The sequence below is a fragment of the Anthonomus grandis genome, chromosome 1 (assembly GCF_022605725.1).
Source record: "Anthonomus grandis grandis chromosome 1, icAntGran1.3, whole genome shotgun sequence".
NCBI lineage: Eukaryota > Metazoa > Arthropoda > Insecta > Coleoptera > Curculionidae > Anthonomus > Anthonomus grandis.
This window is the reverse complement of record NC_065546.1, coordinates 50,016,557-50,160,735: the sequence shown is the minus strand read 5'-3', so window position 1 is coordinate 50,160,735 and position 144,179 is coordinate 50,016,557. Positions and strand designations below refer to the sequence as shown.

The following is a 144,179-nucleotide window of genomic DNA, read 5'->3' as shown; positions in this document are numbered from 1 at the left end:
TAGGTACTCAATATCACAGATAGAATGTGAAGTTAAAACAAAATAAAAATAATCCATAAAAGAATACGACTGACAAGCACCATTAAATAATAACACAATAATATAACACCATGCAATGATAGGATGGGATGATAGAGACTCCATAAGAGTTATCTCTTTTGCAAAACGCTTGTATCACTTTAAAGACCTATTGTGCCATGATAGGAAATTAAAGTTTTTTGTTTAAAAAAATAAATAAAAGACATCTTAACCATAGTTCTAGGAACTTACCTTGTAGCAGCCTTACTGTAAAAGTTGTAGTATTTCCTGTATACCAAGGAAAATTGAAATTCAAAAAATGCTTGTATAAAGAGTGTATTTATTACACCTTCATTTACAAAGCCGGAAGAAAAAAATAAATAAACTAAAATTGTAAAAATTTATATACACATCAACTACAGAAACTAATACGAGAACAGACAAAAAAAATAAACACAATTTTCCCAAGACAAACAAATATTAACGTTGAGTCTTTAACCAATCATATGAGTTACCAAAAATAATATAAAAAAGTGGAAAATGTATGATTGACAACAACAAATAAGTGAAGAAATTGTCCGCACTTGCAGTGGAGTCGTAGATTAAGGTAAAATGAAAATCTTACAGTATCACTCCACTATTTATTAATGAGTCTGTATAATTACCGATATGTTTCGGACACAGCGGTGTTCATCATCAGGGTGATAAAAAGTTTAAAATCGGTATAAGTTATATGTTATGCATGCAGGGTTTGAGTCCATATCAAGAAACCCTTTATTTATTATTTAGAATATTTATCCCTTTATGATGACCGCTGTGTCCGAAACATGTCGTGAATTACAAAGACTGATTAATAAATAAGTGGAGGAAGACTGTAAGATTTTTATTTTACCTTAACAAAATAAGTATTTCATGACAGTATATCTCTAGTCTTTATAAAATTCATCTAAGCTATATTATGCCTTATTCAATAAAAATGTTTAAACTAATTTACCATAAATTGTTTATCACTACTAATATTCTTATGTTCTAAAGGCAAGTAATAAAATTGTATATTTTGATCCTCATAAATTATTGAATGTTTCGTAACGGCACTCTTGGGAATGCACAGAGCCAAGTTAGGTACTAGAATTAAATTAGTTGTATGTGCACTTGTGTGACTTGTTAACCCCTTTGTACTTCTTACGAACCAACTCTGGAGTCAATGAAATAAAAATACAGATCAATGCCAGTAACCTTTTCCGAATAAAGTGGCTTATAGTGGATACAGCCTGCTTCTGCAGTACAAAAACCGACAGCAAGAGACACACACTTGCAAAACCCCAAAACTGGCTCATATATCTCAAATGTGACTCAATTGGTACAAAACATTTATTTCCCAATTCTCAGTCTAGTTCATGGCTGACCAATCTGACTGCATAACAAGCAGAGGATAGTAAATCTCTTTTTTAGTGTCACAATACAAAAATTAAACTTTAAGTCAGAATCAGTACACTTACTCAAATATGGTGGAGTCTGCATTTGCGCTTTATTCCCCATTTAACAAAGGACCTGCAATATCCCCTCGAAACATAATTAAATTTATCTTGCTGATCGCACTATCTTTTAATATTGCTTATATCATTCTGAAGTTTCTCCCAAGGTAGTGTTGTTTGTTTCTAGGCACAATATTGTGATATCATCAGCAAACAATGTATAACGGATCCATTCATGCATGTAAAAGCTAGGTCAATTATAAAAACAAAAAACTGTAAAATACGAAGCACTGACCCCTGTGAAATCACAGACTCAATGCTATGCACAGATGAAACTCCGTCCACTACTACTTGTTTTCTTATCAATAGATATGATTCAAGCGCTCTAAATCCATAAGAACGCTTCTGAAGTAGTATTCCTCGATCCACACAGTCAAATACTTTAGAAAAATCGCAATGCACTGCTGCAGCCATCTGTCCCTTATTAAGACCCAAGATAGACATCGCAATTTTAAAATTTTTTTTTGAAAATGTTTGACAACTTGGCAACATTGAGATGGGAAACATGAAGGAGCAGTAGAGTTTCCCCCTTTAAAAAGTGGTTTTCTGAAAAATGTATGCTAGCTCTCAGGAAGAAACCTTTATCAAATAAGATATTTGTAATTTTACAGAGCTCTATTAGTTTTGAGCCAGGAAGGTTACAAAGTAGTCTCAAAGAAAAACCTTCAATACCTGATAAATTTTGTTTTTAATTTTGCCTAAAATACTCTAAAGATCTTGAACATAATATGTATGCTATCGGCAAAAGGAGTTCTATACATATAAGTTATTTAAATACAACATTGGATCAATATTACAAATTATATTTTGTACAATAACTGTTAATAGGAATATATGCATCCATGTCAGTTTGATAACCTTTATTTTTATTACAGCTTCCCCTCAATTTTTCAATTACAAATTTTGTTATAATAATCTAATACCCTTTTTAGTGCTTTGATGTCTTTTGAGTAAGATATAAATTGAATCAAATCAAAATATGCTATAATGTTACAAAAATAAAATATTTCATGGACTAAGCTAAATTTTTACAAATCTACCAAACTATCTATAAATTGTCAACTATTGATAAAATAAAGGTAATAAAAAAAATTGTATATGACATAATATTGGTCAAATAATAACACAACAAATTTGCTGGGAATTTTGCAAAATACACACCTACAAAGTAATAACAATTAAAAACATATAGAATAAATATATAAACAAATTAAAATCATATCACAGAGAGAAAGAAACAAAGGTATTCATTAAAATGCTACAGTCTGGCTCACAGAGCATCATTAAGGAATTCCACAATGTCATAATAACATCTAAGTTTTTCGGCAGATATTTTAATTCTCTTTTTTACCAATGATTTTTTTTTCTGATTTATTATTTTAAATGAAAATTTATTTCTAACAGTTTTAAAGAGTTTGATCTTAAATTCATTTAGGTGGTTGGAGGAGTTTCTCATAACCTCCCAATTAATCTTATCAAAATACAATTTTACCAAATATATCTCAGGCACTGACATAATAGAATATTGTGTCAGTGATCTCAGGTTATTATTAAAATACATATTTAAGGTATTGGTGGCTTTTTAAATAAAATTTTTATTATTTGCTTTAAAGCTCATTTATAGTAGACAATTATGTTAGTTTTACAATACTCTTTAAGTAAATTATGTACTGAGATTTTAAAGAAATAAATAACTAATTTAGTAAGAACATTCTTATGTAAACAACTTACATATTATTGTATCACAAAAAATCACTTACTTAACTCAACATTCTTGCAATTTTTGATACATTAAAAAAGTACTCAACCCTACGTCCTTTATATAGTGCATAGTCTTTTTGATATGGCATATGCAACTCATAAACACGGCCAATTTCAAAGTCAATATCCACTACTTGACTCCCACCCAAACAAACCAAAACAGTCTCTAAATTGGCTGTTCCATCTAAGTTGCACTCTAGTAATGTAACACCATACTCTTTCCATCCTTTCTTAAACTTTAACCTAATAATGTCTTTACTTTGCTGAATGAACTTGCAGTTTTTTTCCACTTCAAAATGCCAAATTTTGACTTGGGATTTTTTACACTTTAATAAATATTGTAATTGATAGGACAAAGTTCCTTTTTTATAATTTTTTCTTCTTTTTGGTGGTTGATAATATAAGCCAAAGTTGAATTCTTCTACACTGGCTTCCACTGGTGAACAAAACTGGCTCTCGAATGGTTCAATCTTCAATGGAGACTCATTTTTCAAAGCAGGAGGAGTTAAATTTTCAATGTCCTGGGTAGACTGTAGATAATGTAAATCAGGAGATTTGACATCCTTTCTCTTACCAAATATCTTTCTCTTATAGCGAAACTGCATTATCCTATTAGTTATTACACTTTTAGGAGTTAGTTCAGGGGATATTCTAGTCATATCAGTGTATCTTAATGTTAATAAAGGAGATCTTTGTGATTCACTAGTTTCATTGCACTCATCCGGGAAAGAATTAGGACTTTCATTTTTTTTTAAATAAGAATAGGACATCTTTTTCATTCTGTTATGGGGTAGTTCTTCATCAGAACTTGATGATTCCCAGGTTATTGCAGCAGTGTTGGTTTGAGATTTTAGAATAGTGGGGCACACTGAAATCCAACTTTTTTTGGCCATATCAACTTCAGCAATTCAGGGCTAGTTTAGAACATATTAGTTTCCTCTGCTTATGTTTATGGTTTATACCAGCTATGGTCAATTCCTTGCAACCTTTATTCATACACCATTTCTTTGTATGTTTACTGATCTTAATATTAGATCACTAAATTACAATATTATAGTAAGGAATTTGTAATATTGTTGTTAAATCAGTTAAATTTACCTTTGTGTGTTTACTTATTAAATTTGTTTACAAAATAATTTAGCAGGTTAGGTTAAAATAATTCTTCTTCTCTGATAGTCTGATCTGTCAACGGAGTAATGGAGTACATCTGCCAGACCAGTGCTGCCAGATGTGACGTATGAAATTATCGAGCGACGTTGTCAAAATTATCGGATTTTCTCGAAAAATATGTTACAATCCGGAACTTATTTTTCTAAGAGAGAGTATTGAGGAATGGAAATAAAAAAATTGCGTCGTTAGTAAAAAACAGTTAGTATTAAATAAAACCCCAACAAATATAAATTTAACTTATATATTTTGATATTATGTATGAAATTTAAACCAGAAATTAGGTACAAGGAAAAAATTTTAACACAAAAGTCATTATTCAAATGAAATATTAATATCTTCTTCACCATCCTTCTTATATATTATATTTGATATCATAGACTTTGTCATTTTTTGAGTAACATCAAAATTATAGCATTCACCATGAGCGCGCTGTGATGATAAAAGTAGTGCATTTATAGTTTTAGTGCACAAACTATTACGCGTATCAGTTTTAATGAGATTTACCTTAGAAAAAACCCGTTCACAATCTGCATTGGAATGGGGTAAAATAAGGATATCCAAAACAAATGCGCCTAAAGCTGCATATGGTTTGGAGTCTAAAAGGTCTTTCTTTATAGATATTTTATACCAATATTTGTCAATGTTATTTTCATTTTTAATATCCTCATCAAACTCATTTAGGTACTGACAATATAGCCTCCACTGGTCATCAATTTTTTGTTTTTTTGTCGGTATCTTGAGGATCTATAATTCTAGGTAGTAAGTTTATTACCCCTATAAGAGACTGAGGTCTTGGCTTACAATAATTCTTATCAAATATAGCTAAGTTAGATAAGATACTATCATTGAAATTAAACCTTTTTTTCATCTCCATAGCAGATACTATTAAAAATTGACGACATCGGATGAGGAAGTCATCTTGTTGTTGCTGATTTAGTTTATTAATATTTTCCATTACCTTAATACCAAGATATACTTGGTTTAACTCTATAAAATATTTATCGTTAGATGGATCTATGTTTTGCAATTCTGTTTGATGGACATAATTGGGTTTTAAAAAGGCCAACAAAAGAAATTTAAAAGTTTCGCACATTTTAGTATAAACTGTTGTTATAACTACTTGTTCGTTTTGAAAATAAATGTTTAATTCGACAAATTTTGGAAGAATCCATTGGAGAAAATAAAAAAAAAGTTTAGTTTCACTGTCACCTAACCTATTGGCTATGGTTTCGGATGCTAGTAATCTATGTCCAATCCACTGCTGGGTAAAATATAGCTGTAATGGATCCCACTGCTCAATAATTCTGTTAACTACCATGAGCAGTGAAAGCCACCTAGTCTGCGAAGGCCGCAAAATTTTGTGAGGCTCAACTTGACAAAATTCTTGAAATTCTAAAAGCTGAGCTTGCCTTTTGCTACTGTGTTTAAAAAAACTAAAAATATTCCTAGCTAAGTCTTCACAGTGCCGTGGAAGAACTTTACATGTATCACTGGCGCATAAATGGAGAGAATGACATATACATTTTTGAATAACTATTCCAGGGAAGTTAAGTTCTAATCGAGTAACAACAGAATTTTTTGACCCAAACATTGTGTTGCAGCCGTCCGAACCAAAGCCTATGATATTTTCTAAGGGTAACACGGATGATGTAAATACAGCAATAAGCTTGTTGTATATTACCTCAGCCGTAGCACCAGTATTTGCTTCATCAGCATTTTTGCCAGAAAAACATTGCACTAAACTAAAAAATCTAGTTACAACTTTTTGACATTTTCAAGAAAAGTACCGCACGCAAACACACATATTTTTTACGCTGCTTATATCTGTAGATTCGTCTATTAAAAAACTAAACCTTTTATACCTTAGCTCTTCTACAAGCTCCTCAAAACAACATTTCCCCAAAACGTTCTTAATAATGCCGGTACATTTGGTTCTTCCCATTTGCATGTCTTTGGCAATTCTGGAGTCAGGAAACATATTTTTCATAAGGGGCACTAAATGATCTGACAGTTTCATAGATAAGTTATGCTCAGAAATAAAAGCGGCTACTTTGATCTCTGCTTGGGAAACTTGATCTTGAGCCTCATTCTTTTTAAAAAATGAAGAATCGATTTTAGGTTGATTTGATGCCAGTCCCTTTACAAGCTTCATGTGTTTAACGCCCTTGCCGTGATTTTTGATGACTGTAATATCAGCTTGGAAATCAGTGTTATATGCAATGCACCTTGCCCGTAGAGGATTATCTAAAACACAATAAATACCAAATAAATCAAAGAGTGTCCCACAGTCCCACCAATTATTAATTACATAATTTATGTAATATTAAGCCACCGAATTTATTTATTTATTTTATTTATTCTGTTTTTATTTATTTTGATAAATTTATCTAAAGAAAATAAAAAATCTATATATAAAAGTCAGTTACGATTATTTTTCTAAGCAAAAATATTCGTTTAGGTATACCGCTCACGACGCCGCTTCTAATAAATTGAATCAAGCTAAGGCTAAATTAACACCTCACTAGTATAAACTATCCACCGCCAAATTATGACAGAATTAGATAAAGCGTATTAGGATATTCCTGAAAAACCAATTGTTTTATTTAAGATTAACATTCTGTATCTCGTAAACAAACCGCCGTTGCGGACACATGTTTATCTAAACTTGTATTAAAATAACCTAAAGATTCATCTGTCAAATTTATTGTACCTAATATACTAAATTAACACCCTACATAACGGAAATATAACACTTACCTTTAACAGGTTTTAACCACGCCTTATAAAGATTTTCCCATTCTACCCTGTATTGCTGAGGTCTAGTTTCCCGTCTTTGCATGTTTTTAAAACGTTTCCTATTGATGTTTGCTTCAGATTCCGAGTCCGAATCAGAAGAATATTTTGACGTAGTTGCAGCGTTCATTTTACACGTTTCAATTATAATATTACCAATTACACAGTGAAAAAGTTATAGCTCTCTACCGTAGGCTTTAATATGTATGATTTTATTTTTATTTGACGTTCTGTTCGGTGATTCCCACAACTCGTTACCGGCGGAGCGGAGCCCACACCGAGCGCCGTTTAAAGATTTGGATTTGATTGATTTGGTCTTGAACTTGCACCAGAGATGGCGTTATCGGTTTGAAGTTCGGATAAATAATTGAAAAATAGCTAGTAGGGAGGAAATATAATGGGTAGATGCCTATAATAGATAGATGGTATACATATACATTTTGCCAATAATATAACTCACGTTATGGTAAAAATCCTAAACTCTCTTGGTAGTTTATTAAGTTTGAAATGTATTTTAACGTTTTGAATTATTTTCTAGTGAAATTATGTTACAATTATCGAATATGGTACAAGTAATATTTCAGTTCAATTTTAAGGATAAATTATGTTACAATTCGATAATTATGTTACATCTGGCAGCACTGTGCCAGACTGCCAATGATGAAGAAAGATAGACTCTCTTTCCTAGTATATGACATCTGCTGTGTCAATGAAATCTGTCAATTTACTAAAGTAAAATCACAGGATCAAGATCAAACGCATCCACAACGTGAGTCCAAAATTGTTAACGATTTTAATTTCTTTAAATTAATTTCAGATCAACTACAAATCCAATTTACAAGGATCAACAAAATAAAATTAATTAGTAAATGCAGATCGTCTTAATGCTATGTACAACGTACTAAAAGATAAAACTGCAACTGTTATAGTAAATATTTCGATGTTATGTTGGGGAGGTGATATGTGAGAAGAAAATGAACCCCACAATTATATGACCGAAGGAATGCCAAAGAATGGATGATCTCGTCCTCTATGGAGGGTATTGAAAGTCTGAAATGTTGAAAAATAGAGACGCAATGATAGAAACGATGTACAAACAGTATGGAATTTTAAAGTAAAAAGCCGGTAATCCTGAATTACTATGAATGATAAATTCAAGGATACGCTTTAAAGTTGTCGCGTTTGCGTTAACTCTATCATAAAGATGAGAGTCAAAAATCAATTTAAAGTCAACTGTAACAACAAGTTCCTAATTTCAGAGACAATTTTTAATACTGAGCCATCTATAAAATACTCATTCTGAATTATGTTTGATACTCTGGTTTAATGTGGTACTGAAACATGTCTTTAAATTTAACTGCACATCATTATCAACGCATCATAAATTAATCCTATTAAATCCACTGAAGTTGTATCACATCATCAATTTAAGATTTAAATATTTTACACAATTTTTCCTCAGTACCAATACCTCAATACCTCATCAGTAGGTCAGATTCTGTGAATATTTGGTTCTATCAATAAGATCACTTATAAAAAAAGGGGAAAATAAAGGCCTGAACTGCGAGAGACCTTGGGGTACAACATATAATATACTTATATCATTTTTGATACAAAGCCATTTAGACGAACCAGCTGGGTACCTCTACTAAGTCCCGTCAGCCTATAAAATTGTATGTAGTTAATGGTTATATTAAATACGATGCCATTATTTTTGATAAATATTCAGTTAATTTTATTTTAGTTTAATAAAAAATTTTTTTACTTTGCTGAGGTAACCACATAAAATTCTGTGAAAGTAACTAATAAACTTATATACTTTACAAGTGGAAACAAACATTAATCGATCATAAATAATAAATTATTATAATTTTAAGTTACTACTCAAAAAATTAAATAACTCTGTTTTAATTTTAAAATAATTTTAAAAGCCACTGCTATGAAGGTAAACGTAGCTTATCATGTAAAATAAGATTTGAAGATAGTGTATTGCTTGAATTTTCATATCCGACCTTTCAGGCACATTTCTTGTTCATATGAATACATATCCTCTGTAAAGTTTAAAGATGCGATTTGGCAAATGCCCTATCGCTGATTTGAGAAATAAAGAAAATATACTTTGCTATTTTTTCCTCATCCATTCGGCAGCTAGTTTGGAGAACTAATATTGAGTCTGAAATGTTATTATGTCATTAATTATATTGTATATGATTAAAAGCCTGCCATCCAAACTTTACTGTTTCCTTATGAAAAAGAACTGGATCAGGAATAGAGCTATCACCTACAAGAGATGACAGACTATTTGTATGATAAGTTCAATGCAAAATACTCTGAACCTATATATTTCAATAGTAGTAATTCGGTAACACACAAGTAAAAACTTTAAGACAGACACTAAATACAGCTGAGACTATGTTATACATTTGAAAATTGATTCCAGGTAGACATCAGGGAGGATTTGAATGGCAGGTTGAACTTTCAGTTTTTATAGGTACTAAAGGTATTTTTGGACGTTTAAAGTGCCATAAAAATATGGTCTATGGCTATAATATTTTCGCACAAAATACCAGCCCAAACATATAACTTTTGAGAATACTGAGTACGGAATTGAAAACTTCTGCGTTCATGGTTCAAGACCAATATCAAACAACGAAAAGATTGTGTTTCAAATGTAATGGAAAAGAAGATTCATCGGAAAATACAATATTTCGTAGCAAAATTAACTTTCATTTGCTTTTTTTCATCATGGTTTGACAAAATTATATTCTTGGCATTAAATATTTCTATCTGATCATGTTGAATCCGTTTCTAGGGTACTACGAAATATTTTGTCCAGCCGTTCTTGCTCCTGGACTCTTTCGAAAGAAGGTTTTCGCACTTTAATGTGGCCTTTATGATTATCTTGAAACCTAAATAATGTCTCAAAAGTCGAACCCACATTTTAGATTGTATCTCGCTAAAAAGTATTAAGGTTTCGGTCTATTTTCAAATGTAGTTTAAAAGAAATTCCTGTAGGTATTACGGAATTGTCTCTATAAAATTATTTAATAATTTGAATCATTTCAGAAAAAGTATAAAAAATTATAATACGTTGAGAACAGTGCATACTGCACTAAGCAAAATGAGACATGCCTATATGAATTTTTCCGGCGATATCCGGATTTTCCGGCGGCCTATAATCAACCAGAGGACGTGTGTTGCGGTTTTTGATAATGCGTAATCTTCAACTCCCCAACCTGTATAAATTTTATAATGAAACTTGAATTAGTTGTGAATGTGCCCTTAAAAGCTGACGTCAAAACTGACAAGTCTCTTAATGTCTAAAACTGACAGTCTTGACGCTTCCTTTTTTTGACGACTTGTTCGGTAAAGTCGCACGTGGAAAATAAAGTTTAGGTATTTATTCAATTTTTTCAATTTATCTTAGTTTTGAGGCCTAGGATATCGTAAAATTCTTTAACTTCACTATCCAGTTAAAGATTAAAATTTATTGTAAAGCAACTCTCGACTCTAAAAACAATCTTATTTCAGGTCAACATGGTTGCCCAAAAGAAGCAGAAAAAAGCTATTGAAAGCATTAACAGCCGTCTGGCTTTGGTAATGAAATCTGGAAAGTATTGTCTAGGATACAAACAAACTTTAAAAGTAAGTAAAGGTATCACAAATTATTTTTTATCATAAACACTCCGTGTGATACATAACCTTACCACTCCACCCTTTTAAACCATGTTACAATAAAATAATTTCTTTCCTTATGCATTAAAATTTGGAAAATTGACGTTTTTCATAGAAAATGCAATAGCCAATCTTACCCTACTTACTATTTAGTAATTATAACTTGAACAATACAAAATTGTACAAAAAGCAAATTATTAAACATATTCCAGGGTACTGGAATTTGCTTTTTATGAACCAGCCCCTTTTTATGAATGGAAAATAATTTTGTCTCATCAAAAATTTTAAATTTATAGGGCAAAATCCCATAAAATTGTTTATTTCCTATATTTTAATGCCTTTACTGTTACTTGTCTTTCAAGCTTTAAAATTAAGACCTGTTAATGTAATCTAATCAGTGAATAAATTTGATATACTCTCTTTATTTTAAGTTTACCACAGTTTTATTCAGGAAAAATTAGCTACATTTACAATGCGCGGATCTATTAGATCCATGGATCAAATGATAGACTATGTGGCTGTTAATGCTCAAGTCAAGACAAAGAAAATATAGACAGCACTGACATAAATACACTAACAAAAACTGATTACACACGACTAATACATGAAGCTGAGTTAGTTGATTGGAATGCTATCTTAGCCATTAATGATCCAGAAGAAGCATGTAAATATTTAATAAACAACCTCACTGACATAATAAAAAAATCTGAAATAAAACTAAAATACAAAAGAGCAAAACCATGGATTTCAACTGGGTTAATTGTTTCTATTAAAAAAAGTGATAAAATGAAAAGAAATTTGAGATTAAATCCTACTGACGAAAATAAATTAGAATATACTAATTACAGAAATAAATTAAAAAGGTTAATTACGGTCACCAAAAATGAATACTATAAAAATCAAGTTTTTGAGCATGAACATGACATTAGAAAATTGTACAAATTAATTAATGAGGCCACAAATCAAAATGACAAAAAACCACAGATCTTACAAATTAAAAAGCAAAATATGATTCTGACTAAAAGCAATGAAATTGCTGATTATGCTAATGATTATTTTGTTAATATTGATGTTCAAATTTCTGGTGCCCTTAATATCCCAGAAACGCCAACCCCTATAAAAGAATCAATTCCTAACTCTATGTATTTAAGACCTACAAATTCAATAGAAATAGTGAAACATATAAATTCCCTTAAAAATAATTGCTCCCTTGGTATTGATCAAATTACTTCTAAAACAATAAAACTTCTATATTTAAAACTTAAGGATTCAATTACACATATAATCAACCAAATTTTCAAAACAGGCATTGTACCTTACTTTAAGGCTACACCAATTCATAAATCAGGAGATAAACTCAATATAGAAAATTATAGGCCAATAAGCGTTATTTCAAATTTTGCTAAAATTTATGAGAAATGCCTTAAATCATGACTTGATTTTTGATGAGTTGATTTTTTGAATACCATTGACGACATATCAGAAAATCAATTTAAATTTCTTGAAGGTAAGCCGACAACTGAATGATTTGTAAAAAATGTTTCTGGTAATTTAAAAGTAGGCAAAAAAACGATAGCTCTATTCCTGGACTTGCAAAAAGTGTTTGATAGCATATCCCATTCCCTTCTCATTAATGTCCTTGAAAGAAATGGTGTGCGGGGACCAGTTTTGAGCATCTTTGAGAATTATCTCACAAATCATACTCAATTTGTCAAAATAAATAATATATTAAGCTCTCCCAAAAAAATTAAACATGGCATGCCTCAAGGTACCATTCTCGGACCAATTTTATTTATTCTTTACATAAACATGCTGTGTAATTTTAATGTGGGTGGGAAAGTTATAGCTTATGCTGATGACACAGTAATAATTTTTTCGGATAAAACTTAGGAAGGGGTGAGAGAAAAACTTAAGGTTGGTTTCAAAAAAACTAAATTTTTTTCTAAATTTATTTTCTGGATACATTCAAACTAAGTTTAAATATTTCTAAAACATATTATGTAGCCTTTTCACTTACAGCAGCAAATAGACCAAATTTTAGCAACATTAAAATAAATGATAACAATTTAATAAAAGAGCAAAACGAAATAAAATACTTAGGAATTATTTTAGATAACAATTTAAAATGGAACCAACATGTTATATATATTACTAAAAAAATCAGATGTCTAATTTACAAGTTTTATTTGCTTAGACAGTTCTTAAACAAGAAAAATTTAATTGTAGTGTATAAGGCACTTGTTGAACCATTGCTTAGGTATGGTATGTTGGTGTGGGGTGGTATGTACAGTATGAATATGGAACAGTTAAGGGTTATGCAAAATTACATAATTAAAATCATTTTAAAAAAACCAAAACTCTACCCTACTCACATGTTATACTCAAAAGAAATATCTAATATTAGAACATTATATGTAATAGAAGTTTGTAAATATGTCCATTTAAATAATAAATTTAGTTGCACCATCATATCACATAACTATCCTACAAGAGGTAAAATCAAACCAACTACATAACTCTATCTTATGTAAAAATACTATGGAACAACATTTTGTACATTATTTAGGGCCGAAACTTTACAATTTGTTACCTCACAATATAAGAACTATAGAAATCATGGGTACATTTAAGAAGAAATCTAAAGAATACATCTTAGGTAACATCTTAAATTTTTTAGAAATTTTTCAATAATAATTAAAAACAATGTAACATAAATCAAAATTAAGTTTATCTTGTGTATTATAAATTTATTAAGCGCGTTAGAAGTAACTAGAGCGTTTAGAAAATCAGGCAATTGTTGTAATTTTTAGAGTATTTGTTTTATTTTTCAAGCACATACAGGTACTGCATACCTAGGTGCTAATATTTATATAGCTTTTCTATTTTGTTAAAATTCGATGTAAATTACTTTATGTTTCTGTTTAAATATTAAATAAATTTTTATTTAGTACAGCCCTGTTTACAAGGATTGATTTTGAGGGTTAAATTAGTGCAGGATTATCTCTAGGATCAAAATGTCAGTTGAATGGAGTTTATCATTTTAGATGAAGAATTATAGGACATAACTTCTAAATCTTTAAGTGTTATTGTTTAAAAATAATAAAAATAAACTAATAATTTTTTTAAGGCTTATGCTTGTCCTTCTCTTCCTCTTCTACTTTATTTTTGTGTGCAAAAATAAAAACCTTCTGCGTTAACATCCAATAAAGTGTCAAAATTGTCATTTTGGTATTTCAAAATAGGTCCTAAGGTGTTTACACCAAAAAAAAATTATTTAAACTACCCTGGTTGGGAAGCATCAAATTCGGGTATCAAATTTTAGTCTGCAGCCATTTATACTGAAAAAATAGTTCACATGATGTCATTTGATCCAAGTATTAAATATTTGGTACACCATTGCGAATGTAGCTATTGATTACTATTTTCAAGAAATCTGCAATAAATAAGGTACTCCACTAGGAAATAAAGAAAAAGAATGCTTACATTAACCCAGTCAGCACCAATAGCATGTTAATTAGTTATATGTATTATTGTATTTTTGAATATGGAACTAAAAGTTTTAATTCACTAAAGGGAAGAAACTACAAAAAAAATTTAAATACACTGGTGGAAGATAGAGTTTTGGAGTGGAGTGTTAGCAGTAATTAGAATAAATTATCCTTTGAATTGAAAAGTTTTTTTTTACCCTAAAATGTATTATTAAAAGTTTAACCTGGTATAATATTCTTTTATCTTTAAAAATTTAAAATAAATGAATACTTTCCATTATGACTGTTGGCTTTAATAAAAGGTTGTGGATATTTTAGGATTCCACTGTAAAAGTTATAAATATCTGTGAATGTTAACACAATGAACTGCTGTAATTCATGTAAAAATGTTGAATACAATAAGTTTGTTATATTAAAATAAAGTTAAATGAAATATTTTTTCAAATAAAATATAGTAATAAACGTCTTAGAGGCACTAGAATTAAATTACCATTTTTCAAAATATTTGCATTATAGATTGTATAGTTAAATTCATTGACCTCCAAGGGGAAGAGAGTTTCTTAAATTAGCACACATGAAGAAAATGTGTATTTTACTGCCAATAAACAACATTGATTTGTTCATCCATCAATTCTAATTTTTTCAGATGTATAATATTCAATTCCTATAATTTTGTAATTGTCCTTGTTATCATATTTTTAATGATTTGTCATTATTCATGTTTCAAGTTTTCAAGTATTTCAAAATATAATTTCATTGAAACCATTAAAAAAAATGTGAGTTTTATTAAATATTTTTTGTACTAGCAATAGTTTACTAATTTTTCTCCACTCCCTAACATCCCTTGTCCAATATAAGTATAAATCTTTTCAAATTGAGTCTTACCGCAAAATGTTGCATGAAACATTTTGTGGTGTCATAATTTCTGAGTTGCCAACTTAATTCAGAATACTTTTAACAATTTTTCAGCAACTCAGAAATCTTTGATTAAAACAAAAAGGTATTCCATTCACAAAGGACATTTCGATGCTCTGTTTTTTTATCACAATATTTATATATTTTTTCCAGACTCTTAGGCATGGCAAAGCAAAGCTTATAATCATTGCCAACAACACTCCATCTTTAAGGAAATCAGAGATTGAGTACTACGCCATGTTAGCCAAAACTGGTGTCCATCACTACACTGGAAACAATGTGGAATTAGGCACTGCCTGCGGTAAATACTTCAGGGTGTGCGCCATGTCCATTACTGATCCTGGCGACTCTGATATCATAAGGTCAATGCCTTCTGGTGATGCCTCACAATAAGTTAAGTTATAAGTGTTTTAAATTTAATGACCTTTAATAAAAAATTTTAAAATGCTGTTTATCTGTTATTATTCAATTTCCAAAAAAAAATAATAATTTTAAAAGAAAATTACTACTAGAAATATAGATGATAGCATAGGCTTGACCAGCTTGGTTTATGGATAAACTATTAGAATAATAAAAACTATTCCTAAAATTAATAAGAACCAGCTTTATCTTAGTCCCCAAATTGTTTTCTTTCTTATGTAGGCAATGACTATTATTACTTCCACATTTTGTAAATGTTCCAATAGAGTGACGTACTATTAATTTGTTTAGACTAAAACCAACTAAATGTATATCTTCAACTGTTGCAAGTGTTATTTTTTGATTAATTTGATACTAAAATTATTTAATGTAATGTGGCTTAATTGTGAATTAATAGATAAAATCTATTTGAAGAAACTAAACTTTTACATAATATAAAAAACTTCTGATGAAAACTATCACAACTATCTTATAGAAAAAAAGTCCAAAACAAAAAATTTTAATAATAAAGTAACAAAGTAATATAATCCCATTTGCAGCATTCTGAAACTTGCAGTTATAAATTTGTTTTCTTGTAGTTCAAATTTCATTAACAATTTTTTACAAAATTTCATTACAATTTTAATTTGGTATGCCACATTGCTAAAGAAAGTTATGAAAAAAATCAAGAGGTATTCAATGCCCAAGCAATATATTCATACATCATGTCGATTATTAATATTTTTCGAGGTGGTAAATGAAGCAGGCCTAGTCTTCCGCCAACTATTTTTTTAAAACCAGGTTCTGTTATGCCAAATGCTAAACTAGAAGCATTATTTTTTGGAAATATATTCATTATTAAATGGTTCAAATGTCCAAATTATTTTAGAAATTATTATATTTGCCTAGGTCTGTTAGAATTTTAAATTAAGAAAATATATAATTCTTAGACAGAAATCATATATAAAAATAGCAATATCATAAATAACCAAATCATTAGACTGAATAAGTTATTCAGTTATCCCAAAAACTATTTTTTATTTATTTATTTATTTGGAGGGATCAATAAACTCTGACACCCTACCACATTTATTGATTTTTATAACTAATTTACTAGAAACTGAATTTTTAACCTGATCACTATTACAAGTTCAAGTTGTTGTAACGCCTAAGTGCGACATATACACCTGTGTTCATTAATTATCACTTATGATTGTTATTTTAAAGAAACAAATAAATTTATTACCCTTAAATACTACAATACCTAATCTATTAACACTTAACAATCTATGAAAAAGATAATAATAATACACAATAATTTATAATACCTACTTAAATTCCTAGAAAAATGAGGAGAAAATATTATATTTGTTGTGCACATGCTTTGTACATTCTTTGCTAATTTTCTTTTTTGTTTTTTATTCCCTTTAACTCAGGTGGTAGAACATTATACATTTTTACCGCAAGATAAATAAAAAATTTTAGGTTAATACTTTTGAAATTATTTGGTATGATTAAGTTACCTCTAGCTCTTGTATTATGATTGTGATTTATTTGGTTTTTAGTAATATCATGGTTGTGAATGTGTGAACAAATTGATGTTATATAAAGTTCTAATGTTGGTGGTTTCTTCAGTAAATACATGTACAATATTTAATTTATACAATACATTATTGTATTCCTCATACCAAAATACCATATCTCAAAATTGACTCAGTTAAGGATTTATAAATGATAAGTTCTTTTGAATTTAAAAATGTCCTGATAATATAACATTTGTAAATTAACTTTTTAAGTCATTTGCCAGATATTTAGTATGTTGCCATTTAAGATTTTGATCAATGAATATTCCAAGGTATTTAGTTTGTGAAACTTCCTTTATTTCATAATAATTTTCAATTGAAAAATATGATTAATCCGGTCTGTTTACCCCAGTAAGAGAAAAAGCAATGTAATTTGTTTTTGATACATTTAGGCTTAATTTATAAGTTTCCAACCAGTTTTTTATTTTATTCAGGCCTTCTACAGCATACTGTTTTGTTTGATCCCAACTCGAACCATTAAGTAAGGTATCATCTGCATATGAAACAATGGTTCCATTTTTATCTAATGCAGGTTACAGCTGAGCCGTATTTTTAATGGCACCAGCTCGATTATCGACCTTATTTTTACTAATCAGCTAAATATTTTAAAAACTGGCATTATTAACTCTACGTTTTCCGATCACTTTGGCATTTTCTTTGAATTTAGTGGTATGGTGCCGGAAGTGCTTCCTAAAGTCGTCACCTATAGACCCCTAATAAATATAAACTTAGATAACTTCCAGGCCGATCTAGAGGCCATTCCATTTCATCTTATATTGATTATAAATCTATTGACGACAAAGTAAAATTTTTAAATACCAACCTAATAAAATTGTTTGATACCCATGGTCCTGTTAAAACATTTACAGTGAGAAAAAAGAGAAACTCTCCTTGGTTGACAGACAATATAAAACTTCTTCAAAAACTAAGAGATAAAGCGCTAATAGATTTCAAAACAAGTAAATTGCCTGCAAAGTGGGAGTATTACAAGCAACTTAGAAACTATACCACCACAGCCGTTAGAGCAGAAAAAAAGCTTTTTATAGAAATAAATTTAGGAACTGTACATATGGGGAAAATAAAGTGAATTAGGAAAAATATTACTTTGTAAGCAAAAACAGATTCCTGGAGCTTTTAAGAATCCCGATAATTTCAACAAGTATTTTGTTGATAGCAGTAAGGTACCTAGCAGCGTCAGCCTAATAGTCAAGAAATAATTAATTTTTATAAAAATAATTCCTTGCCCGTTTCAAATTTATTTTTATTTCGCACAGTAAGTATTTAGGTTCTATTTTATTTAGCATTAAATCCAAAGCATTTGGTATCGACAATCTTAATATAACATTAATTGATATGTGCTGCTCTTTTATAATACCGTTTATATTGCATATAATTAATAAATGCATTGAAAGCAGCTATATTTTCCCAAATGTTGGAAAGAGGCTTTTGTGATGGCATTGCCAAAGGTAAATAATCCAACAGATTTTAATCAGTTTAGATCCATTAGTATTCTGTCTACATTTTCAAAAATTCTTGAAAGAATCTTAAGACACTCAAATTCGAAATAAATTTTTTAAATGCTAATGATATTTTGCCCCCTAAACAGTCTGGGTTTAGAAAGAATTTCAGTTGTGCCTCAGCAATGGCGGATGTTATTGATGACATCATAAGATCTAGGAATGATGGTATGATTTCTGCCCTTGTTCTATTGGACAATACGAAAGCCCTTGATTTTGTTAATCATGAAATTTTAAAGTCTATTTTTCACTATATAGGTTTTTCTGATAAAGCTATTAATTTCATTAATTCTTATTTAAGCGGTAGGGTGCAGAGTCAAGATAGAGGAAAATGTATCTGAACCTTTGGAAGTTGATAATGGCGTGCCTCAGGGTGGTATTTTAGGACCCTTATTTTTTATTATTTATACTTTTAGATTTTATTTTTATTTAAAAAACTGCCTTTACCATTTTTATGCTGACGATGACTCAATTGTATTACTTTTTTCTGCCAGAAGATGCTAAAAATGCGGAAGCAACAATTAAGACTTACAAGCCATATGCGATATTTCTTCAAAACATTTTCTAAAATTAAATCCTTCTAAGTCTGTAATGTTTATTTGGTAATAAGCAGAAAATTAACCATATTTTAAATAGCAACACTATTAATATTAAGATGGGTGATGCTAAGATTCCTGTTGTAGATAATTGCAAAAGTTTGGGCTTAATAGTGGATAGTGATTTGCGATTTCATCAACACGTTTCTAATGTTCTAAAAAAAGGGTATTTTGCTTTAAAATTAATTTACTTGCATAGGCATTATCTAAGCGAAGATATTAAAAAAATGTTGTGTGACTCTTTAGTGCTGTCACAATGCAATTATTGCGATGTTGTTTACGGTTGGTGCCTAGATTATAATGGCAGGTGCCGATTGCAAAAGCTTCAGAACTCATGTATTCGCCTAATTTTTGGCATACGCAGACATAATCGCGTTTCCCATAGACTTTCTGTGCTGGGGTGGTTAAATATGCAAAATCGTAGAGTTGCTCATTCACTTACTTTTTTTTTATAAAATTCTTAAATACTGTAGTCCACCTTACCTATACCTTAAGATTACTTTTAGAAATGATGTTCACCATTTGGGCTTAAGAAGAAACACAATTCATATTCCAAGACATAAGACTCAATTATTTAAAAGGTCCTTTTCCTATAATTTTGCATATCAGATGAACTCTTTGGGCATAAATTTTGAGTTGGGTTTGGTGTCTGTTCAGACTTTTCGCAGAGGAATGATGGTGCGTCTGATGAGTCAGCAGCTATCTGCGTAAAATATTGAAGGGTCTATTATACAAAAAATATACAAAAGTCTATTATACAAAGGGATATTGTTAGTTTGGGTATGGGTGGAGAATGAACATTTGTGTTTAGTGTGGGTAACTAATGTGCGTGTTTTTTTTTGTGTGAGGTACTATGTTAATGTTAATATTCTTAATTTTTTGGGTAGGTGTGTATAATTAAACTTAGTCTGTTACAAGCGTTTCTACATTTTTTTTTCTAGTTAGTTTTTTAAAGTTTTGGCCACAATGTTAAAGACCAGAATCTGCCTGGGCAAAATTCTGAATTTGTCGGCCTTTTATTTGCATAAAATAATAAATGTGTATTTCTTTCTCTTTTTTTTATGTAGTTATGTTGAATTTGCAAATAAAAAAAATATTTATTATTATTATTATTTGTTAGTTGTTTAATATCAAAAAGAGAATTTAGGTAAATTATAAACAAAATTGGACCAAGTACAGTATCTTGTGTTTTGTCGTCTATTTTTTAAATAATTTTTTCATAAGTGTCATTGCGCTTCCCCTTATTCCATACTGCTCTAGAAACTTGAAAGAGCTTAGTATGTAGTAACGTATCAAAGGTCTTAGCCAGATCAATAAATACAGCCAGACATTTTTTGTTATGTTCAAATGGCTAGTGATATCAGAAGTTCGCGTAAAACATCTGTAGTACTACGACCTGTTAAAAACCCCTATTGTTTATCTGATTTTATAATAATATGCCTATTTAGGAAGTCTAATAACCGATCTTTTAAACAATTCTTTAAAAAATTTTAGCAAATTATGTAATTTGGCTAATTGGACGATAATTGCCTATAACATTTTTAGGTCTTGATTTGTGAATAAGGGTAACAACTGATATTTTAAAACTAGATGGTATTTTCCATGTTTCATAAATTTTGTTTATTATGTGTAGTAGGGGTTCAAGAATTTCTACATCGGTTTTTTTAATTATTATAGCAGATATACCATCAAGACCTGCACAACGTCTGTTTTTGAGATTTTGAATATGCTTGATTAGTTTATTTTTAGTAACTGGAGGTAAAAACACAGACCGACTGTAAGTTTTTTGAAGACGTAGGACATTGTTGGGTTTTGGAATTTTCTTTTCCATTTCAATACCAACATTTAAATAGTATTAGTTACAGAAGTTAGCCACTTGGAAGTCATTTTCATAAGCTTTCCCTTTATTAGGTAGTACTATTAGTTCACTATACAGTGACCGCCTAAAGTTCCGCATAAATTCGATAAAAATTAGAGACATGATTTTTTGAGAAAACGCTCGGACCCGTCGATTTTTATTTTAAGTTGCGCATTATTTCACATTAATTTTCATATAGTAGTCTATATTTTTTATTGCATTTATGAAATATAGGCGAAATTCCAAGCAAGTTTCGTATAACACACTTTATCTCAAAACTCAACTATGTTTCCGAAATATTTACATTTAAATAACAAGAAAACAAATAAGTACGTCTATTTACAAATTAAGGTAAAATCGAGGATAAAAATAATGTTATAAACACTGCCAATTGTTTCTATTTCTATGGTTGCACTTGTAAAGAATTTCCATTTTCGAATGTCACTGTCAGTTCAAAAATTAATAGTTTTTATCAGAATAAATTATGACTAATTTAACGGAAACCCAACGAATTGAAATTTTGATGATGCTAGGGTACGGGGATCGAGTGCGCACGCGAAAAGAAGTAAATGAACTGTTTAATGCCAAATACTCAAATCATCCTATTTCTCAGCTAACAGTTAGTAGAATAGAGCACAAATTCATAACTTCAGGTCTTGTTAGGGATTTGCCAAGATCAGGTCGTCCAAAAATTTCTGAAGAAACAAAATTAAACGTTCTGCTCTCCGTCGAAGAAAATCCAAACAATGCAACTTCACAAATTTCAGTTGATAATAATATAGCCGGAACGTCATTAAGACGCATCTTAAAAGCAAATGAATACCACCCTTATGAAATTAGACTAATACGCGAATTAAATGAGGACGATCCTGATCGAAGAAACCTATTTTGCGAGCAAATGATGAACATTTGCAATAATAACCGTCAGTTTGTGTTACGAGTTTTGTTTTCGGATGAAGCAACTTTTTGTTTAAACGGTGTCGTAAATCGGTAAAATTGTCGGCACTGGTCAGTGTCAAATCCACACTGGGCAACTGAGGCTCATACACAGTACCGTAAATCTATTAATGTTTGGGCTTGTATCGTGGAAAATAAAGTAATAGGGTTATACTTTTTTAACGATTTAACAGTCAAAAAAAAAATAAATTTGAAAAGAAAATTTGAATTTATTTTTAGGGCTTTCCGCTTCTTTTTTTTTAAATTTTGTTCGAGTGCATAAGCAATAATAAAATTGCACAAATCTCTTTAACACAGTCTACCAGTTTTTTACATTGCATAAAAAACATATTTACAAGTAACAAAGCTATACACCCAAAAATATGTTTTTATTATGGGATACACTCAACAGTGTAGCAAACCAAAAAAAAGACGATTTGTTTAAAAACTAGATTTTATTGTTATATATTTCTGCAAATATTTACATACTAATCAATAACTTCTTTCAGAAGGTGGCCTTTAAATTATTGATAATAATATTGAAGACAATCCAGCAATTATTTATCACTAAACTGAAAAAAGTAAATTACCATTTACACCAAAACTCAGATTTTTCTCCCCTCAATAAACAATCTGACAAGAATCGATAAAATAAAATAATTAACTACAAACTATAACTGTCGCTAGATATTTAACAAAATAGCGAATATTCATTTTTTAATTTAAGTCGTTTATTAAATAGTAAACCTTTACTTATAGACATCCTCACCTAAAGTTACATCTTCACCTGAACAAGTCAATAAATAAAACAATTGTGTACAATATACTTAAGTCTCCAAAGACGCGACAGGTTGAAATTAAAATTGACCAAATCACTTGCAGTTTATACTTATGAGATACTTCGGCGTTCTCTCCTGTCTCCAGCAGCTCCGTGGTCTCCCAATCGTTGGTGGCCAGGTATTTTATCGAAGAACGGATGTTTTAGGGCTTCTTTTAGCGTTATACGTTCCGAAGGGTCATAGTCGAGCATTTTGAAGATAAGATCGAACAGATAGTTATGATCGGGATCGTCGGCTTGTTTATACCGCTGAAAGATAAATATAAAAGAAAAGTGATAATTTAAGAATAGTAAATGAGGCTAGCGACGCAATAAAAACATCTTCTACTTAGGTACGTAGGACAAATCAATCAGGAAAATATTAGTAAGCTAATCGCAGAGTAACTAAATTTTAGTGTAAGAAAATTGTTTACTTTATTTAGTTCGTATATTTTGCGTTTATAAATGTTTGTCTTGGAATCAACTTGATAATGTTGAGCTTGAGATATAGTTTACATTTCTAATCGATATATTTTGTGTTTTTTACTACCGAAACGTACATTCAAATTAGGTTTTCTTATTTAGTTAGTTAGGATAGGAGTTAGGTAGGATGTTGAAAAGAAGAAACGAGCTCATAGGTCGACAGATAAAACCTCAGCTCCTGGGTATATAAAGTAATCCATTATACCTCAAAAGAAAAACCGGGACGATTTTTATAGAGCACTTAAAGAAAATGGTTGAATTAATTCTATTATCTTAATGAAAAAGATTGTAGATCACAAGGTTACATGGATAACTTAATTGAGTAATAAAGAATATTCCTTACGTTAGGTGGGTCGAGAATATATGAAAAACAGATTTAATTTCCATAAGAACCAATATTGTGTTTCTCCACTTGTATGATTGTAAAATTTGAAAACAAATATTTATTTCGTAGTAGTTATTAGTTAAACTAATATTTATCTGCACCACCAATGTTTGTTAAATTCATACCAAAGAAAAAATAATAAAACATCCTTAGGCAACCATTTCGTTATATTATGACGACGTTTCGACATCTATGAGGTCATCCTCAGGACACTAAATGTAACAGATATTTAAAATATTAAAAATGCAATATGGGAACATATCAGTTGTAACTGAACAGAATTTAAAATTGTAAAGTCCTTATTGTATATACAGGGTGTTTCATAATTAGTGGGATAAACTTATAGAGGGCCTCAAAATAAGCAAGTTTGCGCCATAAACCTCTATCGGAAAATGATTAGATTTTGAGATACAGGGTGATAAAATTTTAAGAAAAAATCTTATTTTTAGCATTAACAATGGCAAAAATTCACTTTCTGGTACCGAATTCCATATTAAAAGCAAGTATATTTTTTTTTCCTTATAATAAATACCGTAAATATTATCAAACGGTTGAAACTAAAAATTTAAATTTTAGCGAGAGGTAAATTACGAACGAATTGAAAACGGTACGGTGTAGAAAACAAAGCCAGGAGACGAAATGTTATTAATTGAGGATTTAAAAAATATGTTTTATTTGAAGGAAAAACTTTGTAAAACTAATAAAAATGTATATATGTGCAATTCATAAGTAAATTTAAATTGCTTACCAATAGAGGCTTGCAGTTATCTCTGACATAACGACCAGCAGAACTCTTCTCATCCCAATCCAGTCTGCCCTTGTAAAAGTATTTAGTCTTTGTTTTCCGTGCCATCCTGTGAAAAATAGCAAACATAACATAGATATTAACGAAAAATCTGGAAAATTATTTATAAACCTATAATGCGATCGTTAATCACTTTCACAAGTTCATTACTTTACTCACCTCTGAGGAATTTCGCCCAATATTCGCTGCATCATGGCCAAATGCTCACGATTATCGTGGGTTTGAAATAGCGTAATTCCGAGGTACAGCTCGAATAGAATGCAGCCGATTGACCATACATCGCATGGTTGAGACCAACCCAATTCTGAAAAAGAGAAATAATTTTTGGTTAAAATTTTGCAAATGCCATCAAAATTGATATTTATGCAGCCAAAAAAGAATTTTTTGTCCGTTTGAATATGCGGCCTACATTTTTAAATTACAAAAATAATTTGGAAGTCTAGAATTATGGGGCATTAACTTTATGCCCCGTAACACCTACACTTTCGCCAACATGTCATAACTTTTTACATTATACTCTCGGTTTTTTTAAAAACGGTATCTATAAAATGTATTATTTTGTTTATAAATCTTAGTTTTGGCAGCAAAATTAAAAATAAAGCTTGATTAAAATATTGAAGCTTATTTTACCCCTTTATAATTCGCCAATTTGCTCTTTTATCAGAAAGTATCCCAAATAGATAAAGTATAAGTCACATCATAATATATACACATGGATATATTATATCTGAAGCAAAGGAAAAACCGGTTGAGCTTATTAGTGTTTAGGAATGTAAACAACATAGTTTGAAGAAACAAATTCCATAGATTTTTATTGCTTGCACTTTTTCTCAATATTTTTTTTTATCAAATTCCAATAATTTTGTTTGACTGCTAGGTGGCCAAAATTGGATTGACAAACAACATATTTATTCAGTCTCTGACTTTTATGCGTTGGTTTCTGTTGATTTGACTTTCCTTACTATTAGTTTTGAAAAATATTCACAATGCCACGTGGTATAACTATAACTTGGAAAGGGGTTAAACAGGCGGAAAAATCTCCGTGGAAGTGTTTTTACTCAAAAAAATACTGGCCGACCAAAGAAGACCAGTAGTCGTGTTGACAAATTAATTTTGAAAAAAGCAAAACTTGACCCATTCACAACTTCAAAAGAAATCAAGCTGCATTTGGAAGAAGAAGGCGTGGTTTCACTTAGTTGTCCTACCATTAGAAGGAGACTTCAATATAGTGATTTAAAAACAAGACGCCCTGCAAAGAAACCACTGCTAAGTTTAAAAAACGTACGGGCGCGATTGAGCTTTGCTCGAGAACATAGTCACTGGACAGTCTCCGAATGGAAAAAGGTTATTTTTAGAGATGAATCAAAGTTAAATTTGATTAATTCGGATGCCAAAAGATATGTTCGGCGTCCTGTGAACCAAAGGTATGATCCCAAATATACGGTGTCCACAGTCAAGCATGGAGGTGGTTCCGTGATGGTGTGGAGGTGTTTTTCGGGCTATGGGATGGGTCCACTACACTTGATAGAAGGCACGATGGATCGTTTCATGTATAAAGACATACTGCAGGATGTTATGGTACCTTACGCTGATGAAGTTATGCCACTCAACCACTACTTTCAACATGATAACGATCCGAAACACGGATCCAAGGTCGTTAAGCGATGGTTGACCCAAGAAAAAATTAATGTTATTAATTGTTAAAAATTAACGGCGAGTTGGTTTTGTTCATATCTAAAGGGTCGTCGTCAGAGAGTGTGTGTGGGGTCGGAGTATTCTGAATATCAATCTGTTGCTTGGGGAGTACCTCAGGGGTCGGTACTGGGACCAATACTTTTACTCCTATATATTAATGACCTCATCCGACTTAATATCCAGGAAAAATTCACGCTCTTTGCTGACGACACCATCGTTCTCTGGCATGGGTATGATACCGACTCTTTGAGAATAGCCATGTTTGCTGATCTTCAACTTATATATGAGTGGTTCAGGGCAAATTTACTATCATTAAATCCAGAGAAGACCAAACTAATTTGTTTTACAAATAACCGTAGTCTTGATAATATTCTTATTGCTAACTGCCCTGTCCCGCCTTATTCTAACAATAAGTTTTTGGGTCTGGTGATTGACAAGGAGCTGAAGTTTGAGGACCATATACGGAGTCTCAGCAATAGGGTTTCTGCGGGTTGTTTTGCTGTTAGGGTGGCCTGTCGGGAGCTTGGCATGGGGATTGGGAGAGCCGTGTACTTTTCCCTGATTGAGTCCCATCTCAGGTATGGTGTCTGCTTTTGGGGTAGTGCAAGCAACTATCTTCTACAGATGTTGTTTGTTCTACAGAAACGTGTGCGTTATATATGCGGGATATCACCTAGGGAATCATGCCGACCATATTTTATCAGGGAGGGCATTCTTACAATCTACTGCCTATACATACAGGAGGTGGCATGCCTTATTTTCTCCCATAAATACAGGTTTGTCCTACAGAATCCACGACATGTCACCCGCCAGCGGAATAATTTGCGGCTTCCTATTCCAACATCTGCCTTGGTAAAGAGATCAATTGTTTATGAAGGTATAAAAATCTTTAACCACCTACCAGAGGACATTAGAGGGGCAAAATCTCTCATCAAATTTAAGTTTCTCTTGAGGAGATTTCTGAGTGGTCGAGCTTATTACTCTGTGGCTGAATATTTCAACGACAATCAGATTTTAATTAATTAAGGGAGACCTAGCTCTTTTCCTAACCTGTTTGTTTTAAATGTTTTTCTTTTTTTTTTTATCCCTAAATGTTGAACTGTACTTAGTTAAGAAAAGTTAGATATAGTTGATTTTATTGATTCAAGAAAAGAAAAAAAAGGAAGAACAAAAAAAGGAAGGAAAGGGGGGAGAAAAAAAAAAGAAAAAAGAAATGTAAATTTTAACTGTTTAACTTTGATTCGTCATTGTAACTTGTATTTTTAAATATAATTTTAACCCTGTAACTCTGTCTCTTTAGGATTAGGTGAAGCTTTGTTTATAACAATATTTTGTTCAAACAATAAAGCATATTTGAATTTGAATTAAGTCACCGGACCTAAATCGGATCGAGAACATTTGGGATTACATTGATCGTCACATCCGATGAAAAAATTTCAAAAATAAACAAGAACTTTTTGAAGCTTTGAAGGCATGCTGGATATCCATTGACACGTCCTATATTGACAATTTAATTAGGTCAATGCCCAAAAGGTTGGTGGAAGTGAGAAGAAATAGAGGCTATGCAACGCATTATTGAATAAAACCCTTTAAATTTTCTATACTTATTTTTATTTTAGTAAGCTTTGAATTTAATTTTGGCCACTTGAAAATTGTTTAGTTTTTTAATTTTATTTTTAAACAAAATTGGGTATTACGAATAAATAGTTTAAATATAATTAAACATTACAAATAGGCTCCGTTGTTTTTTAATCAGGTACTGTCCCACCTAATTTATGATTTCCTAATACGTGATATAAACAAATTTGAAAAATAAGTAGTTGTCAATCTACTTTTGGCCACCAGTGTATATTCACAGATATTGACGGTAAAGTTAATATGAATTATATGGAAAATTTCAACGAATTCATGTATTATATACGCTATACTTTCTACTAAGAAAAACAGATTTTTAAAAAAAGTATATTGATAATATTTATTAACATTTATTAACAAAATTAAAACATAACAATCAAACATATATGAAAACACAACATGAAAACAATAACTAACAAGATCACAACTGATTCAAACATAATTATTAAATACACATTCTATTTAACTGACAAAAGTGAGCATTACTCAAAAATTTGTTATCTTCATAGTTTTCAAATAGTATGGTGTCAACAAAACTTCATTTAGGAATAACCATTTAGAAGATTTTGAGGCATAACTTTTTGCAAATGTTTTTTTATGAGAAATTAGCAATTTTCCAAACTGTTCAATGAGGTTTAATCTAACATTTATTTAAATAAATTACACTAAATTATCGTTTCAGTGTAAAATTTTTCACCTTCTGTAATCTTTGAAGTTAAACTATACAACAAATTAGGTCGTCTAAATCTAACGAAAACGGAAAATCAACCCGTATTTTTTTTTCCTTTAACAAAGCTTCCCAATAGTCCTTTTAGCATTAGTAACTAAGTTTAGATGTTTTATCAGCAATTAGCATTATATGAATTATTTTCACTATTAGGATAATATTCTGATCCAGTATTAGAATAAGGATCCCTATGATAATGCCTTTTTTCCAATTTCATTCAAAAGCCAAATGAAGTACTGCCTGCTATTGACATTACCGTGCAGCTTCGGGGTAGGTGTTTTATCCACTGAAAGTGTGCTTCTGACCCCTCATGTATTACATGAGGTCAACATGCAGAAATTAAAAATCCATTAAAAAATACCATGTGCAATTTAAAAAAATGGTGACTTGTGTGTATAAAATTCATTTCCTGCATAAACTCCATAATATTTCCAAAAATGGGAATTTATATGCATAATATAAATGCGGTTTAACAGCATAAAGCAACTCACCTAAAATGACTTCAGGTGCCCGATAATGCCGCGTCGAAACAATAGTGCTGTGATGTTCGTGATCAAAAGTTGCGCTGCCGAAGTCGATCAACTTTACGTCGGTTCTTTTTACTCTCTTGACATCTCTTCTCTAAAAAACAAATATATACATTTTATTATGTTAAAAAATCATATATTGATTAATATGACTTTTCGGCGTATCGAAATAAATGGAGGCGATATGATAAAAAAAAGTATAAATAAGTATAAATATGTATAAATAAAATATTTCTTATTCAAATTATTAAAGACGTTTTTGTCATACAGCATGGCAAAGTTCAATTTTTTTTTCTCGTACCTTAGGCTTTCCCTCATATGTTCTGTGATTGTTCCAAAATTGGTATATAAAGTCTTTGTTAAAATCTCTAAGTAAAGTATCAAAATTGTCGATCGCAGTAGACAGGGGTTACATTTTCTTCGAACTACAATTTTATCTTTTAAAAATTTTAGCATGAAGTTTGAACTCTGTTCCTTCAATAAGCTTTGTGGTCTCTTGCGCTTTTATCTGTCACCGTTATCGATTTTTTAGCAAAAATAGTGATCGATTGACAAAATGGATGAAAATTAAGTGTAGGCGAAATAGATCAGAGTAAAAAGATGTGTTAATTTGTATGCGTTGAATTATATTTTAGATCAACCATGTTATTAACAATCAGATAAAAATAATGAAAATTAGAAATAATTTAGAATAAAATTATTAATTAGTTAATTAATTAAACGTATGTAAAATAAAATAATAAAAACGGTTAAAAATGTCCACTTCTTGCTAAAATCCACGAATGAAATATTCACCTTGGGGACTAACGGACTAATTTTAGGATTTATTGCGAATCATGTCGTATGAAACTATTATTGTTTCTTAAATCCTCTTCTGTTTGAACTGGGGTCTAATTCATTAAAAAATTTGGCGGTCTAGGAAGGCATAGCTAAAAATTTGAGTAATTCTCACTCCTATTGAACAAGACAAGAAATTATCCTCTTCTAGTTATCCGTTTAGCCTTTCTGGATTCAAAAACGGTCCTATCAAATAATCTACTCACACATTTACGTAAAACTCTTCCTTGAAATTAGGTTCAGGTATTTTATGCAAAAAAATTGTCGATGGCCTTCCTTAAGAAATTTGCTTCGTCATTAAATAAAATCGTGTTTTCAATTACCCGATTTTAGGCGAACATTTAAAGAAACCATTGGCAAACATTTAAATGTAGTGGACAATCTCATGAAGGAAGAGCTTCAACCGTTTGGATATGGTAAGGAAACGGTAAGTTGTCTATTAACAGTTGTCAGTGGATCAGGCAATATACATAAATGAAACGTATCTTTGCATATTCTTGATTTGTGAAACAATTTGACGAAAAGAAAAAGGTATATGCTTCAGAGTATCTACAAGAACTTAAGAATTTCTAATAAAGCCACTCCATTTTATGTTAATCTCACTCATGAAATACCTTTTTGTAAAATATTTCCAGCTTTCATGAAGGACACGCCTTTAATCCTAGGACCAACATATTATCCGGTGTATTCACGATGTAAGGAACAAATTCATTTAAAATTTAGGTCTTTTTTTTCTTTTATTTTTCGGACACGTCGATTGGCATTGTCACTTCCGCGTTTTTTGCAATAAAAATTTTCTATACATAGTACCTGAAGTAGAAACTACGAGACATTTTACAATTCTACGATATATTCTTAATACTTTTTGTACAGCATACCACATTCTTAGTCAGCGGTTTGAGAAATGACATTATAGACTAATGAAATATACAACATTACAAAATTATACAATATTTATTGCAAACTGATGTTCAATTTATTGTGCATCTACTTCAATGGATTTTTGAAATCATATACGTATATAACTTCTAATTGCATATTTTCAATCACTTGCGGGTCGGTAAGTCTCATTTCTTGTCGAATTCGTTGCTTTAAATCATCAACGTTATTTGGTCTACTCACATAAACTTTGGACTTCAAATAGCCCTATAAGAAAAAATCAAATGAGATTATATCCGGTGAAATTAATGGCCATTCAATCAGTCCTCTTTGTCCAATTGATCTTGCATCGCCAATTGCAAAAAACATGCAAGTAACAATGCTAATCGGCATGTCCGAAAAATAAAAGCAAAAAAACATCTGAATTTTTAATGAATATGGATACATTTGCTAACGCTTAATTTCTACTTAAGCTATTAGTTATTTTAGACAGTGATACTGTATTATTCGTTATTCTTATTCTATTAACTTTTTTTTCAATAAAGCACTCCACCGAAACAAGTGCAAAAAACTCCTATTATAAGGAACATTAACTAATATTATTTCATGGAGTGTCTTGGATATCTATTAACATAGAACAGATTTCTCAGCTCAAAATGCCATTTCTTAGAGAATAATGCGTAAATTTAGTTGTTGCAAGTAAAAAGAATACATTCCTAACTAATATATATATTGGCACTTACTTTTTTAGAATTATACACTAGGTCAAAGTCCGAATCAACAAACAGTATATTTTCTGGCTTGAGATCTGTGTGCGTCAATTTGTTGTCGTGTAAAAATTTGACGGAATAGCACAACTGGTAACCGATGTGCCTGACTTGTTCTAATGGGTACGGCTGATAGTTGTTGTCTTTCTGTTATAAAAACATATTTTGTAAATAGTGTATGTATATAAATTCGTTAATATGTACCAAAAAATCGAAAACGCTAAGGCCTAGCATCTCAAACGCGATACACATATGTCCATGGTAGTCGAACCAGTCTAACATTTTTACACATAAACTAAAATAAAAATAATTTGTAAATTTAATATAAAATCACATAAGACTTAGATCTACTTACTGCATACTATCTGGATCCTTGTCGGATAATTTTTCTAACACGTTGATTTCTAACTTAGCCGCTTCCCTATACTTTTCTACGTTTTTAATAATTTTAAGCGCCATGGAATGGTCCCTAAAAATAAATACATGTTTAATCACTAGTTGAGCAAACATTTGTAAACAGTAGTGTTTTGTGTATTAAGTGTTTTTCTCAAGCAAAGTGGTTAAAATCAATATTTTTTAAATCAGTAACATATTCTCATTATTTATTTTAACCACCTAAAAGTCAGTCCATTTATTTTATGCTTACAGTTTTTTTTTAATATTTTTGGATCGATATCTTTTGATCAACTGGAAACATCATATTGGCAAAAACCTGTGTTTAGAATTCCGTCGCATTATTCATTTTAAATCGTTTATACATTAACATTAATCGGGGTTTTCTTCCATTAAGGCATTAAATCTCCCACGATATTTGATATACGATATGAAAAAAATATAGATTTTTGACGAAGAACGTCATTGCAAGAACTGCAAAAAATGTTTGGTATTGGTATTGAAGTATGTTCAGGTGTGCCTCATTGTTGTTGTGTCTTTTTTTACTTGTTTAGAAGAGATTTGTAGTAATGTAATTGTTTTTCAAAAGCATCTTGTTTTTGCTGGGGACTTGAAAGTAAAGCGTATGTGTACATCTTTCACTTTACTGTTTCAAATTACTTTATTGTTCTTTGGTTCATTCCTTGCTTAAGTATAAAACGCCTGCGAATATGGAAGATGCTCATATTGAACACATTGAGGCTGTACAGAGAAGATTCGTAATTTTTACATCGACGATAATGCTCAGTGTCTAGTATAATATTCCTAATCTTGAAGTCAGACGGCATCATTCTGATGCTTTAACATTTTATAATGACTGGTTTATATCATTGTCCTACTATCTTGGAAGCAATTCCTTTTAACATGTGTCAAAGAAAGGGGACTCCCTGTTATGTTTACCCTATAATTCAGCCAACTATGGTTTTTTTCTCCACTCACTCGTATTATTTTTATATTATTATATTAACTAGTATTTTGTATTATCTAATATTATTTTTGTAAATGGGCTCTGTCGTATATTAAACAAATAAATAAACAGACTCATTGCTTTAAGCTCAGTGTCTTGTGTAATAGACTTTGCCACTAGCAAAATTTGGTTTTTTGAGTGTGATGTAATGAATAAGATTTTCAATAATGTCCCTTGGGTTCTAATCAAAGACCTGATTTAGTTGTACTGAATATTGAATTCTGAATAAAATATATCCTCATTTTATTCAGAATTCATTTAATCTCTTCATGATCAGTGTTCTATCTTTAGTATCTAATGAATTATTTTCAGTAGTCCACGACACTTGGTTTCCAGCCACTTTATAATTATGATTCTCGTTCTAGGAAGAAGTTCATATCAAAAAAATGAAACCACTTAAGTTAGTGGCAGAAAAGTTATAAAAGCTGCCATCCTTGCTCTACAAACAATTCCATAATTAATAGTCATATAATTATGAAAATATTTTATATATTAGAGTTATATTAGCTGGTTTCCTTTCTTTAATAAAAATCTAAATTTTTGGCCAAAATGTCAAAATTTTACGAGTAGTTTATAATCATTCCAATTCCAGTAGACAATGACTTGCAGCAACGGCTGGCTCATAATGCCTTCTTGCTGGTATGCTCTATTAAACCTAATTTAATTCAATCTTTAATCATGTACTATTGACAAAAACAAAAATACAAAGTCCAGGAGACTGTGAAATTTTTTGGTCAAAAAACTTAAATCTTCTAAATCCTGTGTGCTAATAAACTATTAATTATTGTTATTCTTGATGGCCACTCAGCATTTATGCAGGTTTTTCTTAATTACAAGAACAGACTTAGTGGGTATAATCTTCCGTGTTTATCAGTGGGTCTCAGATTAACTTGCCAACTTCTTATTCTTTCACAATAAATTGCATATTGTGCTTAACAGTAGTTTTAATTTTCAATAATAGGATATAATTTCTATATATTTGTGATTTATACTAAACGTTTATAACTCTATCATTAGACATCTTCAGATCAGTTCAATGCAGTTAATAGAATACTTTTATGTTTAGTCTATTGAAACTATATTGAAACTAGCTTTTTGTAGTAATAATAGGGTAGCTAAAACATGACTTTCTACAATAATTCTCTAATGTCACTTCCCAAATTTATTGGAATTTATTGGACAATGAAATGATCTAAGAGTTGCAACCATGAATTAACAGAAAAATAATAACCAGTTTGGCCACGAAACCAAAAACCTCCAAATCTTCGTTATCAAAATAAATCAACAATTTGGCACACTTGGCAACATATATAGCATTATATATGATGCCTAACAGTAGTTTTTACAACACTGGATTTTGTTTGGTAATAAAGGATTGATTCACACTTAACATTTCCACCTCTATAATTTTAATATGGGATATTTACGACTTCTAAATTGAAAAATAAATAAATAATGTTATAAATAGGCACACTTAACCTTCTACTGGCATACGTATTTTCTTTGGCCAGCCACTGGGTCCAAAGAAAAATGTATATAATATTTCATTAGATTAGCTAGCTGATAAATGATGCATACTCACATTTCCAAGTCTTTTACTTTGACTACCTTGCCAAAAGTTCCCTCGCCAAGGGTGCCGAGGACCTTGTCTGAAAAACAACATGAGAAATAATTATTTGATTTATTGGCAGATGTTAGGCAACAATGGCCGCTATATTAATTTATAAAATTAATAATTTTATTTTCATTTAAATCCTGAAAAAAGTGATGTGATAAGACTTTTAGTGAGACGTTAAATTATACTCAGTTGTTTTTAGTGTCCAATTTAAGTGGACTTGAAAATTCTTATATAATTATGTTTGTATGACGTATCATAAATATAAATTATGAGAAATTACTGAAAATAACTAGGAGCGGCCATTGTATCCCAACAAACGAATTTCGTAATTGCATGCAATATTATTAAACTTAAAACTAAAATATCTACTTTATTCTGTTAATATTAATTTGCTTAACCTCAATAATTTCTAATTGACAGAATTACGAATCGACCCGTAAACAATAATTGTTTAGGGCGTTGCGTTTGTCCATAAATTCTAAAAAGTTGAGTTTCTCAAAATTTTTGACCTAACACTAAACTTGTTTTTCTTTAAATTAAGCTTATACTTTTCAGGAAACTCGGAATATTACGGAATAAAATTTAATTGCCAGAAATAATACTATTAATTAAGATTACATGTAGTTCCTTGATACAGGGTGTTTAATCACTTTCCGAACGAAATGAGAACAAAGACTTCCCATTGGAAATATTATTGACAGGGTTAATATGTCATAAAAAAAAGTCCCAAATTCGAGTCCTGGTAATCTCAGAAAAGTTAGGAGTTCGGTTAAATTAGGGAATACTTGCGTAATCTGAGTCCAATTAAAAGTCAATATTTAAATTTATAAAAAAACCCTGATATTTCCGGAAATATTCATGAAAAAAAATACGGTTTTTTAGCAGTGTATTTGTAAGATTTACTTAAAGTAAAATCCAAAAGTTCTTTTAAAATACTATTAACTTAATATTACTTTTTACGTTTGGTAGTTGTTGGTGCCAATCATTTACCTGTATTTTTTACTTTATTATGTTTTAATATTCTAAATGAAGTTTTGAGACAAAATATGTAGCATAAACATGCAATAATTTAGATCGAAAAATTTCCAAAGGTGTTATATTTTGTATTATAAGATAGGAAAGATACAAGGTAAAAAAAGCTTGGTAGGCCTCGAGTCTAGGGACATCTTGTATAAATAAAACTGAAACTTTATTGGCGAAACACTTGAGTACAGTACCAGATTTTTAGACTGTTTCACCTTGAACACAATCAATATTAGAGGACCAGCTGAAATTAAAAGTACATAGAGACACTTAGTTTCGGTTTAAAAATTTATAATGTAAAATTGATAATAGATGAAATTTTTTAAAAATAATGTCTGGTATAATTTTACATAGTTGCAGCTGTTAACCCAGATATCTACTCTAAATACGAAACAATTAGCTTAAGTCATAATAGTCTCAGCTTAGGGAAATATATTTAATTGCCCAGCCACGTAAATAAAAAATTTACTTATCAAAAAAAATTATTCCGCAATTTTTTAACGCATTGCATGAAAAAAGGTAGCGCAAAACCGTTTTTAAGAAAATATTTTTTTGATTAATATCGCTGAAGGTTTTTAATAAACTAATTAAATGTCAATTAAAGAATAAGTAGTTAAACCCATACTAAATCTACACTATTTAAAAATTTTTATGCTCAATTTTCTGCATTAAACTTCTATAAGAAGTCGCCCTCCTCATTAATTTATATTATTTAGAGTTTGGAAAAAATTTAGATCTAAATAAGAGACTTTTACAAGTTTCTATGCATTTTAACATTAAGGGTAGTTTTGAAATTGGGTCTTTTGACCTGTTTTGGGATATCATCTATATCGACGATATAAATACCTGCGATCATCACATACTTATAATTACTATTTGATGACATTAAGATAATATTTTACTTATATTAAGAAAAATTTAAATCGAATAATCCTAATCATAACTTGTAGAAATACAATAATAATATTATTATTCTTTCGAATCCTAGTAATCCAAAACATATTTAAATTACGTAGAGATAGGGGCCCTGCGAACATCTTGTTTAGACATTAAAATGTGGAAAAAAAAGTTTGACGGCAAATTAACAGAAATTAAATAAAATGTATATAAATACAGGTTTAGATCTCTATGTGTATTATGCCTTTGATCGAGAATATTTTCAGTTTATTGTAGGAGTTCTAACTAATTTCTACATCGTGAAAAAAAAATGAAATATTTATAATTGTTACTTATACATACGTGACAATTAGCAATATACAGCGTTCCTTAAATGTCCACTATTGCTATCTCGGAAAGTATACGAGAGTAGCATAACAGATAAAAAAGCCAAAAATGTATATTTCCAAAACTGACATGGCTTATCAACATTTTTTTTTTAAATACAGATCTGAATTTTTGGTTTTTATATTTCTTTTAAAATGAGTATAATATAAATGTCTCCCAACTTTTCAATATAAAAATATCAGACCTTCTTTTTTATTGTTTTTGACAGCATTTTATATACAATATTTGTTTAAATAATTTTTTTAATTAAAATAAGTTGATCAGTTTTTATAAATTTCATTCTTATCTTACTTTAATATATAATGAGAAAAAAAAGGTATATTTCAGTTATTAGAAAAGTCAGGTCTGAACTAAGGAAGTAATCATTCGTGAAGAGGGTTATTACTGTGGAAACGTCGGGAAACATTTGAACACTATACATCAATTTGGAAATGAACAAACAACAAAGATGACATAGCACTGTAAAAGGATTTAGAATGAGCCTCGACAGCGGCAACATTTTTCTAATTTAGCCACCCTCGTATTTTCTATAGCTTTCTAGATAGCAATAGCGGCTATTTAGGATCCTCCGTATTTATGATGCACAAAAATAAATAGCAGATTTTATGGGTGAAAATATGAAACAAATTGCATTTTATGTATAAGAGGCAAAGTTCTTTGTCCTTTTGAAGAAGTGCCAAATAATAGCGTTTTAATAAAATTTCCTTTAACAGTTTTGATGTAAGTCGTGCAGGGCCTCAAATGCCATAGATAAAATAATCTTTTTTGCAGTTTCATCTACTAATGAAATTTCTTAAGGCGATTCTCCTGTTATTTGAAACTTTAGAGACATTTATGTATCCGGCAGATTCGTTAATAGACAAAAAAAGGTCTGCTGATGACCAAAGATGTTAAAAAATCTAAGATTTAAAAAAAGCACCTAGCCCCACCTAACATACATGTATCAAATAATTTCTATAAGAGACAAATAGATAAAAAATGTATTTAAATTTGTTCATGGGTTCAGCTACAACATATGTTCACAAGTTTATTTTCACTCAAGTGTTCCGTCTTTATTAAACACGAATGAATTACGTTTTATATCAATATTGTATAAGGTGAGTCGTCGAGTGCGCGGAATAGCTTATTCCCAAACATATTTGTCAGTAATAGGTGCTCTTAGACAATTTTATGTTCTTGAACGTCCTGTATTTAAAGACTTTTTTGAACGCATAATTCCGCACCTTTATTGTTATATATTTATAGGCAAAAGACTAGTTTCGCTATTTGAAAGTACTCAAAGATAGGACTGATCTACCACAAACAATACCCCCAATTCAGATTCCGGTTCTTAACCACTAGCTAGTATAAATAATTGAACATTTTTTAATTGAAAATAATAGTGCTGTGTTCCTGGCAATTAATACTTTACCCATAAACAAACGCCGAGTTTCTAGAGAGGCATAAAATGTATTATATCAAGCGGTATTCACACACATCGATCTTGTAGGATGTCCCCTGATCGGTAAATAAGGTGGCCTTCTTCATCATCTTCCACTGAGGGTGCCCTCGAACCCTGCTTAGTTCGTCCCGGTCACATAGACGGCGTCGATGGTCGTTGTGGTCATCATCATCATAGTTATCATCATGGTTATCAAAGGTCAATCATTGTGGTAGTAGGTAGGTAGGTAGGCGTGTACCAGCATCGACGGATGGCATTGGAATAGGTCATGGTCATGGTCAGCGATATGGCAACAGCGCACGCAAGGTCGAATGTGGCCCGACAAGCAAAGATAAAGAGACAAACGGATTGCCAAGTCAGCAATCATAACGAACTTTTCAAAATTGCACACAATTTAAAGTACACAAAAAAAAAATTACGGTAAAAAAGCGTTAGTGGCATCAGAAATATCAATGATCATGCTTTATTTAGTTACGGAATACTTTTGGCCAATCTAAAAGTATGAAAAACTTTTAAGGCAACAAGTGGCCAATCTCTATAAACTAATTCAAGAAAAAATCATAATAATAACAATGCTATTCTCGTTGGCGATTAATTTGAATGAGGGAATACTTATTACCTTCCAAACGTTTTTGTATCAGTATATATTTATAATGACTCCCGTAATAAAGGCGCGTAGGTTTGTTCTAAAAATAAAGGTAAACACAGTAAACTTGAAAATACCAAGCTTTATTACGAGCACACATCGTCCATTTTATTAGTTAATTTTGTTGGAACATCCTTACTACTTTCTTGCCATTTCTATTTTTCTGCTTGTGAGAATTAGAGAGTGAGTATTCTAGATTTCGAAGCATAAATACCATTACACTGCCGAAAAAAACATTTATTTCCCATTAACTCTATATTGATAAATATGTTTATTAGTTTTTTTTGACTTACTATGGAGTATAAGTTAATATATTAAGTTGATGACAGAAAACTTCTCTTCAATATGTAAAGGACAAGTATTACTGATTTACATTAAGAATACCATTGCTGCACATAAAAATAAAAACAAAAAAATTGGAACCCAAAAACTTTTACTAGATAAGAATTATGGTAAACCTTTAAAATATCATGTTACAAATTTAATTGATAAAAAGGTTGTTCTCTAGTGGTCACCACGATCATCATACACTGGAAGAAATAACTATCATTTTTTAAAAATTGTATGAGATATTTTTGGTTAATTATCCACTACACAAACCTCAAAATAAAAATATTAAACGAATGACTTTCAATTTACGGTACTAAAGGGCCTCAGTATTTAGCTGTTATGGGCAGTTATTGCTAGGGTTCATATATATGAGTAGAGTAGACATGAGTAGACATGTCTATATGAGATATGAGTAGACATAGAGTTCATAAATTGAATATACAAATATAAATGAGGTTAAATTGGAAAAGTTCATACATTAAAAAGGAAAATTACTCTAATTTCTTGTTGGCTTTTACATTGGAGAGAATTTTCTAAGTTTCAGATAGAACCCTACATTTTTTAAAGAAAGAAAACATCCGCTGTACAATGATAAAAGTATGATACTATCTGGACCTGAAAAATTAGCAAAATCCTAAAAAGAAGACTACTTGGTTAGAAAGAAATGTATGGACGTAAACAGAAATCTGCCGAAATTGAATAAGTCGAACCTCTTTAGACCGCAATAGATTGACGGATTAAGACGAAGGATCTATGTCGAACAAGAAATTTTTTTGCCAGGAAATTGGGAAAACAATGAAAACTGGAGGGCCGGATATATAACAAAAAGTATAGTATCAAACTCTATATATTGCGTATGATTATCGAAGTAATCATACGCAATATATTCTAATTCATTCAAATATTCTATTCCATTCAATTATCTACATTCACACGAGTGCGTATGAATTGAGAAAGGCTTAAATGTCACGCCCTTAAATTCAACACAACAAAGTGCACTATGTTATATGATGATCGATGAAACCGATAGTCAAATTGAACGAATTCAGGCTTCCAATTGCTTGACCAGCGTATCCAGATCTGGTGATCTTTCATTGACTACCGGCTCTTTGCAGACTTCAAAAGAATTCTCCAGAGAAAGAAATTTGTGTTCAATAAATAACTAATTTTGAAATCAAAAATGAATTTTTCTACAGAAAAAATATTGGACTGTTTTGAAGGTGATTATTTATGTTGATGACTAATCATCTGGTTGAAGAATTTTTGCCGAACACACTGGCTTTTTATTCTTAAGACTGATCTGAAAAGAAATAGAACATTTTCATTCATAGATGCTTTTAATTACCATTTAATTAAAAAACATCACATTTCAAATAATTACTTCAAGTCACTTCTGTAATAATGAATGGTGCTTTGTTAATTAAAACTACTGTGTGATCTAACAACTTCCTATTTTTTACAGAATTTTTGAGCTGGTTGGGTTATGGTAGAAGGCAATACTGACTCAATAAAATGAAAAACAGATGTTGTTAGTTTTACCATCAGTAATTCCACCAACAAGTATATCGAAAAGTGAATTTGCAGTAAGCCTAGTTCATGGACACATTAATTTTTACCCTATTTACCTAGGTCTTAATCCCGAAACTTCTCTGTGAAGGTGAAATGAAAAAAAGTTATGCTTACTCAAATTTTCTCTTTCTAGAAACAACAATAATTTTCTCAATTCAGTTTTCAACAAGACAACTAATGACAAAAACGATCGTAAATTTTCCAACAGATTTAACATTTTTAAAGAACCTACTTTCTAAAAATTATAAGACGCCTCACTCATCTCCGGAGGTATTTACACGACATTCAAATGCTCACGGACGAGCATATTTAATAGTGGCACAATGTCAGGTCGAAAAGCGGAATTTCCCGACTATTCCTGTTGCAATAAACTAAAAATATTTCAGGTTAATGCGAGAGAGATGTGACAGAGACAATGCGATCGAGCTGACATGCAATGCTGTTTTACATTAGAAAACAGATGGTTAATATTAGAAGTTGAAAAATTCTCCAAGAAAAACACGACGAAAATTTAATGGGCGTTTAAATTAATGTGATAGCATAATGCTATCCAAATCTAAATTAGGAGTGCGTTTTGAAGGTACTAGGATTTGAATATTTGTATTTTTATATGCTTATAGAAGTTGATCATAGACTACGATAGTATAATGCTCTTCTTAAGATCAAGATTTCTAGGGATAGGAAAAATATCGCTACATTATTAAGAATTTCCATTCAAATTAACGATGTGATTCTTGACTCATGCCACAGCTGAGATCCATGAGATTTTTATTGTTTTATAAACTGTTAATGAAAGAGCGAAAATAAAGCGGAGTAATACAGGGAGGACCGCTACGTTCCACATAAAAATAGCACAAAACTAACGCAAAGGCTGGCACATAGTCAACATTTGGATGTTTTATATTTGAATAGCCAATAATTTTTGCACTTGGTCGAAGTATCATCACTTCATTATTATTTATACTAATTACATTGCTCTTTATCTGGTTTAACTGAATGCAGGGAGCTTCTGATTATTTTTGCTAACGTAAAATATCTTACTTAGTTATAGTTAGTTTTTACGGAAAAATTAAAAGAGAACAAAACTGCTTATGCGGGTATCTCCAAGTTTAGTTTTTGTTTTACTCACGTTTTAATGGAGACAAAAAGTTCATAATATCTATGATTTTGTAGTAAGTATAATAGAAAAATTTCGTTCATTCTTAAATATCAATTAAGTATAAATATATGTCTATATAATAAATTACGTATTATACATGGTGTCACATCAATGTTATCAATTTTTTTATCTTAAATAATTAATCTCTTTTTGAGGTTTATACAAAACCATTAGAATTAATGCATTTTCTAAATACATGAAATAGATTTAAAAAACGTTTTGCCTAAAAGCAAGTATTCTAAAAAAACGATCAATTTTAATATAATTATTTAACATTTTCACATAAAATTCATAACTAGGTTCTTTTATTCAGTTCTTAATGCCAAAACCATTACATAGAAAATCCTTGTTTATTCAATATATTTTAATAAACGAATTTGAAGTATTCAAATACATAGTATATATGTATTTGAATACTTCAAATTCGATAACTTATTTAAGAAACCAGATAAATTCCATAAACAAAGCTATGAGAAAATAATAAAAATTGTTAATTATAATATTGAAAATAATACTTCTAATTAACATTAAAAAAAAACAATATTATAGTTCTTCTGTCGACCACCAAAAAGTTCTTCATAAAAACTTTTTAATTTGTGTTCATCAGGTAAGTAGTTTTTAAATTTTCTGATATTAACCAATTTTTATTCTTAATAGGGATTTTTACATTAGGTTTTTATTAGAAGAAAACTTCATCAACTTGGACCCGTTAAAAGGAATTTTCTCACTTTTTACAGGATTTAAACCAAGTTCTTTTAGAATATCTGGGCCATCAAGACTTATAATCTTGAATGATATTGTTATCTATGAGATGCAGAGTAAACTTGTATTATTGTTGTGTCTATACAAAGTGTTCAATATATTGCTTATATTTACTCATGTTTTTTTTTAAGTTATCTCTTTACTACTGCCTTAAGACCATTAGTTAGGGATAACTGAATGGCCACATATTGGGATATCCTGAATTACTGTCTTAAACCTTTCTATTTCAGTTAATGAAGCCACAACATTCTCATATTCTGTTGTTGTTGTCTGCTCCCGGACATGTAGGTATTTGACTTCTCCTCAAATACATTTTTCTATATAATTTGCAATAAATAAACACACTTCATTAGGACTTTTTTTCTATCTTAGCTTCGTAATAAATGTAAAAACATGCTTTATCTGTTTTAACATCATGTAGGCCAAAAACCGAAACTGTAAATTCATGGAGATAAAAAGTTTTTTGAACCAGAACCGAGGATAAAAATATCGAATAATAGTATCGCTATATTGAGATCATCTTCATGATATGCTTTTAAGCATTAATTTTTAAATGGAACTTCTTAGTACGTGAGATGAACAGCCTTTCCAGCTATTGCTATTAAACTCTTTGGATGTTGTCACGTGTCAATTTTGATTTAGTTATTTTGATTGTTAATTATTTTAATTCTTGATAAGTTGATATGTCTTGATAAGATATTAAGTATTAATTTTAGTGTAGGTGTTTGTTGACTGTAACCTAATTTACTTTGTATTCTATTTCATTTATCGCACTGTTATATTCCGTTGGTTTTTCAACAGTTTACCTCGAGTCATTGTGATGCGGATTTATTTTGACATTTCCGTATGTAAGACATGACAGCAGTCATCTTTGACAGTGTTTGACATTGGCAGTTCTTTGACCGCGTGGCAGGACCTACTTTTCTTGCCGGTGGTTAAGTGCCTTGACATTTTCGTAACCCGATTTTGGGGATTTTTGGAGGCTTACCACATTTCCACAGGGCTTTTATTTTGTTACTTCTTTTCTATCTTTATTGCTCTGTGGATAACCGCCTTGTGAGATTTATTAGGCACCTATACCAGAGAAAGTGTCAGGAGTCCCTTGAGCCACTGCTGCCAAAGACCGGTGCAGACTACTACACAAAAAACCCTGTAACTTTTTCGTAGCTTGTCTTGATTATTACTAAATCACGATAAGTTTACAGCAGTCATATCGGATATAAAGCTGATTTCATTACTTATAAAGCAAGTGATACATCTAGCTATAAAGAAACGATTTATCGTCAAATGTAAAAAAATTCAAACGGTGGATTTATCGCATTTCTCAATTAAGTAATTCAATTGCTTAGGGTATAGGTTGAAGTCAGCATATTTTATTTTACGAAATCACAAAAATCTATAAAATACCGTTTCTGGACTAATATTTTAGCATATTAAACGGCAAACGTGCTTAAGTCATATTCATTTTTAAGATAAATAATTTAAAAACCTTTTTTATTCTAATGTCAGTCGCAGATATTCCCTAGTATTAGCCTATGAGAAAAAGGTCAAGTGTTATTTTAATTGTATCGACCTACTTTACATGTCACAAGTGCCGTTTTTATATCTGGTTGCGCTAATTACTTATAATTAGTACAAGAAGACAGGTTAGTTTTCATACAACAGCGTGACAAGTTCAATCAATTAAAGATAGATAAGTCAATTAAACGAAAAAACTTTGGAAGCAAAACTTTTGGAATAAAAATTCAGCAATTATTAGTATAGGACAAGTTTATTATAAAACAAGATATACAAGGTGATTCAAAATTGAGTGCAAAGATTTCAAAGACGTATTTAGCAGCCAAAAATAAGTTTTTTTTTTTAAAAAACGTATGCCCTAACTTGTTTCGTTTTCTCGATACAGAGTGTAAAAGTTTTTGTATGTATCTGTTACTTGAGCTAAGTTAAATTTTGAAAAAAAAAATAAATGAATCTCAATAATCATGATGCGAATTTATTATTATTTGTTTTAATAGGGTCAGGCACAGATTTTAATTTTTTCCTGGAAACAAAGCTATGATACGAGTAAGACTCAAGAGGCACAAAAGTTAAATGATTGACCGCTTAATCTAAAAAAAGATATTAAATTGTCAAAAAAGCGGTGGCGTACCATAATTTTACCTATAAGTATCAAGTAGGTAGCCCCCTGAAACGCCACTGGAATTAATAAATTTATTTTATTCCCACCAAAGGAGGGCTTATATGACGCCAAATAAGCCTACCAAATTTTATTTAAATCGGCTGAAAGGATTTTGAATAATTGATAAAAAACCGATTTTATTAAAAACTTTTACACTCTGTACCTCGAAAACGAAGCAAGTTAGGACATGCGTTTATATGAACAAAAATTTTTAATTTTTGGCTGGTAAATACGCCCTTGAAAACTTTGCACTTAATTTTTAATCACCCTGAATAGGGTTTGCTATATTCGATTGTGATCTGGGAAACCGTAAAAGATTTAACGTCGTTTGATAAGGTAAATTTTGAAAAAATGCTTAGGTTGATGATTATTAAAGTCCATTTAAAAATTTCCCAGAAATTTAAAATAAAAACAAAAAATTTGAAAAATCTTTCTTACTTCTTCTAATCTTTTAAAAAAATGTTTTCCTATGTATTTCAATCCATAGAATAACATAAATAACGTTTCCATTGCTACTTTAATCGCCCTACATGATGGTGATTTAAAACTCATGATATAACATTTCATCTGTTAGTGTTTTTGGAAAAAATTGGCTTAGAAGTTAATTTTTCTATGCGATTTATCCTATAAATTGATTGGAGATAATTTCTTATTTATTCCAGGCTTTTGGAGTAATTTTTTTCATTTTGCCAGGCAGTTTTTTAAGGATTCGAAATAATTTCTTAATGCCTCTCAGGCTGTTAAAAATAAACTAAATAAAATTATTTACCAAAATTTAGATAAATTGAGAGATTAATTTTATGTACAAAACTTACTTAACTACTAAAACTTACTAAAATTTAAACAACCTTAAATTGCCGCAAACGAACGTACGAGCTTACGCGGTAAAAGTGAACATCCTGTCATTAAAAAACTCATAAATCGTGCACAAATAATCTGCTTCTGCATAAAACCATCATCAACTTTTTTTTTCTTCTCGATGCTGCATTAAATATTACAGATCGATTAAAATAGTTTAGATTAAATTTAAATAGTTCATATAATTACCGTCTCAATGATGTATAGAGAAACATTATGAGGGTAAACATTTTTAACCAATTTTTTTGGAGGTTTTATGAAAACTATATTTGTTGGATATTATTACAAGCTTTACAAAAATCCTAATATCTAAAAAAAACTGTCTTGTAATTTGAGTGTCACACCAAAGGTTCCAACCATAGTGTCAACACTATCAAGTGTTTTTGCTTCTTACATAGTGAAAGTCTTTTTTTTCCTGTGAGTTGTAAAGTTAACCAGATTTCGCGTTTGTTTGTAGTCATTCTAGATAGTTAAGTTTTAAGTTTGGTTGTATTTAGCTAATTTTGTTGTATTTTGACTTTTATAGTATCAGTTGGCCAAGGAGCATACGGTTTATTTGACCGATACGGTGCGTGAATGTCTAAATCAGAATGAATGGTTTCATTTAAAAAGTTAATCTTGCCGTCAACATTGTCAATACCGTAAATATTTTGCCATGGGATAAATTTCAAATCTTGATTTGTATTTAAATTTTTGAGATCACGTGAGTTTTTAAAAATTATACGGGGTTATTATACGAAAAAAAACCCTAAATATAAAAGTTGTAAAGTTTACTTTAAACCGCCAGGAAATATTCTAACATGTAATACAGGGGTATCGCAAAGTTAATAAAAAATACAAAGTTTGTAGTTTTTAAATGGACACCTTGTATATTTTCATATTACATGAACAATCTTTTCCTTCTGATTTAAAAAATATATAATATGTTAATATTTGGTTTACCTTGTTTTAAATATTTACAATTTTTAGAAAAAAAAATCTTAATTGCTTTGAAACGTTTTTTTCTTTAATTCACAAATTTTGTATAAGACCGCCAGTATTTTCGATAAAATTTTTATAATCTTTGTATAATTTCAACAAATCATTGAAAATAATCTCAGGATATTCCTCATTTAACTAGCCTTTCTTGATAAACTCAATTTTTTAGAAATCCCCATAAAAAACTGGCTAATAGAGTCAGATCAGGGCTATTTCATGGCCAGTTAATGGAACACTCATTAAAGCGATTATTTAAACAAAATCCTACCGGCATAAAGTTATGAGGCGCTGCGCCACCTTGATCCCATAAAATAATGCTACATTCTTTAAGAAAAATTTTATATAACAAACCTTAATTTTCTAAAATTTGGAAATGTCTAGCTCTTGTCAAGGATCCTTGAAATATAATGAGTCCAGTTATTGAGTTTCTAAGGATACCACACCATACTTTTAATGACATCCTGCCGTGGTATTTTATTTCGATATAATTACCAGATATAATTTTCTGGCGACATCCCTGCTGTGGTAAACACACACGGTTTCGTCCCTCCACAACATCCAATTAAATATATCGTTATCTCAGTTTTTCATATCTAACATATCACTGCAATAAGCTAGTCTTCTTATCTCGTGGTTATTCATTATTTACACAAATTTTATTATTATTAATAAAATTTGTAGTTCTTCATCCCAGTTAGCTAAAACTGTGCGTCTTTTGTCTGTAGAATTTTGCGGTTTCTCATACTCCATTCAGTGTAATTAAAGGTGTACCTAGCTGGAATTCTCATTTCGAGATGAATGTGGTGATACCTTTTATTCTTCTATATAACCCAGATGTTCAAAAGATAAAAAATATTAACAGTGACAGCCTGACAAATCACTTTATTTACTTTAGAAAGGAATTTATTACTAAATTAGAATTTTAGTTGAAAAAAAACAGATAAATCAAACGGTAATATATCACATATTTTTGAAATCAGAAGAAAAAGGTATTTCATTTAAAAAATACAAACTTTGTATTTCTTATTAACTATAATACACCTACAGTGTGTCCCAGGATGAGCGAATTTATAGGTGAAAATGACAAAAAATGTTATAGTTGAAATTTGACGGTTTGGCATCCAGCTCTGCTTGATTAAAAAATAAAATTTTGCATATTTTTTTTTTAATTTATTCGATGTTGCTACCTCCATTATCGAAACATTTTTCAATATCTTTCCTAAACATTTTAAAAGAATTCCTAATTTCTTCAATGGAAATTGAATTACAAGCATCACTAATTCTTTGTTTTAGTAATTCCCTGTAATTTAGTAATGGCTCGGAATAAACAATTTGCTTGAGCCTATAGGGCCGGCTCACTCAATAGGAATCAGAAATGGTTAAATCAGGTTACCTTGGCGGCCACTCAATTGGACCGCGTCTTCCAATCCATTGATTCGGAAAAGTTCTATTCAACCATTCTGCTACTCGAATAGTGGAGTGCGCTGGACAGCCGTCGTGTTGAAAATAAAGATTTATGCTTTGATCAACTGGTAAAGGTTCTAAGTATTCTTCAAAAACTCTTTCCAAAATTTGAAGAAACGTATTAAGAGATCCTTCAATAAAGTATGGTCCAACAATACCTAAATGGTAAGATATGGCGCACCATACGTTGACTTTTTGAAAATATTGCCTCTTGCCATGGATTACAAAGTTTGGCGTTTCATTGGACCAAAACCGACAATTTTGGGATGAAATTATACCATTTGTCGTGAAAGTAGATTCGCCCGAGAATATTATTTTTTTATGAAAATCCCTGTTCTCTAAAATTTTATCGCCTAACCAAGCAGAAAATAATAAACCGCGCGCTTTATCCCCCTCTTCTAAAGTATGCAAGTAGCTTGGTTTGAATGCTTTAATATTGTTGGCATGATAAATTCTTTGTAATTCAGATTTGCTTATGTTCAGCACCGCCGCCCTAGCTCTCAATAACGTCCAAGGGTTCTCAGCAATTGACTCCAAAGCAAGGATTGTAGCAGCATCGTTGTCATCGTATCTCTTTTTCTGCTTTTTTTTTAATCTTAACACTACCCGTGACCTTAAAAAGTTTAATTAGTCGTCTCGCAGGAGATATTGTTACTTCGACTTGCGGATATTTTTCACGCAAAAGATTCAAAACGTACTTTAACGACATACTATTTCCACTACCATACAATTGCACAATGAAAATTTTCTGCTCCAAATTTAACATTTTTCTGTAAACTTTTAACTTTTATAAACTTTATTATAAGATAATGACATAAGTACGTTTTTTGGACATAACTTTGACAATAACAATGTTATAACAGTTAAAGTGGCGTTAATTTAATATTTACATATTAAAAAGTTCGACAAAAACTCTTAAATGCAGCAAAAAAGAACCCAATAGAATAAGCGACATGCATTTCACGAGCAAAAAATTCCTACCGATCGTAAAAAGAATTAGTCCAAGGGCAATAATTTTAAAAATCATTTTCACTATTTTAACTATTAATATTTATTTGGTTTTTGTTTAAACTTTTAAAAAAGTGAGAATAAATAATTAATAATAAATAATTTAAACGTAAAAATCAAAGTAGGCCTATGGTTATGAAATTCGGTATTCGGCCAATTTTGCATTCTAAACAACTTTTTCTTATATCTTTCCTAGAAATACTACTTTACCTACTCATAAAATTTAAAAAATGCTCGTATCAAGACATGCTTGATTTAAAAAAAATTAAAATATGCTAAATTTTATTTTTTAATCGAGCAGGGCTGGATGCCAAACGGTCAAATTTCAACCCCAAAATTTTTACGTATAAATTCGCTCATTCTGGGACACCCTGTATATTATCTTTTAGGATACATTTCTTGTCGTTTTAAGGTAAAATCTACAATTTTTATATTGAAAGCTTTTTCCGTTCCGTATAATCAACGAGCTAGGCCCTGTGTAAATACAAATAACAACCCTGAACAAGTTCATGATCGCTAAAGTTTGTATATAAGACACTTGCTGATCTCAATCTTATATCATTCCATATGAAACTCTAGAAAAAAAATGTCGCTGATTGAAAAATGATTGATGATTGTCGCCAGAAGGCACAAAAGTGAATACATTTTGATTGGGGATTCTCCATACATTTGCATGTGAATTTAGCAGACTATACTGGATAAGACTCTCTTCATTTACAAAATTTCATAAAAATGAACAGTGAGAAAGCCATGCATTAGTAATTTATGATCAGATGTCTTTTAGGTTCTCGTGACTGAAAACAGAAAGAATTTTTTTACAAATCTCCAAAATTAACCAATAAAATTGTAGTGAAAGTGAAGAAACTCAAAACTGATATGAACTTGAACTAGCGGTATTTCAGTTTAAAAAAAAAAAACATGCCAGGTTAAACAAGCCTGAGACAAAATGTGAACGACTTACACAAACAACATGTTTAGCGTATATATGACACGGTTAAAATCGGTTCGTGTCAACAAGCGGCACTCAGATAATATATTGGTTAGTGAGTGGGATGGTGGCCACGCTCAATCACATACTTTTACTCGATATAGGGTGGGTTGTAGCAGCACGCTTTTGCCCGGCCCGTCTTACTTACAGCCGCTGCCGCCTCCTCCCTCTGATCTTCCATTCCCTCTTTCTTCTTATCCTGCGACCTCGCCAGGTCCGGATAGTACTTTTGCGCAATGGCCGCCGCCACGCTGGGCGGCTCAGGATTGACGGCGGCCAAGGTCGTCATCGCCGTAACGTTTGTTCTATTATATGCCTCATCCAAGGCGGAATATTTCATTATTAACGACTGGATTTCTTTGCGTTTCGCTTCTCTATCGGAAGATGGATTGGGCTCGGCCGGTGTAGGCGTCACCTCAACGTCTTCTGTTATTGCTGGTGTCACGGCTTTTGTTGATGAAGATTCGATTTTAACGACACTATCGCTTTTTGGTTCATTAAGTAAAGTGCCTGATGAGCTGCTCGTTAATGGTATTTCAACGGCAGTTAGTTTAAGATTTGTGGTTGTGCCAGAAGATTTTCGGTCACTGTATTCGCTTTTTCCAATCCTTGTGAGGATAGTGAATAATTAGTAAAGAACAGATGCTTATAGTAGTAAGTTATTTACTGTACAACGTTATATCTATAATTAGCCAGCGTTTTTAGCAGAGTATTTCCCAAGTGATATGTTTTTTTCTAATATAATGATATCAATACCATAAATTACTCTGACCCAGGTGCGAAAGCTTCAGTTTTTTTATATTCTTAGTCTTTAGTTAATTGTAGATTTTTTTATTGTTTTTTCTTTAGGCCTTTTAAAAGTTGTATGTTTGGAAATAAATATTTGAGTATTGAGTATTGAAAGCTCACAATATTATCAGGTACCCGAGCATCCCATATTTTAGTACGTGATAGTAGTTTAGATTAAGTACGAGATACACATACTTACAATGAGATGACAAGGATTTAGTATTTTTTCATTACTCAGTTTGGATTTATTGCATTTAAGGATACAATTAATTCAACAACTTTGTAACATTCCACGAACTATACAGGGTGTTTCAGAACTATGGGATCAAACTTCTAGGGGTTTATCGGTGCAACAGTAGATAACATTTGAGTACAGGGATCCATGTCTGGAAAAGTGTCATTACGGCCCTAAGACGCGTTCAAATTCAGAAAGACAATGATTCGGGCATTATGAAATAAATTAAATAATTTAAGCATTTGCATTAAAAAATTAAAAATTTTATTCCTGGCACACTTAATAATACTGATTCTATAAATTAGACACTTCTTACAATTTTCAGTAAACCACCGGATCAATTACTATATAATTACTACAAAAATAATAGGAAATGTTGCTTTGAATCATTCTTTAGCTTTAGTCACTATATTGAAAGTCAAAAAATATCTGTTTGAAGTAAAATCAATGGCTCCCGGCTCGGACTTAATTAATCTTGAAATGCTGCACTTGTGTTGTCAAGTGATATTTCCATACCTGACCAATAGAATAAATTCCTGCTTATTAAATTCCGTTTATCCAGAATGTTGGAATATTTCCTGGGTTATTCCTCTACCTAAAAAAAATTCAGTTTCAGGACTTGATTCTTTGCGGCCGATAAGCATCCTTACAAGCATGTCCAAAGTTCTTGAAAAAATAATGTTATAAATATCAAAACCTGAACATTTAAATCTCTATTAAATTCTCCCTCCGTACCAAGGGTTCCATCGGCGAAACCATCTGGTTTTTGCTGTGGTTTTGGTTGTGCAACCGCATTATTAAACATAACTAAATATATTATTAGGGCTGCAGATGAGAACAAATGCACAGCTTTAATTGTATTAGACTTCTCTAAGGCATATGACACTGTAAACCATAAACTCTTTTCTTCCATCTTAAATTTTGGTAGGTTTTCAGAGCACGCAATTGTACTTTCAATTGATTATCTTTCAAATAGATTTCAGTTTGTTGAAACATTAGATGGCAGATAAGAATATGGCAGGCTATAATTTTGGGCCCTTTACTCTTTAATAATTATACTAGTAACCTCACTAATTGCCTTAAATTCTGCAAGGTACACCAATATGCTGATGATACACGGCTTTATTTTTCTTTTCTTTCATCTGAATATATTAATCCAGAGAAAGTCATCAACGAGGATCTAAATAAATGATCTTATCATATTCAAATCTTCTTATTAACCCATCTAAGTCAAAACTTATGATTTTTGGTAGAAACAAGGAGAGCGTTGAATCTTTTATAACCATAAGGTGATGATTTTTTATCATGTGAGAAAGTTTCAAAAAGTTTACGGTTGTATCTGGATGTCGAGTTGTGCTTTAAATTCCATATTAAAATCTGTCTACAAAAAGCATATCCGCGCTGAAATTACTTTATCCTCACAGGCATTCACTATCGCAATCTTTAAAAATTAAGCTGACGGACACTTTAGTTTTGAGCCATTTTAACTTTTGTGATGTGGTTGACTACAAAAATCTTGCTTAAGGTACATCTATGGAATTAGAAAGTATGAGCCGGTCACTCATAAACTAAAAGACTGTAACTGATTAAATATGGTGAAGAGTCGCAAATTACATTGTTTGGTTTTATTTGAAAAAATTATACTTAATAAGTGTCCTCCTCACTTGCTACAGAAGACTAAATACCGAACAAACGTTCATAAATTAAATTTAAGATTAAATAAAAAAATTAAATGTAAGGGGTTATTTAAGTATATATATGTATTTTTTTTGTATGTTTTGCTCGGTCTTCTGCGGACAACAGTGTTAGTATAATATATAATATTTTTCAATTGTACATTTATTTTTGAATAATTCTTTGTTCCCTTTTGTAAATCAATGACAAAGTTAATATTATATATATTTATGTATCGGATTGTTTTATATGATTTACAAAATAAATACATTATTATTCTTATTATTATTATCACAATAATTGTTCAAAATGTCTTCCTCCAAACTGAATACACCGATTTAATCATTGCACATGATTTCGACGGACTTGACTAAAAATTTAATACTCGTTTTGAATTATTTCAAATGCTGCTATAATTCGTCCAAAGTAGAAAACAGAACAAGACTTAATTGTTCTGTTTCTACTGAAGTTTCGTAGACCAAAGACTTTACATGTTCCCCACAGGAAAAAATCTAGCGACGTTAAATCGGTTGACCTAGGAGGCCAAGAAGAAACTGCTCCACCTCTGGCAATCCATCGTGTCCAAACTGCTGAGCCAAATCCTCACGTACCAAAGTGAGCCGGCACTCCATCATGCTGAAACCACATTTACTTTGAAACGTTTACTGGAACATTTTCAAGAAGTTCTGGAAGAATTTGCTCCAAGAAACGCCGGTTAACACGTCCTGTTAATCGTTCTGATAGAAGGTATGGCCCAATCAAATAATCATCAACATGCCATAACTGCCCATACGTTAAGAGACCAACGTTGCTGATGTTGAAAACTACTCTACGAAAAATTGCATGGGGATTTTCTTTGCCCCAAAGTGTCTCGGAGAGCGGTCGATGAATAGCAATAAACTTTTTGTATTTCGAATGCTGTCGTTCGAGATAACGTTCTTGATACAACCGCGCTGCTGCTCATGCATTGCAGCTTGTTGCATCGTATGCCAAATGCATATCTGCCAACTCTTGATTGGTCAAGCGTTCCATTAGCAACAATTAATTTTTGTTAAATTCTTGCAAACTTGCAGTTACAAAAAACAATCTCTGTTATCGTTTTAAAAGATAACTACACACAAGCGCCGGTAAATTGTTTAAAACCATCAGCTATATCATTTTTAAACATTGACATTTTGAACAATTGTTGTGATGATATTATGTACAAAAGGCATTAAATCCTATTTAGGCAATTCATCGTCTCCCTAAATTTTAACGCGTCTTAAGCCCTACTACTGCCGGAGTAACAATTTTCCGGACATGGGTCCGACCCTATACTCAAATGTTTTCTACTGTTGCACTGAATAACCTCTAGAAGTTTAATCCCACAGTTCTGAAACACCCTGTATTAAAATACGATATGCTTATTCAATTTAAATTAAATTATAATAAATTGAATAAATAAAAAACACTCGTCACCCATACGGTTTATCTGAGGTCAAAGAAATGGATTCTCGTTTTTGCCGAACTTTCGCATCTGGGTTAGACCCAATTATTGTGTTGTTACACAATAACACGGTTAAAGGTAAACTATCAAAAGTTCCAAAATAACTTATCCATCTTCATTTGGCAATCCAATTGCCAAACCTGACTGACAACTCTGTTCAGTGAGTATAAGTTGGACGTTGAAACTTCGAACACTGAAAGACTAGAAGCAGTAAACGACAACTTTGTTGCAGCATGTGCGCAAGGGCAAGGGGGTGTTTTGTTTATAATAAAGTTGTATCGGGTTTATGATTAAAAATAAAAAATAGAAATAGATATAACCTATTCTTTTCTACTAACATTTTGATTCCTAAAACCGCTTCTAAAAACTTTAGAATGGCAACAGTGCTAGCAAAAGCTTATTGATGCCCGAACCGTCAAATGGCTTTGTGTTTACATTCGGTATTTGTGAATTTTTGTGTTTTTCTTTAAGTTTTTGGTGCAAAAGCAAAAAGGTCTCATTTGAGTATTTTTGTGAACTGTTACGATAGTAAAAAACTTCTGCCGTTTGTGGAAAAAAGGCGATTCAAGTCTATCTTATTACAAGTATATACCGATACTGTCATAACATCATATCAATAAAGAACCGTCATCATAAACGTAGAATAGGGCATCATAGAAATAAACCTAAATAAAAACTTGAATGTGAAGTTAGTGTGTGTGTGTGAAATACAGCATCTTTATATTTATAAAATCAAATACTTTTTTGAAAATAATTATCTATTAATAAACTACAAAGACTAAAAAATGTCGAATTTTATCCATGGTTTTATTAATAGGACTGATTTTATAGTTTTTGTTGCCTTCGCAGAAAAATGGCGTATAAAGATGTTAAAATATTGTATCTTGAAATATGAATTATTAAGAATTATAATTTCCATTATTTAATTTCCATAAGAGCTTTTTATCAGATAGGTACCTTCACCCTAATAAAGCACGTTAAAAAAACGGTATAAAGAGTTCATAAACGGAACTATTGTTTATTTTTAGAGCATAATCTATTATTAATAAATATTTATCATGTAAATATTCTTTGACGACGTCAATGATCAAGATCTCTTGTATCGGTAGCCTTAAGAATGCGATCGAGCGGCGTTGCGATATTGTTGCCCTTTTCTCTAATATACTATTTGAATATTGATTTCTTTATAGAGTATCTTATCATAATATTTTATTTAAAAACAATGCTTTAGATTTGATTAAAGGAGACGTAGTATTGTTTTGTGCTTGTCAAAATAAATGCCAAATTTTTAAGACATTATAAAGTGTTTTCTTGCCATTTCTACAAAAGCATTTGGCATCATTGCATCAGAGATGTTGCAAGCAAACAAACTGCCCATAGTTCCACGGTAATACTAATTCTAGCCCTTCAATGTTCTAAGAAAAGAATTGAGAAAATCTTCTTAGCTATTAGTTCTTCAGTAATTTTTACTTTTTTTGTACTTAGAATCTATAAAATTGCAACTTTCGAAACTACTAAATATAAATACCACAGAGTTACTGTTAATAATACAAAAGAATACACTGCCACCATTATCAATACATGTCATGATGACATCTATAGAAAAATGTCATAACGAAAATACTGCAAATAACATGTCCATCACCAATCAATTCCTTATAACTTCTGGATAGTGCAGAAATTACTCTGGAAGAATTAATAAGGGCTGCTTGAGAGAGTTGATAAAACAACAGGTGTATAGTTAATTGCAGATTCGCAAGCTAACAAAGGCTGAATGAGAAAATAGAAACTCTACTGATTCGATAATGTCTACACGATGGTTTACTTTCGCGCTAACATGATACTAAACTCTTCTCATCTTAAAGGAAGGAAGACAGCAGTTATGAAGCCGCAGATGAACAGAAAGAGAAGAACTACAGATCAGTGCGTCCAAATTGACTATTTTTTTTAATTTGAAGGTCTGCGACCTTGCAACTTGGGGGATTAGTATATACTTTGGGGTCGAAGTATTTCAGTTGTAACCAATACTTGGACAGAATATCCAAAATTTCAGAAAATATTCGTTTGATGCGTGGACAAATTTAGGAGTTAATGTTAAAAATGACAGATTATTGCAAAAAAATACAAAAGCTACAGAAAATACGGCACTAATTTGTCTAAACACTCATAGAGGTTCTTATGAATCTTTCAATTCAGTAAAACCAGATTGTGAACTATTGGGCTAGAACAAACTGCTTAGTACTAAAATTATATCTAACAAATATAATCATTGGAGGCAAAACAGGAAAAAACTTCTGCTGCTTCATAATGGTCAGAATCCAAACAAAAAAACCAAAAAAAGACTTTTTAAAATTGATAAACAGATTGAAGTTGCAATATGACAGACTCTTGAAGCACCCAAAAAAATTATAACCAATTTAAAAAAATATATAAATTTTTTATTTTATGATTACTGTCTTCTTATATTATCCCATCCTACCTGTGAGGCTTCGAAGACCGTCTAGGTCTAAGTTCGGAATGATTTGATCGCTGTCGGACGCGATGTGCAGAATCTTTATCGAGATAAGCATAAGAGGGTTCTGGGTACACAACATTATTTTTCCTAGCTTCGCTCCGGAAAGGGGTTTTTTCGCGTTGCACCACACTGCTGCTATTATTTACATAAGGATACGCCTTGTTGCTCAGCTGAAGCACGTTCGTAGTAGTACTGCTCTTGGACAATCCACGCCCTATAGAGGGTTCAACCTTTTGTTCGCTATCCCTTTTACGACCATAAATGCGATCGAAAACAGAATTGTATTTGTCTTCAATTCGAGATTTCGTCGTGGAAAAATTCGGCACTACTGTACTGCTCTTGCTGGTCGTTAAAGGGTTGGGCCGGTAAATGCTAAAGTTACCACCGCTGTTTCCAGTAGGGTTTTTTGCATTACTTTGAATTTGTCGTTCGACCGTCGCAGATGGACCTCGCACTCTTGTTGTGATTTTTTGCAGTAAACTAGAACATGAATCCGTTAACAATTGAGCGACGCTATGTGTGGACGATCGAGTATAGCGTGGCCTTCGCGTGTTTGATGATTCTGTATTGGCACCACTTTTGCTGCCGCTAGCCATAGAAGATGTATCATCGGCTAATCTCCTTCCAACTGTTTGGTAAGACGTAGTTGTCGTTGGACGGTAATTACTTGCGCCCAACCACGAATAATCCGTGGTACCCCTGGAACCATAAGAAGGATGCGACGATTGTGACGAGTACCGCTCCCTTTCGTCGTAATGGGTGGGGCGGTACCTGCTATAAGATATACCGGACGAATACATCAGATCGATTATTCGGCATTACTTTATAATCGAGTTAAATAAGCTTCGAAAAACTCGGGTTTGGATGTATGCTCTAAAAATAAAGTCCGGAATCGGACGACGCGTACCGTCGCGACGTTCGCTTTCGACTAAGCGCAAAGTTATAATTATTACGAAAATTTAGGTGAGCGGGAGATGAAGGGGAGGAGGGTTAAAAATAACGCGTGTGACAAACACGAATGGCGATTTTTTGGAATCGACTCAAATAAAAGTGATGTGTGCTCGTGACGTCGTGATGAATTTTGAAGTAGCAAATAAGGCAAAATGTGTATACTGACCTTAAGTAATCCTTCTAAGAGGCACCGTTTAAACTTATCGAGGTAGAGACATTTGTGACTAGTCCTTCGTTTGCTACGCATACTCTTTTTATACAAATCATTGATGTTTCCTTCTCAACAATACAGAGAAATGTTCACTTAATAAAAATAAGAGTATTGAAAAAATTATTAGATATTATGGAACATTTATATGGCGAAGCAATAGATTGTATAAAATTATAATCTTAAAAAATGGTTAAGCTACTACTGAGAACTCAAATTTCAATGATGAATTATGAGAGTTCTTGCAAGTCATTGAATACCCCTTTATCCCAACTTTTTTTTTTAAATATTTCTTCGGAAATACTGTTTTACATTTATACAGTAATTCCCTCTTGATAAGTGATTTAACAACGATAAATTTTTTTTTAAAAATGATTAGTTAACCCTCGTATTGAAATCATCTTGAGATGCTTAAGTCTTTTTTAAACTCTGCAAAGGAGACAGAAATAACTATTTCTTCGAGGCAGTCGAAATATTTTTTCTTTCATGCAATTCATGTAATGCGTTTATACATCTTGCTTTTATTTATTTTAAATATGACGTCGAGCATGAAAGAAATTGCTGCATTAAGGATTTTTTAAAATAGAACAGTTAAAACTCGTATTGAAATCATTTCGTTTTGAGATATTTACGTGTAGTATCTCAAAATGTGATATTAGATATGAATAGTTGAAAATTGTGTTATTTTTAAATGCCACGCTTACAAATTTAAGCGGCCATCGTTGTGATCTGTAAGAGAGAATAAGAGGTTTTGAAGAAAAAAGTCGGATTAATAGATCTTAAAGAAATTTGTCTATTTTAGTGGCTAGCATCAACTATTTATGTGGTACCATATTGGAGTATTACAGTTTTAAGGAGTACCTTAGGTATAATTAGCTTAAATTAGGTACTATTTTAGGCTGTATTTGTTGAACGTAAGATTGATAAGAAAAGATAACAATGATGATGGTGATCGAACATCTAAAAGTTGAATGATAAATCTAAAAGCACCACCAGATAGCAGGACAAAATTTTGACATAATTTATATTTGTTAAAAGTATTCTTTTCAGATTTTTTCACGGATTTTGTTTCATATGTTACCGATTTCCTCAAAGAGCTCCATAAGGAAAACAAACAGTTGCTGGAATTACAAGTGTGAACCATTTCCGTTTGATACTAGTCTAGCAAAAAGTTTTGAATGCATTTAGCAATTCTTAAAGTCAAAGTCAAAATATACTTTATTTGCTAAGTTTACAAACTTGTGCTAAAAGCTTCCTAATCCTAGAATTTATAATACTAGTAGTTATTTGGTTATACAGGATGCAGGATAAAAACAGGATACAGAATCGATTTTGATTGTATATAGAAGCATATTTTATAGAATCAAAAAAAAAACTAAAAAAGAAGAAAAGAAAAGGCAAAAACCAACATAAAACAAGAATAATAAAAAAATCTGACCAACAGATATATAATTAATTTTAAATATTAAAATGAGTCGTTAAAATACTCTTCAATGCTGTAGTAAGATTTTCTAAACTGTTTAAGGTCTGTAACAGTCCTAATCGAAAAAGGAACATTATTAAATATTTTACGACTAATAAATATAAGAGAGTTTAAGCATAGAGCTTAGGCTTTATATTATTGAGATTAAGCCGAAGGTTTAAGCCACATATGAACTATGATAGGATGGAAATTAGCTGAATAAGATTTGTTACTGTGAATTTTATCAAGGCATTCAAAAGTTTAGCAACATTTAAAGCTTTCAAAATGAGGGAAAAAGGTCTATCCATTAGAGGTCATTGACAATTGAGTGATAGTAGAATAATACTTATCCAAGATGCAGCACGTAATTTATAAATTAATTGAACTAAGCTAATCAAAGTTTATCCAGCATGGAGTTGTACAAGGATCATACTGGTTCTACTCTTTATCTGGATTCCGATGATATTGCTAGTGCGGATAACAGTAAATATTTATTTTTAACATATTGTGTCAAGATTCTCCATCATATTTTTTTTCTCTTCCAATTGACATCTATCAACCTATTGGCCCATGCTCTATAATTCAATAGTAATTTTAATATCCACTTTTAGGTTAGATGTTACTTACTGATCAGAGTATACTTTTATGTTTGAATCTAATAAAAAACAATGTTAAAATCCTTAAAATAAAAAGTCACTTTTAGTGTAAGCAAGAAAGTTTAATCTGAAATTTTATACCTTCTTCACCTTGTTTGTATCTCTATGGATTAAAAAAAGTACTGTTATGTCTAGATCCATATTTAAGAAATAAAGATTTAAGGTCCGCCTTACATACATTAACTTTTACGAATAATTGAAATTATACAGAGTATCCATCAGCTAATAATCAACTTGATACTAAAGTGTGTATTTTGCCACTCTTTGTGTGCCTAAATGTTCTGAAATTCTAAATGCCATTATAAGTAACCTTTTCAAACAAATATTTATGATAATTTACTTAAAGTCTAAACTGGTCAGAGATAAATTTAATAAAATAGTACAATAAAATATTACTTGCAAGAACTACGCATATTATCATTAAAAGATAATCTACTTCAATCCAACTTCCATGTCTCCAGTAAATAAAGATGATATACTACGAGAAAAACTACACCATACACAAAAAACAAACATATCTACTAAACAAAGACTCGTTCAACATAATCATCTGGAAAATATCAACTATAAAGAGTCCTCGGTCTCCGCCGTCACTTGCTATTTGTTATTAAAAGATTACAGGAGCAGAGGGCAAACTGCACTAGATAAATAACTGTGAATTAATTACGTAAACCTGGTGTGATGTAATACATAGACAAATACGTCTAAATATTCAAAATGTTAAAAATAATGTTGAGAAACACTGAAACATTTATATAATGATGACTGGAAAAATAAGAAAAATATATGCAATATTAATTCAAATAATTACTATCACAATTAATGAAGGAAGGTACGCGGAAAAGTTTTATTAGGCAACGGTTCGGAAATATTACCACCGAAGAAATGCCAACCTCTTTAGAGTGCCAGGCATGTCATCTCTACGATTCGCGATCGCGTGTTGCTAATAATATTCCGCTCTTCTGGTTTGTAATGAATGCCACATTTTTTACCTTCGATTTACAGGGTGCACCTACTGATTGGTATAATATTCAGTTCACTCGGGAGTTGACATTAATCGTATTCATGTAAATCTCTAAAATGAACAATAAATTCATTAAATATCTCAGCAGCAGTATCCCATATTAGAAGTACTATTTCCATTGTGCGAATTAATTACCAAAACCATTGACTACTCTATGTATCCCACTGAATCCCGAATACACTGTGTAAAACGGTAAAAAATAAAAAGTCCAAAATCTGTGCTCATCAAAAAAGTGTGATAGTAGTGACTATAAAAGAAACGAAACTGTCAAAACAAATATTTGCTCTATCATTGAAAAAAGAGGAGAGACTAAGTTGTAAAGCGTAGAATTAATTCGACTCAAGTATATCCTTTATAAGAGATTACCTGTCAGATCGCTACCAAAGGGTGAGACAAGCGTTGGAAAGAGTTCCCCTAAGAAACTCTGGCTTAAGACCGACATTAATCTTGATTTACATCAATAAATTGACAGTTTTATACCCATCTCATTTCACTCACACATTACTTGTACCATTCTTACCTGAGTACTGGGGCAAGGGATATGTTGAAAGTGGAAAGAAGAGCAGTTTGGCCTTCCATATAGAGCGGACTGATATTAAGTTATTATCTTTATCTACATAGAGCTTAGACTTGCTTCTCAATAGATATATGATAATCCCATATTTGCATTAATTCCGAGCTCACAAAGGGGCTCATAATTTAAACACAAGACCTAGACAAAATCTCACAAAAAAAATTTTATATTTTATCCGACATTTGCCCATGCTCAAATTTAAACTAAGAGTAGTACACTGCCTGGTGCATACCCATGAAGAATATTATGATTGAAGTGCTGATAGTACTATATCTATCTTGTAACACATACTGTTAGTGAAATATGTTTTTAAATTTATTGTAATAGTGGTAATGATTTTCTTCTAAATTTTAGTATAACTCGATGGTTTGGTTCCAAATGTGGCTATCTTCAAAAATTGTATTTTTGAGCTATTTACATAGCCTTGTTGAAAATAAGGATTTCTAATAGTTCCAAAAGGGGCTATATCGATAAATTTAAATTTGGCGCCAAAATTGGCAATTTGAAAAGTGTCTATCTACTCTTCAAATTATTTTATGAGGTCCAAATATGTTTAAAATCACATAGCTACTTTTGGAACTGTGAAAATATATTTTTGTGAATTCCATATCCTTCCAATATCACATAGCCTGTTTTGGAAATAATTATTTTAAGTAAAATTTTGGCGCGCTTTGCAGTTAACTATTTGTTTGGACGTGTCAGCTGATTTAGAACGCTTCATTTACGTTTTTTAATTCCTTTTTGTTAAGCGGTCAGTTGTGAAAAAAATTTTTTTTTTCCAAATCTATGAAATTTTATCTGTGCATTAAGGATTCTAGAATAAATGTATGTAGAACAATGCTACTTAATACCCTTGGTGTTAAAAAGGGATTTCTGAATTTTGCCATTAAAAAACGTGTCCCAAATAGTAACACCACAGAAAAAGATAAGAGAGGCGGTTATGGTACCTCTAAAATATCAGAAGATGCAGTAAATTTTTTAAACCAATATATTCAGAAATATCCTACAGTCTCTTCTCATGACGTCATTACTGCAGAAAAGACTCAAAAAAAATTTACTTGGATCCAAAATTGAACCTAAAGCAGATGCACAGGTTATACCAAGATGATTGTGCCAAAGAAAATATGGAATGTTTAAGGAGTCATTCTATCGCCATATTTTTAATTCTCATTTTAATCTATCATTCCATAAGCCTCGAAAGGATCAATCAAACATGTGCAGCGTATGAATCTGCTAACACGGAAATCAAAGTAAATTTGCTGCAAAACTATGAAGATCACATTAAAAATAAAGAAAGAGCCAGACAGGAAAAAAATGTGGATAAGGATGCAGTAAAGGAAAATCCTAAAGAAATACATTCCGCCAACTTTGATTTGCAACAAGTATGGTATGTGCCAACAGATCCCACTAGCCCCATTCTTTTTTACAAGACGAAGTTAGCCACATACAATTTCACTATTTTTAACTGTGGAGATAATTCTGGAAAATGCTACATGTGCTCTGAAGTAGAAGGTTCACGTGGCCCATGCGAAATAGCATCTTGTTTATTCCACCACCTCAAAAGTCTTTCTACACATCCATTCAAAATGTAAGGCTCTTTAGTGACACATGTGGAGGCCAAAATAAAAATCAATTTGTTGCCGCTATGTTTATTTATGCCGTACTAGTTTTACCGATAGAGGTCATTGACCAAAAATTCCTGGTTTCAGGACACAACCAAATGGAATGCGATTCAATGCATGCAAGAATTGAAATTGCATCCAGAAATATCCCAGTTTATTTGCCGCATGAATGGGTAACCATTGCTCAGAATGCAAAAAAAATGAGCCTAAGTACGAAGTTTTTTTAAAAAAAGACATAGCTTTTGTTGACTGGAAAACCTTGACAAAGCTATTATGATCAACCGAAACAAGGATCAAGATGGGAATGTGGTTAATTGGCATTATATTAAGTGGATTAGGTATGAAAAGGCATTCCCTTTTACAATGAAAATTAAAACAGATTTTGATGAAGATTTTCGCAGTATAATGATTCTTCCACACAGAGGAAGACGAGTGACAGTTGCTTCCATGGAAAAATGTCTCAAACCCTTACACGAGGAAAAGAGGAAAATTTCATCATTAAAGCTGAAACATTTAAAAGAAATTTGCAATTCTGGAAGTGTCCCAGATGACTGCCGGCTCTTTTTTACAAGTTTGCTAAGTAGTGACGAAACCATTGATGAGGATGAAACGGTGGTTCCAGATGTAAATGACCCTGAGGGCGAAGACTTTTTTTTCTTACAATAATGTTATTAATAATTACTTTTATCTTTCATTATTATGTTTAGAATTAGTTCTTTAAGTTTATAACTTTTCGCATCACTACAACTTTGAAAATTTATTATGTGCCAAATATGGCTATCTGCATTTTTCCTGTTTAAATTAGTTATTATTTATGTTTCTCGAAAATCGGGGTCATTATAAGAATTTTTTTTATTTTATTGAAATAAAAAATATATAAATAAAAAGATGAGTTTTATTAAAATGTGTTTTTTTATAGATTTGATTTGATACAGCCTATTAAACTTTATTTTGTGTTTCCTAAATATAAAGCATTTTGTAGATAGCTACATATGGAAACACACCATCGAACTGACTTGTGTAAATACTTTTTTATCTTGACATAAGTAAATGAATTTGAATTAATAAAGGCACTACTAGGCATGTAAAGATGGAAATCCTAAAAAGTCTAAATTAAAGCTCGAGTCAGAAACACCACCAAGCATAATACAAGTCTGATGAGACGGGACTGCACTGGAAATTACCCCTTGATAAAAAGTAGTTATAAGTTCTAATAAAATAACTAAGGAGACACCTAAAAGTCATACCTGAAAATGTGAATTACGTTCATATTATACCATGGCGCCATCTAGCAGAAACACTTTAAAACATAATTATGGTATCTGCGGCAAAAAAGGTTAATCTGCCAAAAGCATGGTAGAAAATCTAAACACAAGTTTTTAAAACACTGTTCATTACTTAAAATAGTTGCTTAGCAGCAACTGAATTTATTAATCATAACAAATACCTAAATAACATCAACAACAATCAATCATTCTTCGGGAAACCAAAGTAAAAGACTGATGTTCTTTTAGTGTCAATATACAAAAGCCGATTTTCAGCGTGGAATGGTTCTTAGTTGGTAGTTACCAATGCGCTTCTGCGATCCTGGTTTTAACCAAAATAAGGGAAAACGTGACGTCACGGATCAGCTGTTTGGCGTTTGGTATTTACCAATTATTAACCGGGTTAAACTTTCGGTTATACAGTCCAGAAGAAGGCTTAGATTGTAAAAAATTGATTGAGAATTGCGATATGATGTGCGCCCTTTATAAATTAAGAAAAATAAATACCAATTAGTTTTGAATTATCAAGAACAAGTAGTAATACGCTATTTAGTAAAAAAAAAGTTAAATTAAAGGAAAGAAAATTTAAAATTAATTCCGGAAATAAGGTGTTTATGGCTTCACCCATGCAAATTTACATGACCATTATACATAATTTACTTTAGATCCAATAAAATCATTTTTATTCGAGAGAAAAGAGTGGCTAAGGCTCTGGAAAATCAAAAGAAATCGACTTCATATTTTAATCAAACAGAGAAGAAAAAACAAAAACATAAACCCTTTAATTCCTAATAACCAATTCATTTCAGCAAATCTGTCTTTAAATCAGAATTTTTAAGTGATGGGGGAACAATACATCACATTTACCTGTCAAAGTTGTCAACCAAAAGAGTAACCGCGGGTCTTACCAATTCAACGCTGAAAATCGGCTAAAGATGAGGAAATTGGGGTCTATTGGAGACTTAGAAGATTAAACTATTGCATCGAAAATGAATATTTCAAAGGGAATATTCTGATAATGAATCCGAAAATTACATAAGCGAACGTAAGAAAGTGACTGAGTAAGAAGTTTTAAATTATGAAACAGTGCAAGTCCCTTAGAGAATCGATTAATATGATGGTATAAATGGAAATAATTGAATCAAAAGATCCTTAGCTACACTGAAAAATACTCTTTTCCAACTACAGAGAGTTTATAAGATGTTGAAAGCAGCCTCTATATGTCTATAGAGGCTGCTTTCCGGTTCAAGGAAACCTGGTCTTATTACCCATACATCTCGGTGGTGATAAAGTCGTTTTTTTTTAAATTATGATTTAAAACAATTGTTAAACTAGGAATTTTTTTTATAAAAGTTTATACAAAAACAACTATAGCAAGCAGATATAATTCACATTTTAATGGAGTGTATTGAAGGCCTAATGAATGGCATGGTCAAAGTAACCTTTTAATTTTTTTTATGGTGGGAAAGGTATATATAAAGAATATCTTTACTCCTGAATACCAGGTTCTGATTAGTGCAGATTATAATAACTGCAGTCACTCGATGTTTAACTACAGATAGGTATATAGAACAGGTTCTTAAAGAATATGTAGCGCTTTTTGCTCCTTGCATTAATCAAGATTTCTTATTCTAGAGAAGTTTAAAGAAAGACCACGACCAGACCGTCTGGATCTTAATCCAATTAAGAATCTTTGGAACATGCTCTACCGACATTTACATTACTTTTCAATAATTTAGATCAGCTTGCAAGAGCTGTTGTTCAAATATGGGCAAATTTAAGCCAGGACGACATAAGACTTGCCATTTTAAGCTTGATTATTTTTAAAAAAAAATATCAAAATCTATTAGAAATTCAAAATATGATAAGATTATTATTAATACGTTTGAATACAAATCAGAAAAGTTGACAAGGGTTGTGAAGAACTATGAAATGATAATTTCTTTACTCAGTTAAAATTCTTGCAAGAACGAAAATGCTGTAAATCGATGCAATTTCAAGCAAAATGGTCAATTGTCAGGGAAGAAATATTAAACATATATTAATACACAATTATTCCAATATATTGAATTTTACTTTTAAATAACCTTTCCAAAAACACTTTTGAGATTTTTATGATTTCATTTCATAAAATGGATAGTTTCACCATGTATAATATGTAAGACAAAAAAATTTATACTTCTTCTATACATTTCTAATTGTTTTGCATGTAAAACAACGCAGCCAGCACGCAACCCCGAAAGCTGGATTTAAGTATTTATGAGTAGTTAATGAACACTGGCAAATTGCCAGTCATTATCGGAGTTTTCTATGTACATATATTAAATCTGGATAAAGCTGAATAAATTTAAATAATCTATGGTCAAGGTGATAGCAATATAGGGTGGATTGATTATCTTTAAAAAATCATCAGTTTGTTCTATTTTAATTGAACGAAAATCAAATTAAAAAAAAATCATTATAAGAAAATAGCTCTACAGCATTATGAAATTAGTAGCAAACTCATGCTCACAATTAAAAAATCACACCACCTCAGAATAAGAATATTGTTCAAAGGCTCCCGAGCTGTCGCTTTCACTAGAAGAGCTATTATGCGAGGATGACCTCTCTTGAGTAACGGTTTGTACAGCAGGTATCACATTATCACAGGCGGGTTTCGTTACAGTTCGTACGGGTCCAGACTCTATTTTAAATAGTATGTTGTTATCAAGTTTAGGTTTTGATAAAGAAGTAAGATTTTGCAAGAGGTAAAAAAGTAGTTAACAATTTCATTTAAAACTTACAAAATAAAATAGTGAAAATACCTTATACAGGGCATGCTTGTTGGATATTTATAAAAATGAGTAAGAATTTTGCAGGAAGTTGTTGAACTGATGATTGCCTGCATGTTCTAATTTACAAATTTATTTGAAGTTTTAGATGCCACAAAAAAAAACGCTTTATTCTCTTAAAATGTCGATTTTTTCTCCAGATATCCTCGGCAGTACTTAAAAGAATGTACACATCAAAAGAAAATCTACCGAGTCATTTTTTATATAAAAAGTGTCTTACAAAAATTATATAATTTTTCCTTTTTATAAGAAATATAAGTAAACACCCTGTACTTTTTCCATCTTCAAATATCAAATCTAATCCCTAACACCCTGTATAAGGATTATAAGTAAGAATAACTTTTCTTTTAGATTCAACAACAGCAAAACAATAGATCTGTAGTTACTTAGTGCCCCATACATATTTCCTTGGTTCTTTTTTATAGATTCTAACATAGATTCTTTCAGAATAATTAAATATGCAATAGTAAAAAAAAAACTAACTAGAACTAGATAAGATATATTAGAAAATATGTTACTGGTTGCAAAAGAAGATATGCCCTTGCGAACGAAATTTCAACAGGACAATTATCTGAAATATGCATTAACGATGGTAAAAGTGTGGATTGAAGAAAAAAGTAATTGTTTTGAATGGCCAAGACTTAAATTCTAATTGAGTCCGATTCAAACTTTCCAATTTGAATTCTAGAGTAATAAGAATGATTTGTCAAATTATAGACCTGTAGGCATAGTCAGATGTTAAAAAAAACTTACTGGTGAAAGCAGTTTGAAGCTAAGAATATAGTTTGGATGTTCAACATGTATCATAAAGAACAAATTGGATTTTTGGGGAAGCGGATCCACTTTTCCTACTCCTAAATTTGGTTCTCAATGAAAAACTTCTTGGTGACAGCGTGGAGAGCGCTATATACAGATTGTTGACTCTCTATGTTTGGACTTTTTAAAGACCTTTAATAAGTCTAACAATAATTTAGTCTAGATTTGCATTGTCTAGCTTCATTTCAAGCCGAGTATTCTCGTTCAACGAATGTGAACCACAATTCACGTACCTTTAAGAGCTCTTCAAGGCGCTCATTGTGGACCAATCCTTTTACTAGATCTTGTATGTTCAGATGACATTTAAGGTTTGCTATCTATTGATTCTGCTGATGATGCAGTGTCTTCAGGACAACCTGGATAGGATTTACCATTGATGTTTGTGAACAAAATCGGACTTAATAGTTAAAACTGACATTTACTAAATCTATGGCACCACTTAGTATTGATTACACATTAAAGGGTATACTCTTTTCACAGGGCACTGAAATTAAAGGCATTGCAATAACGTTTCACATTAAGTAAATCTTTAACGCTCAAAAGTACTCAAAATATGTTGTCAAACGCCTGGGATTTGTTCAACATTTGTTAGCTTTTTGTACCAAATACTTTATAATACCAGAGTCCAGCGCAAATTCCCGTGAACCTATTCAAAGAGTGGTTATGCCAAGAAAGATGTTTGTGATGAAGAGTAAATGATAATATTGTGCAAGTTTTGGGTCTGTAACCTCATTTACTAAGGCAATTAACCGATGTTTGCTTTCTACATAAGCTTATTCATGATCAGATTAAGTCTTGTTAATTGCTAGTTTTTTGTTCCTTTTAATTATACTACTCGATGGAGTTAACTTTGAAGGAGTTAGTTAAGGTCAGAGCTGCAGATGAATCTTCATGATCATCCTGAGATGTGCGACTCAACAGTAATAAATTTTCTTTACACATTAAAAACAAATTACTTGTCGTTCTAAAAATGTTCATATTTTTTTCACTACTGCATGAAATAAAGATCAAAATTATATATAATATGAACATGATGTACCGTACTATTAACATCAAAATATATAATTTAGCGAGGATAAAAAGATAATAATTAGAGCGAAAAGGAGATTAAATAAATATACCATAACCAAAATATGTTGTTTATTTAGTTCTGTATGTCAAATATCAATATAGAAAAACTTTCACTACTTTAAAGAAAAATATATCAATTTGCAAAAGACGGTAATTCTTAATGATTTTTTAATAAATGTGTTTATACTTTTAATGTCCTGGAACATTAGCAACTATGTACGACTTAGGACATATCCTAGAACACATTTAAGACTGTTTTTTTAGATTATGGGGCAATAAATTACTACAGACTCGCATCTTAGGCCAGGTAACAAAAGAAAGTCTTATCTATATAAAATACTTGATAAACAAATCAGCTTCTTATCAAACATAAACCTGCTATCAACACGCACTACAAACCTTTGGCTTTTAAATTATAATCTGTAGGCAAAGCAGAAAATAATGCTTTAGCAAAAATTCTAGACGCTGCCTTTCTTTGAGAGGGTGACCAGGAACCCAGCGATGCAGGGGGGACGACAGACATCTTACAAGCACCAAGATATAAGCACCAAATATTATAATTATTCACTAGTCTTTAACATATTTTCCACGTTTACTGACAAAACTGAATTAAATTATTGCATAACAAAACTCGTCAAAAGATTCCTTAATTAAGCAGAGATCGTCCATCGTTGACAGAGAGATGAAAGAAAAAGCCTGCCCTGCATCGCGGGGCCCCGCGTCGCGTATCGGCGGCATACTGTGGTGATTCGCGAGTAAATTAATTTCCGAAAAAAAAATCAACATGCCGGTAAGTATCAAAAATAGCTGACCCGTCGTAGAACGAAACAAACGTCAGATAATCATGCTTGTAGCGCGCACGCGGTACCGAGTGCGTCTAATTTTAAACTCGGGATGCGAATAACTGAGTTATTTTTTTGTTGTTGGGAAATATACGCAAGTAAAGACGATATGGAAAAAGTATTGAACATATTTAGGATATTAATTAAAACAGGACAAGTTGCAAGAAGGTTATTTAGTAAAAGATAAATCAGGTGTGAACGGTATTTGATTGAGGAAATTGTACAGGTTTGAACTTAGAACATTGAATACCTAGCTGCAAATCAGCTTTCCAATTTTTCATTCAATATATATTTTTTTTAATCCACTGCATATTTTTCTAATGTGTGGTATTTTGTAACAGGTAAAAAATGTACTGTTTGAAAGTTTCGTTTATTTGCTGACTAATAATATGTATATACTTTGAGAGTATTCAATAAATTATAAATTTATTATTTTTTATTCAATAAATTTCAATATGGTGTGTTTATATCACAATGTCTTATTACTTAAATCTCCGCCATACTTATATAATAAAATTCGATTTTGAACTGATATCCATAATATAAACATAAGGTTTAAGGGTAAGCTAACAATTCCAGTGCATTTTACTTCCCTTTTCGAGCGACCCTTTTTTGTCTAAATGATTTTCATGCAGTTGTACTTTCTATGTCTCCAGTTAATTTAAAAAGATATTTAACAATTAACAATTTACGTGCAAGGTGTAGGTATTCTCATTTCTTTTTATTGTATACTTAAGAATTATAATATGATATATGAAAATTAATTAAATCAAAAGGTTTTTTAGTATTTACTTTTGTAGTCGTCAATTTAGGTATTAAACCCACCCACGGTACGATTTATCGTACATGTTGTACAATTCGAGTCGATTAGACCGTTGGATCATTAGTGGTGTTGTAGTCCGACTAGATCGTGTCGTATGGAAGCATAGCTTGGCTAAAAATCTGTCGTACAACGCGGTAGTACATGCGACAAATCTGACCATTTAGGTGCTCGCTTCCAACAATCGGAACGATTTTATTTATTTTTTTTTAATTGTTTGGGCACGTTTTATGCATTGCCTAGTTAAATTAGTAGATAAATATGGATATTAAAAGATTTTGGGCGGAATTTATTGAAACATATCAATTATTAACTTGTATTTAAACTGGTTGTACGGCAGATCGTATCCGTATGTGGCCGAAAATAGCATCAACCTGATCAATTTCGTAATACAACTTATCGTACGACTTGTCGTCCTACGTGTAGTATCGTGTGTGGCCCGTTTTAGAGTTAAGGTTAGTTGAACAGTTGTTAGATTTATAGTCTGACAAACTGAACCTCATCTTTCTGAATATTCACTTTTATTGTTTTTTTTTTTAATTTGATTTGTCAAATATGTAATTTGAAATGTGAAGTCCTTATTATTATTATTATTATTATTATTATTATTATTATTATATTGAATAACAGCAATTTTTCACTCTACTGTTATAATTAGCATTACATCGTAGTTAAATTCAGCTATTCGTGCTGCTTATTAGAGAATACTGAAAATAGATACAAAACCATTTCTGATGCCAATAAGCTTTAAATTATAAAAAAAAAATCCTAAAATCTCCAAGGGCTGTTCTTACCCAGCGCCTATCTAAGGGTCCTACCGCACCGCGCTTCCTCCGCGGGCAGCAGGACAAATCAAAAAACACCGATACTGACCTGATCTTCCGAATAGCTGCGACGGTGGCGGCGCTGCGATCGGCTACTCGTCTGCTCATGCTTATGACGATTGTGGCGTTTCTTGCTGGTGGGCGATCTGCGATGGCTGCGTTTAAAGCGTCTTTCCGCACTGCTGCCGCGCTCGTATTGCCGCGAACGGTGGTTTCTTTGACTGCTGCAACAGGAAATAGGCGCATGACAGTTTAAGATAGGGGTCACAGAGTGCCACCTTCCCTTATCTATACGGTGATTGTGCAATAAATTCTAGTAAGACCCAGCAATTTTTACACTTTTTCTTTTAAAAAGTTTACCTTAATTAAATCTATTTAATTGATTGTCAAATTTTCCACAAAAATTATTCATAATAGAACTAACCACTACAACGGGCCAAAGTGTAAAGCTATGTTCTTATACTATTTTTAAGATATTATTTTAAAACATGGAGGGTTCAGGGCAGATTATATTTTGTTTACAGCTTTATTTCGCTGTCGATTGTTTTTATAAAAGTACTTTATAATGACGCCGTTTGTGGACATCTGACAACATTTACATTTGGTTTTTATCCTTTCTTATTTCATATTATTAGAATGAAACCACGCAATTCAAAATCGTTGGGTCTCAACTTGCTTAAGCACCGATAATAGTTGTAAAATGATAACAAATAATATCTAGGGATAATCTATTGGGTTTGGATCTTCACGGCACATATCCAACTTCAGCTTACCTGATCAGTGCAATTTCGTCAATTTGTCATCACGAAAACCAAAAAAAAGATATAGGGTGGTTTCTTTTAATATGCTCTTCAAAGTCAACAAGGTAGTTTTGCATTTTAGTAGCTTTTGTAAAAATTAACTTATTTTCATATAACTTTTTGTTAAAGTGGCTCTTTTTAGTGTAAAACCGAATTTAAAAAGAACGGAAGAAACATTTTGCAAGTATTTTAATTATTATCAGTGTTAGATATTTTTGCGAAGTTCAGTGGCTTAGTCAGAAAAAAAATTACCAGTTATTATCCAAAATTAATTTAATTAAAAATTACGTAGGACATGAAACAAAAATTAATTCAAAAATTTGAGAATTTTTAAAAAAGAATTGTCATTTTAAAGTTACCCACTTTTTTAAATTCCGGATTCGTACATTTTAATAAAAAATTCACTGACAAATAGTGAAAAATTAAAAACATTTTATACTATTTAACTTCCCCTAAACCTACTGCGGTACTAAAACCGGCTTGTAGAGCCCCTGGCCATAAGGTTTTTATTAATACAAGTTTAAGAACAAACCCTTAAATTGAATTTGTTAAAGAATTTTGCACCAATTAATAAATTATACTCGAAACGCTTAAATTAAAACGCACTATAAAATTCTTTCTATTGTCACAGTTTGTACAGTTGTACTATACACATTAGGGATTGTTTAGTGATGCGAGGCCTCCGGTTACGCATAAGAAGTGTTTAGTACAATTTCAATATAAAACTGGGTGCTAAATAACGCAATGTATTAACAGATCGTTGAACTATTTTAAATTTTGTGTTAAAAACGCCTTGTGCATGACTAGAGGGCTCGCACAACCGTAATACCTTACCATTTTTGCTTTTGGTTTGAAGTGTAGACATTTTTTAGTCCTGCAAGGCCTCTTGCTAATTTTACCTGATAAAACTGAATAATACATAAAAAAATCTTAATATAATTTGAATATTTTCTTATTTCTTTAGTAACCCAGTTGCTTTTACTAAAATGGGTATTCAAACTTCTAAAAAATTATAGATATGGTCTGTTACATCTATCAATATTGAACTACACAATGTGATTTGCAAGTATTTGTTAGAAGTGAAAAATAAATATTTTGATAATTTCCTGACTATCATTTATTGCGTTTTTAGTACAATTTTACTGTAAAACTGGATGACAGACAGTTTAAAATAATAATAGATCTTTGTACTATTTAAAAGCAATATTTAACGCTTGTTGAAATACACTAGCTAAAGTAATTTTTACTTATAGTATGAACATAAAATAACCTAATAATTCAGTTTAATACGTATATTAAAATAAGATGAGATGTAGTGAAGTTTTTTTTATTTAGAAATTCTTTCTTTCACCACTGTTTATTTAAATTTGACACAAAAATAAAGTAATTTAAACAGAAAATTAAGTTTATTTTGCAAAAGCTGCTAAACTGCCGAAGTACCAAGACAAGTTGTCTTTAATAACGACTTTTAAGAATTCGAATCTATTTGAATTTGAAAAATCTAAACGAGATTCCAATGCTTCCCAAACTGTTTTGTTATTCAACATTTTTTACATTTACATCAATTACTTACGAAATTGTCAAAAACCTTATAGGGTCACCCTAAAACCTTCATATCCCAATGAAATCTTAAATGACCATCCTGTATATAAAAGAAAATATTCTCTGCCCATAAACCAATCTTTCTGAACAAGTGAACTCGAAAAACATTATACATCACAGTTCACAAATAGCTTTAATATCAAAACCATCAGTGGGCTGTGAGTTTCCTCATAAAAACCAGACTTTATCCATTTGGTCATCTTAAAATGACTTAAGCATTGAAATAAGATCAAAAACATAATTATACAGATATAATTCCAAATGATTCCAAAAAACCAAGACATATCATATATATAAACCAAGATATTCTGTACAATATATATTGAAGAAAGTAATTAGTCAACAATAAAAACTCAATATAAAAAAGTATCAGGGTCATTTATTAAGTTTACAAAAAAATCTTATAAGGCACTTAATCCAAAGATAGCATACTGTATATAAAACTTAACAACTAATATAAATTACTTTTTTTATTAAACTAAGTTTTCAAAGCAGTCTCGAAATTCACATTATACTTTGCCTTTACTTCATCATTAACGAACCATCCAAATTTATTTTTCATTGGACCCGATTCTTTACACCTTCTATAAGTAGCAGATTTTTTTAAGAAACGTGTTAAGTTAGTTTTGGAAACTTCTACGCTGAAACCATTTTTTGCCATAAATGACAAAAACTCTTCTATAACCGTATTCTTTTTGTGAATATTTCCGTGAATAATTTTTAAAAAATAAGGAACGTGTTCAATGGGTAGTTCTACCATAGTCTTAGTTTTTTTCTTCTCGCTAGGTGAAGCAAAGAGTGTGGATTGTTTTTTAATTTCTATGGGACCGCTTACGATCATAGCGAAGGGCAAAAGGTATCTATAAATTGCATCATCAATGTTATCACCGTTACGATTTAACCAAATGCCTCCAAAGGATCGCGGCTTGAGCTTGTGAGTCTTTGACTTAATATCTTGGTCAAACTCATCTTTAAGCAGCTTCAGTTTTTGTTTTAAAGATTCGGGTGATAAACGAGCATTTTCCTCATCATCTATCTCATCTTCGCTTAAATGGCCGTGAGGTACAAAGAATTCGTTATCCACTTCATAATCATCTTCATCATTTTCAGTATCTTTCTCTTCTTCATCACCGGAAATCTCTAAAGACTCTCCTTGTTCTTCTTCCTCCCAATCGTCATCTGAATCTTCCTCGTAATTGAAATACTCCACGTCGTGCACAAAAGGATTTCTTGGCTTAATAAACTTACTCTTCTTGCGCCATGTACCATAATACGCAGGCCGCCTATTTTCATGAAAGTAAAGATATTTTGCCTTCATCTTACGCACTACTGATTTGTCCTCGCAGATGGTTTCTCCCAGTATTTTATCACCTTCAACTATAGTAACTTCATCATCGTCAAGTTCTCCGTAAGGCCAAGTGTTTCCTGATTTTCCAGGTTTGATTTTTCCGGATTTTAAGTCCTTAAGGTAGGAAACGTTTTCATCTTGCTGTTCTAAAATCGTATCCAGTTCAGTTTTATTTTCGTTTGAGAACAATTTTCTTACAAGTGGGGCCAATCTCATATCAGTTTTAATTTCAAATGGCATAAAATTGGAATTCGGTTTCTCTGCCTTTGATTCCTTTTGCTGTTCAGTGTCTGTTTTTTTGAAGAAGCTTTTCAGTAAATTTGCACTTTTCAGTTGTAGCTCTTTCTCTTTTTGTTTCTCCTTGTTCTTTTCTTCTACTTCTTGAAGTTTTTTTAGTTTTTCCTGTTCCTTTTCTTTGCGCTTCAGAGCTTCCTGCTCTTCTTTTTCCTTGCGCTTTTGTTCCTTCTCTTCCTTCTCTTTTTTCCTTTGCTCTTCTTTCATTTCTTTTTCTTTTTGCTTCATTTCTAGTTGTTTTTGTCTTTCAGCTTCCTTTTGCTCTTTCGCTTTCTGCTTTTCCGCCAAAAGCCGCGCTTTTTCTTCCTGCTTTTGCTTTTCACGTTCCTCCTTCTCTTGTTGTCTCTGCTGCTTCTTTTTCTCAGACTCTAATTTCTTCTGCAGTTGTTTTGGTGTTAACGGCTTTTTCGGAGTGGACAACTGTTCTTTTTTATCGTAAACACATTCCATTATTATAGACGCTGATTGTGACTCTACTATCTGTACATCATCATCATCAGAGGATTTACTTTTAATATCCCCTTCTTTTTCTGAGTTATCTTTGTCATTATTATATGCTTCTGCTTGTACGTCATTCTCCGCAGTTATATTATCACAGTCAGTATTTGCTGGATGAACTTTTGGATCTTCTTCAATTTCCATGACGCCACTTTTATTTCCACTCTCTTCTACCTTAGGGGGAGTCTGGTTGGTTGGTGACTGTGGTGGATCGGTGGCACTGAAAAAATAGCTTTCATCAGTCGAGTATTTCCAGGTTTATCAGCAAGTCGTCAACTCCAGCCAGAGACCAAAATGTCGCCTTAAAACAGACATAAAAAACATACTTAATAAAAATCATCATTAAAAGAATAGATGGCCAAAAAGATGTTAAGTAAACTCGGTACCCTTTCAAACACATTCAGAAATGAAAGTAAGGTCGCAAAATAGTACGATTTTAATAATAATTATTATTTCATATAATAATATATTTGACAAACGCGTTTAATAGGAAATTCTTTTGTTGTCTCTATCTCCACTCTAGAGTCACATAGTCAGTTAACAACTGAAAATCCTTAAAGAAGTAAACTTTCTTTTCCTCCTATATTACGGAGGATAATAATATAATAGTATAATTATATAATATAAAGGATTTCACAAAGATCACCATGGTCATCATTTTGCCACATTCACTTCTTACATCTCAGGGATCTAGCGATGGAGATAGCAACTTCAAAATTACTTACGAAAACGACATGCTTGTCTTGTACTTTATGTGCAACTCTGTATCGAGTACTAAATTTACTAGCTACCTTAATTTAGCCACTAAAAAATTATCAACGTTACCTACCGTCTGTTAGGTCTTAGGTGGAAATGACTGACTGCACAATTTTAAGTCGCTACTATGTACTAAACGAGTAACGCATAATTAGGGAATTCAAACAATTTATTTTTGCTTGAATATATGAAACACAATTTTCACAGTACAAGAATAATATAAATATAAGAAGTCGTAATATTAAGACTTCAACTGTAAATAGTACACTGCACTATTAGGTTCACCGGAACAAAAATCTAAACTTTTACTTTGAACTAAAATTTTTTTACAATGTTTTTTTTAAAAGGTTTACTAAAAATCGTTTCATTGGCAATTTTGTCGAAAAACAACTCCAAAATTGTGTGGAATTTTATATTTTTGCTAATATTGCCTTAATAGGACAAATATACAAAGGATAAACAAAAGCAATGTTAATGTATACATTGCCAATTTATGGTGAGTAGGTAGGCATAAATGCCTTAAATGGGCTTTACAAAACAAATATACATATTTACATACAAATCTACTTTTTCAGTAATATTTTCCTTTGTTCAGTCTATAATTTATTAGCCAATAATTTTTTAAATTTATTAACATCATCAATTCACAAGTATAAATATTTTACACACTAGTATTAGACTTAGTTCTTGAAATTCTCTTCAGTGTTACCAACAAATGTACTAAAGGCATTATTTTACACAAATTAAATTTCCTAAATGCATAAATGTTCCTTACTTTTACCAAGGGGTTGCAAGAAGTCAAAAGAACCGGTGATGCCATTTTGAATCCTCTATAGCACACTTAACTTTGGCGATATTGTTATATATTCAAGACATTTCACTGTATATAGCGTTAATCATACTTGGCATAAGGTATTCAAAGATCAAGGATTTTTGTTCGCGATGAATTAGAAATATCCGTACATTCCGGAGAACTTTCTTTAAAAAAGTCTGTACTTTGTCTAGATTTAAAAAAGTACTTTTAAATAATTAAAAATGTTCTTAAATATTTAAAAAAAAAACTCATAAATTCTGTAAGGTTTGAACCTATGCGCCTTACTACTAGGTTTTTTCATTTAATAAATATTTCCTTTTTCTTGTAGGCAACTTCAAAAATCTACACATCCTTACAGACTACAACTTTATTCTGTTCCTTACAGTAGTACCCTGTAGATCCTAATTAGTTAAGCATGTTCTTCTCTAGTCACAGCACTTCTGTCACATTAAAGCGAATTTCTTCTTATTCTTGCCTGATGCCTTAGTTTACTGCCTTCCTTAGAAAAGGATTGGAAGTGAAGGCACCACAGCTGACCAGATATTAATCAAGGAAAGCCATTGGTACAAAAGGAAAGCAATACAAATTCGAGGGTGACCATTGGAATCTCGGAAACCGTAAGAGTTACAGGGTCGGTTAAATGGAGGCAAAGTTGCGCAATTTGGACCTTAATAAAATGACGTTTAAAAAATTTTAAAATTTCGGATACTGCCGGAGTTAGGTATCCGAAAAAAATTGAAAATTGTCAAAATCGTTTTTACCTTCTACCAACTTTATTTACAGAGACATCGGAAAACTAAAAACAGTTTTTCATTGCCACTTTTTAGGTCCTACAACATGACGCAAAAAAAAAAAATTAACTCGACGTTTCGTTTTTTTTTCGATCACCGTCAACTTTATTTTTTCTTATAGGTGCCATATTGGATCTTCTAATTTTTTTAAAAGTATTTTTAATTGCCTTTAAAATGGGGTATCGCACTCGCATATCCGATTACTCCTTCTAGTACTTCTTATAAGAACTCCCATGAGCGCAAGAGAGAAAGATATATTAATCAAACAATCAACTGAAGCTATAAAATACTCTGTACTTGATATAGTTTTTTTTAAAACCAATTCAATGAAAATGTATCAATTGAATACAGGGTATTTCATAACTTTGGTTCATATATAAAACAGAGTTGATGATAATTTCCCAGATAAACTTGTTAACAAATCCCATTGATATAGGAATCCCATTGAGTTCTTATGGGAAGTACTCGAAGGAGTAATCGGACATGAAAGTGCGATACCTCATTTTAAAGGCAATTTAAAATGCTTTTTAAAAACGTCGGATTTTTTTGCGTCATATTGTAGAGCATAAAAAGTGGCAATGAAAAACTGTTTATAGTTAAACGTCATTTTATTGCGCATCTTTGCCTCCATTTAACCGACCCCGTAACTCTTACGGTTTCCGACATCCCAATGGTCACCCTGTACAGTAGTAGAAAATAGGATGACTTGTAGAGCGTGTAATGGATCTATTTACATGGAGATGTGCATGTGGTATATCAAGTGATCCGGATAGAAAATTGAAAAAAAGGCTGGTGTTTTCTTTGCTGTGTGTTTGTCAGAAAGGATAGTAAAAGTCTTTGTTTTTATAGTGACTATTTTATGACAATGAATACATCATTTGTGAAAAGTTCCTCAGGAATCAGTCAGTCCTAGAGAGATATCTTCTGTATCTAAGTTGCCTATACCATGAATGTTGGTAGACGACTCAACCTGGGAGCTTAAGGCTTAACATTTCTAAACCAAATATCTTCAAACAGCTTCAAAATATCCACAGATGATGTTAGTTCAACCCTTTCAAGTTTTTTGGTGTCACTATGAAACCACCTTTTTAATCATTTATCACGGCGCTGCGGAGCGGTTATCTGCCGATACCATCGTATAAGAAGTAGCACTATATTGCCATCTAGTAGGAAAAAAATAATTTAAATGGGACGCCGTTGCTAACAGCTTGTTATTTGACATTTATAGATTTGTGTTTGCAGTTTGAAGGTCAATACCGTTCGTGGTCATAAATTAAGTGTTCAAAAATTTCAAAAAATATGGCAGAATTGCAGGTAAGTACCATATTTTATTGTATTAGGTATTGTTTTATGTTATATCATAGGCACAACTGATTTTATATATTTTTATTTGTTGCTTTGAATAAAATTAACGTGGTGTCAATTGATACCACAAAGCAATCAATGCCTAATATTTTCGATGATTTTGGATTTTTTCTTTGTATGTTTGGCGGTGTGTTTGTGTAATTTGTATCTCTTTAGTGCTTTCGCGGCAACTAAAATTAGATAAAATATATGCTTGTGGAACAATTAGGCAAAATCGTGTAGGAATACCAAATGATGTGAAAGAAGACAAAGCATTGAAACGAGGCGAGAGTGGTTTTCGAGAACAGATGATGGGATCACATTTTGGAAATGGAAGGATAAAAGAGTAGTTGCAATGGCAAGTAATTTCCACATGCCGGGAATAATAGAGACCGTTGAAAGAAAGAAAAAGGATGGATAGAGAGAAACGATTGCATGCTCTATCATTATAAAGGACTACAATGCAAATATGGGATATGTTGATAAAGCTGATATGCTAAAATCAACCTATGAACTGGATAGAAAAAAAAATCCTTAGATTTAAAAAGGGTTGGTTGGTGCAGCTTCTGAAAATCCCCGAAGAGGTAGACCAAGTACTGAGATGCCCTCTAACAAATTCAAAGCAAACATTCCTCTGGAAAAGCACACAGACCAAGCTGCTCATATGCCAAAACATTAGTCTTCGAGAAGATGTGCATTTTGCAGCACAAAAGCGGAACAACACCGTACACGATGGTCGTGCAGTACTTGCAATGTCGGTTTGTGTCTCACTGACAAAAAAAATTGCTTTGAAAAATATCATAGCAAATAAATTGTATGCATGTTTTTAGTTTAAACTCCTTTTTATAACATTATCTTAATTAAATATATGTTTCAGACATATCTGCATTGTATAATATTAGTGCTTGGTGGTATCATGGTGATACCACCTACTAATTCCTTTTTCTCCAAATGGAAAAATTATCTGGGTTATTTTTAATGTTTTTGAGATCTTATCACTTCATTTTTTCAGCTTTAAATGAAATAGCTTCAAAATTTAAAAATATGCCTTAAAAGGGCTAAACAGTTACACAGAAAATAAAAGAATATTTTGTCTAAAATATTTGATCAACATATTGAAGAGCAGTTGTCATAAGTGCCTGCAAGAAACAAAGAGTCTCCCATTATCATCCAAGAATACTCAAAAACTTTCATAAGAAAATTCTGGTCAACAGCCATTCAGTTGAGCGCTTCTAAAGGAAAGCACCAAAATATCGGAAATTGGAAGCTCCCTACCCGATCTATGTAAGATCTATCCATATACAATATTTTTCTGGTAAACAACTAATTCTTCCTTAGCGCCATACATTTTGCTGTCCATAAGATAAACCGAAGAGTAGTCGAAATATAAATATATAACAACTCATTTTTTCGATTATAAGGTGAATCATCGATTTAAAAGTTACCAAGTATACACCCTTTAAATTTTGGCCTCTAACTCAACTATTATTCCCAGGAAATCAATACAGTATGGACAACAAAAAATAAAAAATCCAAATAATTAATTGAACAGTAAACCCACCAGAAGTGAACTCCATTGAACATGATTGTTGATATGATGAGCAATATTTAATTATACTAAAAGTTTCAGAGGTGTTGAGACTTAAGTCATATATAACTCAAGTTATAATAAATAAAATAACATAAAAATATTATTGATCAACAAAACAATAACAGTTCCTGTCAATATGCAATATTTGACACATTATCTTGCTAGGGTGTGCCTCTCATTTAGTTACTAAATGGAATATTAATCAGGTATCATATCAAACCCAAAATATCATGACAGGTTACCATATAAAATTCTGTTGCTACTAAAACACCTTCAAAATAATTCTACCGGATTTTTAATATCAAGGTTTTCTCTTTACGCTTGTAATACTCTATTCAAAACTAAGTAGGTTTTTATAGAAATTAATATAGTGTTTATACTGAAAATTACTTGTGCAACAATAAAACAAGCGTAAGTAATTACAAATTTTTTGCAATTCATTACATCCTGACTTTGCTAAGTCTTTTCTACTTATCATTGTCAAATCACAAGTTATTATTAAGAATAAAACATTTAAAAAAATATTGTATGTTAGTATGATTATAATATAACATTTAAGTAATAAAAATTGAGAAAATAATTAGTATATTTTACATAACATACTTAATTTGCTGCTGATACGGCGCCATGTTGCACTTGGGTAACCACGTGGCCATTGCAACATACAACACTTGTTGCTGTTCTTTCGCGATATCGAGTCGCATCCTGCTAAACTCCGTCAGCATGGTTTCCTGCTGTTGGTTCCTACTCAGCTCGTAGTGAACAGCGTATGACACCATGATTATCACAATATTTATCACACAAATATAATCATTAGAGATTGTATCAACCACAGTTTATTATCACAGATATGGTACTATTTTTAAGACCTAAATGTGACTTGTCACTTATGTATTTAATGTGCGAATGAAAGTTTTCTATCCTTCGGTATTTATTCTCCACCTTAAAAAAGCGATATTTCGTCAGTATAAGAGAATTATTTTGTATTTATTTTGGAAACTGCACACATGTATCTATTGTAAATTTGGTAACTGGTTATTTAAATAGCATTGGCCTTGGCTTTTTTAAAATATCTAGCTTTACATATTTATAGATCAATTCTATCTTTGGAAAGATTACATCCTGGTATATTTTTCTCCACTTAAATATTATGTTTAATTTTAAATCAACGTGGGTACACTGCGTCTCATTTTGCCTATAATTGCAGGGTTTTTCTTACTATCAAAGAAAGGACCTGTGCCACTTTCATTCAAAATTTTTGCATTTAAATTATTTGTTAAGAATATTTTGCTTTAAACTTTAAGTTTTGTAATGATGCGACGCTTCTGGCTAGGCATAAGGGATTTTACTTTAAACTCTAGAAGAAAATCTTAAATTGAAGTACAAAACAGTAGAAGAACCACTTGATAAACTATAAACCATATAGCTCTCCTCAGATAAGATTTTTTGCATTTAAATTGAAAAATGTAAACAAAACTTATTATATTGGAGGATACAAAAAGCTCAATCCTCCAGAGTAACATTTCAATCAAAGTATTAAATTTTTTAGTTTATAGATTTATTTTGGAAGGTCTAGACGGGGCATGATCTCTATCGTTCTTTCTTGCTGTAGATATTATATTATCTAGAATAAATTAAAAGGTTTCATTGATTGTTGTGCTACAACAAATCACCATTAAATCCTTGATCAGTTAATTGTCAAAATTGTCTCTGATGCTATTAGCTTCATTTAGAAGATGATAATTTTAATTACATCAGTGATACTCATGAATCTGGATCCAAAATAAGCTTTTGAGAATAATCCTTCTTGTTTCTTGCACATATTCTTATTAGTTTATGATATTTCAGACTAAAGTACGTAGTCAATTTTAACTAAAATATTATATTACCTTTAAAGGAATCATTTTCATTATAATAAACAGAGACAATTTTTTTATTTTTCTTAAATGCATTAAACTGAAAAATTGGCAGAAATTAGTGAAAACCGCAAGGTTCTATCTGTCACAGAAAGGAAGATACCCTGCAATTATAACCAAAATAGGAACAGAGTGTATATAAACAATAGCTATCAATTACGATCGAATCGATTTGTAATTTAAACTTGATACTTCAAAAATTCTTAATATAAAACCCCTCATTGCCAATGCTTTGTCGGATGATGGCCTTGGATGGCCATCAGGTGAACCTGCATTGGCCGCGGCATAGCCGTAAGAAAAATACGTACAAACACTTCATATTAAAGAATGAAGCAATATGCATGCATAATAAGCTGAGAATTAGATGGTTTAAAAACCGATTAGATGCGAATGTTATAGAAACGGGTGTAGGAAGTGATATTTTTTTAAGTGCGTCGATCTTAAGGCTTTTATTTTGGAATATTTTGAGACACTACCGTCTTGTCCTCATTATATTGATCTAGATATTTTAACGCCTTTTATAGAAGTCGTCTATTTATGATTTTTTTTTACTATGCGAAGTAACAAATCACTGACGGGAAGGTTAAACGAGATTTTTTTTAAAATTTACTTTGTAGGTCGTATTTGATTTGGGTCGAATTATTGGTTTATGTTTACAACTATCAATATGGTAGATTGGCGGTCTTCCTTGAATGTTTTAGCTGAGGTCGGAAAACAATATTCCAAAAGGATAAATCTGCAATTTGGTAATATTGATATAATTAAATATTATTTATACGAAATGAAAAGCGCGCTTACTTGGACCATATTAATGGAATAAAGGCTAAAAAAAAAATCTGGAATACATTAAATGAAATGAATGTTTATCAACGTAAAAAGGGTAACTTGGATATTCCTTCTCACTTAAAGATTTTTTCATAGATTCAGTTAATAATATTTGTCATTCTATGAAATCAGGGACATTGGATTTCTACAAACAAAATAAAGCCAATAATAATTTTCTTAGCTTAATGAGGCTGACGTAATCAAAGCAATTCAGCAACTAAAATCAAACGGCTTGAGTACAGATCAAATTACTTTGGAAATGGTTAAGCTATGTTGCCCTTTTATTATCCCATTTTTAGTACATATTTTTAATTGTTGCATTGAAAATAGTACTTTCCCCTCACAGTGAAAAAATGCACTAGTAGTGCCCTATCCGAAGTTAAGTAACCCTACTAGCTTGTCAGATCTTAGACCTATTAGCCTCCTATCAGTGCTTTCTAAAATATTTAAAAAGATTCTCTATATCCTAATTGTAACATACTTAACTAAAAATAGCCTTATTTTTCCATGTCAGTCTGGATTCCGTAAGGACCACAGCACCTCGTCGACACTAGTTAAAATAGTAGATGATCTTGTTTCAAATACCGATAAATAAGATTACAGCAAAGCCTTGGACATTTTTAATCGTAAGTTGCTGTGTTCTAAATTGTCTTATTAAAAACTCTGCCAGGATGCTGTTTCTTTTCTTGAAAGTTATCTTTCAGAGAGGACTCAAATAATACGAAATAATACGAATTTTGTAAAGACACAGCCGTTTTGGCGGAGGCTAAAATAAATAATATCCTGCAATCGATTTCCACATACTCATCAAATAATCGATTAAAGAACAACCCCAAAAAATCTGAAGTTATGTTTTTCGGAGTAAATCGAGGTTGGGCAGCACAAAATATCAATGCTATTATGAATGGTATCAAGATTGATGTAGTAGATGAATATAAAAAACCTAGGGATAACTTTGGAGGGATAACTTCCAGACCTCGGATGGTTAAACATGTGTGACAGAACTCAATTACATTTCTCCTGAGGCAAATGCCTTACATCTACAAGTTTAGTAAGAAAAAAAACTTGGACTGGCAGAATCAAATTCTACTATCGCATTATTAAATAACTTAATAAAGCCCAACATTTTTATAGCCTTTTTGCGGCAACTCTGAATATAATCAATGAAATAGTGTTTTTGGTCGAGAATTACTCCTATAGCTCCCCTAACTTTATTAGAAGCATCCTTTCTTCCAATTTATCTAGACTCTTGATTACATGATACTCTCTTAGAATAAAGTTTGGAAATCTCTAAGAGGATATCTGCAGAGCAAACATTTACTAAAACTGTAAAAATCAACAAATCTCTCTTAATCAATTAATTATTAGAAGAATTGGAACTGTCAGACCTATCATGTTATACACGACTTTTTTAGAAAATCATGTTCAAAGATATTTTTAATTTTAAATTTGTGTTTAGTACTATACCAAAAAAATGGAAAGAATTGGATTGATTAAACAGTTTTCACATTCTGCATAAGACTTTGATCAGATACTATTAACTTTGATATAGTTAAAGGTGAAGCTTCCATGCGGCAAGGAATTGTGGATTATGGATTTTTGAGAGATTCTAAGTCTTGTTTGTTATCGGGAAAATTTGGACTTTCTCGTGCCACTACTTATTGTTATTTGACTAGAATCTGGGGTGTAATTCTTAATTTTTTTCTGCTAATTGGTCCTATTCATCTACTTTACATTATTGTTGTTCTTTCTTTTTCCTAACGTGTCGTTTAAGATGACAGGGATGAACTACTAGGAATGAATTTTATTATAATTTTTTTTTGCCAAATAATTCATTGAAATCACACCACTAGCAGGGCCCACTGTTTCTCCTGCACCTAGGTTTGTCACTCAAATCATCAGCGCAAGGGTGAATTTACAATGTTAAAAAACATTAGCAAGTGGTGGAAAGATTGAACAGAAAAGTAGAAGATGCACCACCATAAGGAACTCCAGATATGGCATCAACATATAAAAACTACTCCTTTATTTTGGCAATCTACTTTCTACCACTCATGTACAAGTAAAGCCAGTATAAAACAAAAAGATTTTCAACAATTTCTCAGTTAAAAGTTTATGGCAAGTGCAATTATAACCATGAAAGTGAATAAGTTAAACATGAAATTGTTATCAAATATGCAATAATACCAAAGGAAATAGATTTTTTTGGCGTAAAAATTGGATATCCTATACACCTAATATTGATTAATCCGTAATTCATTTATGCTATTATCAGAGCAAAAATCAATGATAGCAATGTTGTTTCTTATTGTTGTTGTTGTAGTTGAAAGAATTGAATTTTGTGAAACAACATTTTGCTCAATTACATATGAGTTAATGTTTCAGCTGGTATTCGTAAGAATATTAATACTGAACCTTTATTCATTGAGGGAAATCCACTGAAATCTGCTTGAACCTGTAACAGACACCCTAAGAACAACTACTTTGGAAAATCAAATTGAAGCAGCTGGTAGCATAATTTTTAAGATGAAATTCCCCCACATTACTTTCTTTAAATGATTCCTTTTGCCTATCCCTCAAACTGAACAATTACTTTTGAGGAAAAATTAAAAATTATTAAAATTTAAATATTCATTTGTACATGAACACCTCTCCAAGACTTTTTTTTCAAAATTAAAAAAAGTACACGAGAGTAAAATATCAAGTTATATCGGAACAGAACGTGCATCATTCGGAAAATCCTCGGATGGCCATAAATGGCGAACGATTGCGATTACAGACGCGAACCACCAGTGTAGAATCGTGTCATGAAGCGAAGACCTTCGAAAGACGCGACGCATTCGGGGCAAGGCCGTTTGTATTAACCACTTTATGTTATGACAAATGTAGTAGGGTTTATTACCAGAATTTCCAATTTCTTACTATATTTTTTTTTTAAACAATAAACCCAAATTTACGAAACTGAAACACAATTAGGTGAGCAATGAAAACATTGTTGTTTCAGTAACACGTTTCTTTTTTATTTTTCTCGGCTACATTACCTAAGTCGTTTAATGTTATTTTTATTAAACATATTGTTTGCTATAAAAGTTTATTTCTTTGACTTGTAATTAAAAAACAGCCTTCCAAATAAAAATTCCAAATTGTACTATGTGTCTTGCATTCAGTCAATATTGAATTATGGAATGTTATTTTGGGGGTCCTCTGTTGAGGCTATGGGTGTTTTTAGGGCACGGAAACGCATCATTAGATGTGTTTTTGGTGTTTCAGCAAGAACTAGCTGAAGGCCATATTTTACAAAACTAGGAGTTTTAACTGCTACATCTCTGTATTTTTTTTCAGAAAAATGATCAACACTATTCAGTGAAAATGTCAATGATAACGAGGGGTCATAGTGATTTACGCATTCCTCTACATCATTCAGTTTTTTTTGAAAGAGGGCCTAAGTTCAGAGCGGCAAAAACCTACCCTTCTTTGCCACAGTGAAGAGAAATAAACAGTGTCAAAATGTTTAGATTAGGAAACAATGGAATTCCTTTAAGAAAAATGTCTCTATAGTTTTAATATGTGGTAGATATTGTGGTACGTGAATGCATTAGTATTGGTAGTATTAGTTGTATTTTTTCTTTTATTTCTTTAGATAAATAAATATTTTTTTTATGAACTATTAAGTGTCTGTTTAATGAATCTTAACTGTGTGTATTTTATCCTTTTTAGCATATTTTAAATTTTATTACTTAATTTTAATTATGTTAAGTGTGAAAGTAAGCATTACCATTGATATAACATATATTTATTTTTTATTATCTTATTTATGTCTTTAAATTCTATCACACACCACGCACCATCTTGACATTGATTTGTGATTAGAAATCATTTTGTTGGCAATAAAGGATATTATTATTATTATTATTAAATACTACATCATTGCACGACCATATCAGACTAAAATTAGTATACTCATTGCGCCGTACACTAAAAAGTAAAAATGCATATAAGGGACGGCATCGCATCTTAGAAATGTACAAACGATTTTTTTGAATTGATGGGTTTTTTGATATTCTGATCTATTAATACATTTTGCGTTCTTTAGCGGAAGGCATATTCTTTTTATAGTTTTATCTATAGGCTGACTTTGGACCGACAGACACATAGAAAGATAATTGAGTGAGTCTTTAAGTAACAGAACAAAATCACCTTCAGAGCTCGCTGTGGTCTTTTCCGAAGATACCGGCAAGTCAATTAGTGCTCGGACAGTCGTACAAAAGAAGACTAGTTAGTAGCAGCAGATTTAAAAGACTGCACAGCCAGAAAGACGCCATGATGGTTTTCCGAAGATGAAAAATAAAAGAATACGGTTGGAATGGGCTCTTCGACACTTCGACACAGATTGACCTAAAGCCGGATTCTCACAGTTGGTGTATTTGGCCAATATTTGTCAATTGCGTACACTTGTCATATCGTGTGAATGCTTGTGCAATTATTTGTCACTGGCGTTTTCCCGTCGTCTGTCGGTAAAATCGCGGCAAGTCAAAAGAATCGCCGTGCGGCGTACACTTGACAAGTCTGTACTGGGGCCGTATTTTTTGAAACCATGCGAGACTTCGAATGCGAACAGAGTCGAACGAACATGAATTAAAAAGTGCATTTTTGAACAGCATTCGAAAATTCATTCGCATACGAACATGAAATGTAGTGGCAACGTAGCAAACTCGAGTGCTATTGGAGGCCATGTTAAACGGGATGAAGACGATAAAGATTTTTTGACCTAACCTGAAATTTAAGTTTAAAAACATTAGGGAATTTTGAGGTTTTTTTCTTGGCGTTTCATGACGTTCACGACGTTTTTCCAATTGACTTTTTTTTAAAGTTGTATTCAAAAAATAAAAAATGTTGCGGTTTTTTGTAGAGTAAGCTAAAGAAAGAACTCATTTCATTTTTTATGGCAGAGCACCCGGAATTAAAGTCGGGCAAATTCACCCAAGATTTTTCAGCTAAAACTGGATAAGCCTTGTGAATAAAAGTATTGTAGCTGAATAGTAAAGTATAGTAATTGAGCATCCGAATACATTCCAAATGGGTCAAGAAATAAAGAGTGCATCCTATTCCTTCTATCTGCCAAAGTTTCAGTCTCTTCCAGTGCATCGACGACGTTTCTTTGCACAAGATTGTTTAATCTTGCCATTTAGTAATAGTTTTTTTTTTCAATAAACAACAAAAAAACACTAACATACCTATAACAATACTTAAAGGAACTCACACAAATTAAAAAGAAAACAATGCTAATTTAAAATCAAAACTTGACAAGTGGCAGAATTAAATTGAGAATCGCACACAAACTTTAAAATTCGATTGGTATATATTCCCCTTTCGAGACACCGCATGCGAAAAAGCTCGCATACGATGCGGTCAAAAATACAAATATCGATTTTTCGTGCGAAATCTTCTAATTTTGAATACAAATCAAATTCGAATGGTTTCAAAAATACGTCCCCAGGTCTATATTTCTGGCACATTCACACGATACGTCCAAACATTGTTCATTTAGTTCGCTACTACGATTCATTCCGTATTTAGGAGCCGGTAGAATAAGTAGGTAATAACAATAATTTTTATTTAATATTTTTATGATGGAGTGGTCAAACGAAAATAAAATTAAAATAAGGAATTATCTAGATAAATATATAACAACATATATTTACCTCTGTCGACTTCTATTTAAAGAAACAACCCACCATCTTCTTATATATTTTTTTCCTCCTTAATTTTAAATAACAGGCTGCAAAAGCCGCGACTTCGCGGTCCGGCGTATTTGTTTGTTGGTCAATTGTTAATCGTACACGTCGTGTGAACACTTTTACTTGTAAAGGACAAAACATATTGGTTGACTTGCCAAGTACACCAATATTGGTATATTTGTCAAATACACCACTTGTGGGAATCCGCCTTAATGTAGTCTGATCTGTTGAATCGAACTTTGAAGTAAGTTACTTTAACTTAACTTCTAAATGATCTTTATTTTTGAATAACCTCAATGTTAAAAGTTTTTAAATCTTGAAAATATGCCTTTTTTGCAGATATTTAGGAACACCTGGTGTAATCTTCATCAGACGTCAGGTGGGCGAAGATAATCATCCTGATTGTGTCAAGTATGGGGGAGGCAGCATAATGATCTGGGGCTGCATGGCAGCTGGGGGTGTTGCTTTCATTTGCGAAGGCCATACATTCAAAAGTACATTCCATGTACTAGAAACAGCACTTCTGCTCTCATTAACATTTATTTTCGGTAACACTAATTTAGATAGAGTAATATTTCAACAATGAAGTCAGCTACTACAAAGCGGTGGTTTACTGAAAACAACATTGACTTATTGAATTGGCCTGCACAGTCCCCACATCTAAGTCCCATTGAGCACCTTCAGAAATTCTGAAGTGTAAGATAAAAAAACACCGCATAACTACAAAAACGGACTTGCAAAATTATTGCAGCAGGAATGGAAGGGAATCAGTAGAGCTGAATGTACCAAACTTATACGAAGCATCCTCCATAAAAGTGCTGCTGTAATAAAAGCAAAGGGCGGAGTGACAAAATATTAATGTATTCTGGTTATTTGTACCTAAATAAAGTAGTTCAGTAAGTTATAAAAATTTATTTTTACTTAAAACCAAAAAAATTAAGTAATTTATATGGTGCCTAATACTTTTAGACAAGGCTGTATAAAAACTACGAGGAGATTTAATATACGACAGAAGCGTTGCTAGCCAAATAACTATGTTCTTTTATTACTGTCCCCACACCTTGTAAAACGTATTTTACTATATATAAATATGTAAAAAATATAATTGCTCCAAAACTGATAAGAGAAGCATACAATACCATGGTACAGTTTCCAAAAAGATGATCATAAAATGTCAAATAAACAGGTTCTTAAATTCACAATATTCTACATTAGTATAGACAAGCTGCTTGTTTTTGTCAGTCTACAGAAAGTTAAAAACGAAAACGCCTATCCTCCCCTTGATGTTTTTTAGGGGATCATATTAGCTGACAAAAAATAGGCAGTATGAGCCGGATTAACTGTATTATATTATTTTATAAAAAAAGCGATTAAATGAATGAATGAATCATGAATCTCCTATGTTATCTAACTAACCCAATACAATATAATAATATGTTTTTGGAATATTTAAATTTTAATAATGTTAGACGTGGATTTGATTGAACCTAACACATACTCATCGTAAATAAAGATTATTTATAGTACGTTTTGACCGAGCACCAATAAAAATTATTGCTGAGACGTTATGTTAAATTTAGAAACCATCACTCTTGGTTATGGCTAACTGCACTAAATTCTTGTAATCTGTATTATTTATAGCTTTTAAATGTAAGTAATAACATAGTACTTAAAATATTAATTATTTTTTGATAATTTTACCCAAAAATGATCTTTGTCTAAATATAAAAAATCATTTGCATACAAAAATAATATGCAGGCCTTCTGGACAGTATCCAACTTAATTGATGTATATACTTAATATTTTGAAAACTCATATATCAATTTTATTCTAGCAAAGTTAAATATTTAAATGCATATTTTTAACTTAAATGAAAATAAAAGTACTGAAATTACTGCAATATTGAATGAGGTTTTAAATTTGAAAACACAAAAAAATTAGTTTCACAAAACCTAATGTTAAAACCGCGGCCCGTAACCAACAAAATTAAACTACATTACATTACGACAGCGACTGCTACATTTTATCCTAAAAACCCATATTTATGAATAAAGCACTAGCTGAAAACCGCGTCACATTACACTCTCGCTTTCACCTAATAAAGCCCTAATAAAACAAACAAAAAAATCGCGAACAACAAGGGCGTCGAGAGGTTAAGGTACCCGGAGATGTTAAAGACAACAACCTGAAGGAGCGCCGAAGAACAACTGAAGAAAACAGAAACGTGCATAATATCGCATAGAGCGAGATCGAGTTCTCTCATGGCGAACGCGAAATAAAACACAAAGGAAGGACGCGGGAATAAACGCGCGCGGTACTCTTTCTTTTGCCATAATCTGTCGCGTAGCCTACAAAATGTGCGAGTTGTGCGAGGACAATCGACGGCAAAAGGCCGAATAGGAACCTCGTCTCATAAACAAAACTTTTTTTGATATGTGATTAACATAGCAGATCAAAACTGGATTTATCCATCTATGTAAAATTACTCTTTACATTTCCTCCTAATTATTAACTAGTTCTCAATTCCTCCCTAATTACTTACTTACACCAAAACTAAAGATGTCTGAGAGAGCTTCTTAATTAAAATTAGAATTAGGTCCCAGGACTCCCAAGAATTTAGATTCACATGAATCCAAAGGGTTCCTATTCAGAAGCAATTACGCAGTTTTTAAAACTTATTAGTAAGTTACATATTTTTAATTGCTTTCCCTGAATCGTTATTCCATGCACATCTGAAGCTTAGTAATTTAGTTTTATCTATATTCAAAGATAAAAGATTGGCATCACATTATTAGTGAGTTTTCATTATTACACCATGAAATGGCTGTCATCTACAAAAATTGTAACGACCAAGCCATTGATATACAGTGCATCCGTAAAGTAGCGGATAAATTCAATAAAAATGAAATGGACCGTTTGTGAAAATTTGTTCTAAATTAAATGTTCGAATTGAGCACCGTTAACAACCTGACAATAACCAAGGCGATTTAAAAATTCTTTTTGGACGTTGTCAATGACATCGGGAGTAATATTTCTAGTTTCCTGGCGTATCTGTTTTTTTAAATCTTCTAAACTCGCTGGTTTAGTGACATACACTTTACTTTTTAAGTATCCCCATAAAAAGTAAACGAAGGGAGTTAAATCTGGCGAACTGGGTGGCCATTCAATGAACCCTCCTCTACCCATCCAACGATTTGGAAAAACTTCATCTAGATAATTGCGAATGGGTAAAGCAGTGTGGTGGCGCTCCATCTTGCTGAAAAAAATATCACGTTGGTGCATGTCGGGTTCTTCCAAATCCGGATATAAAGTTATCAGAGGGGGAATAACATCATTTCGAAGAAAGTCCAAATACCTCTCACCAATGAGAGTGTCATAAAAAAGTAAGGTCCTAAATGTCTTCCTACCACTATACCGCACTACACATTGCCCTTTTGAGGGTGTTGTGTATGACATTCTGTAACCAGTATCGACAATGCTGTCTGTTCAGAGTAAACGTTGCTTCGTCAGAAAATATTATCTGTTTTACAAAATTATTCCACAAGGCAGTATTCTTGGCCCTTTTACAATAGACACTATTTACAATATACAAGTGCCGATTTTACTTAGTACTGCGACATTGTAAGTACCATCTATACGCGGATGATAAACAACACTATACTTTCCATTTTTAGCCCATGAATTAAGATGCCGAAAATAAAATTAACGAAGATTTAAAAGCAGTGTCTCTTATATCATTAAAACATGTGCTCAAGATTAACCCCTTGAAATCTAAAATGCTTCTTATTGGCAACTTGGCGACTGTCAGTGACATTAGCTACGTTTACAACGGGGGCACCAAATGTTTAATTCTTGGATTAAATGACATCACGAGGACTATTTTTTCGGTGTAAACGGCAGCGCACTAAAATTTGATACTAAATTTGTTCTCATTTTGAAGTATCAAAATGACAAGTTTGACATTTTATTGGATGTGAGCTTACGAGGTTTTTATTTTTGTACACAAAAATAAAGAAGAAAATACAGAGGACAAGCTTAAGTCTTGAAAAAGAAATTATTTTTATTATCTTTAAACAATAACACTTTTAAGCATTTAGTGGTTATGTCCTATAATTCTTCGTCTAAAATGATAAACTCCATTCAACTGACATTTTGATCCTAGAGATAATCCTGGACTAATTTAACCCTCAAAATCATATTAACCCTCATGGACCTAATAGATCCGCGCGTTGTAAACGTACCTATTCAGAATAAGATTAAAATTAAAATAAATGATGACCAAATACAGATTGGTGATAAACGTAAAAGTTTGGGATTAATGGTAGATTCTACCCTTCGATTTAAAAACCATGTATCTGGAATCCTTAAAAAAGCTTACATGGCGCTAAAGTCTATTTATATCCATAGGCAATATCTAGATATAAACATTAAAAAACTCTTTATCTCAATGTAATTATTGTTATGTTGTTTATGGTTGGTGCTTAGACTATGAAGATAAGAGAAGAATACAAAAGTTACAAAATTCATGTATTCGACTTATTTTTGGTATTTGCAGACGAAACCATGTATCACATAGGTTGAGAGTTAACTAAAGTGGCTAAATGTGTCTAATCGCAAAATTTCAAAATTTTAAAAAACCGTAGCCCACCAAACCTTTATCAGAAGATTTCTTTTAATAAGGATGTTCAACATTTGAATCTTCGAAGAAAGACGCTTCGAATATAAAACTGAATTCTTTAAGCGATCATTTTCTTACAATAATCTGAAGGCTTTTATTCACTCGTGTAATTTTTTTAATTTCAAATGAAACTTTGTATCTATTGTATGTATTCTTGAGTTGAGTAAATAAAAAAAAACATTTATTATTATTATCATTACATAATTGCTGCATTTGCTCACAAAATTCATTGCGATCAAAATCATCTTATAGCTCTTCAAGTAAGAATATTTTACAAGGGCGAAACGTTGCTTGTTTTCAATACTTTATGCACAGTAGATCACAATAAATTACCATTAGAAGCCGTGCCTATGGCTTTGGGATTATCTTGGACTATTAACAGAAGTAACATTGAGCTTATCTTCTTCAATTATTGAACCCCGACCAGCTTTTTGAGTATCCCGAACATGCCCGAATTCACAAAAGCATTTGCTTTAACTCTGCTCACCATGCTTTGGCTAATAAGCGACCGCGATGAGTTGCATTAAACAACTAAACCACCTCCTCATACAATAACAGTAGGTAATAAAGTGTAGGTACTACTAAAAGGCAGAATGACCCTGCTTTCGCCTCTCAAAAAGAATAAACACCACTTGCAAATGTAAAAATATTTCAAATAGTTACAGCAAGATACCAACATTTAATTTAGATAGGTATTTCTTTAATTTTATATTTTATCATTTTTCGTTCAAAATTGCTTATGTAACCACTATTCATTTGTACCATATCCTTTGCAAAAAAATGCCTTATTTCTGATTCTGCATTAAAAAATGGTGGTTTCCATTTAAAAAACATATTGATGACGTCATATCTTTTTTTTGAGTCACCCTGCATATTTAATTTCCACGTAGGAAAACCCTAAACCCAATATTAAAATCGACGGGTTCGGGCATTTTGCTTAGAAAAGGTCCATTTAATTTTTATTGAATTTATCCGCTACTTTACGGATGCACTGTATAGAATAAATAAGATGGTGCCGCCAAGTACGGACTGCTGTAAAACTCACAATATGTTGTCTACCTGACAGGAATGATGAGTCAAGCAATACTTCATAGATTCACCACATCTTCAACATTCAGAAATGCTAACCTTGCATCAATTGGTCTTGTACCCTCTCTGAAGCCCAAACTAAGTTTTACTTAAAACGTGGTATTTGATTGGCTAGAAAAGAAAGTAATTAACCTTGCCAAAGTGAAAATCAAAGAAAAGCTGCAGTTTCAACTGACATATTAATGGCAAATACTAAGTGCACTTTATGTCTCATTCCCAGTAATGGAATAGTAAAACTGATTAAAAGTATTTACTTCCATCATAATTATTTTGGATTCTTTTGAATAAACTCATTAACCTCCAACTTATTAATAATAGTTATATGCAAGCATTGTGTCTACAAGAACACCAAATGCTTTAATAGCTGTTTTAAATATTTGACATCTGTATACTCCATTAGATGATGATTTCAAGATACCTAGATTAGTTTCTTCTAATATACAATTATGATTTTCAGTCAACTACACCTTGATCATCAATTATATTGTCTGAGGAAAGTGTCGGCTGAATAGCTTTTGTCACTGTAAAGTTCAGGGTTTTCTTCAGTGTAGTGGTTACATATGATATGCTAACCCTAATACAAAAAGATATTTATCCCAAAGAGTCAAATTTTTCTATGTAATTACAATCTTCTTACACCCTGATCATCAATTTGCAAGTATAAGAATAGCTGTTTTCATTGCACATTTATTTCATCTGAGGTAAACAGGATTTCATTCCAATCCATCACTACTGTCGTTTATTTTTATGCTCCCTAATTTGTACTAATAAACGTCATGCCATTGATATATATTGTTTATTTATTGCAACAAAAATCTACTATGAACTCTAATTATGTAATTACCAATAAGTATAGAAAGGCACCTTTTAGTGGTTTGTACACTGTAAATAGGACAACACCAGGAACCAACCCCTGTGGTACGACGTCCTGTGAACTAAATAGTTTTCATGTGATATTAGTAGTAAATTTCATTAAAATACGGCGCTTTGGCTTTGCCCAATTTTAACGTATCAAGCTGTAGTAAAATATGTGTATTATGTCTTTTAAAAAAAAATTTATTATCTATGAAACGTCACAATTTAGTTGAATCTGTTTACCAATAAATTAATTTTTCCATTTTTTACCTTCTCCGTCAATTAAAACCTAAAACCACGTGTAGCGCAACATTGCGTGTGTGTCATGGAAACGTGATCACCGTAACCACACGCCCGACTTGTGGGCTCTTAAATATGAAAATCTTGTGATATGAAACTTTTTCAGCGTATAGGTACAATAAAACGTGCTTTTTAAGCGTCACGGAATGTGCTGCCATTCCAATGCGGCATTGTTTTAGGATTTGCATATAAAAAAAACTGCGACATTTCGCACCCATTATTCAACGTTGAATAAAAGTTAGTCGAAAAGGTTATGTATATATCATTAACGAATATAAGAATATTAACGAATAATGAGTATTAAAATGTTAATATAAAGACGCTCTTATGGATGTGATCACTTAGGATAATTTCTTTGGAAATAAGTTGTTTTTTTAGGATCATTTAAAGCTGCCATAATAGTAATATAAGGCTGTATAATAATATTACTGGATAGTGAAGAGTATAGTACTAACATTTTCAAAAAACATAAAATATGTAACATAGAAAATTAAATCTAAAAAATGTAACACCGTGAAATCATTTTTTACCTGCAGAGGCTAAATTGGGTGAAAAGTGATGAAAAATAGAGTCTTAATTGATGCTTATTCTCTTTTAAATTAAGCTATTATGGTTAGGGAAAAGTTCATTATATTGCCAGAAGTTTTTAATTATTTGACTGAGTAGAGTCAAGTTAATATATACAATGTAGCTAAATTTACAGCCAAGGTCAAAAAGATTTTATTAGAAACCACACTTTATGGGATTAATGCATTTGATATAGTTGTACTAGCTCAGTTTTATTTCTTAATAGTGAATTATTGTAGTTACCTATTAGTAAAATAAAAATCCTTATATCCTGTACAGTTCTCTAAATCTGACTGCACACTAATTTAATGACTGCCGCCCTAAGACAAATAAATTTTATAAATACGAATTTTGTGTGGAATTTGAAAATATGGACTTATTTTATTCCATTATTTTATTCCAATTTGGGTCTCATATTTTTATTGTTTATTAATATCATCAAATTTTCTAAAAAATCAACAGGTTTATTGCTTGCAAATGGAGTAAACATTTATAAGATCATAAAAAACTTTTCTGACTATTTGGATTATATTATTCAGTGGTAATTTAATGAGAAATTTAATATAAGTAAACATGTAATATTTCCATATCATATGCCAATGAAGTTAGTGATGAAAAATTAACATGATCACATCATTATAAAAAAAATACATCCTGAGATTTCATAGTAAAGCTTACTTAAGAGTTTAGTAATCTATGCCCAGTCTAATATAATCTGTAAAGTGCAAATAAATAAATAAGTGATGATCAAATGGATTGATACAGACAATGATCATTTAAATATTCTTATAGATTTAGTGAGAAACCTTTAGGAAATTAAACTGTATTAAATAATTAATGACTGTTATTTGCAAATGAAAATGAAAAATTTGTAAATTTCTTTATTAACAAACAGCATTGCTGAAAATAGAACCTTAAAACTGCAAATTTTTATTAATATTTTCTAACACTCTGATAAATAGCAGTGTATGGGAATTAATAAAAAAACATTGATTGAAAATGATATTTGAGGTTTAAATGTAACAAATGTTATTAAAGCAATAGTTTCGATGCAAAATAATTATTAAAAAAATGTTAGGCTGGGTACAAATTTGAAATTTAGTATAGAAAATCCATTTACAGATAAAGAGTACAGTAAGATTCATACTGGTATAGTAAGGTTGGTTTAGTGACCATAATTTACCTTCTTTTTAGACCGAGTTTATTGGCTAAACTCTATTCTTGAACATCTTTACTTGAATTCGCCATTTATGGGCAATATGCAAATTTTCGAGAACTGTGACACCAGCATATTTTAAAATGAATTCAACCAATGCATGATAAAGAGTTTTTAAAGTTTTTTGATTAACTACATTTCTTAACTCATAAAAGTTAAATATTAATTTTATGATTCTATCTGTTAAATACTTTATATGTAGTATAATTTCAATCTACAATAATACAAAGGTATTATATTTATTTTACACTATAGCTTTTCTATTGTTTTTTCACAATTGTTATTTAAAGTGACAATTTTGCCATTTCAGAAAAAATACAGGACAAACAATTGTTAGGAGCCATTAATACTAGAAAAAAACAACGCACAAAAACAAACTGCATTTTCATTCAAGCCTCTTACCAGATTATCTGAAATCGTAACAAATTTCTTTGTCCCATTAAAACTTGCGAAAGTAAATAATATCCTTTATAAATTTGGCACAATAACAACACAAACCTTTGTGCAGTTAACATAGCAATTTAGAAAGGTGTCAGGTAAAACAAGACTCAGTGAAGCCATTCAGGCAAATTAAATTACATTATTTATAGCGCATAAAAGCATTAAATAAATCAGTTCAATTAAACTACAATCTAACTGGATTAAAAAATTAATATTTCATGAATTAAAGACAGGAACAATAGCATTACAATTTTTTCGAATCTTTAACGAAAAGGACTCAAATCATTGATTTTACCATTTTAGGGTTATTTTTAATATTAGCATCAATATCTACAAAGGTATAGATTCTAATATAAGTATTAGAATAGGAATATATAAAAAATTATCCTGTACATCAAATTCCAAACAAAGGTAATGTAATTTTGCTATAATTTAACCAAACCAATGACTTTGAATTTAATTAATTCTCAAATGATTTTTGGGAGACTAGGTTTAGTTGCTTGATGGTCGGTTGGACTGGAAATGAAATATGGTTTGTACAATATTTATATGCATACCTGCAATTATTGTTATGGCAGTACAATATTTATTAAATAAAATAGGCTATCGAAACTTTAAAAACTCTTTTTAATTTGTTTGCAAAAAAAGCCATCAGATACTTATGTGGACCCAACAAACAGTTTAGTTAAACATGATTTAGACTTTATGAGTCAGCACAATACACATCAAAATGATGTGCTAATACAGCTAATAGACTTCCCCCCGAAAACGAACACTTCAGACTGTAAAGAAAGTGCATATGGCAATATTCATGACTTAATGCTATTTGTTAGTTAGGTTAATGTGATTTTTTACTTTTAGATGTAATTATTATTTGTCCTTAATAAAGCATTATTCATTGTTCCTCACTTCCCTTCTATGCACTATTAACCATTTATCAGGAAGGAGGAAGCATAAATAAGAAAGAATATTTATTTTTTCCAAAGCCGAGTGTCGCGATTTTCGAAGTGCAGCATTTTTTTGGTGTCAGTAACCCCTTAGGACAATACCGAATACACCAAAGTAACAGCTTTGTTCGCTCATAAACTGCTTTCGCAACAGCCGCCGTCGTCTGGCCTCAGTAACATTCGCCCCCGTGGGATTTGGGCCTACGTACTGCGCGGCCTTCATTACCATTTACGGCTACAGAACGTCATCTTAAAAATGCCTAGATGCAATAAACAGTTGCATTGTTTAAAGTTTCTTCCGGTTGCAGCTATTAATACTATCATGTAAATGTGCATGCTTGACGGTAATTATGAATTTTTATCTTTTAATTTGTAATTACTATAGTTTTCTTATAAATTCTTAAGTATTATTTGATCAACCTATAAATCTATGGGTTTTATGTAATATCCTAGGAAATTTATGTTACTGTTCCTTTTTTCTTTTAACTTACATGTAATATTGTTTTTTTTTATATACAATATTTTTAAACATTTGAAAGAGTCTAATTTATATATGATATTTATTGTCATCTTTTTGTGTTTGTCCATTAGCCTATAGAATTATTTTTAAAAAGGTAGCATTCCTCCTATTTAAACTTCATTCAACATATTTATTTAAATGAATTTGAATGGTTTACAACACCACCAGATGTTGCGATTCTCTTGGGATCCACCTTCAGGGCAGATATTAACTGTATTATTCCCCTAATAAAAATTAAAAATGCATGGTAAGGTGTAATGCTGAGCTAAAGTCATATGTCTTAAAGAGTACCACTTGCAAAGTATTAACAGTCAAAATAATTTACAGGCTATGAAATATTTCATAGTCGTAGACAAGTTTCTAAAAATCTAGCTGATAAGTGATATTACAATTACATTAAAGAAAGGCAATGTTTGTCTACTAACAACTCAATATTAAAAAAAAACCAATGTATATTAAAACATATAAATTATATTGAAATATTTGAAAATACAGAAAAATATTTATTATTGGAGTATCTAGATTGAGTATCCAATTAAATTGCATTATTATTACCTCAAAGTTACAAACTTAGTTTTATTATTTAAAAAAAAATTGTTTACTTTAATGTTATTGGCAAGAAGTAATTGAACTTTGCAGATAATTAATGTTCAAATCTAAGGAAAATTTTTTGATTATTATTCGGGCTGTTAACGATGTTATATCAGGCTTTTGTGGAGACAATACTAACTTATTGAATTAAAAGTTGGGCTGCTGCATGTAAGATATGCTTTACCTCATCTACTTGTTACACAAAAACATGTTTTGTCAAATTAATTTTCTTTAAGAATAGAATGTATTTAAAGAGGCCAATCTAAATATGAGACTGCTTTACAGCAAAAACATGATTAGTTTTGGAAATATGAAATTTAAGAATGGTTTTAGCCAATATTGTATTAGTATAATAGCAAATATAAACAATATGCTTTTAATTCCCACGACTTCATATTCTGCAACCACGTTTCATCCATGCTGCCTAAAATATTTAATTTACTGCTGTTTCAAAAAAATAAAAAACCAGATTTATGCCCGATCTGCCGGTTTAGAACATATACCAATATCTGTGTATTTTAAGAATTTAACTACTTAGTCCTGTTGTGATGTTTCCCTATTATATAATGTATTTTATTTTTATTTTTTATACTTGGCCTTCCCAGTCTCATCATTATTTAAGGTGCACCAGAATGTTGCATAATTATAGAAATTATTTTTTATTTATATCTTGGAAAATATACTTTTTTGATTCGACTTGATCTGATAAAGCAAGAAGAGTGATTACACAGATTATGTGCTGTTATTATAGCATCTTGAATGTAGTACCTATGCAGGGTTTTAGATTAGATCAATAGGGTTGTTCCCATATTTTTTTATTTTATTTATTTAGAAAATGTGCAGTACAAACATGTGTATAATCCTATCTCTAGATCTGAGTTTCACAAATTTGTTTCATACACCTAGGTGTTTACCTGTATGTGCAGAAGTTTATTATACATTTTTGCATCATTCCTAACATTAAATTATAACACAAGTGAAATAATGTATTCCTGTAGCCTTTACTTACTTACTAACTTAACAATATTGATTATTAAAATCAAAATTTATATTCAATGATCATTGAGATAGTTTTACATTAACAATCCCCATTTGATCTTAAACAAGCCGACAACACATGAGAATAAATTACAAAAATTTTAACAGATTATTCATGTTTTTTGAAATAAATATTTTGACCTGTTTAATATATTGATAATATTTTTTTAGTTCTCTTATACTATTAGGTAGCAAATTATATATTTTTGGTGCAACTACAGATGCAAATCTCTCAAACATCTATCAAACCTTCTAAAAGGGACAATCAACATATTATTATAATTATTCCTGGTAGGTTAAGCATGACCTACATGCTGTTTATTTTTATTTCTAAAACAATAAATATAATTGCTTAAAAAAGTATAGACCTCTAACATTTAAAATGCTTTCATTGCATAGTTGATTTGTTGGATATAGATAATCTTTTCTGTAAATAATCTTTAATAGGTAATTCTGAATTACATTTAACTGACTGAGCGCATTATTGTAAAGTCCTCCCCAGGCTATGATACCATATCTCAATATTGATTCCACTAATGATTTGTATATCATAGTTGAACCAAATCAAGGAGCTAAACAGTTTTCAGGTCACAAGCGGAATCCTTTCCAATAGGAAAACACACCACAGTTTTCCAAGTAGAGGTGTATGGTATACTGGAAATAACAAACAAATGGGAAGCATTGGAGCCAGTTCAGCACTAATACAGGAGCCTAGAAACCCATTGAAAAGATTGGCAGTACCCAGGAAGTGGATCTCAGAACATCAGGAATCTGCAATACGTGGAGACGCCTGATAAAGAACATTTTTAGAGCAACGACACTCCAACGCGAAGATTTTAAAGATCTGGACAGGGACAAGGTCCAAGACTCAGCGAAGACCATGCATTGGGTGTGAAGTCGTAAGGATGGGCGAAAAGTGACTTTTAGGCCTACTTGCGGAGCTCTAGCTCTAGTGCTCTCACCCTTACTTCTACTTCTTTGCCATCAGGGACATTTCCAGATGCATGGAATTATATGCCTCTAATATTTAAGAATATTGTGGACAGAGAAAAGATGTAACACTGTCATTGCAGCTGATTTTTTGAATAAGAAATTTAATGACTATGATGATTTAACCAGGAGAATAATTTATAAGGTATTGGTCTATTACAACTAATGTATGACTTTATCAAATTGTTCGGTCAAGGGCCATAGAGAAGGTCTTTGATAGAGTTGATGAACTCCTAGTTTGGTTAAAGTCAGATTATTTACACAAATTGACCCATAAAGTGTTCTCTCTGACTCCAAAGACTGTCCCCATGCAAGGTTTTATGAGTCCAGAGTATACACAATTAGCTTCAGAGATACCCATTAAAGAAATATGAAGTACTTTTAATTCATTCGCTATTAAGATAATATACACATCTGAAACCAGATTTGTATCAAGAGATTTAATATGTCCAAATAAAAATAAAGTCACTTTATGCAACCTTTTTTAAGTAAAAAACTGTTAATAAAAGAAAACATTCCATTTATGCAATATACAATTATCAAAAAACATTATAAGTGATATAATAACTCAGGCATTCAACCGTGTCCAAATATAAATTATATTTAACTTTTAATTTCTTATCATGGACTTTAAACCCATGAGCTACACGCTACTATTTTTTCCTATCCCATGACTTTCACTATATAACTAGTGCCACCATAAAATACAACACGTAAAGTTGCTAAAACTATAAGAAAGAGCTAATTAACATTTCAGTTCATTTGCTTGTTATGCAGGAAGCCAAATTTAACATGGCTGTTCAATTGGGTATTGTAAAAGATCTTAGCTGTAAACGCCTACAGGCATTATCGTTTTCAATGCGTTTACGGTCGTGTAATTTATGCACGTAAATTTATCGCTTTTATTCAATCAATTAAGGAGACAATATAAGGTTTATTGTTTTAAGAAAAACAAAATTCTTAATGTCCAAGTTGGATGAAGAAAGGGTAGTATCACACTTAATCTCAATATTCTTAAATTAAACTGTGGTACATTACTTTTCATTATTTCCTATACTAATTTGTGATATGGTATATTTAATATATTCTGTAACATCACTTGTAACCAAAAAAAGGTTGTTTGAATGTCTAAATTTTTAATATTTAAATAATCTGTACAGGCAAATGGTTAAATATTTTACTACCATGTTAGAACTAATTATTTTTGTACTAAATCAATAAACAAATAGTAGTTTGGCGAGCATGTACCGAGACCCTAAATCTACTAGCACCTGAAAGGTCATCATTTATTCCTCAAGGAAGAATAATATGATATGAGCTACTAAGCCTAGACACCCACAAAATGTTAAAGTATCTTAGATCCTAATTGCTAGACTGATAAAAGACCTAGAGTCAGTCTTAATTGAGACTTCTGGATATTAAGACTCTTAGCTTAATTGAGTAGTTGTTTTCCAGTAAAATATTATGGAAAAAGTCTGGTGATCTCATTTGCAGCCTGCAAAATCTGCTTGTTCTCCACATTTAATCTTCTTAGAAGGATTTATTGTTCATTAAGATATTGTTCTATTTTAGCTACTAATATAAGTCAAAAAACATGGTAGCGAACTCAGGAGGCCACCAAAGGTGATAATACAAAGGAAAAACTTTGCACTGGAGCAGCAAGGCACAAATTACTTGGAAAATGAAAAAGTTCTATTAGTTTTGAGTCAACAAATCTACATTGAGCCAATATAAACCAATTATATGCCAAGAAACTATTTTAAGAAAAAATCTCTTGCAAAAGAATGTAATTGGATGAATGCTGATTGTAATAGTGTGTCATAAAAAAAAATTGAAGTACAATATATATTATGTCTTGCATATTGTTTCCCTGTACTTTTTATACAAGTCGCCTCTAATATAAAAATGCACCAGCATGACAAAAATTCCTCTCTAAAATAATGTGTGCGAGAATCTCCAATCCTAACAAAAATCTGCTTTTCCCACCTTTTATCTGGCATAGAAATAAATAGACACTGCCTATCTCTAAGAGTAGTCAAGTGCTTTTCATTCATATTTTTAATAAATCATAGATTCACAGAAAGATTATATATTTTAACCCTCAGAAATGTTAACTCATAGTAACAGTATAGTAAACACTATAAAAAACATTTTATCTTTAATGGTATAGAAGTAGTGTAAAAGCTTACATTTATAAATGAAGCCAATTTTCATAAATTGGATAGGTGAGTCCTTGCATCACTTTACCAAAAAAGCAAGTCAAAATTCAGTGGATTCAATTTAAATTAATAATGTTAACAATACCTTACCTGTTATTATAAGGTAAATTTTATAAATTTAAGGTTTAAATAAGTAATTAAGACATTGCTGTTTCATTCTAAGAATCGGTTCATTGGGCTCACTGAATTTTTTTTTAAATGATAGTATATTATCAGTTGATGGAAGAAAATTCATATCATTTCATCATACATTTCACATTTTAATTTGACCATTTGGCATGTAAATGATGATATTTGCACCTCATTTTCTTGAAAATAAAGTTTTTTGCTATATTTTATAACATACTTTTATTAAGATATTGCAAAGCTGCTTTATTTAAGAAAATAGAGGATGGAAAGTATTAAACAAATATTAACAAATTTGACCTAAAAGGGAATATGGTACTTCTAATGTTAGGTAATCTCTTTAATAAGAGAACTACACCATAATAGAAGTTTATGATGTTAACATATGTAGAAGTTCAAAAGTTAAACATTGTGGTCAATGATTCAGGTAACTTAAGTAAATGTACTTTCCCTAACCTTTTTATTTGTTCTTATTAACTAAAATAAAAATACCAATCCAATCCTTATTATCTTACCTCAATGATCTTTTTTGTGGACTATCAATCTCATCAAGGCGCCTTCTCTTTCCATCTTTCTCATGTGAATTCGGTTTCTTCTCTTTTTCATAACTTCTGTCTCTAGAGGGTGACCTGGATCTGGTCTTAGACCGACTGCGAGAGTGATGTCTTTTTCTTGATTTAGGCATCTAATATAAAATCAATGCTTAAAATTTATGAAAATAGCAAAATTAAACTAAAAAATACAAAATGCTTTCGATTGGCGATTGGATAAAAGGGAGGTAGATGATTTGTAGACCCATAGATGCATAAAATGATTAATTTGAAATTTTCAACCAACTAGCAATATATTGTATTTGTCTATTTTTTGTTTATTTTTCTTTGCAGAATATACATCAAACAATTGAAATATTTTCAGATTTTCAATAATTGGAATTTGTGTTTATTTTTTTTTTAAGAAACAGACCTGCTCTGCTTAATGCTGAAGGCTACATGCAGAATCACTCAATAGTATTAGAGTTAGGGCTACATAAGATCTTTTATAAAGTAAGAACTTTTTCATGACTATTGTTGAAGTACAAATTATAGCTAACATATATTTTTTAAAAAGAGGAGAAGGAGAAATAAAGTAATCTTTATTTTACTTGCACAACTGAGTTGAGAAAAATATATATATTTAAAAATGTCATGCCTGCTCAGACATATTACATCAATAAAACTTAACTTTCTAAAAATGTTGCTCAAACATCATTTATATAATCGATTGAATTCCGAAAGTTAGAATTCCATTTGTTAAGTGATTAATTAACATTATTATTGATTTTGAGGACCTTTTAGACAAATGTTTAATTTGATACTAATTACTTTTGAAATTATGAAAAATCAGGCAAAAAGTAACAGGGCTTCAAAGAATATAAAAATTTAAAAAAACTGTTGCAGATTCTGTTGAATGTGGTATAGTAGGGTATTGAAGGATTGATAAGCGACATGTTAAATAGGTAGATAATTCAGTTGATAATAGAACTTTTTGAATATTGTTTTGAATTTAAAAATTTGAGGCTTTGTATGTATCCAAGAAATTGCATTTGCCTGCTGCATTTTAAAAGGCCATATTATACCACATAAAAAAACACTCACCTTTTACAATAAAATTCACTATACTTATTGATAGCTTGAGCAGAATTTCAGAAAATGCTTTTAAATGGTATCATATGGACATATGAAATAATAAGTGCCTTTTAAACATTTTAAAAGGCACTGCTTATATTTTTGAAGGCAATTAATTACAATACATTATTATTTGATATACATTGCTTGTTTGGCTTGAGTTACAGGTATTATTCTAATAGTACCTCTAAAAATGGTAGCACACAATTAAAAAAATAGTTATCCTAAAAGATGTTTGCCATAAAAACTAATGTTCTTTTATGGTTATTGAAATGTATGAAAAGTAACAGAGGTACAAAGAACATGAAAAAAGAACAAATTGTTAAATAAGTAGATAAATCACTTAATAATGGGAACTTTCTGAATGTTGTTTTGAAATGAACAGTGTGAGATTTTGTCCTTAGTAGTATGTGTCCAAGAAATTAAACTTGCTGCTGGATTCTAAAACGCTGTTATATAGTATATAACATAAAAAAACCCTGAAAAAATCTTGAACCATAAAGTTAAATATACAGTGAAATTCCTCTTAGCGGACAGCTCTCAATACTGGACATGTCCTATTAATGGCCAGTATTTTTTGTCACGAGATTTTAAAGAACAATTTCCTATAAAATAAATTCTCATTAGCGGACGCCCTGTCGGACGGACAAGGACATAAATTTTCAACCCCAAAACGCGCAAAATTCCCCAAAAACGGACACGGATCTCCGAAAGAGGACAAAAATGACCGTTACGTTACTCTAGGAAAAAAATCACGCCACTTTAGTATCCACGTATGTATTGTTTTAGTACCGTCTTGTAATTGAAGCAGGTGACATGGCGCCCATTAGAAACTTTTTAACGCTGAGGCAAAAAATGGAGGTTGTAAATATTGCATAACAGGAAAGTTTAAATGTCCGTAAACTGGGAGAAAGGTTGGATAGGATTTTAATTTTTGTATTTTGTGATCACAATGTACATATTATTCTAGGTTTAATATAAGTAAAAGTCAAGCGGCGGAGATTGTAAAAAATAAAGAAATTATTCGAAGACAATGGCAATCGGGAGAAAATTTAGATCAGAAATCAGCAAAATTGAAAGGTGAAGCTGCCCAAATAGACCGAGTTTGTTTTGAGTGGTTTGCCCGCGCAAGAAATCAAAAAATTCCCATCTCAGGGCCCCTAATAAAAACGAAGGCGAAAGAAGTAGCAATTGAATTGGGGCATCGCAATTTCAGCGCATCTGATGGTTGGCTGAATAAGTGGAGAAGAAGGCATAATATAAGCCTTAAGTGCATCTCAGGGGAGTCGGCAAATGTAAACCAAGAAGATGTGAATCAGTTCTTAGAGAGGCTACCAGGAATGTTGCTAGGATATAGGCCAGAGGACATCTATAACGCAGATGAGAGAGGTTTATTTTTTAGAGCTTTGCCAGATAAAACTTTAATGTTGAAAGGTGAGAAGTGCACAGGGGGGAAAATGTCAAAAGAACAATTAACAATACTATTTTGCGCCAATATGGCTGGTGACAAAGAAAAGCTTTTGGTTATTGGAAAAGCTGCGCGCCCACGAGCCTTAAAAAATTTACATCAAATAAAAAAGCTTGGATGACAAGAAATATCATGACAGACTGGCTTTTGGATATCGATAAAAGAAAGGGTTGTCAAAAACGAAAAATTTTACTTTTTCTTGATAATGCCAGTTCACACCCAAGAGAACTTAACCTTAAAAATATTAAAATACTTTTTTTACCTCCCAACACAACTTCTGTATGTCAGCCCATGGACCAAGGTATAATACAAAATTTTAAATTATTTTATAGAAGCCAGATTTTAAAGCACATCCTATCAAAAATGGATGATGTATCGTTTGCTTCAGATTTATCAAAATCGATTAACATTTTGCATTATATTTTATTAAGAACGCCTGGAATAAGGTTAGCCCACGCACTATACAAAATTGTTTTGTCAAAGCTGGTTTCCAAAAATCACCTCAAGGAGATACTCGAGCAGAAGACTACGATCCAGAAGATGACTTACCTTTGGCAACTTTAGAGGAATTCTGGAAAAACTGTCAGGAAGTTGGCCAAATTTCTAAGGCATTAGATAATGACTTTATTATATTGGACCAAGGACTTCATACGGAGGAAACATTTGAAGGAGGTCTAGAAACCATTGCTGATGAGGTACAAAATAAGAAAGTGATAGTGAAGAAAAGGAAGAAGAGGAAGAAAGGGAAGAAGCTTTGAGTACTGTAAATTCTTATGCCGATGCATTAAAATGTGTTGATGATCTAAAAAAATTTACAAAAAATGATTTTGTTGCTTTTGAACACCTTAAAAATATCATATATATTTAAGGATTTTAAATTTCAGTTTTCTTTTTCTGGTATGTAAGGTAGCAATGTACCTATGTTTGTTTATACTTGTAATTCTCATCAATACATGTTAATTAATAAAAATTATGTTATTAATAAAACATATGTTAGTTAATAAAAATTATGTACATACATTTACATATTTGGGTTTTCTTAATAGCAGACACTTCCTATTAGTGGACAATAAACTTGGTACCGTCAATGTCCGCTAATGGGAGATTTCACTGTACTTATTGATTGCTTTAGTTAGAAAATGCTTTTGTATAGCTTAATATGGAGAAATTAAATAATTCTGCTTATATTTTTCAATGGCATAATTTTTTATTTTTAACAAAAATTCTGTAGTTCAGCTTTTTTTAATAAACTCCACTAGGGCCTATAACTTATTAAATTGTACAGTAACAATTTTTTATTTTAAGTTTTAACTAAAGGTAGTTAGTTTTACGGTAATAACATTAATTGTATGGGATTATGGTTTTTTTATTACATATTATATCAAGTTACTTTAAGAAATATAACTAAATTATTTTATCAATAATAAGCATGTTTTAGTTTTTTACACAATTTCTTACAATTTCCAATATTCCAGTTACAGTGGTGGCCAAAAGTATGGAAACTTTAAACTTTTTCAAAAAATGCAGAAAATATTGCAATGTGAAAACTCTCAAAAATATAAATAAACAGCTTATCAGCAAATAATGAAATGAATGTTGTTTATTAGTTTTGATGAAAGAGGAGTTATTTCTCTGTGGCCAGATGTATGGAAACCTTTAATAAAATCATAATAATTGTTTACTACAAGCTGTTTAATGGTACGATTTTGTTTGAGTGAAGACAGGCATCATGCCTAAGTGTAAATACTTATCTAGTGATTTAAAAAGTAAAATAGTTGATCTATACCAGAAGGGTTATAAACAAATTGAATTAAGTAAAAATTTAAACATTTTAAAAGGCACTGTTTCAAAAATAATTAAAAAATTTGAAGAAAGAGAAAATGTTTCGGTAGCCCACAAGCAAGGAAGACCAAGAAAGTTGTCCAAAAGGGCTATGAAGGTAATGAAAAGAATATTGATGAATGACCCAAAGAAAACTTCTATAGATATTTCTGGAGAAATGAGTGAAATATGGATTTCTGTGTCTGCTCGCATGGTGAGAAGAAGGCTAAATGAAGTGGGGCTTTTTGGAAGAGTTGCTGTAAAGAAACCACTAATATCAAAGAAAAATAGAAAGGATCGCTTGAAATTTGCATGAGATCATCTTACCTGGTCCCACCAAAATTGGAATACTGTATTGTTTAGTGACAAAAGTAAGTTTCAATTATTTGGGAGTGACGGGAGATGTTATGTCCGGCGACCAAAAGGTACAAGGTACAGCCACAAATACCAAATGCCTACGGTAAAACATGGTGGTGGAAGAGTAATGGTGTGGGGTTGTTTCTCCCGATCAGATGTTGGCCCCCTGGTTAAAATTGATGGAATAATGGACCGTTTTCTATACAAAGACATATTGAAGAACAACATGTTGCCTTATGCTGAGGAGGAAATGCCATTGAGATGGTTGTTTCAGCAAGACAACGACCCTAAACACAAGTCCCAATTTGTGAAAAACTGGTTAACTGAACAGAGCATTGCTTTAATGGATTGGCCTTCACAGTCCCCAGATCTTAATCCCATAGAGAATTTATGGGATCATTTGGACAGGAAGATTCGAAACCATTTGATTTCAAACAAGGCTCAACTGTGGGAACTACTGAGTGGGCTGCCAATTCCAGTGAAGACTGTGCAAGACTTGTCGATTCTATGCCATGAAGATGTAGAGAAGTAATAAATTCGGAGGGATATGCCACAAAATATTAGCAGATTTTGATTTAGATGTAATTTATATAAATAACTTTCTTCAGTTTCCAAACTTTTGGCCAAGAAAATATTAATTTTAGTTCATTTTCTTTTTATAATACATTTAATTTTAAATTAATATGTTAAGTTAGGTAATATATATATTTTTTTTTATTTTATTTCATTATTCGTAATATTACACACAGTGTTTTTACAAGTCAATATAAACCGTAATATATAAAATGCAATTTCATGATTTAAAACTTAAGTATTAACTAAAATTAATAAATAAAAATTATATACGCACATATACAGTAAGAGTCTAAAATTTATATATAATTAAAATCTACAGAGACTCAATTTAAAAATACTTATAATAGACACACAATATTTATAAAACAGTTAAATTAGGTCATTAAAATTGTTATTTAGGTACTCTTCAAATGAATAAAGACTTTTTTAATAAATAGTTTTTAATTTTTTTAATAAAAGCTTGTTCATTAAGTTCCCTAACCTGCAATGATAACACATTATAGAAACAAATCCCATGATAAACAGTTCCTCTGCGGGTTCTCCCAAGCCTGCGAAATTCCGGCAAAATATTCAGACTGTTTCGAGTTGAATACTGATGTATATTACTGTGTGTTAAATATGATGGTAGATTATTCTTTATAAAAGTCAAACATTGCAAGATGAATACACATGGAAAAGTGAAGATGCCAAGTTCAGAATAACAGTGTCGACAACAGTCATGGTGCCCCAAACAAGTATATTATATATACTTTATCACAATATGAGTAACTTTATTATAGTTCCTGGTTTCTTAAAAAAAAAATACAAATTAAAAAAGTTTCCATACCTTTGGCTACCACTGTATATACTGCTACACATTGGAGAGTTACAGCATTTTTATGTCTTGTAGAATATTTATGAGTCTTTAGCCTGTACTATAGTTTTGATTTTAGGTTTTATACTCTGTATTTTGTTTAACACATATTTTGGTAATTACAATAAATTATTATTAGATATTAATATATTGCTTGTTTTGGCTTGAGTTGCAGGTGTTGTCCTAAAAAGTACCTCTAGTACTGGTAACTGACGATTTAAAAAAATCCTATAAGATATTTGTCAAAAAAACTACTGTTACTAAATAATACATGTCGAACATAATGTATAATTTTTTGACAGAAATATTTTAGTTATTAAACTTCTTTAAGTTTTTGGTAAAAACATCCATCTTTCAACAAGTTAGGGCAGTTGTTAAAAGTCTTTGCTTCCTCATGTGTAGGATTCTGCACCAGAATAATAGTTCTAACTTTATTCTTATGAGAATAAAATTTGGATATTATTAATCATCCTATACACTGATTTTCCCTGTTCTGTGCTAAGGATACTACTTAAAGGTTGAACATTTTATACATAAATGTGATTTTTAAAATAGTTTATTGAACTAAAAACCCCTTAGGGTTATATTTACTTAATATAACTAAACCAACTAAAATGATATTCAATATAACTTAATTATCACAACATTGTTACTTGAGCAATCGAGAATTAATGGGGCTAAACATTTTAACTCAATATTGATCACTTTTTTGGATATGAACAGTGTTATTACAAAAATTTCAAAATGACATTTAAACACAAGGTAAAGGAGCATATAATATATATAAAAAATCAGTACCTGTGGGTTGCAGAATCTGTTGAATGTGATATAGGTAGGTATATTTGAGGGCTTGATAAGAGACATTGTTAAATAAATATATTAATTCACTTGATAATGGGACTTTTTGAAAGTTGTTGTGAAATGAAAACTGTGAGATTTTGACAATTTCTAGAAAGTGTCAAAAAAGTGAGACCTGCCTTCTGGATTTTAAAAGACTATAACATACAGTATAGGGACCTCCCTGTGAAAAACTCACCTTGTACAATAAAGTTCAATATACTTAACAATTGCTTTAATAGAATTTTAGAAAATGCTTTTGTATAGTATATTATGGACAAATAAGATGTTCAAAGCACGAAACAAGATTTTTATTGAAAAAAATCTATACAACACTGCAGAATACAGATTCTGACGGCCATCTTTAATAATTTTGTTTTTAGCTAGCCTAGGGCAGCATTCCGATTTCTGATTGGTTTTCATAGATCAGCAAATATCGCGCATGAAACAAAGCACTGTCAACAATGTCTTTTTTTGGCGGTATTCACAAATAATTAAATAATGCTACTTACATTTTTCAGTGCCACAAAACTGAACTTATTCCAAACGATAGAGGCGACGGATGTAACGCAATTCCACGTTCTGTGTGTAGATCCTCGAAGGATATGAGTAGCTGAGGAAAATCCAAACATCGATCCAACCTACTGGTTGGAGTGAGACGTCAGCCGCACGCAAACCATGAGAGAAAAGTACATGAAAAACCTCACTTTTCAATTGACGGGAGCAACTTAATAGACCTTTTGTATATTATACAGCATAAACGTTTCGAAGTAAAAAAAATTTTCTCTGAAAACACCCAAAAAAACGAGGCAAAGTCAAAGTACGATAAACTTTCAGCTTTCTGTGGGCACTCTGCGCAAGATCCGGTTCGTTTTGCGACGTTGTAGCTTGTAGCCGCTTGGCATTTGACAGATGCAATCTTAAGGTACACCGATGTTGCCACATGGACAGGAAATAGATGAGCTGAACAGTCAACAGTCATCAAGTAACACATTAACCGATTCCAAGCGGTCTACCGGTAATTACCGTTCCTAAATGGTATTAACCAAACACATCCAAGCGGTTATAGTTATAACCGCTTGAGATACGTGACGTCACCAATTAGTCCTTTATACGTCATCAATTTGGAAAAGTAATTACCCACGTCCGGAGCTGTTTTCTAAACGTCAAATGTCAAAGATATTGAAATAAGTGCGGGAAAAAATAAAAACAAACAACAAATTGTTTCCTTTTTAAAAATGACACAAACTTTATTATGGCTAATAAAATTTTTTTTTTATATTTATTTTAAGAACTAATTACATATAATATTACTGGCGCCTGGGGTATTATTTAAAAACAAACAAAATTATGATAGTGACAGCTGACAAATTACAACGTTACATCAACCAAACACGTCCAAGCGGACACGATTGGTTATGTTATAAAGCGACTGTTCAAGGTGAACCAAGGGCTTAACCGCGGTTAAAACCGATAGATCGCTAGGAATCGGTTATTGTGTCTAGACTGAAAAAGTAACGATTTACTTGAACTGATTTAAAGGCCGGTTTATACGCTATGACTTAACGTGCGTTTTGTCAGATAGATAGATATACTTATCCAAAAATTACGTCTTATCGCATCATTATGAAATTCAAACACAAGTCGGAGAGTTGACCAGCGGTACATATTTTTGCTAAAACTGATCCGATAAAACGGAGCGTGTAATTTCAAAATAAAATATTTACGTATTGCCAAACAACTTCCACGATTTTTTTTTCGTTTGTTTACTAATTGAGCCTTCTGTTGTGCATGATGTCGTTCATTGTTCACATGAATTCCTCGCGGAATTTATTGATTAAAAGTAAAGAATACAGTGATCGAAATTTAAAAAAATCGGCATTTAAAGAACTGATAAATAAATATAGAGAAGTAGATGCTGGGGCAAATAGAGCAATCAACCAATCAATCAATCAATCAATCAATGCTTTATTGTCAAGAAATTGTTACAATTTGTAGACAAAGCTGTAAAACAAAAAAGACACAAAAAATACAAACAAAACACAATTAAAGAAAAGAAAAACAAAACAAAATTTAAAGAAAAAATAAATAAATAGAATAGAATATCTACAATATATACAGATTAATACAATTTCAAAATTGTAAGTAGTCAAAAATATTATTATAAAATATACAATTTAATGTATACAATATCAAAAAAAAATAATTAAAAAATCTCTCTATGTTAAAAAAAAATGTAAAAAATGTTAAAAAAAGTAAAAAATTATAAAAAATCCTAAAATAGCTACACAAAGCAGTATACCTAAACATGTACAGATAGTAAAAATACATAATCAGCTAGTGCGAAATTTCAAATCAATGATTACAAAAAAAAAATCCTTAACTTTGTAAAAAGCTCTCTCCAGTAAGAATGCTTTTAATGCTTTACGAAATGCAAAAAAAGATGTGATGGATTTAATTTCCAATGGCAGATGATTGTGCATTTTTTTTTGCATTATATAATATGGAACTTTTGACCAACTCTGAATGTGGGGTAGGCAGGTATAGATCATGTTCCGTGTTTCTAAGTGGATAACTATGGGAAGGCCTATCAGATGCTGAACCCTGTTTGCGTATTAGACAAACGGACTCAAATATGAATAAAGATGGAAAAGTTAATATTTGAAATTTTTTGAAGAAATGCTGGCAATGACTTCTGTATTTAAGTCTCAGTGTATAACGTAAAGCTTTTTTTTGTAGTCTAAAAATACGGTCAAATTGAGTTGCACTACATGTACCCCAGAATGGAAGGGCGTATCGAAGGTGCGATTCAAAAAGGGCAAAATAAACTGTTCTAGAAGTAGACAGGCTAAGCTCCTTAGAAATTGATCTTAACGCAAAACAAGCGGAACTTCATTTTCTTGATAAAGAATCAATATGTGTGTCCCGCATTTTAACGAGTTGTCAACAGTTAGCCCTAAAAACTTTGCAGAATCAACTTCGTCAATTCTTGCGTTACCAAGTACAAAAGATTGCAAGGTATTTTTATAGGACAACATTTTAGTTTGGAAATGTTGAGACAAAGGAGATTAGAGTCGCACCATGATTTGATAGTAGTTAAATCACTTGATACGGTTCTATGAAGTGTAGAAATATCCGGATTACTCCAGGTAAAACTAGTATCATCAGCAAATAGACAGACTTTACCGTTAATATTTAGATTAGCAATGTCATTGATGAAGATAAGAAACAAAATAGGGCCAAGTACGGAACCTTGAGGCACTCCACTTTGTATTGGCTTGCAAGAAGACACAGTCGAATCAATTCTCACAGCTTGACTTCTGTTACTGAGATACGACTTAAACCATTCAAAAGGCGCTCCTCTGAACCCGTAATATTGCAACTTTTTTAATAAGATGTCATGATTAATACAATCAAAGGCTTTAGAAAAATCACAGATAATTGTTGCTGTAGGGTGTTGGTTGTTTAAGCTAGAGTATACATTATTAAAAAGAGAAAACATAGCATCATTTGTGCATTTGTTATTTAAAAATCCAAATTGGTGGGAAGTAAGTATTTTATATTTTAGCAAAAATGATTGAAGTCTTTTTTTAACCAATCTTTCAATAATTTTTGAAAGTGTGGGAAGAAGAGCGATAGGGCGATAGTTGAAAGACTGATCTTTGTCTCCTCCTTTATGTAGTGGAATTATTATCGCCAACTTAAGGCAGTTAGGAAAAACACCTTTTTGAAAAGACTGATTAATTAAAGTAATAAGATGATATAATGTACATTCGGGCAGATTGGAAAACATTTTGAGAGTAAATCCATCAATTTCAGAAGAGCCTTTGTTTTTGATTTCTCTAATTGAACTGCAAAGCTCTGGTAACACTACGGGCGTAAAGAAGAGACTGTGGAAATTCTCATTTGCAATGGGAAGATATGAAAGTGGATCATGGGAAGGAGTTATGGTACTCATTAAATTATTTGCCACATTTACAAAATAATCATTAAGGTTCTCAGATAAAGTGGAGATAGTATTCGACAAAGAAGACTTATTTCTCAAAGCATTAACAATCGACCATGTTTCCTTAGCCACATTTTTAGATTTAGCCAGTCTCCTATTATAGTAAATATCCTTGGCGGCTTTTAAAGTTCTCTCTTTAATCTTTTTGTAAAGTCTTACGTATTCATGAAAAAAAGCGCTGTCTGAAAATTTCTTAAGATGAGATAATAAGCGCATGTTCTTAGCAGATGTACGCAAGCCTTGAGTAGACCAGGGGTTATGTTGCTTCTTTTTAAGAGGTCTCAAAGGAAAGGATTTGTGAGAAAGACTAGATAGCGTTTTTACAAATCTAGAGAATTCTGAATCAACGTCGTCAGAGAGAATATTCCAGTCAGTTGATTGACAAAGGTGCCTAAAATGTAAAAAAAATTTATCCGAGAAAATACGGCCTAATTTGCGTGGAACATTTTTACTTTCAGATTTAGTTATGGAAAACTTTGTTAACACTGCTTCATGGTCTGAGAAACCTGAGCTTAAGACAGTACAATCGACGAAATCTGGCTCAAAGGAAGATACGATATAATCTATTGTACTAGAGCTGGTTTTAGTTATTCTGGTAGGTGATTTAATGTGCATGATTAAGCCAAAAGAGTCGAAAATGAACTGGAGAGATTCTTGAGCAGCACACACACTGGAAAAATCAATGTTTAGGTCGCCACATAAAATGAGTTTGCTTTTTAACGGCAGAGACTCAAGCAAGCTTAGTAATTTTTGGAAAAAAACATTTACGTCAGCATCAGGTGTTCTGTAAATACAAACAACGTAAAGATCAAAATTATTATTGTAGATAATAAAAAATTCAATTATTTTTTCAGAAACTAAATTATCGAACTTAATCAATAGTTACGAAAAAGATCAAGTCCCTGAGAACAGTTTATAAGAAGAACTTGGCGAAAATACAGAAATCTTCTGATATTGTACGAGGGGATGTATATAAACCATCTTTGTGGTACTTTGATCTAATGGACTTCTTGAATTATAAATATATATCCAGAGCTCCTCATAAAACGATTCACATCGAGACTGCTTCTGTTGCGATGGAAGAAGGGGTAGGTTGAATATTGTCAAGATTAGTTATTATTATTAGAGGTGAATTTATATCAATGATAAAGTCTTTATTACAGTGATTAAATTCAAAATTAATGACGTCCATGGGAATGTAGTCGTGACCACACTGCCTTTTTTGTGTCTACGATTACGCGTGTGGGCAGTTTTAATTTATTTTAGCAACCATAATAATAGCCAAACGAGTACGACAGTACAGATCGAAGCCGTTTAGTGTAATTGCGAAATTCTGTAAGTTTTCTCTACTGGCCCCTTGTAAAGTCCAGTGCAAGGATATATTAGAATGGTCACCGGTCAAAACACCAGCATTCCACCTGCCAAACAATGTCATCCACCTTCTATTTACATTGTTTGGCAGGTGGAATGCTGGTGTTTTGACGGGTGACCATTCTAAAATATCGTTGCACTGGACTTTACCTCGTTGTAGATCATAGATTATTATAGGGCCACTTCTGTCACCGGAAAGACGCCCAAATTTTTAGCGTCAACGCTCCCTAAAGAGATATTATAGATGTCAGGTGAATTTTTTCGCAAAAAAATATGTAGAACGTAACAAGCTAAAACCAATGTTTCGATATTTTCAACCTTTAAATTAATAGGTGTATAAAGGTTGCGAAATCTAGAAGCTAAAATTCTAAAAGTATTCTCAATAACCTAATCATATGATTTTATAAGATGCATCCAGACGCATTGGCTTCATCACTCACAAAGACAAATTCAATAACACGATCCGAATTTAAGACTTGAGTAGGTTCTGAAATGTTTAGTTCTCTATTGCCTACTATGCGTTAAAATTTATTGTTGTTGGCAGTGAAGACGCAAGCCCGCCTAGGAAACGAAGCAGAAAACGTCTCCGTTTTGAACTGCTGATTAAGATCATTTTGTGTTGGCAAACGTGGTTGGTACCCTACGTATTTAAAAATATATCGGACTTATGGCAATGGCATCGGACTTATTCCAACGGTCCCGTGATTTTTTAACAGAATTTATGGAACTTTATGGAAATTTTTCAGGTCTATGAAAAGTTAAAATAAGCGATTATAGTCATAAGGAAAAAAAATGAAGCATATGCTGTTTTGAGGTGGATTGTGATACGACTAAGGATCTAAAAAAATTAATTCTTTTCGATCGGCTTATTGGAAAAAGTTGCATATAGTAAAAAGAACAAAACGATCTGGTGCGGGTACGGATCACATTTATAAGCCACCGCTTTGGTATTTTGACCTGTTTTCATTTCTACATAATCAAGAGACTCCAAGATCAAGGATCAACAATGTAGAAGAAAACAATTTACAAAAGCAAAAGGTAAAGTTCATTTTACTTCTATAATTCTACAGGCATAAATTTTAGTTCCAAGTTTCATTTAGCGGAAATCACTCATAAACAAAATTATTTGAAAAAATGTTTCTTAATAAAAAAACGCTAGCAAAGCTGTTTTTTATTTTAACTCGCCAAGGTTTCCTGTTCAAAGAGGTAATAATAAATTATTTGAGAATTTGAAAATGCAAGAACTCTATATGGTACTTCTCAGAAAAACTTGACTGTTGATTTCGGTCTCATTTAACATAGTGGACCTAGATGATTTGTCACTTTATCTTCAAATTATCGCTCATTTCTTACTTCACCTTGGTTACTGTGTTATCTTTTATAATAAATAAAATATAAAGAATTTTATAAAACACACTTTTCGTCCCTGTATATTATCCGTTGTTATTCTCCGTCTGAGTTCAAAACTTCAACTCCGTTACTATTTTGACACGAGAATTCAGCAAGCCTAGTTTGATGTTTTGTTACATTTAGTATTCAGTGTTTAGTACACACGTTTTGTGAACACACTGCATAATAAGTCATAATAATTTTAATATGTAGCTATTTTGAGGCACCGTGCAAAAAGGGATACGCGGTAGGTATACCAAAAAAATAAATAAAGCTACTTACCAAATTTGATGTACTTTCCTTTGCCTCACACACTTCTCACAAAAATGCATCGGCCTTGTTAAACCAACATAAACGTGGTATATTTATACCCGCTTTCATTTTTTCAGATTTTATTATCTTTGTTAATTCGTTTTTGTAATTTGTTATTGTCGTTTTGATCTTATTTTTAATATCAGCCACTGTTAACTCTGGCATGTCCTTGTGAACTTGGACATAGGCCTTTTCTTGTTCGACCCTATTTTTGAACAAGTCGTTGAAGATATTCTTGGACAATTATATTTTCTATAATTGCCCAAGATCGCATCCATGTATTCATCAGGCCATCGAAAAACCATTTTGAATAGCGATTACCTATATGTAAGATGTGTAAACAATAAAATTAATCTAAGTAAACCTCACAACTTGCCACACTGAACAAATTGCAAAAATGTATGTTCTCACGCTTCAGTTTCTATTCATTATTGGATAATGATCAGACAAAATGACAAAAAGTCGCTCTGGTTTTCACTTTAGTTGAAAGTACGAATATACTGATAATTTAAACTGAAAATTTAAAGTTCATGTTTCTGTTCCCACGTTCATTATTATTTGTTCAGTGTCACTGAATCAGAAAGACTCTTCAGCCAAACTGGCAAGTGGGAACTCACCTTAACCCAATTCCCAGACATCCATCCAACCCTAGCCAGTGGTAAGCTTATTCTATTCACACCGGTATCCAGGCCGGATGCAGTGTACATAACATCAGTATACAATGGAGAGTGAGCGTAAAAGATTGAAATAGAACCTCTTGCTTAGTATACATATACTAAAGACGAGGATACAGAAATTGGTTGGACTAGGCAAAGTCGCTTAGACCATAACCGTCTGCCAAGGGAACTCAGAAGACACGAAGGAAGAAGAAGAAGAAGAAGAATCAAAATAGAAGAAAAATAACCTCAAAAAATAAACATGAAAAATCATTATGATAGACAATAAATAAAAAATAATATAATATATAGATCAAAATCAAATCAAGTTTAATTAGAAAATAATCAGGTTATTGATTGGAAATGAACAGTTTTCAGTCAAAACATGTTTTCGTCACTGTCGGAACAACAAAGTTTCCCCAGTTAATTCAAGCATTAACTAAACCAAAAGTACTCAAAATGCTAAAAAAACTGAATTGCAACTTTATACAAGTACAGACAGGCAAAGATTTTGAAGGTATAGAGTTTCACCCCAATATTAAAGCATCTGTTCGACAGGAAAATGATGTGTGGTATGTAGAACTTCCCAACTACAATATTTCCATAAAATACAATGAATATTTTGAGAATTTTCAAGAAGAAATTGCTAAGTCAAACTTAGTCATAAGTCATGCTGGGGCTGGTTCATGTTTAGATGTCTTAAGACTAAACAAACCCTTAATAGTGGTTGTCAATGAAGATCTTATGGATAACCATCAAGTCGAACTTGCCAGTCAGTTACAGAAGAATGGGTATTTATATTATTGTACATGTGATACTTTGGCAAACACTTTAAGAAAAGACTTTTTTGCTCTACAACCCTACCCAAAGCCTGATGAAACTTTATTTGCAAGATATTTAGATAAAAGTTGTGGTTTTGCTTGAATTCTACCATTAAGGGTGAAAAAGCATAATTTATTATAGGTTTTCATTTTGCCTATCTGATCATCCTTAATTCCTTTAAATTTGTGCCAGATATAGAAAATAGAAAGTGAGATATATTATCATATTCTGCATATATAAGATTAAAACTTTAAAAAGTGTATTTTATTTTACTCAAACCAATCATCTTCTTAGGGCAAAATTTTCATAATTTATTGTTAGGTTGGTTTTAGGAATCCACTTTTTAGAAGGGTTTCTGCAAAAGTGGGTCCATATGCACCATTGGTTTCTGTTTGTTTAAACAATATAATTTTTCAAAAATATATTTTTGAGTTTTCTTTAAGTTATATAGTATGAAAATTATTTTATTCTAGACACATATGTTTTATTAATGACGTTAGCATCTTCAGGAGAAGATTTAAACTAAACTAAAAAGTGGCCTTATATAGTAATTGAGTGAAAAATCCAATGAAACATGGCTGAATAAAGTTTAAACACTAACTAAAGTAGTCAATTGACTATAATTTATTAGACTTTTATCCCAGTCTAAGAATGGTTTTTTGATTTTTAAATATTGCTCAACATTCCAGAAGTTATTGCAGTACCTATTTAAATGGCTGTTTTTTTTATATCAAAATAAATTTCAACTACATTATTTCATTTAATCAAAAGAAGAAGAAAATAAGACTGCTTTATATAATTAAAAGATTTATGAATACACTTTTTGAATGAAATTTTTTATTATTTATTTAAATTTACTAATGATTTTCAATATATTTGTATAAACATATATTTGTATAAAGAAAATGCATCTTTGCTATGGTTAATTTGGAATCCAGATACTGCCGTTTAGTAGACTTTCGCGTGTAATGAGATTCTATTACAGGAAAAGATTCAATATCAGCCTTAAGTTTTTCGTAATCTTCAGATTTAGTTTTATTATGAGGTTCCTTTTTTCCCCGTTTATCATTACCGCTAAATAATTTTCCCTCTCCTTGGTTCCTAAAGGCATATGCTCTACAACCTCCTTGCTAATACAAAGTGTTTTAATGAAAAAGCTTTTGCATACTCTTACAGTTGTGTCATTGTGGTAAAAAAATAAACTTTTCGAGTCTTCCCGTGGTTTTTTCATGCTTGTGCGTTTTGCTCTTCGTCTTTCAGGTACTTTACTTGTAACATTGTTGTGAAACAAAATCTTTTCTTCTGTTAAAATCGCAGCTCCAATAGTTCTTACAAATTATTAATCTTTTTTCTAAAGAAATCTTCTCTGTACACTTAAAACGACATTTTAAGCAATCAATATTTTGGGGCTTTAGCTTCGACTTTCTCACGCTTAGCGAGATTCTTTTTCCATTGAGAAGGATCTGATTTGTTCGGATTCTTTTCTTTAGAAAATTGGTAGTTAACGGAACATGGTTATCCGTAACATCTAAAAAGTAGAAATTTCTATTTAATTTAAAATTTTAAAAAAGTATTAACTTACCCTCTTCATTGGATGTTTCTGACGAAGAACTATCAGGGACGTAATCTTGATCGGAATCATCTAAAACATTTCTTAATTCATAAATAGTGCGTTCTTGATCCGAATTTAGCTCGGAGGATATTATTGTCTCATCTAAATCTTCACCTTTAGTCGAGGGACCAGCTACATTATAATTTTCGAATTCTTTTCTAATATCTAAATCTACACATTCAGTTTTTGAGCCATAATTCATAATTGTTGCTTCATATAGTTAAACGCACATAAAATATGAATACCAGCCTACCTGTGTTCTCATTAAAATTTGCAATTTTATCTGGGCTTGCCTCTAAACATTTATTCTCTAAATACGGGTTAACCTCCACCCCCGTAAAATTAAAAGACTCAGAAGCCTTACTAGCTACATTATTTTCTTGATAAACTACTGAAAAACTAACAATTATTTTATATTTTGATAAATAACAGTACAGCCAAAACAAAATAAGTGGCACTTGACTGGTTTTTAGTGAAAAATCATATGTCTTTTACTAAAGTTAAACAGCCAAAAAGAGATAAGTACCACATATCTTATTTGTGCAGTTAAATGAACAAAAAAAATGTGACATGCAGTTGGGTTCATAGAAGATAGGTGTACATATCTTTTTTTTGCTGGTTACATTTTAATCAAAATGGAGTTGTTTTTAATCAAATGATGTTGTTATTGCATATGCGAAACGACCCTTAATTGCCGTTAGAACCTTATCTTCTTTTGGCAGTACACGTAGAAGCAATTTTTAAATCTTAAAATGCACTTATCTTAAAAAAAATTTAAAATTGAGTTATCTTGTTTTTGCAGTAACCCGACGATATGACAGCTTTAATGGAACCGGCTAGGGTTTTACCTATAAGTTGGATTCTTTTTCTGAATATACATATAATGTTATGTTTTTTCAATAATATTCATAAATTATTTTAATAGAGAACATTTCATTTTTGTGAATGTACTTTCCTATTTAAATTTACAAAATCAACTGATCTCTAATCTCCATTCAGATCACCTATGATACATTACTTACTCATAGCTTGATTTCTAAACAGTGCATGTGAGGTTTAAATTTATCGAATAAGTTGTGAAACATCCTGTAGATTTCTTATTTTTCCAGATTTATTTTGAAATACCAATTTCCACTACAATTTTGATCATTTTAGACAAATGTGGTGGAATTTTAACAGACTCTCTAATTATCGCCTATATATATATTTATCTTTAACCGTTTTTGCATTATCGGCACTCAAAAAGTCCCAATTTCAGCTTTTATCATTAGAAAAAATAAATTAATTAACTTAAGATGGCGTAATTTTGACGTATTACTAGCTTGTATCAAATGCTTTATTATCATAAATACATGGTATTTGTTGATGAAGCTTATAATATAAAACATAAACATATATCAAATTACTAACGCATAACTAAAAAAAAACATCACAAAAAAAAATATAAAATGTAATATGACAAAATCTAACCTTTACATCGTTATTAAAAACTAATTATATCCTATTGACCTATTCTCCAATTATCTTCAAAAAACTCTTGTTAGGCTGTAAAAATATTTCCTTTAAGCAGTTCCGTTAAGGACTTTATATTTATTTAACCTTTAACCCATTAACGCCCAAATCATTTTTTTTTTGAAAATCGTTGAAAAAATAGTCTTGCCATGTTATTTTGGATAATTTTTAGCCAAAAAAAAATTGAAGAAATTTTTTTTGTTTTTTAGTTTTTTCAAAAAAAAGATGATCTATAAATAGATCGCTGGGTAAATAATTGATTTTTTTTAATAAAAAAATATGTTTTTTATTACTGTAAAATTGTACAATATCTAATTTTTGCGGTGATATTTTACAAAACAAGTGGTGCAAAGCGTAATGTTACATTTTTGCAGTAAGTGGGCGACTTTTACAAGAAGTGTATTGGCATCTTCTTTGATTGGTTCTCTTTTCCAAAAAATGCCCCTTTTCATCAAGTCTAACTTCATCAGGTAGGCGTGATTTGGAGGTTGATGGTAAGCTCAGGGGTCTACCTTTCATAATACTTCGTCCATGACCAAGCTTGAGGTAGGTTACTGCAATCTCGCGCCTAAAATCTTTTAATTTATTGATTTCTCCCATTGATTCTTCGGTAAAGCTGCAACGAATTTATTACTGCCATATCTATCATCCTTGTGAATAAACACCAGTACCACTTTTTGCCTCGGATGATGGCGATGCTATGCTTCTCCAAAAGCCAGTCATGGTGATCCACTCCTCCCATGTATTTATTGTAGTTGTATATCAGTCTAGGTTGGGAAACTGGCATGCGAGCTTTTTCCTTCCTATTCCAGCGTGGAACTGAGGCTACTGGCTCTACGTGATCAAAATTAGTGGACATTGAAACACACTTATTATCATTCCATTTAACAATTAGTATTTCATTTTTGATGTCGAATCTAAAATCATATGATCCACGGGGCATTTTTTCCAGTTCCTTGGTTGATTGTAATGGGCACTGGGCAGTCCGATTTTCCCTTATCGTGCCAGTAGCTCTAAATTTAAATTCTTTTAGCTTGTGAAATAGCCTATGACTACTAAAAAAATTATCGAAGTAGACGGAGTAGCTTTTCGGATTTTCTACAATTGATAGCATTTCTACAACCACCCTGGTACCCAAAGGCTCTTTTTATTGATTTTCTTCTTTTCCAGCATAAAGTGAAAAAGAAAAGCAATATCCGTCTTCGCCACACATTGCCCATAGTTTATAGCCAAAACGGATTGGCTTGGCTAACGAGTGCCGACCATAATACCTAACAATCATTTCATCAATTTCCTTGAAAAATTCCGAATTTTTTAATATTATTAACTTTTTCAAATAATGGTCGTATTTTAAAATATTTATCATTTGTGTTGTCTTTAGCTTTAGTATTATCGACAAAATGAATACATGATTTTATTTCCAAGTAGGCATTTCCATATTCATAGCATTTTTCACGATTGATTGGCGCAAATCGTCTTCATCGGACCAGTAATCTCTTTCAGAGGGTAAAGTATGATAGCCACTAAATATTAAAAAACCAATAAAAATCCTTATATCGTGGGCGTACAAGGAAAACCCTGTAAGTCCTAAAACTAAAAATGTGAAAAAAAGCGATTTTAAACTTTCAAGTTTTATGTAAAATCCAATTTTATTTTTTATGTTTGCTAAATGCATTTTTTGGGTAGTAACATCTGTTTAGAATTAGTTTAGGTTAAATTAAAATACATTATTTTTTAGAACAAATTGTTTATTAGCATTTTTAAATAATAATTGCACTTAATGGGTTTTCGCTGACAAACTAATCACATTTTTTGAGTCTTATCAGATTTTTCTTCATAAACTGTATTAGTTTTTCTGAACAAGATAATGAGAAAGAGGTTACTTTTTGCAGTAGAGAGAGACTGGTACCACCCATGGAATTCTGAAGGAATAGCACCACTTTTGCATAATTTCAAAAGATCTTCTTTTTTCTTTGTGCTTATCGGTAAAGGGCCTTTATATAGTTTCTCTAATTTTTTTGGAATTGCTGGTGGTCTTCCTTTTCCCCAAATTCTAATAACCTTATAATCGCTGCTATGTTCGTATTTATATTTGATAATATCAGGATGCAATTTCGAATACCGCAAACTTATTATTGGACTTAATGGATTTTTTCTGAGTGTCAAATAATTTATAAATCAATTAAGTGCACTTAATAGATTTTTCCTGAATAATATTTAGTCTCTCCGGACTTAATAACTTCAAAGCTAGACGTATCTCTTCTATTTGAACTATATTTTGCTTTCTTTTTCTCAGGGAGTAGACGTGGTAAGTTATCTTCTTCCTCGCTTTCGTCATCTTCATTTGTCTGTATTTCTACATAACCAGCAATATCTTCTAAGATAGGGATTCCAGTTTCTTCATCGTTAAATACTTCCTCATCGGTTAGCTCATTAACATCAGGTGGCAACGCTAGTATGTCCGCATCTATTTGCCCTGAGTACACGTACTGCATTGCATCTTCTAGATTTTTAAATATATTAGGTTTGCTCATTTTTATATCTGAAATCTCACAGAAAAACTTTTTTTTATATCTAATCTAAGTTGTATTTTTTAGAAATTAAATTTAAAAAAATCTCTGTTTATCCCAGCGATCTATTTATAGATCACCATAAAAATCAGTGTTATAAAAAGTAAAAAAAATAGAAATATGCAACAATAACCATTTAGCTACATTTGTTGAACCCCTCCTAATAGAAATATAATACATAATTTAACTTACCTTAACAATTTTTAAAGCTATCTCAAAATATAATAGTCGATGCACTTGATAAAAAAATGTCTCCAACGAAGATCCAATAAAATAAACACTTTCGGTCGTACAATAAAGTAAGGCACTAAACAGGACCGATTTACAATCAAAGTAACGATATTGGTGGTAGGCGCGGCTTAAAATTCACCAGACACATTTTGAACACCTGTTTGATGTTGTGATCTATAAATAGATCGCTGAGCGCTAATGGGTTAAAGCACAGTCTAACACTAACCACTTTTTGCTATGAAAATCTATATACTTTGGTTAAAGTATTCCTTAGATCAAAAACTATACTAGTTCACTAGCCGAAAAACGAAATTGCTCTTTATAAGTATCAATAACTTAAAAAGAGTTGAAAATATATTATAGGATTCATTTAAAAAAAAAAAACAACATTTATATTTCTAGATTTATGTTGTGAATTTCATGTAGAAAAGATGTTTTTGGTGCCTTACATTTACGTATTTTGTTTTTTGTGCATAAAACCTATGCTGGCTCTGAAATGTCGAAACTTCGCCTACAGAAACCGGCAAACAATAACATCTAAATCGTACGCCACCAAGCTACAATATCAACTTGATATATTTTGAAAATTTAACCCTGCAAAAAACATTCGGTTTAAAAAAAAAAAAACATTCCTTTATTAGTATTTTTACTTTCAATCTAAAGGTAATTCGTCACACTAAACTATTTGTTCCTTCCTTCCGATTGACCTCTCAAAAACTTTAATCCAGCTTCAATAGACGCTTCAATATTAATTCCGTCCGTCCTTTGCGGTCTTTTCTGCTCTCCTGGCCCAAAGTAGTCAAACGTTGAAGGAGGAGGTATTTCAATTCCTCTACCCCTTGATTCATTAACCTCTTCCGAAACAACATTTTGCCTAATTTGTTGATAATCTGCCAATAACGCGTCATCAAAATCATCATCGCTCTCAATTTCGTTTACTATTGGTGACGGTTTGTATCTAGGGGTGTTCAGTTCTTGTATTGGACTTGTATGTGAAGTCGACGGTTCGTGGTTCTTTTTGTATGGATTTAAATTATGAAGTTTTTCTTTCTTTCCGGTGTTATTACGAGGTCTACTAGAGAATTTAAGCGATTTGTCGGAAGATTCCATGAGGTCATCCTCAATCTTTTTTGTGCTGCTAAACTCTCTTTTGTCATAAGATGAAGGCGGCGCGAAAGCTTTGGGTCTCTCTTCCCGTTTTTTCTCGTTCCATTCTTCTTGGCTCATTTGGTAGAACTCTGATTTAGGATACTTCGGGACGCCTTCCTTTCCAATGTCCCACGGTCTAATATGGCGTTTTCGCGCTTCTGACAAGAGTTTTTCCATTTCATTTTCTTCGGGGGCTGAAGTTTCTTTGGGGTTTTCATTGGGTTCTGATTTTTCAGGCTCTAAAATGTACACAAAGCAAATAATGGATATATTTAAAAAATGATGGAGACAACTACGAATATTCTTCAAAATTACAACTTACCATCTTCTTCCGGAGGTAAACCTAGTCTAATTCTTTTCCTGTTTCTCGCGGCTTTCATTCTGGCGGCCATTTGTTTTTCTCTGACGGCTTTTAAGTCTTGCGACTTCTTCTGTTGTCGCTCGGTTTCCAATCTAAGCGTTTTCAAGGCTTCTTGTTGTTTTGCTCTTTCCTCTTCGTCTTTTGAAAATGCATAGTATCCTACACCATGTTGCCTGGCCTCTGTTGAAAATAGTTAAATTGGAAATGGTTTTTTATAAAACAACATCTATCTACTAGGAATAAATAATTTAAATTCTAGAAATATTTACTAAAAATAACGATAAATGGTAAAAACAAATCGTAATAAACTAAGTACTTCACCATCAAAGAGAACATTTTGGTAATGAATATCTGGTCTATCCTGTAGCTCCATCTCTTCCTTTTCCCACTGCTGCCTTAACATTTCTCTCCTCATATCCCCTGATAACATCTCTTTTTCGTGATCTTCAGGACGCTTTTCTTCTATTTCTTTGTCTTCTGCAACTCTGTTCTCAACTTGTGGGGCAGTTTGTTGTCTTTCTTCCGCTAAGCCTTTTAAATCGGCATCTTGCGACTTAAAGTATTTAAGGTCTTTACGCAAACATTTTCTGGATCGGCCTAAAGAGTCTGTATACTCTACCCTAAATAAAATAGGCATTTTATTTTTACCTACATATTACTCAAAACACTTACCACTCTTCATCTGGATTAACGTTATCATCATCATAGTCGAATGAAGCATTTTCCTCTTCATCGCTTTCTTCTGGTAGATCTGCAGGTTCTTCAACATCTTGATTAAAACTTCTTTCTTTTTTATCAAACTGTACTAAGAATAATCGTTTTGTTTCTTCATTTTGAGATGATGTATCTTTTGAAAGTTTGTCGTATAGTTTTGATTTGGCTTCCAATTTTGATCTATAGAGGATAAAATTGTTAAAAAGTTCTATAATTTATGCAGTCTATTAATTCAGTTATTTCGTACCTGGATAGTCTCAACAGATCGGGATCTTCTTCGCTAATATCATTAAGCTCTCTTTTATCAACTCCTTTGTTCTTAAGCTCCAAAGACTTTTTATTAATTGTTTTAATTTTCTCATTATTTTCTGCCTTCGCTTTACTTAGATCTTCTTCTTTTCTTAGTATTTCTGCTTTAAGACTTAAAAGCTACAAAAAATAATCCATTATAGTCATTTAGGAATTATTTTGCAAGAAACATTTCAAGTTTTCTTAGAACATTGAAAGGCCTTTTTACAAGATGTTAACCTAAAAACTTATAATTAAGACTATGTCACTTTTTTGTGTCTTCAACAATATCTCTCCTAAATTTTTAGCAAAAGCACAATATGAACTTTGTTCGTATAAATTAGAAACTGCAAGTATGTTACAGGTTCTTGGTTGTAATAGAGAGTGAGCAGTATTAAGATTCTCAATCTATAAATTGGGAAGTGAGTATCTATAAGTTTCATATAAAAAATAATCAAAAGCGTGTAAGGTTTTCATAGTGCAGCCGCGAATGTAATGTAAAATGTTGACTTTGGATACTTTGCAGTGAGAGTGGTATAGTAGTAGCATAGTGAGCTGTTCTTTCCTCGTTCAATCGCTTACTTGAAAAATGTTGTTACTCCAGCATCCCTGATATTAAGCAACTGATACTGATATTTAAAGATATGTAAAATAGTCAAAGTTTGTTAGCTACCCTAGCAAACAATGCGACAAATATACATATATAATATATTTTGTAAAAAGATCAGTGGGGGATAACTGATTAAAAGGATAATTGACTAAATGCATCATCGATTGTAAAATATTTTTGAAAAATCTTAAAAGGCTTATTATTCTACACGAGTAGATGCAGAGCGATCCATGACAGGAGATCGTTGATTACGTTCGTTTGATGTTACGTTTTATGATGTATAAACGAAATTCCGTTTGTATTTCGTTTATACATCATACACATGTATCTTTAAAATGCCTGTCTGCACATAGTCAAAGATTGGTTATTAGCGATTTTAAATTTATGTATATGTATTTTTACAATGTCGTTCGAGTAAAGATATCCATTAATATTATTAACATTCTTATCAATAACGAGTACAAATCCAATCACAAAATCAATTTGACGTTTACCCTTTTGGAGCAGTATTTAAATACACACATCTGCAAAAATCTTGGCCCCCCCTTCCTAAATTTTGCAGTGTTTAATTTAACGTGGTCATGTTTTGTTGGTAGCATAAAAATATGTAGACAAAAAATTGTTTTGGGCCGACAATATTCAGGCATTTTTGAAAGGAAGGGGTTCTGAATTGATTTTGAGTGACAGTAATTAAATTTTTGGTAAAATGCTGGGCAATCTGATTTTTCAGTTTAATCAGGCAAGAATAGTGAAATCACCAGATTGAGCGGAGTTAATATTCCACAGACTTCGATAAGGCGCATACTGGTCCTTTTCCAGGAAGATGGAGGGACATTAGAAAGCGGAAGATGATTAATTTCACCCGGAAAAACCGAACGGTAACAGCAGTTCGAAGGCATTGTTTGCGTACATACAGACGGAGGTTCCTACAGGCACCATAAGAAGTTTGCATAATTCAAATCTAAGAAAAAAAGGCCCTTAAGGATGGCTAGACAGCCCAGACTTACACCTGAACATTTCGGACGAGTCACGATTTGGCCTACACAGTGATTGTCGACGAAAGAGCCCCCCTCCAGACAATTTAAAAGAACATTTTTTTTTTTAAGGAATCTGCTGTTAAATTGTTTACCATTACTTATGGGACACCCTGTATACATATAGCTATGTATGTTTATGATGTACTTTTTGCATGAGATTATCTTATATGTATCAACATAATAATTCTGAAATAAAAATTGTTCGCGCCTCTCACATTTTTGTCTTAATCAAATATTTTGTGAAGATTTCAATTTCAACATATTTTTCTTTTTCTTATTTGGAAAACAAAACATTATTTGTCACCTTATGGTATTCAGATAAAATGCAAAATATTTCGAAAACCTTAATTTATTTTTTTAATATTCTAGGCTGCCAAGACTTTTTACTAAGATGCTACTGATGCTAGTAAAGTTTTTTTACTAGCATCATCAGAAATTCAATCAATTTTTAGTATTCCAGAATTAAATTAACAATCCTTTAGCCAATCGTGGTTTGCCTTAAGGCTCGTTTTCATGCGACATAATAATGTCATGACAGTTAAAGTCATGACAATATGACATTTTTTGTGAGTGTTTTCATGTATTCAATGTCTTGACTTTTGCATTAAACTAAAAATGGCGTCGACTGAAGTGATTGCGGCAGCTGCACTAGTGTTAAGTGTAATTATAAGTGAAAATAAAGAAAAAAGGAAAAGTGAAAAAAAATCTGGGTAAGACAATGGATCCAACGAAGAAATAAATTGGGTGCATGTAACACCCTTATACGAGAACTTGCTGCAGAAGATCCTTCAAGCTTTTTGAATTTCATGCGCATAGACCAGGCTATGTTTAATATTCTACTTGGGAAGGTTCAAACTAGCATTCAAAAGAAGAATACTGTTATGCGAGACGCATTATCAGCTAAATTGAAGCTTCAAATAACTCTGAGGTACTTGGCTACAGGAGACTCATTATCTTCTTTACAGTATCTGTATCGAGTCCCGAAATGTTCAATAAGTATATTCCTACCTGATGTGTTGGACGCCATATATGCAGGATTGAAGGAATTTATAAAGGTAAGTAATTTATTAATGTAACCAAATGTAACATTGAAACACGTTAATATGAAATCAAAACATTTATTCTGTGATCCCTCATAATTTTTATTATAAAAGCATAAAAAAAACACTAACTCATAAAAATGTTTATGTAACATAATTTGTATAAGCGCGATAAAACACGTTGCTTACACTATAATTGCTGAAGTGACCAATTCGAAAAGTATGTTTGTAGTGGAGAACTTAGTGGTGGCGCTATATGTGTAGAGTCTATTGCGACTGATTGATTGGTTACACCGCCTTCCCCAAAATTTTGTGCATATTGGGTTGTAGCTGGAGTATGCACGCTACTTGTGCTAAAGGATGAACTGGGACGAGAGGAAACTGATAAAGAATTCTGCTCTAAATATTGTAAGCGAGTTTGTGTAATCAGATTTTGGATTTCACTCTGCAATTTTAATGCTGCTGGTAACGGTAGCTTTTCCAGTTGCATACCAACGGAAGTCCCAAATGCTATAAATTCGTTGTTTGCGTGAGCATTTGAAATTTTTTCTAAGGAGGCTACAGCATTATCGATTTGACTCTGAAGTATTGCTAGTTGATGGATTTAAGATACCGGTGGTGTTTGCATTATTTAGAGTAGCATTGTTGTCCATAGACGGATTCTCAATCGCTGTACGAGCAGCTTCATCCTCCTCCTCTTCTTCATCCTAGTCATCATCCGGTTGCTGTAAAAAAAAAGTTATTTAGAATTGAAAATTAGAAAAATGATTTTTTTAGTTGAGCTTTACAGTACCTAGTATAATAGTTGATTATTGTTTCAGATACCAAGGGACGAAAACGAATGGAAGAATATAGCACAAGGATTTGATAAGAAATGGAACTTCCCAGGCTGCGTGGGAGCATTAGACGGCAAGCACGTGGTAATTCAATGCCCACCCAATACGACATCTTTGTATTTTAATTACAAGGAAACATTTAGCATTGTCCTGTTAGCACTAGTCGATCACGATTATTGTTTCACATTAATAGACATCGGGGGATATGGAAGTCAATCAGATGGCGCAATTTTCGATCATTGTGCATTTAAAATTGCACTTGAATCAAATGCACTAAAGATTCCACCAGAATGTGTTATCTTAGGAGATGACGCCTTTCCATTAAAACCGTATCTCATGACTCAATACCCTCGACGTCCAGACATCATGCCATACGAACAGAAGATCTTTAACTACCGACATTGCCGTGCGAGGCGCATTGTAGAGAATGCTTTTGGTATACTAGCCAGTCGATTTCGTATATACAGGAAACCAATATCTGTAGCTGAACGTACTGCAGTTAAAATCGCAAAAGCTACTTGTGCCCTACACAACTGGATTCGAAAAACCATTGGACCCGCTAATGATAGCATAACTTGTGATGCAGAAGACTTGGTGCAGGGTAAAATTATACAAGGAAGTTAGCATAAGGAACCTTCTGAGGGATTAGTTAATCTAAGGGCTACAAAAAATCGAAATTACCGCAACGAAGCCCGTGAAAAAAGAAATAATTATGCGACATATTTTGTTGGAGAAGGGGCTGTAGACTGGCAAGATCAAATGATCTTGTGAATATTTCTCATTTTGTAATAAATGTATTAACTATAGAAAAAGTATTAATTCACTTACCAGGTTTGATTCCGAGAATATTTCTGTTGTTGGTCTTAGGAACTATCAGCAACTTCAAACCAAAAAAGCTTTGGGACATACACATCTTCCGTTCCACTTCCAGTTTTTCTACTGTTTTTAATTTTCCGTACTTCTGTATTGTGTGTACCACGAATACTCCTTATTTTTTTGCGCAATGTTTTTACGCCTTTAATTCCAGTTCTAGCTAATAAATGTTCTTCTGCTTTCCTTCTTGCGATTCTGTCTTTAAATTCACAATTAATCTTATTCCACAAACAAGGAACTCTCTCATATTTCTCCAAAAAGTGAACGATATCAAAAAAACCATTTCCTTTTTTCATTATTTAAACCTTGTAAACTTATTCTTTTTAACCTCACTTTCACACGCGGGACTCGTAAAATTGATGCCACGTAGTCACGACAATGCGGAATTGCAGTTTTCACAAGGTTTGTTACTTGGAACTAACATAAAATGTCACAAAAATATCAACATGATTTTGATATCGCGACACTAATGCCACGGCGTCAAATTGTTGTCACGACAACGTGACTTTGAGATTTACATGTTTTAAAATGTCGTGACTTTTAGTGTCATGGCACTAAAGTCGCGACATTTTAAAACATGAAAATTGACCTTTAATATCATTGGCGCCCTCTATATATAATTATTAGATTTCCGTCGAATTCTCCCAGATCTATCGTCTCCGCTACGTTACCTTCCTACTGCAAACCATCTGTCAACGCCTAGCGGGAAAATTTGACATTTGTTTTTTAGGTTATGTTTTTTATATTATTTTGCTTCTGAAATCCACAAACACTGATAAAAAAAAACATAAATTTCTCCTCATATGTGATAATTAGAGTTTACAAAACAGACATTGATTGAAATATATTCCATAAAGCTTAATTTTTTTATGACAACATGACACATTTGGAACAGTTAGAAGAACTTGTAAAGGACGAGGATAAAATCGTCACAGTTCCAGATTTTGCACTTCTAAAGAAAATATCTGTGGAAGAATCCCAAAAAGCAGTAAACCAACTACTTGAAGCCAACCAAGAATTACATAAAACATACATTCTATCTGGCATAAGAAAATCTACTGGTGTCCATTCAGTAGTCATTGTAAATGAGAAAACTTTATCTGCTGAGAAAAAGCAATTTGAAAATCCACAACAATTAGTATTTAGTGTGCAAAAGGGGAAAAATATAGATTATAATATAGTTTTTCAAGCAAGTCTAGATAACTGTTCACTAAAAGATGCAATGTAAGTAAGATATTTATATTTATAGTAACAGCCTTACATGTTTTAAGTGTATGACTTAATGCAAGCATCATTTTTCTATTGAGCCCTATACATAGTATTTTCTTGTACAGCTTGTACACATGTAAGAATATTTTTTTACATTTACATTTTGTGAAAAAAGTTTTAAAAATATGGGTGTTTTTTTACATAAAGAGTATTTTATTGTACAAATTCTGGGTGGTGTTTTCTCCCCTGATTCATTTAAAAAAATATTGATTAAACTCATATTGAATGAAGTACCTTTACATATAAAAAAAATTGCATTTCCTTACTTAAGGACATTTTATTGTAAAACATGAGTATTTTTTTACTGATTTGGGGTGTATTTTGGATATTTATTGTAAATTGGCCTTTTCGGTGGCTATGAATTCAGGATTTGGATTCAGAATGGTCTTTGATCAATTTTTGTATTCATGCTTTTAAATCTTAAGTTTTTATAATCATAATTTGAAAGTTCAATTTTTATTATACTTAAAATACTTTCACCATCATCTTAAATTTGTTTATCAACAATACCTTTAAAATATTCATACAGTGAGGGACAAAAGGGACAAAAATTCGTATCTGTCCTCTTAAGCTACTAGACCTATTACATTTAAATATTTTCTAATTTAAAGTGTATACCCAAGAGCATTAGTTTCTTAATATTTAATACAAATTTAATAAATAAAGGCTTTACAAAAGAACCCATATTAAAATTTTATCAAAAATCCCATGGACAAAAGTATTGGCACACATGTTAACAAAGTGTTTAAAAATAGGTGCCTTGTATGTGAGAATTTTGAAGCAGTTTTTTTACATTCTTTAACAGAATATTTATATGAAGTAAAATATTTCTTTAGGTTTAGTGCTTATTTTAAGTGCATACATTGCAAATATGGGTTGCAAATGCCAAGAAACGACAGAATCCGAGCAAAAAATAATTGTACAGCAGCGAAAAGAGGGTAAATCGTATTCAGCGATTGGCCAAATTGTGAAGAAAAGTCGATTTACTGTGCGTAGGGTCTTAAAAAGGTTTGAAACTGCAGAAAATTTCAAAGATAAGCCTAGAACTGGACGTCCGCCAAAGTTAACGGAGCGGCAAGAAAGAAAAATTGTGAATAAAATTAAGCAAAATCCTCAAACTAGAGCTTCTGAAATTGCGGCTATATTGACAGAAGAAGATAGCATCAACCCATCAATGTGAGCTCAAAAACAGTACAAAGAGTTCTTCATAGGGCTGGATATAGTGCCAGAGTAGCTCGGAATAAACCATTTATTAATAAAGTTAACCAAAAAAAGCGTCTTTAATTTGCTAATGCACACTTTCATCAAGATAATATATTTTGGGACAAAGTAATATTTTCTGATGAAAGTAAATTCAACATTTTTCATTCAGATGGGAAAGTGACTGTGTGGAGGAAGCCCAATTGTGAACTAGATGCACAAAATCTGCATAAGACTGTGAAACATGGTGGTGGTAGTCTACTAGTGTGGGGCTGTATGTCATCGGGAAGGATCGGAAATCTGGTGTTTATAGATGGTATTATGGACAAAAATGTATATTTAAATATTCTAAAAAAAAACTTAAGAGCTAGTGAGAACTAAACTTAATTTGGCAAATGATTATTACTTTCAACAGGACAACGATCCGAAACATACAGCCTATATAGTCAAGCAGTGGATTGCGTTTAATATCCCTCATACTTTAAATACACCTCCTCAATCTCCAGATGTAAACCCGATCGAAAATCTTTGGAGTGAGCTAGGAAAATGAATAAGAAAACACCATATTTCCAGTAAGGAAGAGCTTAAACGTGTTTTGCTGAAGAATGGAATAGTTTTGAGCCTTCCTATATGCAAAAGCTGGTCCAGTCAATGAAAAGGAGGCTCACTCATATTATAAAAAGAAAAGGAGGTCCTACAAAATATTAGAACTGGGATTAAATTTTATTTTTATTTGGTGTGCCAATAGTTAGGTCCATTTTAAATAGAATGTAATTTTTATTTTTTTGTTATGCTCTCGTTGTGCTTAAGGAAATCTGTTTTATTTTTCATTATTATTGTACTAAATCTTTTATATGTTTTTCAGTTAGATAGTTATTATTGGGTTACATAAATATAGTAAACATTAATAAATTACTTTATAAAATTATGGTGTGCCAAGACTTTTGTCAGTGTTATATCCAAAAAAAAATTAAATTCAAGCAATCAATATGTTTTTTAATTTCTACTATAATTAATAACATTTATAGATTTTTGGTACAAACCCTGAAAACTTAAAATTGCCCTTTTCAGTTTCTTGTGTTAAAGATTTTCTTGAAATAAAAAGTATATTTATTTTCAGACCTGGCTCAATTGTAGGAAAGAACTGCATAAAAAGAAAACTTATCAAAAATATTATACCTGCTTCATCAGATAATGCAACTAAAGCTACAAAACCTTCTGCATCTTCTAAAGATTCATCAGTCACTAAAACAATACCTTTATCAGAAGAGAGAAAAGACGGATCTGAAAAGCCTATTAACAATGAATCAAAAAAGTCTAATAATATTGTTAACATGTTTAACAAAGCAGCTCAAAATAAAAAGGCAGAACCAAAAAGTTTATCTACCAATCAGAAACCCAAGCAACAAGGTGGTTTGCAGAACTTTTTCACAAAGCAACCTAGTAAGGTTAGTCAACCAGTAAAAAAAGAAACTATTGAAACACCTAATGAATCTGTAATTATTGGTTCTGATAGTGAAGAGCAAGTTATGGATGATTTAAGAATGCAGGTGGATGTTCAAGTAAAAGCTGAGAAAGAAATTTCCAAGGTTAAAAAAGAGAGTCCTATATCACCCCCTAAGAAAAAACAGAAAACTAGCCAAATCAATTTAAACAAAAAATCAGATCTTTTTGATTCTGACACTGATGAGGAAATAATGAAAGATTTGAAAATGCAACAAGCTGAAACAAAGAAAACTTCTAACTCTACAGGAAAAAAATCAAAAAGAAAGCCACCTCAAAAGAAGAATCAAACACCATCCGATAAAAAAAGAAAAAGAATAGTGGTTGCTGAAGATTCTGACAGTGATATTTTTAAATCAGATGAAGATAATGATATTTTAGAAGATCTTAAGCATCCTGAAGAAGAACCTGCTGAAGAAGCCAAACCACCCCCGGCACCACCGGGCAAAGCTAAAAGAAGAAAGGCTGTAAAGCGAACTTATGAAGATGATGAAGGCTTTATTGTCACTCAAACTGAATATGTGTATGAGACAGCTTCTGAAGATGAAAATATACCTAATAGCAAAATTTCTAAAAAAGAGACTCCTAAGCCCAAGTTGGAGAAAAACAATAGTTCAGAAACAGATGCAAGCCCCAAAGGTGGTACAAACAAGAAAACTCCCAAGAAACCTGCTGCAAATCAACCAACTTTAATGAGTTTTTTTAAAAAGAAGTAGATAATTGCTATGCTAGTACTTATCGTGTGCTGATTTTGAGGGCATTGGTTTTAACAATGTTTTTATGTATTTATGTGGTTATTAAATTATCTAATTTTATTTTAATAGTGTTTTCATTAGTCGGTAAATACATATTTTTATACAAGTTGATTTTAATTAAACAGTTTTCCAATCATAACATGTCTTAAAGGATAATTAGCAGATATTGCATAATATGAAACTGTACATGATATATAGCAATATATATTTTTTTTGCTTTTTTAACTACAATCCTATAGTTTTGGTAATGTTACTTTTTATTTTCAAATAGAGTACATCAATAATATGGCTATGGAATTGTTAGCAAATAGGTGTCCAGTAGTAGGGTTCGGTACTGCATTCTTTATTTTTAATTTATACCTTTGTTTTTTTTTTCTTTTTTTTTTTAATGCTTTATTGTCATAAAAGTAAATTTGTTGACAAAGCTGTAAAAAAGAAAAACATATACACAAACATGTAAAAAGGTTATTTAGCATGCTATGGTCCATCATCCTAAAGGCATTCTGCTTCCATGAATATGGTTTACCTATACCGGTAAAACCAACAACATCCCCATTCTTCAGAAATACTCCTCCAAGACTCTGAACCAAAATATACAAAGCTAATGTAATGTCAAGAGTATCAATATGTATGTATAACACAAACAGATATTATTCACTCCTGAAATATACAATTTTATTAAATGTAAAACTGTAAAAAAAAAATTAATCACAGAAATAAATTAGGCGAAATGATATGGTGTTAAAAATATAAAGAATATACCTTAAGTCCTGCAAGAAAAAGGTAAAAATGATCAAAATCTATCCAACAAAAATTCACTTATTTCATAATAGCCCTTTGCAACTAAGAGTTTTTTAACATGTTTTCTAAAAAGTTTCCAGCTACCTATACCTTTCAAATCTGCAGGAAGATGATTAAAGAGTTTTTTACCATCAAATATAAAAGTTCTTTTGATCAGTGAACTTGTAGGCATAGGCAAGAGCACATCATTAGCTCGTCGATTGCTATATTCATGCCTATTAGTTGTGTTCACATTTCTAAATGTCTTATGAACGAGGCAAAGAGATTCTAATATAAATAAGACAGGAAGGGTTAGGATTTTATGAGTGAAAATAGCTGTTTGCAAGACTCTCTCATACTCACATTACATAGACGTCGGATCGCTCGCTTTTGCAAAACAAAAACACTATTAAATAAGTAATGTGTGCATGCACCCCCAAAACACAAACCATACCTTAAATGGGACTCAATTAAAGAAAAATTAACATTTCTCGCCATGTCAAAATCAACCTCTCCTGCGACCACTTTAAGAGCATAACAATTTGCTGATATTTTTCTACACAATTGCGTGATATGGCCCTCAAATTTTAGTTTATTATCAATAAATAAACCTAAAAATTTATTTTCGTCTAAGTTGTTTAGAATGTGATTTTCCAAAAACACATTAGTTAAATTGCATTTAAAATTCATAACACTAGTTTTTGAAATATTTAAACACAGTTTGTTGGAATCACACCATTTCTTGATTTCAACAATATCTCTGTTAACTGTGGTATTTAGTTTCATCGCACTCATGTCATGCCATAAAATTGTTGCATCATCCGCAAACTGAATGAATTTACCTGAGATCCCAAGATTGGCCATGTCATTAATATAAATGAGGAATAGAAGTGGCCCAAGAACTGAACCCTGAGGAACACCATGAGTCACAAGCTGCTCCCTTGAAAGGGCACTATCCACAGAACCACTCTGCATTCAAGTATGCAATACAAACATTGAAAACTGTTAGATGCAAGATTTTACTGATGAATTATTTACATAAAACTTGAAACTTAAACAAAAATAATATTATATGCTGTTTGAAAGTAGAAAATATAGGAAACACCTTCCTCAAGGCAACTTGAAATCTCGAATTTTGTAAGACAATATTTCTTACAGCATGTTTCACTTTAATATATGTCATATATCCTGTGTTTTGCATTGATGTGAACTTAGGATTGATCCTTGATACGGATCTACATTTTAAGAAACATTATATTAAGCTAATAAGAAAACCTTTATGAACATGTGATTTTTCCAATTTTTAGTGGACTTACTAATGACACAAAAAAATCAATTCCGGAAGGTGCAGCATACATGTGGCAGATTCATATTTGGAATCAGAAAGTATCAACCATTTTCTAAAAAATCTAAGAAACTATGGGAAATAATCTAATTGTAACCAAAGATATAAATGAGACCATTTTCCTCTTGTCTAATAACTACTTCTAGATATTTATAAAATTAATTAAAATGTAGATATAATATCTGTGACATGCCAATTCAGATCTCACATTGCTGTGGTTTCAATATGTAGGTTTAAAACATCCCCATTTCAAATGGGTTAGTTGGCCATTCAAGTGTATTGGGTCTGACACTAAATAAAACCAAAAGGTATAAGATATAAGGAGCCTAAGATCATTCTGCAGGTGTACCGAATAATAAATAACTTGATGTGTAACTTCTGAAGATCATAAAAGTTTATTTATTGCTACTGAGCTACCTACAATTCTTACCTTTAAAAGTTATAAAGCTAAATATCAAATATTACCCTGATACTTAATTTTTTTTAGTTACCCTACAAGGTTTTGTTAATATGAAAAAGAAAGAAATTTACTATTAAACAGGAGTAATTGCTTCAAGGATGCTGTACCAATTTAAAATTTTAAGATAAAGAAATATCAACAAATACTGCAGAATTAGAAGAATGAATCTCATTTTCATAATAATAACTATTTTACTATATGTAAAAATAAATATTCACAAATTAGAAAATATAATTAAAGTAAAAACAGAGGTAAAAATATATAATTTACATTGGATGGACTGTATCAAGAAAAAATATTTAATGCTTTGTCAATATACTGTCCTTTCTAGATTCCCAAGTTATAGATTAAATAGGTACATTGATTATGATTATCAATGTATTGGGCAAAAATTGACTAGACTGAAAAAACTCTTCTATGTAGATTTTGATAGTAGTTCTTATGGAGAGCACAATCCTATAATTAGAAAGCAACATTCTTTCAATAGATATAGTCTTGACTTGCACGTTTCTTTTTGCAGTTTTAGGAGTTCTCTCAAAGGAATTAGTAACTCGTGACTTTAACAGGTTTCTTTAAATTAATTTGTAACATACTTTGTCTTACTATTATCTAGCTTAAAATGTATTAATAATAGTATCTTTTGTATTATTTTATTTTTGTAAAATTGGTGGATACTGTTAATAAATAAATAAACATTAGACAATTTAAATAATACTGAAATACATCATGCAATTCAGATACCTAATTACTCATTGTTTATGTGTGATGTTTTTCTTTGGTTATTATCAATTTAGTATTTCTAGTTAAAGTTGTGTACATGTTCAAAAGACTTGTTGAGTTAGTACAATACAGAAGTCTTATCCCTAGAAACGGTTCAAGTTCCCTTGGTATGGTATATCAAAAATATACTTACCGAAGATTTACTAATTTCATAACAGCTCATAGTGTACTGCAATATTTTCTTCTGGGAAAAAACTGTGAAAGCTTGATCAACATTACTAACTATATATCATTAATTATGGGATTCAAAAAGGGAGAAAGAAGTTTACAATGCAAGGGTCTAATATTTATTATTATTTACATTCGACATCAGCTGATTGGATATTTAAGGGTGCATTTACATTAAGTTGCTCCGCGGGAGCTTTTGTAGCATTAAGGTGTATTCACAATAAATTTGCTGGTGAAGTGACTTGGTCTTGGACGTGCATCCTAGATTCATTCATAATAAAATTTAACTAGCACGCGACTTTTGGCAGAAGCATCGGTCATGGATCTAGAACACAGAAGAAAGATAATTGCCCTTAAATTCATTTTTAAAATCCTATCTATAAGAAATCACCCGACTATACAAATAATATCCGAATGAAAGTAATCCATAGACCAGAATTCTGGAATGGGAACAAAATGCCATATTTAGTGGAACCATTACAATCTTATAGGCCACATCTAAAATCAATTTATAGAGGTCCAACTTTTCCCTGTTATGAGATTGACTTTCCTATTCTTTGCGAACCTTTAAAATCCATAAATTTTACCTGTAAAAAAGGGGATGGTATATCTAAAAACATATTTGCGGCAGAATCCAACAAATTAAAAGAAAATACATAAAAAATATACATTTATTTTCTCTGATGCATCAAAAAAATGTGAAAGGGTGGGGTTTGGCATATCCATCCCCTCTTTGAATTATAAATTCTCACAACGATTCCCCAACAATTTAAGTATATATAAAGCAGAAATAATTGCAATACATGATGCCATTAAAACTCCTATTAACCAAAAAATTTAAAATGCGATAGTCTTTTCAGATTCAAAGGGAGCCATAACAAAACTCT

At 31.5% G+C, this 144,179-nt stretch overlaps 6 protein-coding genes and 1 long non-coding RNA gene across 13 annotated transcripts; 3 read left to right on the top strand and 4 right to left on the bottom strand.

Annotated features, from left to right (window-relative positions):
* Positions 1-4,711: 4,711 nt before the first annotated feature.
* LOC126739936 (uncharacterized) lies at positions 4,712-7,915 on the bottom strand. Its single transcript, XR_007661738.1, has 2 exons — positions 7,242-7,915; positions 4,712-6,728 (listed from the first exon to the last, which is right to left on the bottom strand). It is a non-coding gene; the product is annotated as an uncharacterized LOC126739936 (long non-coding RNA).
* A 2,629-nt stretch (positions 7,916-10,544) lies between these two features.
* LOC126741079 (60S ribosomal protein L30) lies at positions 10,545-15,803 on the top strand. Its single transcript, XM_050447394.1, has 3 exons — positions 10,545-10,673; positions 10,809-10,922; positions 15,509-15,803. The coding sequence occupies exons 2-3, from the start codon at positions 10,815-10,817 to the stop codon at positions 15,746-15,748; spliced, it is 348 nt and encodes a 115-aa protein (XP_050303351.1). The 5' UTR covers positions 10,545-10,673; positions 10,809-10,814; the 3' UTR covers positions 15,749-15,803.
* Positions 15,804-22,953: 7,150 nt separating this feature from the next.
* Positions 22,954-82,905, bottom strand: LOC126742153 (serine/threonine-protein kinase Doa). Of its 4 annotated transcripts, none has more exons than XM_050448736.1 (11): positions 82,614-82,905; positions 72,222-72,396; positions 38,602-38,680; positions 34,783-34,849; positions 32,157-32,270; positions 32,006-32,096; positions 31,778-31,948; positions 29,283-29,412; positions 24,894-25,038; positions 24,678-24,783; positions 22,954-23,331 (listed from the first exon to the last, which is right to left on the bottom strand). In XM_050448736.1, the coding sequence occupies exons 1-11, from the start codon at positions 82,787-82,789 to the stop codon at positions 23,134-23,136; spliced, it is 1,452 nt and encodes a 483-aa protein (XP_050304693.1). In that variant the 5' UTR covers positions 82,790-82,905; the 3' UTR covers positions 22,954-23,133. The 4 variants fall into 4 exon arrangements, with proteins under 4 accessions (XP_050304693.1, XP_050304698.1, XP_050304705.1 ...); XM_050448741.1 differs by lacking the exons at positions 72,222-72,396; positions 82,614-82,905 and adding exons at positions 67,500-67,651; positions 70,086-70,426; XM_050448748.1 differs by lacking the exons at positions 72,222-72,396; positions 82,614-82,905 and adding exons at positions 58,324-58,433; positions 60,880-60,919.
* On the bottom strand, positions 74,934-114,511 carry LOC126742179 (chromatin assembly factor 1 subunit A-like). Of its 3 annotated transcripts, none has more exons than XM_050448760.1 (3): positions 114,156-114,511; positions 106,583-106,752; positions 74,934-76,934 (listed from the first exon to the last, which is right to left on the bottom strand). In XM_050448760.1, exons 1-3 carry the CDS (start codon positions 114,273-114,275, stop codon positions 75,053-75,055), a joined length of 2,172 nt encoding a protein of 723 aa, XP_050304717.1. In that variant the 5' UTR covers positions 114,276-114,511; the 3' UTR covers positions 74,934-75,052. The 3 variants fall into 3 exon arrangements, with proteins under 3 accessions (XP_050304717.1, XP_050304736.1, XP_050304725.1); XM_050448779.1 differs by lacking the exon at positions 114,156-114,511 and adding an exon at positions 113,843-114,030; XM_050448768.1 differs by lacking the exon at positions 114,156-114,511 and adding an exon at positions 113,605-113,779.
* A 6,899-nt stretch (positions 114,512-121,410) lies between these two features.
* Positions 121,411-122,621, top strand: LOC126736455 (UDP-N-acetylglucosamine transferase subunit ALG13 homolog). Its single transcript, XM_050440812.1, has one exon. It carries the CDS (start codon positions 121,741-121,743, stop codon positions 122,299-122,301), a length of 561 nt encoding a protein of 186 aa, XP_050296769.1. The 5' UTR covers positions 121,411-121,740; the 3' UTR covers positions 122,302-122,621.
* A 5,892-nt stretch (positions 122,622-128,513) lies between these two features.
* Positions 128,514-143,425, bottom strand: LOC126739262 (coiled-coil domain-containing protein 174). 2 transcript variants are annotated; one of them, XM_050444869.1, is made up of 7 exons: positions 143,258-143,425; positions 130,596-130,777; positions 130,307-130,528; positions 129,956-130,254; positions 129,596-129,814; positions 128,775-129,512; positions 128,514-128,718 (listed from the first exon to the last, which is right to left on the bottom strand). In XM_050444869.1, exons 1-6 carry the CDS (start codon positions 143,285-143,287, stop codon positions 128,806-128,808), a joined length of 1,659 nt encoding a protein of 552 aa, XP_050300826.1. In that variant the 5' UTR covers positions 143,288-143,425; the 3' UTR covers positions 128,514-128,718; positions 128,775-128,805. The 2 variants fall into 2 exon arrangements, with proteins under 2 accessions (XP_050300826.1, XP_050300816.1); XM_050444859.1 differs by lacking the exon at positions 128,514-128,718 and having other exon boundaries at positions 128,742-129,512.
* On the top strand, positions 135,742-139,817 carry LOC126739273 (ABC transporter F family member 4). The gene is made up of 2 exons (XM_050444881.1): positions 135,742-136,256; positions 138,622-139,817. Exons 1-2 carry the CDS (start codon positions 135,910-135,912, stop codon positions 139,718-139,720), a joined length of 1,446 nt encoding a protein of 481 aa, XP_050300838.1. The 5' UTR covers positions 135,742-135,909; the 3' UTR covers positions 139,721-139,817.
* Positions 143,426-144,179: the final 754 nt, after the last annotated feature.

What these genes read in the sequence shown, in the direction of transcription:
- LOC126741079 (XM_050447394.1), top strand. Translation starts at nt 10,815, where the DNA reads ATGGTTGCCCAAAAGAAGCAGAAAAAAGCTATTGAAAGCATTAACAGC. An exon ending in GATACAAACAAACTTTAAAA is followed by an intron (nt 10,923 to 15,508) that starts GTAAGTAAAGGT and finishes TATTTTTTCCAG; the next exon opens with ACTCTTAGGCATGGCAAAGC.
- LOC126742153 (XM_050448729.1), bottom strand. Translation starts at nt 58,006, where the DNA reads ATGTATTCGTCCGGTATATCTTATAGCAGGTACCGCCCCACCCATTAC. An exon ending in GGACATCCTACAAGATCGAT is followed by an intron (nt 34,850 to 38,601) that starts GTGTGTGAATAC and finishes GTTGTTTTTCAG; the next exon opens with ACAAGGTCCTCGGCACCCTT. An exon ending in AAGGATCCAGATAGTATGCA is followed by an intron (nt 32,097 to 32,156) that starts GTAAGTAGATCT and finishes TTTTTATTTTAG; the next exon opens with TTTATGTGTAAAAATGTTAG.
- LOC126742179 (XM_050448760.1), bottom strand. Translation starts at nt 114,275, where the DNA reads ATGTTTGGATTTTCCTCAGCTACTCATATCCTTCGAGGATCTACACAC. An exon ending in GTTTTGTGGCACTGAAAAAT is followed by an intron (nt 106,753 to 114,155) that starts GTAAGTAGCATT and finishes ATTTTATATTAG; the next exon opens with ATGCCTAAATCAAGAAAAAG. An exon ending in CCACAAAAAAGATCATTGAG is followed by an intron (nt 76,935 to 106,582) that starts GTAAGATAATAA and finishes CTATTTTTTCAG; the next exon opens with TGCCACCGATCCACCACAGT.
- LOC126736455 (XM_050440812.1), top strand. Translation starts at nt 121,741, where the DNA reads ATGAACAGTTTTCAGTCAAAACATGTTTTCGTCACTGTCGGAACAACA.
- LOC126739273 (XM_050444881.1), top strand. Translation starts at nt 135,910, where the DNA reads ATGACACATTTGGAACAGTTAGAAGAACTTGTAAAGGACGAGGATAAA. An exon ending in TGTTCACTAAAAGATGCAAT is followed by an intron (nt 136,257 to 138,621) that starts GTAAGTAAGATA and finishes ATTTATTTTCAG; the next exon opens with ACCTGGCTCAATTGTAGGAA.
- LOC126739262 (XM_050444869.1), bottom strand. Translation starts at nt 143,287, where the DNA reads ATGAGCTGTTATGAAATTAGTAAATCTTCG. An exon ending in GTTAATCCAGATGAAGAGTG is followed by an intron (nt 130,255 to 130,306) that starts GTAAGTGTTTTG and finishes TATTTTATTTAG; the next exon opens with GGTAGAGTATACAGACTCTT. An exon ending in TTTACCTCCGGAAGAAGATG is followed by an intron (nt 129,513 to 129,595) that starts GTAAGTTGTAAT and finishes TGTACATTTTAG; the next exon opens with AGCCTGAAAAATCAGAACCC.